At 43.1% G+C, this 144,179-nt stretch overlaps 1 protein-coding gene across 1 annotated transcript; it reads right to left on the reverse strand.

The window, feature by feature from the left end:
- Nucleotides 1–54,527: 54,527 nt before the first annotated feature.
- Nucleotides 54,528–106,820, reverse strand: ADCL (D-aminoacid aminotransferase-like PLP-dependent enzymes superfamily protein). Its single transcript, XM_086511410.1, has 5 exons — nucleotides 106,580–106,820; nucleotides 106,453–106,511; nucleotides 76,176–76,342; nucleotides 55,007–55,692; nucleotides 54,528–54,825 (listed from the first exon to the last, which is right to left on the reverse strand). Exons 1-5 carry the CDS (start codon nucleotides 106,725–106,727, stop codon nucleotides 54,719–54,721), a joined length of 1,167 nt encoding a protein of 388 aa, XP_086367536.1. The 5' UTR covers nucleotides 106,728–106,820; the 3' UTR covers nucleotides 54,528–54,718.
- Between the last annotated feature and the right edge of the window lie 37,359 nt (nucleotides 106,821–144,179).

Here is a 144,179-nt window from a genome sequence, read left to right on the forward strand (position 1 = left end):
TGTATTGTCTTTACCTGCAATGTGCTTAAACTCAGGATTTAAGGACTTAATGTAGGCAATCCACCGCAACATAGCAATGTCTGGAGTTGAGCAGCTTGTAATCATCCCAAGAAGTGGTAGACAATCTGTTTCTACAACCACACATGCACCAATTAGGTACTCTTTCCCACTTTTCAAGGCTGTAACCATACCCCATAACTCTCTCTTTATTTGTGGATAGTTTCTTTGGCGAGCACTTAGCACCTTTGCTCCAAATCTTACCACATACCTGTGTCCTTCTTTGTCATCTTGCCCTATTGCCCATCCAATCCCTATAGGACTGGTGTCTACTGTCACAATTACTGGCCTTTGACACTCATAGTCTACCTTTCTCAAAGTTGTTGCTGACTGGAGCAACTCCTTTAGCTTTTTCATGGATTTTACATGTGCTTCTGTCTATTTAAACTTCTGATTCTTTCTAAGCAGCTGATAAAGAGGATCAGCTACATGTGCATAATGTGGAATCCAAATAACATAGAAGACACATGCTCCCAGAAACCTTCTAACCTCAGTGATGCTAGTGCACGTTTCTTTCATTCTTTGGATGGCATCTACCTTTGTTGAACAAGGTTTCCTACCATATGGCCCGCACATGTGCCCCACAATAAGCACTTCATTGACACCAAACATAGACTTTTTCCATGACAATGTAAGATTCACTTCTTCCAACCTAAACAAAATTTTATCACAATCATTTATGTGATTTACCACAAACCTGCGACATCCCTTGAGATCCAAAGCTTCATCTTTGTCACTTTCTTCACATCCTTTGATAGGCAAATCATCAATGAAAGGCATTGTGATTTGAGGAATAAAGTCACGTAAGACCTTATTCATCCCATTCATCATATGTGCAACCAAGTTGGTTGCTCCCTGTGGCAAGGTACACATCCTTACAAACCCAAAGGTGTCCTCATGGTTGTCAAGTCTCTGCTTTCGATTGCAAGCTGAAATTGATCATACCCTGAGTAGAGATCCCCCATTAAGTAGATTGCCCTCCCTGCAAATGCCTCTGCAAACTCATCCACAATTGGACCTGTATCTACATTTCTAATTGTCACCTTGTTCATTGGTTGCATATCTTGGATGAAGCGTAGAGAACCATTCTTCTTCGGAACTGTGAACCACCTGTTTGAGTATGGAGCACAAGAAGGATCCAAGATTCCCATTTTGATTTTCTCATTCAGTAGCTCTACTAACTTTGGCAAATGAGCCTTTGGAACCGGAATAGGCCGCAGATTCCAAGGCACATGAGGTATTGTGAAAATTACCATAGGAGCTACAATAGAAGGATCAACACATCCTATCTCATGTGGCTCAAATGCAAAAGCCTTACCATGCTTTGAAAGAATTTCTTTGAAGCACTTTGTCTCCTCTTGTGTTAGAAACTCCTTGCGACCAATCTGCAAGTCTTGGAAAGACTCCTTTGTGAAGGTATGCCCAATCTTTTTAGGATTCCTCAAACTTGGTTGTAAAGAAGCCTGCTCAATCTTTTCCCTGTTGTTGGGTGGTAAGGGTGAAGCTGCTGGTTTCACCTTCTTTGCTACACTCTTGTATTTAGTTTCAACATGGACTTCTGGGCCAACTGTTTGGCTTTCTTTAAAGGCTTCTATTACTTGATACATTTCCATAGAGCAAACTTCCACAACTTCATTTTCAAGATGCAAATTAGACCCCATTATAGCATCAAGCTCACCCATAGTATCTACAAAAGAAACTTGTTCACACAAACCCAAAACATTTTCAGTAGGCTCTAGCAATCCACTCTTTTTCATGCCTATTTGTACATGATGTACATATTGCCTCTCACATCTCTTCAAATCTTCAAGTTTTGTAAAACATACTGATCCATTCTTTGTTACCAAGGAGCTCGTTGAAAACGCTTCACCTATTTTTGGATCAGGCGAGACCCTTTTTCTTTCTGTACCACTGCAATCACGCTTTACAATGGTACTTGGCCAAAACCCATCATTTCTCTATGATCATGAAACTCTTTGCTCACCTTTGGTAGAGGATGTTCTCTGAGGTTGTCACGATTTCTTTCATGGTTCACACAAACTGTGAGAAATTGGACAGCTCGTTTACCATCTTTGCTATGTATCCTAGCATATGTTGAACCATCATCCATTACCTTTGTTTCCATTCAAACTCCCACAATGTAGGGCTGTCCAAGGATGAGATGATATGAAGATGTATCCTGTACAAAGAAGTTTTGGTCAATCTTTACATCACCCATTGTTACCTTCACACCTGGACATGCTGCATACAATTCACCGGATGAATTGTTTGCCACTTTTACCATCCAGCCATGATCTGTGTCCATCGGCCATTTGCACTTGTTGTAGAGACTCTTTGACATTATGTTTATTTCTGAACCATGGTCAATCAAGGCAACAAATGGCTCTTCAAGATCACCTACCTTGACCAAAGTTTCTGTAGTAGACCTTGCCCAATGACTTCATGAATAGTAACTCCTACGAATATCTTCAACTTCTTCATCATCATTTGAGAAATGCACTTGCTTCACTCTCCCACTAGATTGGTAGCATCCTACCACAGCTCCATCATTCTCCTTATTTTGCAGTTGCATCCCTTGTGTCTTTGAGGTTTCCCCTTCAACCTGTGGACGAGAAACTTCAGCAAGGGTTTGCCTCTTCCTCTTGATGATGTCAATGATCTCCTCATGGAATTCACGCTTTGCAATGCCAAGAACTTCTCCCAGAGTAAACTCAATCTTGCTATTCAAGATCCTTTCCTCCAAGACTTTCTTTAAATCTGTAGCAACCTCAATATCAGATTGTAGTTTATAAGTTGGGCCTTTTGTCTTTCCTTTCGTTGGCTCTTTCTTCTTTCCTGTTGTAGACTCCTCCATGAGTACTTCAGGTGGAGATGCTCCTTGTGTTGAGGGTGTTTCAGAAGGCATTGAGTCGCTTCTTCCCCCACTTCTAGAAGCTCTTTTTGATGGTCCTTCATCAGCATTCTCACGTCTGCGCTTCTCTTCTACAATTGCCTCATTTTGTTGGCATTTTGTAATGTAGGCATGCACTGACAATGAGTCCACTGGATCATTCCATCCTGTTTCTAAATGTATGCAATCACCTGCTTCATGTAGAATCTCTTTTGTAAGCTTTCCCTTTTTAGCTAATTGCATGAAATTTGGCCAAATTTGACCATGATGGTCACTCACCTCTTCATCACAAAAATGTTCAATTTTTACTCCAAAAGTAGCTGCCTCAACTGAAGAGGTGGCATGCTTAGTTTCCATATCTTCAACTAAGGTTTGCATTCCCCCCTTCCCAAAGTTAGTTCTCAAGGGTAGACCTGTCTCTCTTAAGTGGATTTTACCATCCTTAGAAAAGACAACATCTTTTGACAAAGCATCACTAAAATCATCACAATCCCTTCTTACATGGTCTGTACTATCACACCAAATACATCTATTAACAAACCCTTCTTTGGGCTGTTATCTTTGCCTAGGAAGTGTCCCTGATGGTTGGCCTTTTTCTTCAAGCTTTGCAAACTTCACCTTCAAGTCACGCATTCCCTTCACAAGCTCATCTAGCATGGACTTATCAAACTTAGGAGCGATAAAAGAAGGCTTTACCATTTTGTCAGAAGTTGAGGTGGAAGGACTTGTAGTGTTTACTACCATCTTGTCCCTTCTTCTTTGTCGTTTGGCAAGCAGTGAGACAACACCTTCAATCTCATTCCAGTCGGTCTTTAGTCCTTGTTCAGCATCTTTATCTTCAAGAAGAAGCTCCAAATTTTCTTGAAACTCTTTACCTGCAGCTTGTAAGAAAAGATCTGTCTTCTCTGCATCTAGTGTGGCCCTTTCTGTCCTGGTGAGTTGTGCATAGCGCCGCTCAAATTCCCTAAGTAGCTCTGTTATTGATAGTCCTTGCTTTGGCTTGACTACCCATTCTAAGAATGTCCTTTTGGTCACTCTCTCAGAGTCCTCCATGAAATATTCCTCCTTTAAAGCTACTTTGAGTTCTTCCCAATTTCTCCCATGCCCATCTTTAATTACCCTAACATGCTCTCTAATTTCTGGAGCAACAACTAGCTCAAAGCTTTGAATCATCTCACCTTCTAACACGCGATGCAGCTCCATCTCCTTCACATACTCGCGTAAGTACTTGGTTACATCTTTGCCATTGAACTGATCCATTCTATTGACGACTGCTTGTATGGCCTTCGTTGGTGAAATCTCCCTTCTTTCAGTGGCATGTTGTTGTTGCATGAACATTGCAAATGCTTGAAACATTTGCATTGTTGCTGGGTCAAAATGCATACCCTGTTGCTCAACATGATCACCCATGGTTACCCACAAAATCTCACCCTGGCAGTTTCGCGTCGGGTTCACCAAAAATATGTCGAGAAATTTGCGGTCTTACTAGAAAAGCACCGGGCTTATGGCTGTGAGAGTTTGTGAGAGAACTCAACAAAAACTATATGAAGGAGTTAAACCATAGATGCCATGAAGACAAGGGTTTGGAAAGAAGTGCAATCAAAGAAGACTCACTCTTTCTCTCTTGCACTCACACACACAAAGAAAGAACACAAAAGAGAATGTCAAAACAATATGCAAATGAAAACATCAAGGATATGGTCATATCGTATCATGGGTAATATGAAAGGGTTAATAGATGAGTTAATGGCATTCAATCTTGGCTGACCAAATAGGCTACGGATTGTTCTTTGGAATTGTAGTTTTGTGCTTACCATAATATATATATTTTGTCTAGTGATTGGGATTAATTGTGTGTACAAATCCTCTTGGTTCATAGCAAGATAACTACGCTTACGTCAAAAGAAAAGTTATAGTCTATGAGAGGTAGTATGATGGGATCCGGTGATAGAAGTATTTCATTAAGCCTTTCTGGGCCAAAGAGAAACACTATATGTTGTTGAAAGTGTATTTTACGGCTAATCCATACGTTAATTCTAATAGATCGTACAGAGTGAAAGCGATAGAAATGATCATCATGTGGGTTATTCATCTAAGATAGTATGTGAGAAATGTAGATATGAGAGAAGTGAAGAGATGAGAAGTTTCCCTCCCAAGCCCTATTCTTGCTCGTAGGCAATAAGGATACTGCGGGGAGAGATGTACCTGTAGAAAAGAGAACCTAGAATTTGCAGAGAGGATGAATTACTAAGAATGAGAGAGATAGGTTTGCTTAAGGAGATGAGATTAGATACATATATATATGTTGGATTAGAGATGAAAAAGAAAACAACAAGAAATCAAGAAAACATCAATGTAGAATACATCTTACTTGACAAACCCTTCGGCACCATTATTGATAGAGAGAGAAGAAGAGTGGATAATTCCACTTTGATTGATACACCAAGTGCAAGACCTTCTTTGATTAGAGTTGATCTTCCAAGGTTAGCTTGTTGCAAGAATGGCTAGTCTCCCTCTAGGAGAAAGTGTAGGCTTGGGCTTATCTTAATGGCTAAGTACAATTAGGCATTACTACTCACTCCCTCAAGAATTCCTCTCATCAATGGCTTGAATGCTTGAGTTCCTTTTCAAGGAAGAAGAGGTCCCCTTTTATAGGTGAAGGGAACCCCCAAGGGTTTACACAAGAAGAGAGGAGCCAGTGTGAATAGGAATTGGAAAAGTTGGAAATGAGCTGTCCTTGCATGATGTGGGCAGACTGGGGTCCAGTATTTTGATCATATCTCCTCAACCGTAGCTCCAAATAAAAAAGTAAAAATATGGGCAGAAACTTCAGCTCATTAGCTACGATTTTCATTTTAAAATCATTTTCCAATTCGGATTGGAACCTTGTGTAAAAAATTCATCAAAATAGGGTCCATTTCTGGCAGCAAAAGTCTTCACGTGGTCCCCTTAGCTTAGACTTTCATTTAATTCCAAAGGACACCTCATGCCATATGAAAGCATGACATTGCTCCTTGACAAATTTTTGTAATCATGCTTGCAATAATGCATTAAAATAAGTGTATCTTTGAAATCATGCCACCTAGTGTCCCACTAGGATTTGATTCCCTCCTAGTAGCTATTTAAAAAGAAATATAAGAAAAGTATAAAAAATACATAGAATATATATATATATATTGGAGTTTACCCTAGATATAGGATCTAGCTAGGGTGTGAGATGATAATGAGATAGTAGAAATAAAGAATCAATACTTTTTGCTCCAAGTTAAAGAGGCGGAGCTATTGATGCTTTTCCCATAGTATTTTCTGATGGTAAAGTAAGGATAGGTTACCCTTGAGAAAAATAATAGGATGAGATAGAAAGCTTATTATTATATTTAAATATGCATATGTACATTATAGGAAAGATAATTATGTATCTAAAAAGTTACAAGATAGATCTTGTAGCATGCGTTCCCACTATGTACGTGTCACAGCACGACAACGTTTTCCGCAGATGGGTTTAGAGTGAGGGTTTTGAGTGTAGAAGCTTAGGGACAGGTGTATCCTAGTGAGGGAATGGTGTTTCTTAAGTTTCCTACGAATCTGACATGATTAGGTAAGTTACCTTCCGTATGTGTGTATGTGGCTAGGTGGTGTAGTTGAGGGTAGTGAGGTTCTTGATTGTGGTTTAGTTGGCCTTCCAGAGTGTTGTATGTGTAGGATGGGGAGCTACTCACACACCCATGAAGTGCATGTAAACACTACCTAGATCAACATAATGTCAATCAAGGACACAGATGACACAATAGGCATACGGAGGAAATCTCTTAAGCTTGTCAGGCTGAGACCATCCCACACATACAACACTCTGGAAGGCCAATTAAACCACCATCAAGAACCTCACTACCCTCAACTACACCACCTAGCCACATACACACATACGGAAGGTAACTCACCTAATCATGCCAGATTCGTACGAAACTTACGGAACACCATCTCCTCACTAGGATACACCTATCCCTAAGCTTCTACACTCAAAACCCTCACTCTAAACCCATCTGCGGAAAACGCGTAGGATGACAGAGCTGAATTTTGAAAGTGCCCGAAACTTAAATTTAGGAGTACCTATGCGTAGCTTATGTTGCCACGATTCTATAGACTACTAGCATGCAGAAAACAGACATCGTTTGATACACTTACGACCACAAATAGCTCGTAGATGTGTCGGCGTGTGCACTTCGTCTCGCGTGGAATGCTTGGCGTTGTCGCGTAGCTATCCTCGAGCCTACAGCAATGGTGCAGTCGGATCTCCAATGTGTTGAGCGAGCCGAGCGTAGCGAGAGGATGAAGCTCACGCTCACTCTCTTTCTCTCTCACACACAGTAGACGGCAGCGCTAAAGTTTGATTATGATAAAAGTCTTCTTTACAAAATGACCTAGGTACCTTATATACTAAGGCTACCTTAGGTTTAACCAAAAATGGGGTTGAAAGGGTCAAATGGCTTTGTATTTACAATCTGGAAGTGCCATTGCACCCCGGCTTCTGAAACTAGAATAACTACTCATTACAAATGACGTTTATAGCCATAATCCGCAGCATTTCATAACTCGCAAAAGATAAGACTTTGGTACGAAACTTGAGTTATGTTGTGTTGTTGACCCAGCGGTCAACATTCCCCCCTTTCGCGTTCATGTCGTCCCCGACATGACCCGATTGTCGATGGCGATGTGGTCTTTGCTGTCGTTTTGTTGTTGTAAAGAAAGTATAGACTATAGCCTTTGCAGTAGCTTGTTTTGTTCGTCCAATTCGATGTACATAGTCTTCACATGATTCAGGAAAATCATAATTGATGACGAACTTTATGTCTTTCACATCCACGCTCCGAGCTGCAGCATCTGTTTCTGTCATTATAGGTCTACTGCCAGATCTAAATTCAAAAAGATCTCAATGTCATTTAACTTGACTCTTATCATCATGGATAGAGAAAGCTCCATCCATCATTTGCTCCAGCAAATCTGTCAATTCAGAGTATTTGTGATTCTCAGAAACAACTTCTACAATCTGTAGAATTGAGTGATTGGCTTTCTGATCTTGTGAGGCAATGACAACTTTGTAAGGATTTATGTTGTGATGTTGTCCCAGCGGTCAACACTTTGTTGTTGTTTTGGCTTCATCTGTTGCATTGCTTGTATCTTTGTCGAACCACAACAAGAACTATCATCCATTAGAGCGGACGTCTATCATCGTAACCATTCATCTTTTGAGATCCTCTGATTACTTTTAAGTCTGCTCTTCTTCATTGGGGACTTCTTTGTTCTTGTGCAATCACGTTGTTAGTGTTGTCTGCAGCTTTGTCATTGTAGGCCATTCTTCGACTCGCCATTGAGGAGAAGTATGCTATGATCTGAAATTGGTGCTCCAATTCATTTGTCAATTGATTTGAGTAGCATTTCCTTATTGTTGATGTAGAAGGAATATGTACAAGAGGATGGTGATAGGTGTCCTTAGATTAGGTTCTAAAACTTGGATGACCAAAGGGAAAAAACCCGGTGGGAAAAAAATGCCTTTGGTATACGCTCTTATTGGAGTTGAGAAGTTGAACATGAAGTACATGTTCATGAAAGGTGAGTGCTTGGGTGAAACATGGAAAGAGTGCCTGATGCAAGTGTGCCTGATGCAAGTGCCAATTATGGGACACTCTATATGCATATGAGAAATTTGTCAACAAAAGCATGCAATGTGAAAGAAGGAGATGATGGGTGTTTCGAGGAATAAATGTAGCACACGTGACATCAAAAGATATCTCAATATCTTCCACCTTTCCAAGAAGGGTTTTCGATGTAGAAGTTTCTCCACTCGTATCTCACTGTGCTCAGTACATGAGTGTCTTTTGGACCTTCTCCTTCACTTCACCAAACTTAAGTACTTAGACTTCAACTCTTTTGCTCACCTATACCAGCATGAGCGACACAACGTAAATATGCTCAACCCTTCCAGCTTGAGCAGTACCTAGAATAGCTAAGACGCTTAGACCACAGAGAATATTACTTGAAGCTTTGGGACTAACACCTCACTCATTTTGTGGCGTAGCTACTCGACTCTGACTTTTATGACTTGTCGGTTGCATGTTGACACTGCTTTGTGACAAGTTCTTCGGCTGTTGTAGTGGTTGTTGAGACATACTTCGTGAAGTTTCATTGTTTCCCTGTACCTTCTTCTCTTTGTAGTGCTCAGGCCTGTCGTCAGTCTTTTCTTCATGTGGATTATGGATTTTTTAATATTTTTTTCTTAACAATAAACAAAGAAAATCTTAAAACAACTCAACAAAAGAAAAATCATTCAAATAGAAATCTAAATGCTATGTACACTATACACATGTCCCTAGGGGCTCATATATGGATTTTGTCTCCATACTCCTCTGTAACACTACTATGAGGGCATATACTCTAAATTTCGTCAAAAAATTATCACAATAAAACGCAAAAATTCAATGCATCTCACAAAACATTGCCCTCTAATAGTCATAATGTTAGGTCCGCATTCAGAATGCCTCCCCCCTTCCTATTTGGAGTCATCATTTACGACAGGGTATCGCAAAGGGTATGTGTTGTGCTTGGGCAATTAAAAGTCGTGCCTATGTAGGCCTTGTAATGTAGCTCTATTATGCATACACAGTCAATGCATGAAAAGATTTATGTTGTGCAAGATGTGGGTATAAGCAATTTGCTTATTGGTATTTGTTGGCGAGGCTTCCTATTCTAAGCAATGTAATGGTCTTTGAAGCTCCTGTATCGTTGCTTGATTGAAGCGACTTGCTCTCTTCTAACTGTACTGTAATCGTAGGAAGAATTGTAAGAATTCAAGCAGCGATGCACTGATAGCAGTTTTGTTGTTCTTCTTTGGGACCCATTTCTTTGCGATTATTGGTTGTTTTGTTGCTGACTCTCGTTTGGGAACCCATACTTTCCCGTGCTTCGTTTGTGTTTGAAGAGACTTCTTTGGGATCCACCTTTTTCTTGTGTGAGTCGACAGTGGTATTTGCTTCAGCCCTTGTACGCTCGGTTGGTGACGGGATTCAGGCTTTGAAAGTTGATACTGTGGTTGTTTGGAATCCAAATGAATTCCTGACTTTTTTGTGCTTGAATCAACTTCTTTGGAACCCAAACCTGAGTTGTGAAAGCTGGCGACTTTGTGATATTCTTACCCGTTCGTGCACGCTTTCCTTGTTTTTGTTTTGGTGTTGGATCTTGTGATTTGTCATTAGAGATCTTTGTCTTCTTGATCCATATCTGTTTTTGGCTGATCTGGCTTTTTGGTATCCATATTTGTCGAGCTTTTTGGCTTTGACTTGTTGTCCTGTTCTTTTGACCTGTCATGGTTGTTGCTGAAGGGGTTGGTGATAGTGATGGCCTGAGTTGATGATAGGGGATGTCATAAGATTCATCACTATCACTACTATCCTCAGCAAGGTTGACTTCTTGTACTTTCCCTTGATTTTTTGGCTAGTAGTGGAAAGTTACTGTCTGTTTGCTCGTGGGTGGTAGTTTCTTGGAGGACTTTTCTAGCCCATTGATTAGAGCATTGTTATCTCGTTGCTCTGGTCGTATTCCTCCTAGCTGAGCCTTTGCATCCTTATTAGGAGCCATGTATGAGGATGCTTGTGGTGGCTGTGTCTTCACCGAGGACTTTGGAATCCACTTTTGATGCACTTTATTCATGTAGCGATGACATTGAATCCCGGGTCGTTGATCTTCTTGAAGCTCGAAGTGTTCAACAGAGTCATAGAACTCGTCGTCTTCTTCATCTTTTGGTTCTCCACATTTCTTTGTTTGCTCTTTATTTCGAGATCTTGTTGATGTCTCGATCTCTTCATTTTCTTGGATTACACTCACTGCAAAATAAGGAACGACATCATAGCCATTTTCATCACAAAACTTTGTTGTGGGAGCATCCTCCACGGCGCACACGTCCAGAGTAGCCAGGATGTGTTCCCATCCAAAAGGCTCTTAACTCTTGTTGAAGAAATGGTTCTGGGATATAGTCCTTATCTTCTATAACCCGCTCTAGAATACATTCCTCGTGTTTCAAGCTACCACATTGTGAAGCTCCACACATCCACGGTTCTTTAGGCTTACCTAACCAAGCTGGAAGTTCTGTTCTTGCTACTGTGGCGGAATCAAACTCCTCTACCGGTGTTCTCGTCACATCCCTATAGCTATGGTCCCTCAAGTTTACCTTTGTTATGGTTTCCATATGTCTCAGGTATATATGGTCATAAACCCAATCTTGGACCATTTTCAATTGTCATAGTTGTTCTTCTTGCCAAAGTCAACAACAGCAAAAGTGTGTTCATATTCAATGCCACAAGAAGTAACAAGTACTTTTTCTAGCAGTCCTAGGGGATTTTCCTCGTGTCCGTCTGCAAGCTGCAGGGTCATTCGTGTGGATATCAAGGCACGTTTTCCCCATTTTTTCCAAACCTCTTTGGTTGCATTGGCCACACTAGCTCCACTGTCAAGGATTGCCATGGTTTTTACATTATTGAATTCCACAGGAAGGGTGGTGTTTCCATCTTCTCCCTCGTAATACTCGCCTACCTTGTTTAATGGTTCTGGCCTAGTATTTAGTTGAGGCATTTCAAGCTCTTTGATGCCTTCCTCGATTTGAGTCATTGGGGTTTTTACACCAAATTTCTCTAGACATTTACCCACATTAGCCCACATGTTTGGTCTTATTCTGAGCAACTCGGCTAACTGTGCGCTCCTTGCCGCACTGTCGAAGCAAGGGACTTGCCAATACACCGTGTGCGAGCCACAAACGGCTCCAAGCACACAACAAGCCTAAACTAGCAAGCTCAAGAGAGCAAAGGGTGTGTCACTCACCGCTCTACGCTCGCCTTCGTGGTGGATTCCTCGCCGCGATGAAGAAGAAGCTGCAGTCGTGCCGCGCTCAACCGCTTCGCCGCCGTCATGCCTTCGTAATGCTCGATCGCACACACACTCTCCCTCTCTCTCTCTCTCTCACACACACACACAAGGAGGTGAAGAAGAAGAAGATGGAGATGGAGCAAGAGCACTCTTCTATTGCACAAATGAGAGAATGAGTAAAAATTAGGTTTAGTTGGCTTTTATATGAGCTCACCCCATTCACACTTGGGCGCCCATGCTTAGCCAACTAATCCCTTGAATGTCCCAGTTAGAGTGCGCCTCTCATCGGCGATCACTCTACCTTTCCCTATTGGTCCGACAAGCCCGGTACCTGACTCTAAATAATACAACGTTTATAGATCATAGGGTGTCCGTGTGCCGTGAGGGTTAACATGCCCCCCTTCCTGATGTAGATTCCGTCCTCAGAAGCTATTGAGTTGAAGCTGGTTCGTCGAGGTGGAAGAGCATTTGAGATGAATGCCCTTAGCCTTCTTCAGTCACTGCAAAATCAAGCAACATTGGCACAGTAATTGCATTCTCATAAGTGATTAAAAAGCATATGCAGTTTTAGGTAGACAAATTGATTGGTAAAAGAATTTCAAAAAATTTGTTAGCAATGAACATTAAATTGCAATATAATCAAATGCATAAACAGATGTAAAGGTAAAAAATTAAACAAGTCAGGGGTCGCTAATTTGACGGTCGAAAGGCACTAGAGATCGAATATTAATACCATGGGTAAGCTTCTTAATTTTCTGTGGTCAATTAAGTTGTTTAATCGCGAGAGCCAAGTATTCATGTTCGAGGGTTGACTAGAGGCTATATCTAGAAAACCTTGTAGTTAAGCTACCATAAAAGGAATTTCTCATGAAATCATCGCCTCACTGATTACTTTTTCTTTGACCCCCCAAAGTCTTTGCACATTGATTCAATTATGATGTGTGTGCTTATTTTGTATGCCTTGGGTTTTTTGCTTTTCAAAGAAAAGCGCCCACACTGGGAACCTCTAGGGCTCTAGTACCATAGGCAATACATGTGAGTGAAGTACCAAATCAAGCTGAGATTTCTCTTCCAGCTTAAAATTTTACATTGTGGCACTTTGATTTTTTGTTTGTTCATTTTCAACATTTTAATTTTGTAACTTTGGGGGGTCATATAACACTGTTACCCTCCCCAGGCTCATCACATTAGTAAACTCCCTTTATAATACTTAAGCTAAAGGTCAATAGGGTTAAGCCCACTAGAAAGCCCTAGTACATTTCATACAATGCTGCCTAAATCGGATTAAGAACCTAAGTAACCATTGATTATTAGGAAGGCATTCCCCATGGTATTAAGAGAAGATTTCTAATATCTAACTTGGTCAAACTAGCTTAGTCGGACTGCTTGATTTTTAAACCTAGACAAGTGATTATGACAAAACATTACATTGAATTAAATGTTTGATACTAAGCCAATGCGCTGAGTATTATGCTACCAATCACAATCAAAGCAGACAAACATGGATGCAAAAAAAAATAAGGGCAATGCTAATGGACAAGAAACACCTGTTTGTGTTGATGGTCGCGCTTCATTTGAAGTGTGAACGAGAGAAAGGTTCCATGAAGGTCCAAATCCTATCAATAGCAACACGCTCCTGTACACACTAGGAAACAAAAGGAATACCTCCAGGAGGCACATCAGTGGGAAAAGAGAACCTCGCTAATCACTCAACTCTAAAACAGAAACACTCCTATCGTACTAATCTTACCTACCCTCCATCACTCAAGTGATGAGGATCGAAGGTGTTTTATGGCATAGGTTTCTGTTTCACTGTACCAGATGTGACATGTGTAGGTCTGAGTCAATGTTTTGACTTTTAATGTGCATACTCGTTTGCTAATTGCTCTTGCTCTTTATTTTTTTGTTTTTTGTGAGTATAAAGCTTTATATGTACATTCCCTAAGATCGGAGATTAAGAGGTCAGGGAAAAAGATTGAGAGGGAAACAAATGAATGATGGATGTCCACAAACACTCCCCCCTTCCTTGGGTAGATCATACCATTTGAAATGAGCTTGTCTCCCTTTGAAACCAATTGTTCCAGTTGGTAATAGGTGAGGATTTTTGCTAGTAGTTTTCTATTACCCTAGGTGCCTCGTCAAGCTGCAAGGGTGGTAAGGTACTCTCCCAGGATCGAACTTGAAGTGGTTCATCAGGTGATTCTTGAACACTGGGAGGTGTGGATTCTTTTGTAGCTTCATGGAGGTCCACTACTATAGATGGAGGCTGTGTAGAAGCTTTTACCTCTATGGATGTATTACATGAGGAGCTAGAAGCTTCATGGGACTCCCCCCTTCCTGAGCTAGGTGGAACAAATCGTTCTTTCTTTGGTACCCAAACTAGCTCGGGAGCGGGTGTGTAGCATTCGGTGATTTTTCTCTTTCCACGATCATTGATTCGTTTTGGAGATACGGGATTGGGCTCACTTGGGTCAGGTGATAGGTAAGAGCACAATCTACGTTTTGGCACCCAGATTTGATCATTTCCTTGATAGTAGCCTTGGGCTTCCAATAGTCGTTTAGGGATCCATCGCAACATTTTCTTACTTTTCTTGGAGCGAGTGGTACGTTTCTTACAAGGCTTCTGTTTTTTAGCACTAGCTATGGTCACCAAAGAAGCTTTAGGGACCCACTTGTATGTTTTCTTCGTTACATTAGGATGAGTCTTGGCAGAAGCGATATGCATTGCTTGTAGCATATTTAAGGGTACATGCATTTCATCCCCCTCAGGTGTTACCCAGGTCGTCCCCCTATTTCCCCAAGTGTCTATGGTTGATGCTAGGTGGACCCAATCCACATTGTCTGACTCAGTCATCCCAGGTAGGATATCCATATAAGGAGAATCTTTGCCAATGTCTGTATCCTTCTTACAAGTGTAACAATATTGTAGTGGGGCCGAGTGAACTGTGGTGTCAAAGCGATGATCAATAATGGTTTTACTCCTAAAGGGGTGTACCTTACCAGTCACCAAATCCACTCTAAGGACAGAGTCTTGGAATTGCAAATAGACCTGATTTTTAGACCAATCATGAACCATTTGTGCTTCCCTCATGAATGGTCGTCCTAAAATCATTTCATATGACATAAGGTGTTTAGAGAAATCCATTACAATAAACGTATGTCGTACCTTGTGTCCTAGAACTTTGATCTTAAGATCCTTGAGCATCCCTATAGGTTTGGCTATGGTACCATTTGCCATCTTTACCACAATGTTAGTAACACTGAGGCGGGGTTTTCCCATGGATTCCCAACAATCTTTTGTAACGATGCTAACTCCCGCACCACCATCAAGAATTCCCTTTATAGTTAATCCCTTGGTAGTGATGGGTAGGGTCGCATTAGACTCGTCACCTTCAAAATACTGCCCTAATTCGTTAATGGGTACCTCGATCACAGACTCGTGTCCATCTAAGTCAAGTGATTGCACATGATTTTCCTCATCAATCATAATCGAGTCAGGCCTATTTGGTTGCGCAAACTGCGGTAATCCCGTTCGTAGCTCTCCGTTAAGGAATGTTGGAAGTGCAAGGAATAACTCAGGAGCTCCATACAGCTTTGCTATGATCGTGGTTCGGACCTCAGAAGACATGAAGTCCACTAGTTTGGCAACATTCATTGGCGTTTTGCAGGGTGTAGGTCCTTGACTAGGAACTGGTGAGGATGGAATCTCATATTCCTCAATGGGATCATGTATTCCTTCGTTAAACATCCTTTCCAACAAGAAAGGTGTATGCTCACTTTCTGATGTCCCGTCCTCACTCCCTTCTTGGATGATATGGCTAACGGTCTATGGTTCATGTGGGGTGGATGAACTTGCGTGGGAAACACTGTGTCCATGAATTTTGCATGGACCGTGTAATCGCATTAGCGGGTGCGACGGGTGGTATTGGCGATGTTACACTAGCAATTTCGACCAAATTCAGGGGTGTGATTTTAGGCGCATTTGGGTTATAGGGGCATTGGGCAATCAAGTGATCTATGCCACAACGATTACATGTGAGTATTGGCATTGCAGACGGGCTCCCTTGATTCATTTGCATCTGTGCAGCATTCTTTTGCAGCCTAATAGGGCACTCCGCTGCTCGATGTGGTCCACCACACTCGTAGCATTGAAGAGGTGGCCTCCTAGCCTGGGTGTTGATATTTTGACCTTTGGATGCGAGAGCAGCAGCTTGATAAACCGGCTTGACTTGCCTCCAACAATCTTCCATGTAGTATATGGGACACTCTTCCAATGTATCAAGTCCGTAGGCAATACTAGTGTCTATTTCCTCCTCACAGCCATCTGGATAAGCATTTGATGGCTCGCAACCCACTTGGTTCACAGGGGCGACTCTTGGATGCGGGGGCTGCGGTCCTAGCACAGGAGGTGGTAGCGGTGTATCTTGTACAACATTTTGAGATCTAGGGACCATGTGTTGCGGTAGTTGCTCAACAGGTGGAGTAGGCATCAATACAGGAGCTCGAGGCGTATCCGTCCAGGCTACAGGTGGTCTATTTGCCATCATACGTTTGATCATTAAACAATCCTTAACTTGGTGACCATACCTACCACATGCGTTGCAAGTTCCATTAAATTTTACTCTAAACGTAGGGCACTCACTAGTGCTATGTGGACCTAAGCAAATGGAACACCATTGTTGCTCCCTTCTCGGATACATGTGACTATTTTGAGGGGGTCGATTATCCTTAAGAGACTCTTGGATTGCCTTGGTGAGGTCTGTCAAGAATTTCTCAAATACCTTTGGCTCATTGGCAATGGGCTTTGCAGTCATGGGTTCATACTCAATGGCTTGTGAGCTAGTGGATCTCGTGTCAGTAGACACCCTCATGCCTGCTATCATCAAGTTGTCCTCTAATTGGATTGCATTGGCAGTGACATCTTCCCAGGTTGTGATACCTCTAATCACTAGTCCATTATAGATTCCTTCATTTCTCAACCCTCGAATGAATCGATCAAGCAGTTGGTTATTGTTGAAGCGCTCATTTACAGGGAAGCGAGAGTTTAAGTGCTTTCGATGACTAATGAAGTCCCTTACTGACTCTCCTTCCTTACGTTCGGCCTTCTGTAGCTGAGATGCTACACCCCAAAGCACACCTTCTCGTATGTACTCCTTTAGAAACAACCTTCGAAGGGTAGGGTAGATTGTTTTCTCGTCCACCCTTAGGGTCCTATACCAATGTTAACCCTCACGGCACACGGACACCCCATCACCTACGACGGACGTGTATTATGTATTTGGTAGAGTCAGGTACCGGGCTTGTCGGTCCAATAAGGAAAGGTAGAGTGATCGTCGATGAGAGGCGCACTTTAACTTGGACATTCAAGGGATTAGTTGGCTAAGCATGGGCGCCCAAGTGTGAATGGGGTGAGCTCCTATAAAAGCCAACTAAACCTAATTTTTACTCATTCTCTCATTTGTGCAATTGAAGAGTGCTCTTGCTCCATCTCCATCTTCTTCTTCTTCACCTCCTTGTGTGTGTGTGTGTGAGAGAGAGAGAGAGGGAGAGTGTGTGTGCGATCGAGCATTACGAAGGCACGACGGTGGCAAAGCGGTTGAGCGCGGCACAACTGCAGCTTCTTCTTCATCGCGGCGAGGAATCCACCACGAAGGCGAGCGTAGAGCGGTGAGTGACACACCCTTTGTTTTCTTGAGCTTGCTAGTTAGGCTTGTTGTGTGCTTGGAGCCGTTTGTGGCTCGCATACGGTGTATTGGCAAGTCCCTTGCTTCGACAGTGCGGCAAGGAGCGCACATTTTTGGCGCCGCTGCCGGGGATATGCCCAAGCCCAAGCCCAAGCCCAGGCCTCAGTCCCAAGCCCAAGCCCAAGCCCAAGCCCAGGCCCAGGCCCAGGCCTCAGTCCTCAGTCTTATGATATATACTAGACTCACTCTTATATATATACCCTACTCCCTCAAGAGAGAATGAGAGCATGTGGGACAAGTCCTCCACTCTCCTCCTTTCTCTTCCCACTTGCACCCTTAGACTTTCTAGTTTGGGCCTAGTTCCCTACCGGAAATTGACAGTTTTAGGGATTCCGAGGGCATAGAGTGACCAAACGGAGGGCTGTAAAGCACGGCACGACCCTCTGACCGATACGCTTGTTTCAAGCTATCACACGGCCCATTCCACGACACGCTCTAAAAAATCTAGCAAAAAAACAAACAAAAAACACGCTAAAAACTAGTCACAAGGCCTCCTACAGCAGCTTTTTGACACCTTAGGGTATCAAAAGCACATGCACTTACGCTCTGGGCGGGTGCTAGAACATGAGCATATTGAGAGTGCCTCTGTTCATACGGACACCCATTACCCATCCACGATAAGCTCTAGACCCTCAGCGGGGACACAAGGTAGCACCACCCAAGACCCTAAAATAGCCGCTAGTGATTCCTCCTCCGACTCAGAAATCATGGAAGCATACCCTACCCAAAACACTGAGAGAGAAGGCCATGCACCTCCCGAAGCTCCACAGCCTAGTACTAGTATGTTTAGCCGTTTCATGGAAACATTAGGTAGAGCTACTCGCTCGGAACCTGATGCAAATGAAGCACACGAAGGGGGTGGGGAAGTGGACTCTCCTTTCACATCGCACGTGGACCCCACACCCCCAAAGAGTGTCCATGTGGATATCCTACCAACTTCTTACCAAGAAGGCCCTGTTGAGCTGCCTCCTTCAGAAGTTCCCTCTAGAGTACCGTTGGTGACAAGTAAAACCACGGGGAGCAACATTGCTTCTACCTCACAAGAAACCGTTAACACGTCGACTCTAGAAGGATTGTTTATTAATGATCATTGGACATACGACCTCCACACTGAGGTGTTGACGGATCTACACTCTGGCCACGCCTACCATGTAGGATGGATAGAGATTGTACAATCCACCTCTAGTGCCACGAGCATCGAAGATCAACAGAAAAGGATCTGTAATGTTATCCATGGCATTATTCAATCAGAAAGGCAAAATCGAGGGGTAAATATACTCTCAACTGGCCCCATGAGATTTCTGGATACGAGCAAGGCTCAACAGCCTACTCTATCACAAATGGAGACTCCTCTAATGAGCCCCATGGACCCATCTTACGTCATTTCACCTGGGGTCTCTATGCAATCTGAGCCTCCGAGCGACAACTTTAGCTTCCCTAACTTGGCTCAACCCTCTATTAAGGAAAACACAGTGCTCACTCCAGGGATAAGCCTGACAGAGAATGTACCGATGACATCTACGGTTAGCGCAGTGCCACTACCTAGTGTCGTAGTACCTAATATGGGGCCTCGGCCGTATGTGCCTCTAGCCCCTTATGCACACATGGCCCCCACACCTCCAATTGTACCACTTGCTTACGCTCCTCGAGTGCCGCTCCCTAGCTCTTATCCGAGTGGACATATGCCCGGTTATGTTCCATATCCTGCATCATCTACACATATGCCAAGACCGGTACCCGTTCCTCTCCCACATATGATTCCAAGAGTACCTCCACCAGCCCTACCTCCTCACATAGGTGACTTGGCAGCGTTTGCTCAAACCATAGGTCGATCTATCGCGGAAAATATGCGTCATGCATCTGATAGAGAGCCTAGAAGTAAGGCAGTACAAATTGCCAAACTCATGCAAAAATTCAATGGGGACAAAGATGCTAGGAAACACATTGAAGTGTTTGAACAAGTATGTGATTCCTTAGGGGAACGCAACGAACTACATAAGTGCAATGCCTTAAGCTTGACATTAAGTGGGAAGGCTGGAGATTGGTATAGGACCCTAAGGGTGGACGAGAAAACAATCTACCCTACCCTTCGAAGGTTGTTTCTAAAGGAGTACATACGAGAAGGTGTGCTTTGGGGTGTAGCATCTCAGCTACAGAAGGCCGAACGTAAGGAAGGAGAGTCAGTAAGGGACTTCATTAGTCGTCTAAAGCACTTAAACTCTCGCTGCCCTGTAAATGAGCGCTTCAACAATAACCAACTGCTTGATCGATTCATTCGAGGGTTGAGGAATGAAGGAATCTATAATGGACTAGTGATTAGAGGTATCACAACCTGGGAAGATGTCACTGCCAATGCAATCCAATTAGAGGACAACTTGATGATAGCAGGCATGAGGGTGTCTACTGACACGAGATCCACTAGCTCACAAGCCATTGAGTATGAACCCATGACTGCAAAGCCCATTGCCAATGAGCCAAAGGTATTTGAAACATTCTTGACAGACCTCACCAAGGCAATCCAAGAGTCTCTTAAGGATAATCGACCCCCTCAAAATAGTCACATGTATCCAAGAAGGGAGCAACAATGGTGTTCCATTTGCTTAGGTCCACATAGCACTAGTGAGTGCCCTACTTTTAGAGTAAAATTTAATGGAACTTGCAACGCATGTGGTAGGTATGGTCACCAAGCTAAGGATTGTTTAATGATCAAACGTATGATGGCAAATAGACCACCTGTAGCCTAGACGGATGCGCCTCGAGCTCCGGTATTGATGCCTACTCCACCTGTTGAGCAACTACCACAACACATGGTCCCTAGATCTCAAAATGTTGTACAAGCTACACCGCTACCACCTCCTGTGCTAGGACCGCAGCCCCCGCATCCAAGAGTCGCCCCTATGAACCAAGTGGGTTGCGAGCCATCAAATGCTTATGCAGATGGCTGTGAGGAGGAAATAAACACTAGTATTGCCTACGGACTTGATACATTGGAAGAATGTCCTATATGCTACATGGAAGATTGTTGGGGACAAGTCAAGCCGGTTTATCAAGCTGCTGCTCTCGCATCCAGAGGTCAAAATATCAACACCCAGGCTAGGAGGCCACCTCTTCAATGCTACGAGTGTGGTGGACCACATCGAGTAGCGGAGTGCCCTATTAGGCTGCAAAAGAATGCTGCACAGATGCAATTGAATCAAGGGAGCACGTCTGCAATGCCAATACTCACATGTAATCGTTGTGGCATAGATCACTTGATTGCCCAATGCCCCTATAACCCAAATGCGCCTAAAATCACACCCCTGAATTTGGTCGAAATTGCTAGTGTGACATCACCAATACCACCCGTCGCACCCGCTTATGCGATTACACGGTCCATGCTTCAAGGGCCAGGTCATATCCTCGAAGAGAGAGATACCGCGTCAGTTATCCAAGCAAAGAAAAAGAAGACACGAAGGAAGAAGTCGCAGAATACGGAAAATTCAAAGCCAAGTTCCAAAACAAACATAGGAACAGGAGATGACCCCGTGTATATGAATGACCTCGAGGATGATTCAGATTCAGTCGAGACAATGGAGACTAGAACCAATACCACAAAGGGAAAGACCGACAAAGAAAACCGTAACATGGAACCAAATGAAAACCGAATGAGAGAAAACCATAAAGAGCCTCTGAAAACACCACAAGTGTTTCCAAATCCAATCCAAGACCCCCAAGATAAACCGCAGGGGCAAAAAGGGAAGAATCGTAAAAAGAAGATTGGGACGTACCCAAACCCTGTAGACGAAATTAAGCAAGTGAAACATCTAAGAGGTTTAGTGGAGGAGACTCAAAGGAAACTAGAACTAGAACCCATGCAGGTCAAAATTCATGACACAGTGTTTCCCACGCAAGTTCATCCACCCCACATGAACCATAGACCGTTAGCCATATCTAGTATCATCCAAGAAGGGAGTGAGGACGGGACATCAGAAAGTGAGCATACACCCTTCTTGTTGGAAAGGATGTTTAACGAAGGAATACCTGATCCCATTGAGGAATATGAGATTCCATCCTCACCAGTTCCTAGTCAAGGACCTACACCCTGCAAAACACCAATGAATGTTGCCAAACTAGTGGACTTCATGTCTTCTGAGGTCCGAACCATGATCATAGCAAAGTTGTATGGAGATCCTGAGTTATTCCTTGCACTTCGAGCATTCCTTAACGGAGAGCTACGAACGGGATTACCGCAGTTTGCGCAACCAAATAGGCCTGACTCGATTATGATTGATGAGGAAAATCATGTGCAATCACTTGACTTAGATGGACACGAGTCTGTGATTGAGGTACCCATTAACGAATTAGGGCAGTATTTTGAAGGCGACGAGTCTAATGCGACCCTACCCATCACTACCAAGGGATTAACTATAAAGGGAATTCTTGATGGTGGTGCGGGAGTTAGCATCGTTACAAAAGATTGTTGGGAATCCATGGGAAAACCCCGCCTCAGTGTTACTAACATTGTGGTAAAGATGGCAAATGGTACCATAGCCAAACCTATGGGGATGCTCAAGGATCTTAAGATCAAAGTTCTAGGACACAAGGTTCGACATACGTTCATTGTAATGGATTTCTCTAAACACCTTATGTCATATGAAATTATTTTAGGACGACCATTCATGAGGGAAGCACAAATGGTTCACGATTGGTCTAAAAATCATGTCTATTTGCAATTCCAAGACTCTGTCCTTAGAGTGGATTTGGTGACTGGTAAGGTACACCCCTTAGGGAGTAAAACCATTATTGATCATCGCTCTGACACCACAGTTCACTCGGCCCCACTACAATATTGTTACACTTGTAAGAAGGATACAGACATTGGCCAAGATTCTCCTTACATGGATGTGTTACCGGGTATGACGGAATCAGACAATGTGGATTGGGTCCACCTAGCATCAACCATAGACACTTGGGGAAATAGGGGGACGACCTGGGTAACACCTGAGGGCGATGAAATGCATGTACCCTTAAATATGCTACAAGCAATGCATATCGCTTCCGACAAGACTCATCCTAATGTAACAGAGAAAACATACAAGTGGGTCCCTAAAGCTTATTTAGTGACCATAGCTAGTGCTAAAAAATAGAAGCCTTGTAAGAAACGTACCACTCGCTCCAAGAAAAGTAAGAAAATGTTGCGATGGATCCCTAAACGACTATTGGAAGCCCAAGGCTACTATCAAGGAAATGATCAAATCTGGGTGCCAAAACGTAGATTGTGCTCTTACCTGTCACCTGACCCAAGTGAGCCCAATCCCGTAGTTCCAAAACGAATCAATGATCGTGGAAAGAAAAAAATCACAGAATGCTACACACCCGCTCCCGAGCTAGTTTGGGTACCAAAGAAAGAACGATTTGTTCCACCTAGCTTAGGAAGGGGGGAGTCCCATGAAGATTCTAGCTCCTCATGTAATACATCCATAGAGGTAAAAGCTTCTGCACAGCCTCCATCTATAGTAATGGACCTCAATGAAGCTACAAAAGAATCCACACCTCCCAGTGTTCAAGAATCACCTGATGAACCACTTCAAGTTCGATCCTGGGAGAGTACCTTACCACCCTTGCAACTTGACGAGGCACCTAGGGTAATAGAAAACTACTGGAAAAAATCCTCACCTATTACCAACTGGAACAATTGGTTTCAAAGGGTGACAAGCTCATTTCTAACGGTATGATCTACCCAAGGAAGGGGGGAGTGTTTGTGGACATCCATCATTCACTTGTTTCCCTCTCAACCTTTTTCCCTGACCTCTCAATTCCAATCTTAGGGAATGTACATATAAAGCTTTATACTCACAAAAAACAAAAAAATAAAGAGCAAGAGAAATTAGCAAGCGAGTATGCACCTTAAAAGTCAAAACATTGACTCAGACCTACACATGTCACATTTGGTACAGTGAAATAGAAACCTATGCCATAAAACACCTTTGATCCTCATCACTTGAGTGATGGAGGGTAGGTAAGTCAAAACATTGACTCAGACCTACACATGTCACATTTGGTACAGTGAAATAGAAATTAGCAAGCGAGTATGCACCTTAAAAGTCAAAACATTGACTCAGACCTACACATGTCACATTTGGTACAGTGAAATAGAAACCTATGCCATAAAACACCTTTGATCCTCATCACTTGAGTGATGGAGGGTAGGTAAGATTAGTACGATAGGAGTGTTTCTGTTTTAGAGTTGAGTGATTAGCAAAGTTCTCTTTTCCCACTAATGTGCCTCCTGGAGGTATTCCTTTTGTTTCATAGTGTGTACAGGAGCGTGTTGCTATTTATAGGATTTGGACCTTCATGGAACCTTCAAATCAAGCACGACCATCGACACAAACAGGTGTTTCTTGTCCATTAGCATTGCCTTTATCTTTTTGCATCCATGTTTGTCTGCTTTGATTGTGATTGGTAGCATAATATTCAGTGCATTTGCTTAGTATCAAACATTTAATTCAATGTAATGTTTTGTCATAATCACTTGTCTAGGTGTAAAAATCAAGCAGTCCGACTAAGCTAGTTTTACCAAGCTAGGTGTTAGAGATCTTCTCTTAATACCATGGGGAATGCCTTCCTAATAAGCAATGGTTACTTAGGTTCTTAATCCGATTTAGGCAGCTTTGTATGAAATGTACTAGGGCTTTCTAGTGGGCTTGACCCTATTGACCTTTAGCTTAAGTATTATAAAGGGAGTTTACTAATGTGATGAGCCTGGGGAGGGTAACAGTGTTATATGACCCCCCAAAGTTACAAAATTAAAATGTTGAAAATGAACAAACAAAAAATCAAAGTGCCACAATGTAAAATTTTAAGCTGGAAGAGAAATCTCAGCGTGATTTGGTACTTCACTCACATGTATTGCCTATGGTACTAGAGCCCTAGAGGTTCCCAGTGTGGGCGCTTTTCCTTGAGAAGCAAAAAACCCAAGGCATACAAAATAAGCACCCACATCATAATTGAATCAATGTGAAAAGACCTTGGGGGCTCAAAGAAAAAGTAATCAGTCATGCGATGATTTCATGAGAAATTCCTTTTATGGTAGCTTAACTACAAGGTTTTCTAGATATAGCCTCTAGTCAGCCCTTGAACATGAATACTTGGCTCTCGTGATTAAACAACTTAATTGACCACAGAAAATTAAGAAGCTTACCCATGGTATTAATATTTGATCTCTAGTGCTTTTCGACCGTCAAATTAGCAACCCCAGACTTGTTTAATTTTCTACCTTTACATCTGTTTATGCATTTGATTACATTGCAATTTAATGTTCATTGCTGACAAATTCTTTGAAATTCTTTGACCAATCAATTTGTCTACCTAAAACTTCATATGCTTTTCAAGAGAATGCAATTACTGTGCCAATGTTGTTTGATTTTGCAGTGACTGAAGAAGGCTAAGGACATTCATCTCAAATGCTCTTCCACCTCGACGAACCAGCTTCAACTCAATAGCTTCCGAGGACGGAATCTACATCAGGAAGGGGGGCATGTTAACCCTCACGGCACACGGACACCCCATCACCTACGACGGACGTGTATTATGTATTTGGTAGAGTCAGGTACCGGGCTTGTCGGTCCAATAAGGAAAGGTAGAGTGATCGTCGATGAGAGGCGCACTTTAACTTGGACATTCAAGGGATTAGTTGGCTAAGCATGGGCACCCAAGTGTGAATGGGGTGAGCTCCTATAAAAGCCAACTAAACCTAATTTTTACTCATTCTCTCATTTGTGCAATTGAAGAGTGCTCTTGCTCCATCTCCATCTTCTTCTTCTTCACCTCCTTGTGTGTGTGTGTGTGTGAGAGAGAGAGAGAGGGAGAGTGAGTGTGCAATCGAGCATTACGAAGGCACGACGGTGGCGAAGCGGTTGAGCGCGGCACGACTGCAGCTTCTTCTTCATCGCGGCGAGGAATCCACCACGAAGGCGAGCGTAGAGCGGTGAGTGACACACCCTTTGTTTTCTTGAGCTTGCTAGTTTAGGCTTGTTGTGTGCTTGGAGCCGTTTGTGGCTCGCATACGGTGTATTGGCAAGTCCCTTGCTTCGACAGTGCGGCAAGGAGCGCACAACCAATCTCCAGCCTTCCCACTTAATGTCAAGCTTAAGGCATTGCACTTATGTAGTTCGTTGCGTTCCCCTAAGGAATCACATACTTGTTCAAACACTTCAATGTGTTTCCTAGCATCTTAGTCCCCATTGAATTTTTGCGTGAGTTTGGCAATTTGTATTGCCTTACTTCTAGGCTCTCTATCAGATGCGTGACGCATATTTTTCGCGATAGATCGACCTATGGTTTGAGCAAACGCTGCCAAGTCAGCTATGTGAGGAGGCAGGGCCGGTGGAGGTACTCTTGGAATCATATGTGGGAGAGGAACGGGTACCGGTCTTGGCATATGTGTGGATGATGCAGGATATGGAACATAACCGGGCATAGGTCCACTCGGATAAGGGCTAGGGAGCGGCACTCGAGGAGCGTAAACAAGTGGTACTATTGGAGGTGTGGGGGCCATGTGTGCATAAGGGGCTAGAGGCACATATGGTCGAGGCCCCATATTAGGTACTACGACACTAGGTAGTGGCACTGCGCTAACCGTAGATGTCATCGGTACATTCTCTGTCAGGCTTATCCCTGGAGTGAGCACTGTGTTTTCCTTGATAGAGGGTTGAGCCAAGTTAGGGAAGCTAAAGTTTTCGCTCGGAGGCTTAGATTGCATAGAGACCCCAGGTGAAATGACGTAAGATGGGTCCATGGGGCTCATTAGAGGAGTCTCCATTTGTGATAGAGTAGCTGTTGAGCCTTGCTCGTATCCAGAAATCTCATGGGGCCAATTGAGAGTATATTTACCCCTCGGTTTTGCCTTTCTGATTGAATAATGCCATGGATAACATTATAGATCATTTTCTGTTGATCTTCGATCCTCGTGGCACTAGAGGTGGATTGTACAATCTCTATCCATCCTACATGGTAGGCATGGCCAGAGTGTAGATCTGTCAACACCTCAGTGTGGAGGTCGTATGTCCAATGATCATTAATGAACAATCCTTCTAGAGTCGACGTGTTAACGGTTTCTTGTGAGGTAGAAGCAATGTTGCTCCCCGTGGTTTTACTTGTCACCAACGGTACTCTAGAGGGAACTTCTGAAGGAGGCAGCTCAACAGGGCCTTCTTGGTAAGAAGTTGGTAAGATATCCACATGGACACTCTTTGGGGGTGTGGGGTCCACGTGCGATGTGAAAGGAGATTCCACTTCCCCACCCCCTTCGTGTGCTTCATTTGCATCAGGTTCCGAGCGAGTAGCTCTACCTAATGTTTCCATGAAACGGCTAAACATACTAGTACTAGGCTGTGGAGCTTCGGGAGGTGCATGGCCTTCTCTCTCAGTGTTTTGGGTACGGTATGCTTCCATGATTTCTGAGTCGGAGGAGGAATCACTAGCGGCTATTTTAGGGTCTTGGGTGGTGCTACCTTGTGTCCCCGCTGAGGGTCCAGAGCCTATCGTGGATGGGTAATGGGTGTCCGTATGAACAGAGGCACTACCAATGTGATCGTGCTCTAACACTCGTCCAGAGCGTAAGTGCATGTGCTTTTGATACCCTAAGGTGTCAAAAAGCTGCTCTAGGAGGCCTTGTGACTAGTTTTTAGCGTAATTTTTGTTTGTTTTTTTGCTAGATTTTTTAGAGCGTGTCGTGGAATGGACCGTGTGATAGCTCGAAACGAGCGTATCGGTCAGAGGGTCGTGCCGTGCTTTACAGCCCTCCGTTTGGTCACTCTATGCCCTCGGAATCCCTAAAACTGTCAATTTCCAGTAGGGAACTAGGCCCAAACTAGAATGTCTAAGGGTGCAAGTGGGAAGAGAAAGGAGGAGAGTGGAGGACTTGTCCCACATGCTCTCATTCTCTCTTGAGGGAGTAGGGTATATATATAAGAGTGAGTCTAGTATATATCATAGGACTGAGGCCTGGGCTTGGGCTTGGGCTTGGGCTTGGGCTTGGGGAAATGATCCCGATCCCGATCTATCTTTTATACAAACCAACCCGTCTGTTAACCGCCCGCAAAAATTGAAAATGCAGAAATTGAGAAAAAACACAAGAAATGCAGAAAATTGAAAAAGCGCAGAAAATGCAGAAATTGCAGAAAATTGGAACTTGACAGAACCAGAAAATGCAAAAACGCAAGAAATGCTAACTGTGCAGTGCAAACCAGAAAACGTAGAAAACGCAAAAAATAAAAATCTCCACACAACTACACACACTCATTCACTGCCTTTCCTATGATAGAAATTGCACCACAAGAAAGCGTAAAGTGCTAACCGAGCTTAGTGTAGGGCATATCCCCGGCAGCGGCGCCAAAAATGTGCGCTCCTTGCCGCACTGTCGAAGCAAGGGACTTGCCAATACACCGTGTGCGAGCCACAAACGGCTCCAAGCACACAACAAGCCTAAAACTAGCAAGCTCAAGAGAGCAAAGGGTGTGTCACTCACCGCTCTACGCTCGCCTTCGTGGTGGATTCCTCGCCGCGATGAAGAAGAAGCTGCAGTCGTGCCGCGCTCAACCGCTTCACCGCCGTCGTGCCTTCGTAATGCTCGATCGCACACACACTCTCCCTCTCTCTCTCTCTCTCTCTCTCTCTCTCTCTCTCTCTCTCTCTCTCTCTCTCTCTCTCTCTCTCTCTCTCTCACACACACACACACACACACACACACACACAAGGAGGTGAAGAAGAAGAAGATGGAGATGGAGCAAGAGCACTCTTCTATTGCACAAATGAGAGAATGAGTAAAAATTAGATTTAGTTGGCTTTTATATGAGCTCACCCCATTCACACTTGGGCGCCCATGCTTAGCCAACTAATCCCTTGAATGTCCCAGTTAGAGTGCGCCTCTCATCGGCGATCACTCTACCTTTCCCTATTGGTCCGACAAGCCCGGTACCTGACTCTAAATAATACAACGTTTATAGATCATAGGGTGTCCGTGTGCCGTGAGGGTTAACACTAACATTATTGTACAGGTGACTGGGGTAGATAGAATATCTACTAGCCCCTTTGAATCGATGGCCTTGTTGGGAGACAGTCTCTGTGATGGGACAGCAACCACATCTGACTTGGTCTCGTACTCTCCCATGTAGGACGGTAGTGTTCTTAGCGAATGGGGTTGACTATCCATAGATTGTACAGATCCTTTCTCGCCCCAATACGATTGCATGTCTAGATTCATTTGAGATCCAGTCTCAAATTTCTCTATTTCTCTAGGTTCATCACCAGTCTTGTCTACTCGTCTTCTTAGGTCATCGGCTTCATTGGCCTCTCCGACTTGTTTCCACAATTCGTCAAGACCATCTATCTCTTTACAATCCTCAGGTATAGCTTGGTGAAATCCCTCGGAAGAGTTATCCGTGGTATTCAGTACTATCCTTGGTTCTAATGCTGGGTCTTTGAGGTTTGGTCTATGCTCATGACTAGAATCTGGCTCTTTTAGTTCCTAGTTTGGTGGGATTACTTGTGTAGGCATGACACGGATCACATCCTCAGGTTTTGCAACTGGTGGTTCTAGTAAAGCTTGGGCTGTTTGAATCATTTTCTTGCACATTTCAAACCTTTGCTTTTCTAGTCCCACATAGGGATATGTCATCCACCTGTGTTCTTGGGTTTGGTTGTTTTTGAGCTTCACATCATAGGCTTTCAACAGGGCATCTAATGCCTCATTAACCTTCTCTGCCAACACAGATCCTCCTGAACTAGCACTTCTCAGTTTCTCATCCGTGGATGGTTCTTCTAGAGGTTTAACCATCGGTGTAAGAGAAGGTGCCTCCTTTTCCTCATGTTGTTTTAACTTCTCCTCAGCTTCGGTAAGCTTCTCAGCTAGGGATTTTTGCTCTCGTTCCCTGCGTGCTTTCATCCTAGTCTTTCTAGCTTTCCAACTATTTCGTTTGCTCTTGGTTTTCTGACTAGGTGCGTCTGTCTTTGTTCCATCATCTGTCTTTGGACTCGTGTCACTTTTCGTGTTCTTTGTCTCTGGATTCTCATCAGCTTTCTTTTGGGCTTGTGCTCTCGTAACCACTTGAACTGGTACGACATTTTCATTTTCTGAGCTACTAGGTAGCTGAACAATCCCTGATACATTTGTCGTGATTTTCCTGATTTGGTTTGGTTTTTTCAGGCAATCGGGGATCAAGTGAGTGATGCCACACTCAAGACAATAGGCATTTACTTCAGTGATCTCCGCATGAGGACATTGTTTGACCAAGTGGTTGTCACGACTTTTGTGACAATCTGTCTCTGGTTGAGGCGATTCTTTTACCATTTCCTCTTGGATATAAGCAAGCTTTGACCTAGATAAGCTGCTATTTGCAATGAATCGCAATGTCCTTTCGTCCATTTCATACCTTCTTTCTTTCGACTGAAACCCAGGAGGTGGAGGTTGTACCGGCCTCACCACTCCATGTGTTTCTCTCACATTTTGTTTCTCCGAAGGGTAGTACTCACTTTGGTTGCTATACCACATTGTAGCTGGTACTGGCGTTGGTTTATTTGATGCTTCCATCATTGGCATGTATCTCATGTCTACCGGCATTCTAGCACCTGGCAGCGGAGGTTGTTGTCCTAAGACAAGCTGTGGCCTTAAAACTCCTACTAGTCGTGGCACATTCCCCATAATGTATCTAGGTGGAGTAGGTGCTTCTGGAACAAGTTGTACATACCTCTCCCTAGCATTTTCCATGCTATAATAGTACTCTTTCCCCGTATGGTTTGTCCATTTTCTCTCAATTTCACACCACTTCGGCTCTCCCGAAAATCAGACTTTACAAGAGGAATCAACCTCTTGACCAAGTCGTCGATAAGCTTTTCTTGATCAATAGGTGCCATTGGCTTGGCAATGGACTCACTTATCTGTGAAACAATGTGATGAGAGGATGTGTCGTCTCCTTGTGCGCTCCTTGCCGCACTGTCGAAGCAAGGGACTTGCCGATACACCGTGTGCGAGCCACAAATGGCTCCAAGCACACAACAAGACTAATCTAGCAAGCTCAAGAGAGCAAAGGGTGTGTCACTCACCGCTCTGCGCTCGCCTTCGTGGTGGATTCCTCGCCGTGATGAAGAAGAAGCTGCAGTCGTGCCGCGCTCAACCGCTTCGCCGCCGTCGTGCCTTCGTAATGCTCGATCGCACACACACTCTCCCTCTCTCTCTCTCTCTCTCTCTCTCTCTCTCTCTCTCTCTCTCTCACATACACACACACACACACAAGGAGGTGAAGAAGAAGAAGATGGAGATGGAGATGGAGCAAGAAAACTCTTCTATTGCACAAATGAGAGAATGAGTGAATTTTAGGTTTAGTTGGCTTTTATATGAGCTCACCCCATTCACACTTGGGCGCACATGCTTAACCAACTAATCCCTTGAATGTCCCAGTTAGAGTACGCCTCTCATCGGCGATCACTCTTACCCTTTTCCTATTGGTCCGACAAGCCCGGTACCTGACTCTACCAAATACATAATACACGTCCGTCGTAGGTGATGGAGTGTCCCTGAGCCGTGAGGGTTAACATGCCCCCCTTCCTGATGTAGATTCCGTCCTCGGAAGCTATTGAGTTGAAGCTCGTTAGCGAGGTCGAAGAGCATTTGAGATGAATGTCCTTAGCCCTCTTCAGTCACTGCAAAATCAAACAACATTGGCACAGTAATTGCATTCTCATAAGTGATTAAAAAGCATATGCAGTTTTAGGTAGACAAATTGATTGGTAAAAGAATTTCAAACAATTTGTCAGCAATGAACATTAAATTGCAATGTAATCAAATGCATAAACAGATGTAAAGGTAAAAAATTAAACAAGTCTGGGGTCGCTAATTTGACGGTCGAAAGGCACTAGAGATCGAATATTAATACCATGGGTAAGCTTCTTAATTTTCTATGGTCAATTAAGTTGTTTAATCGCGAGAGCCAAGTATTCATGTTCGAGGGCTGACTAGAGGCTATATCTAGAAGACCTTATAGTTAAGCTACCATAAAAGGAATTTCTCATGAAATCATCGCCTGACTGATTACTTTTTCTTTGACCCCCCAAAGTCTTTTCACAGTGATTCAATTTTGATGTGTGTGTTTATTTTGTATGCCTTGGGTTTTTTGCTTTTCAAGTAAAAGTGCCCATACTGGGAACCTCTAGGGCTCTAGTACCATAGGCAATACATGTGAGTGAAGTACCAAATCAAGCTGAGATTTCTCTTCCAGCTTAAGATTTTACAGTGTGGCACTTTGATTTTTTGTTTGTTCATTTTCAGCATTTTAATTTTGTAACTTTGGGGGGTCATATAACACTGATACACCTCCCCAGGCTCATCACACTAGTAAACTCCCTTTATAATACTTAAGCTAAAGGTCAATAGGGTCAAGCCCACTAGAAAGCCCTAGTACATTTCACACAATGCTACCTAAATCGGATTAAGAACCTAAGTAACCATTAATTATTAGGAAGGCATTCCCCATGGTATTAAGAGAAGATTTCTAACACCTAACTTGGTCAAACTAGTTTGTCGGACTGCTTGATTTTTAAACCTAGACAAGTGATCATGACAAAAAATTACATTGAATTAAATGTTTGATACTAAGCAAATGCGGTGAATATTAGGCTACCAATCACAATTAAAGCTGACAATCATAGATGCAAAAAAGATAAGGGGCAATGCTAATGGACAAGAAACACCTGTTTGTGTCGATGGTCGTGCTTGATTTGAAGAGTGAGTGGAGATAAAGATTCCATGAAGGTCCAAATCCTACCAATAGCAACAAGCTCCTGTACACACTAGGAAACAAAAGGAATACCTCCAGGAGGCACATTAGTGGAAAAAGGTACTAACACTTATTGAACACAACAAAAAACATAAGGAACCCTAACCTAATTATTTTCACTCCCCCTAGAGAGTCAAGGGAATAGGATATTGTAGAGGTTGGGGGGAAACCCTAAGGCTAAACCCCTATCCTCGTCGTTGAGATAAACAAAGTCATCATCCATGAGACCATATGTGCCATCCGTGTAGTCGTGTAAATTTTCTTCTTCATCATAGGTGCCCATGTTTACTAAGAAGGTCACTAGACGCCTATAGTCATCTTGGTCAAAAGGGTAGGCTTGTGTAATGGGAGAAACGCTCTCTACTAAGTATGGATCACACGTGGTCAAGAGACGTATCAGCCATTCTAACTCCTCAAAATTCCTCTCACATGCTAGCGTACCTATCAAATCCCATTCACATGCAAGCATTGGAAAGACCATGTGAAATATTTGTGAAAAGTAACGAGGGTACCTCTCACCCAAGGCAGGAGTGGATGACTCTAGCGTACTAGCCATATCTGTACACACAAATAGATGATGGTTAGAGTGCAAATATTACAAGGGTCGTGTTCTTGTGCATAATTTGTTTTTATGATTTGTGTTATGGCTCTTGCTCTTTTACTTTTTTATCTTGTTTTTGTGAGTATAAGGCTTTATATATACATTCCCTAAGATTGGAGATTAAGAGGTCAGGGAGAAAGGTTGAGAGGGAAGCAAGTGAATGATGGATGTCCACAAACACTCCCCCCTTCCTTGGGTAGATCATATCGTTTGAAATGATGTCGTCACCCTTTGAAACCAATTGTTCCAGTTGATAATAGGTGAGGATTTTTGCCAGTATTTTTCTATTACCCTAGGTGCCTCGTCAAGTTGCAAGGGTGGTAAGGTACTCTCCCAGGATCGAACTTGAAGTGGTTCATCAGGTGATTCTAGAACATTGGGAGGTGTGGATTCTTTTGTAGCTTCATGGAGGTCCACTACTATAGATGGAGGCTGTGTAGAAGCTTTTACCTCTATGGATGTATTACATGAGGATCTAGAAGCTTCATGGAACTCCCCCCTTCCTGAGCTAGGTGGAATAAATTGGTTTTGCCTTGGAGCCCAAACTAGCTCTGGACTAGGTGTGCAGCATTCTGTGATCTTTCCCTTCCCACGGTCTGCCATTGGCTTTAGCGTTACACTGTTTGACTCATATGGGTTTGTTGTCGATAGGGAAGGACACATTTTACGTTTAGGTACCCAAATTTTCTCATTTCCATCATAGTAGCCTTGGGCTTCTAACAGTTGTTTTGGAATCCATCGTGATTTGGTCTTGACTCTCCTAGGGCGCGCTCTTGGTTTTCCGGGGAAATTTTTTCTTGGAATGGATGGGAGGGTTGAGGTAGTTAGAAGTAATGCCTTGGGGACCCATTGATATGTACTCTTAGGTCGTGCAGGTTAAGTACTTGCAATATTATTGCTTGCTGCAACTACAAGTGTTGAAGTGCTAGGTTCATGGGTAGCTGGCAAAGACGAGTTAACCACCTTGGCTTGTGAATGTTGGCTATCCTTCAACTTTGCTAGAGTTTGCAACGTAGGTGACTTTGCTTGAATGATAGGGGTAAGAGTCGGTGGTCGCGTCGTGACACTACCAGTATCCCAATCAATAGTGCATTTGGTTGCCAACATCCACGTGCGTCCCAGGTTTACGTTGCCTTCCATAGCTCCCGCGGGCATGACTAGAAACCTCTGCACTATGCTTCCATTGTCATAGACAACAGGGGTCTGAAGGACTCCAAGAATAGCAGTTTTCTTTTTATTAATGCCCTTGACTTGCATCGTACTCGGGGATAGGGTCGGTTTCCCTAATTGACACCAAACTCCATAGGATAACAAATTGTGTTTAGCTCCCGTATCTAATAAGGCATTGCATAGTACTTTCCCATAGGGGCTATTTAGCTCAATTGGGTATCGTAGGGGTGGCTCAGATTCTAATGAGTCGTCATCTGTGTCCTCGAAAAATGCTTGCGTGATTCCCAGATTAGCCTCTCGTTGGCGTCTAAGACGTTGTTGTCGTTCTCGAGCCTCAACTCTTGCTTGGATTTTTTAAAGCTCTGCTTGTTCCTTGGCAGCCTTCTTTTGATGGATGGCTTGCAACTCTTCCTGGCTTAGAGGATCATAATATCTTTTGAATTTACTCCCATTAAGGAATCCAATGGTTTCAACTCCATCTAGAGTCTCCACACGAATGCTACCTTGCGGGGTAATTTCACACACTCGATATGGTCCCTTACCAGCGTATTTCAATTTCTTCTTTTCATTACGTATCCCGCACATAAGAACTTTATCACCAACCTTGATGTCTTTATCCTTTAAATGGCTATCAAACCACTTCTTTCTCCTATCCTTCTCCACTAGAGCCTTTCCAGGATATATAATCGCTCCACTAAGGGGTTACCATCCCAACCTTCTTGAGAAGCTACTCGAAGACTAGGAATGACAAACTCCCATGGCATAACTGCTTCTTGTTGGAATTAGGGTTGCAGAGAAACACACACAGCTTGGAGAAGACGAAGGAAGCTCAAGGTACACAATAGAGAGTGTATTCCTTAGTGTGCAATGGAAAGATAGATAGCCCTAGAGTGATGGGCGTATATACAATGCACGGGGGAAAAAACCTCCTAAAGAGGGAAAAAATGCCCCGGCGGTCCTAGTGTGTTCACACACATCACTACCACATGTATATGGTAACAAATCCCCCCTGGAGTGATGCGGTGAACGAGAGCTGGCACATGAGTAAAGGGAAGTGCCATGCCCTGAGGACAGGATCAGTCCACAAAGGGGAGTAAGCCCAAAGCTTTGCGGAAAGCTTCAAGCTTCTCACGAGACAATGCCTTTGTGAAAAGATCTGCAAGGTTGTCCTGTGTTGGCACATAAGCCAAGCTGATCTCTCCTGCTGAGAGCCTCTCCCTGACATAGTGGTAATGCACCTCAATGTGCTTTGTGCGAGCATGAAAAACTGGGTTCCTCGCAACTGCCAATGCGCTCTGACTGTCAGTGTAGATAGTGTTGGCAGTGTCCTGTCCAACACCCAAGTCAGCCATAAGGCGTCTGAGCCATACACACTCAACCGTAGCTGTGAAGACTGCCCTGTACTCAGCCTCACAACTCGAAGTGGCCACAGTAGGTTGCTTCTTGCTCAACCATGATATACATGAACTGCCAAGCATGAAGCAAAAACCACTTGTGGACACTCGCGTGTCAAAACAACCAGCCCAATCTGAGTCCGAAAAAGCATGTAAGTCTGGCGGCAATGATCCCCCCTTGGGATAAAACAAGCCAAGATGTAAAGTGCCACTAAGGTAGCGGAAAATCCTCTTGACAGCCTGCCAATGCTTAGACCCTGGGCTATGCATAAATCTGCTGACCTGCGAGACTGCAAACTGAATATCTGGCCTCGTGTTGCATACATAAATGAGGCAGCCAATAGCAGTTTGGTAAAGAGTGACATCAGCAGGATCGCCAGCATCATGTAGACTCAACTTCAAACCTGTTTCCATGGGAGTGGCAATAGGTTTGCAATCCTCAAGTCCAAACTTACATAGCAATGTCTCTATGTAACTTTTCTGACACAAGGCAATACCACCATCACACTGCTTAAACTGTATACCCAAGTAATGATGCAACAGCCCCAAATCTTTCATCTTGAAAGTAGCATTCAAATCAGCCTTAAATTCAGCAATATGTCTCTCATTTGGTCCAGTGATCAGCAAATCATCAACATAAAGAACCACAATGAGAAATACATCATCCTCACGCTTTACATACAATGTGCTTTCTGTTGGACTGTTACGAAAGCCTCGTTTAACCAAATGAGTGTCAGCTTTCTCATACCAAGCACGAGGAGATTGCTTCAACCCATACAAAGCCTTCTTACATTTGCACACTTTGTCCTCTTGTCCTTTTATGACAAAACCGCGAGGCTGCGTTACATAAACTTCCTCAAATATGTCACCATTCAAGAAAGCAGTAACAATGTCTGATTGATGTACATCCCAACCAAAATGAGCTGCCAATGCACATAGAAAACGCACAGTAGTCATACGACAAGTGGGAGCAAAAGTCTCTTCATAATCTATGCCTTTTTGTTGTGCATAACCCTTTGCAACAAGTCGAGCCTTATGGCGATCGATCTCACCATCCGGCTTGCGTTTCAACTTGTAAACCCACTTGGTACCAATGGCCTTTTTGCCAGGAGGCAAATCACATAAAGTCCATGTGTCATTCTCTATAAGTGCATCATATTCTGATTTCATGGCAGCAATCCAATTTTCTGAATTCTGTGCTTCATCAAAAGACAGAGGCTCCTCAACATCATGTAAACTAGACACAGCCAAAGCATAACAATCTGATGCATAAGATGCATGGCGAGAGCCTGAACGAGTACGACTAGATAAAGGTGCATCCAATTTACTGTCACGCAAAGTGTGCACCAGCCATTTTGGCATACCTCTAGCCTGCTCATTTTCAGCCCTTTCCTCATCAAGTACATCATGTACATCTGCATCAGTAATAGGCTGTTCTAAAACATTTTCAGAAACCCCCATAGGCTGTACATTTGCCTCATTGGAACTTACATTCGTATTTCCACCACTGAAAAGAGGCAACAAAGTGTCATAAATGTCCTGTGAGCTTACATTACTGTCTCTAGTACATGACAGCAAGGGTTGAACAGAATCTTCCACAAACACTACATCCCGTGAAACCAAAATACGTTTTGTTTGCGGATGATACAACCTGTAACCTTTGCTTTCAGCACTATAACCAACAAAAATACATTTGACAGCCTTATCATCCAATTTTCTGCGCTGCACTTGTGGCACCAAAGCATATGCCAAACAGCCAAAAACACGCATGTGCTCAATAGAAGGTTTTCTATCATGCTATGCTTCATATGGAGTAATAGACTGCAAAGCTTTCGTAGGACACCTGTTAAGTACATAAGTGGCACACATGATGGCCTCAAGCCAAAAAGAATGCGGCAAAGCTTGACTTTTGACCATACATCGTGCCATTTCCGTTAGTGACCTGTTTTTCCTCTCAGCAACACCATTTTGCTGAGGTGTATAAGGCACTGTACATTGGTGTTTTATCCCACGACTAGCCAGAAATGCATTAAATTCATGAGACATATACTCCCCCCCTCGATCGGAACGGAGGGTGCCCATAGTACATTTTGAGACATTTTCAGCCATAGCCAAAAATTGTTTGAAGCACATAAAAACTTCGGACTTCGCTTTAAGCGGAAATACCCACGCATGCCTGGAGTAATCATCAATGAAAGTCACGAAGTACAGGTAATTGCCCAAGGACGGAGTTTGCATGGGCCCACAAACGTCACTATGCACAAGCTGCAACCTGCATGTGGCCCTAACTGAACCATCCTTTGGAAACTTAGAACGCTGCATTTTACCCAGAATACAGCCTTCACAAACATGTTTGATAGGTGCTTCAAGAGGCGGCAAAGAAGCAACCATATCAGATTTCTGCAAACGCAGCAAACTGGCAAAATTCAGATGACCAAAACGTGCATGCCAAAGTTTTGCATCTGAAATAGCCCTTGAATCTGCAACAGCATTTGCAAAATTTTGTCCACACTTGTCATACAAAGTGAGCTTATACAGCCCACGGCACAAAAGCCCAGATGCAACAATTTCATCACCAAAACTGAGATCATGAACTGTACATCTGTCATCCACAAATTTGACTACAAGTCCAAGTCTAGCAAGTGCGGATACAGACAAGAGATTCTTCTTGATCCCAGGTACATAAAGTGCATCAACAAGTGTGAAGGAACTGCCATTAGCAGCAGTGAGCACAATCTTTCCAACTCCCTGAACTGGATAAGAGGCGTTGTTGGCACAAGTGACTGAATTCCCATGAGGGACAGACTCGAGAGAGGTAAACAATTCACGATGTGAGGTAATGTGCTTTGTAGCACCACTGTCGAAATACCACACATGTGAATCTGCAGCAACTGACAAGCATGCATCATGGACAGCAGGATTGTAAGTGCACTCTGCGCTAAAAGCCCATTCTGCATCAACATCAGCATCACAATCTCCTTTCACAGAAGACTCAACAATGGCTGCATTTGTAGTGGAACCAGCATTTGCAGTGGAACCACCCTCTTTCTTCTTAGCCTCTTTGGCCTTCAACTTAGGACACGACTTGATCAAGTGATCATTGGCTTTACAATAATGGCAACGCATCTTCTTTTTGCCCTTATCACCAGAATTGCCAGACGAAGTGCTGCCAACAGAAGCATTAGGAACAGAATTTTTGCCACTCGCAGCAGAACCATAAGAAGTGGTTGCATTACTGTTACCACCCTTTCTTTGAGAAGCAATAAAAGCCTGTTCAACTGCACGCTGCCTAGTCCTGTTTTTTCTAGAAAGTGACTCTTGCAACAGCAATGTGCATAATGCATCAAACTTGACAACTTCAGGATTTCCTTGGGTCATCAGTCTCCAAGTACTAGCAAAAGTCTGGTAGGAATCTGGTAAGGCATCAAGAACAGTCTGCACAAGGGAACTGTCAGAAATGACTTCACCTGCAAAAATGAGTTGCTCATTGATATCCTTGACACTAGCAAGGAAAGTGTCCATATCATCTTCCTCATGCATAATCTTCGACTCTAGCTCTTTACGCAGCAAAGCAATTTTAGCCTCATTGCGGCTTGCATAAAGACCTGCTAGAATATCCCAAGCCTGTTTTGCAGATTTTGCTGAACGGATGTGAGGAATAATGGTGCGCTTCACAGACAACGCAATCAATGCATGAGCCTGCGCATCCTTAACATCCCAACGAGCTTGTTCTGCTGTAGGCAAAACAACTCTAACAGCTGCAATCCTTGCAGCAAGACCTGCAACATCCTCAATATCTCCTACATCTTCAGAACCAGGACGTACATCAATGCCCTGCACAATGTTCCAGACACCTTTTGACACAAGAACGTGTTGCATCATATAAGCCCACATAGGGTAGTTGTCCCCATCCAACCTGTCCTCAGCAGCAAACATCTTGAACACATCTGTGTTGTTGTTGTCAGCCATGGTAAATGCTGCACCTGATGTGAAAACTGCCCGAAAATAGGAGAAATGGAGCGGGAACAACTTGTGCTATATAGCACAAACCGTAGAAGACTATAAGGCACCTGTTATGCAGAAAACGGCACTGACAGAAAATCTGCACAAAATGACGAAATAACCTGTGCAGTACTGCCCGTAGTGGAAACGGAGGCCGAAATGAGCCCAAATCAAAATTCTGAGCAGACCAAGCTCTTCGAGCTTTCCCAAAATATTTGTCGACCTGCGAACGCTTGCCAAAGCGCACTGAAATCGGAGAAAGTGAGCAGGCGTGTGCTGGAGCAGCTGGCGACTAAGCCCGGGAGGACGTGACCTGCTCTGATACCAATTGTTGGAATTAGGGTTGCAGAGAAACACACACAGCTTGGAGAAGACGAAGGAAGCTCAAGGTACACAATAGAGAGTGTATTCCTTAGTGTGCAATGGAAAGATAGATAGCCCTAGAGTGATGGGCGTATATACAATGCACGGGGGAAAAAACCTCCTAAAGAGGGAAAAAATGCCCCGGCGGTCCTAGTGTGTTCACACACATCACTACCACATGTATATGGTAACACTTCTTGGCCATACACCATCTTAAACGGTGTGCAATTAATATCAACTTTATACGCAGTACAATAAGCCCATAAAGCTGATGTAAGCTTTAGGTCCCAATCAGTGCGATGAGCCTCGACTGTCTTTGTCAAAATGGAGATGAGAGTTTTGTTGGTACTCTCAGCTTGGCCATTTGCTTGGGGATAATAGGGTGTAGACTTGTGGTGAGATATCATGAAGTTTGACGTGAGTTCTTTTATTACTTCATTTATAAAATGAGTTCCATTGTCACTCACAAGTTCAAAGGGACATCCAAAACGTGTGATAATGTTTTCAAAGAGGAACTTAGCTGTTGTTTTTGCATCCGACTTTCGTGTTGCTTTTGCTTCAGCCCATTTGGTTACATAGTCGGTAGCGACAATGATATATCGTGATTGCGTGTTACGTGCAGCCGGACTAATCGGTCCTACAAAGTCTAAGCCCCACTTTTCAAATGGTTGGGTTACCTTGATGGGATGTAGAGGCATCCTATCACTTCTTTGTGGCTTCTTGAAGCGTTGGCATTCATCACATCCCTTTGAAAAAAGTGATGCATCCTTAAACAGAGTGGGTCACCAATAGCCTGACTGTAAGATCTTTCAGGCAGTCAAGTTTCCTGAAAAGTGACCACCAGCTACGCCCATGTGTGCCTCTTGTAGAATATATAAATACTCATCCTCGCGGGCACAGCGTCTAAGAACATCATCTTTTCCTCTCTTATAGAGAGTTCCAGCCAGTAAGCAATAGGGTTCGCATTCCTTGATTAATTTTTGAGCTATATCTTTTCGCAGTTCTTTGGGTGGAAAACCATTAACTAAGAAGTTAACAATCTTTTCACTCCATTCAGGCATTGTCTCAACAATGAACAAAGGAGTATCATGCAATTCATCATCAACCCCCGTAGAAGCTTCACCATTAGGGATACGAGATAAATGATCTGCCATGACATGTTTCCTCCCAGGCCTCACAACAACGGTGAAGTCAAACTCAAGAAGAATTAACAACCATCGTGTAATTCGACCTGTGGAACACGGCTTGTTTACCAAATATAGCAATGCTTGATGATCAACATAAAACACAAACTTGGTAGCAAGAAGGTAATAGCGAAATTTCTTTACTGCGTAAATCATAGCTAGACCTTCGCGCTCTGTAGTAGTGTAGTTCATCTCAGCATCATTTAGTTGGCGACTTGCAAAGCTAATAGGGTAGTCCAATTTATGTTCTCCTGGTTAAGTTAGAACACACCCAATAGCAAAATTTGATGCATCAATATGCACATGAAAAGGTACATTCCAATTAGGTGTTCACAGGATTGGAGCACTTGTTAGGGCCTTCTTTAATAACTCATAAGATTGATGACATTCTTCCGTCCAGTGAAACTCGATAAGAAGCTTGTACAATGGACGCGCTATCTCGGCAAAGTTTAAAATAAATCTTCGATAATAACCAACATGGCCCATAAATCTTTGAACTCCTTTATAGTTAGTAGGTGGTGGCAAATCGGCAATGGCTTTAATCTTACTCTCATCTGTGGATATCCCGTTCTTGGACACTATATGCCCTAGAATGACTCCATGCTTAACCCAAAATTGGCATTTGAAAGGGTTCAATGAGATGCGATAAAATCTGCACCTTTCAAATATTTTTCGTAGATATAACAAATGCTTCTCCCAAGAAGAATAAACACAAAGGTCGTCTAGGAAAGCTTCACAAAACTCCCTTAAAAATTCTTTAAACGCAGTGTTTATTAATCGTTGGAATGTAGCAGGGGCATTCGTTAAGCCAAAAGCCATAACACGAAATGCAAACACTCCAAACTCTGTGATAAAAGCAGTTTTAGCTTGGTCCTCTAATGCAATTGTGATTTGATTGTAACCAGAGTACCCATCTAAAAATCTATAAGCCTCCTTGTCCGCAACTCTTTCAAGCACATGTTCTGAATATGGAAAGGGATAATGATCTCTCCTAGTGGCTGCATTAACTTTCTTGAGGTCCACGCACACTCTTAGTTTCCCATTATTTTTTGGCACAATGACTATTGGAGAAACCCATTCTGAGTGCTCAATAGGATATATGAATCCACATTGGATAAGTTTTTCAATCTCCTCTTGTACAATTTTGGCGTACTTAGGATTCATTGGATAGGGTCGTTGCTGGACGGGTTTAGCAGTGTTGATCATGGGAATTGTATGTTGCACCACAGAAGGTGGAACGCCCTTCATGTCATGATATGTCCAAGCAAAGATATCCTTGTATTCCTTGAGGAGCTCCTTAAGTACAGCCTCTTCAGTTTTGGTAAGGTCTTGAGCAATAAAGACTGGTTTAGACTCCTCACCTGGTTCTGCTAATTCTATCTCTTTAACTACCGCTGGACCATCATAGACTCCACTGCTTCCATTGGTAGGTATTCATTGGGCTTTGGCATACACAACCTTTCGCTCCCCCGTGGTATAAGATTTAAAATGTTCAGGAGCCGTATGTAAGTCAGTAGGCTCTTGTCCTGACGGAGACCTTTCTTTTAGTTCTGCCTCCTTTTGTTGTTGTGCTAACTCTCGGTTTTGACGTCTTCTTATAGTTTGACTCAATTTCGGCTCTATAACCTCCAATTGAGCGAGGTCAATGGGTTGCGGGCTGCACCACATGACACTCTGGAGATGTTCACCCCAATTGACTACTAGCTTTCGATGAGCATCACATGCCCCTAGATAGCTAAGACATTCTGCAGTAGATCTTTCCTTGTTTATCCTAGCTCTCACATTTGCTCGATATCGTCGTCTCTTATATGACCTTTGTTTCTTGTTAAGGTTTTGATTTTGGTAAATGTTTGAACTTGACTCGCTTGATAGGTCTTCGCTTGTATCTTCTTCACTCTCATATAAATTACCATAGATGGTCGTACTAGACCTTGAGTGTTCAGTTTCTATACTTGGCTCACTCAATGTTTCCTCAGGTTCTGAATCCATTTCTCCCTGAGATTCCGTTTTTGATGTGTATTGGCCTGAAGCCTTTGAGGAATCATCGGTTTCACTCTCAGGTAGGTGTGCCTCTTTCTTATCATCGGATGTTACATGCGCTACAGCTAACATGTTTACTAGTGCAATGTGTGGTATCTCTTCCCTATCTGGTGTTACCCAGGTTGTTCCTCTAGCTCCCCATGTATCTATAGTTGCCGCTAGGTGTACCCAATCGACATTGTCTGACTCAGCCATTCCGGGTAGGATATCCATATAAGGAGAGTTCTCCCCAATATCCATGTCTTCATTACACGTGTAACAATACTGTAATGCAGCTGAGTGAATTGTTGTGTCTGATCGATTATCAATGATGAATTTATTTCCTAGAGGATGCGTTCAACCACTTAAAAGATCAACTCGAATGACAGAGTCTTGGAACTGTAAGTAGACGTGGTTTTTGGACCAGTCATGCACCATTTTTTCTTCCCTCATGAATGGATGCCCTAAGATCATCTCAAATGACATAGGATGCTTGGAAAAATCCATAACAATGAAAGTTTGCCTTACCTTGTGTCCCAAGACCTTGATTCTGAGACCCTTTAGCATTCCAATAGGCGTAACAATAGATCCATTACCCATTTTTACCACTACGCTTGTGGCTTCAAGGTGAGGTCGCCCCATAGACTCCCAACAACTCTTTGTCACCATGCTGACTCCCGCACCACCATCAAGGACTCCCTTTACAGTTAATCCTTTAGTAGTGATTGGCAGAGTAGCATTAGATTCATCACCTTCAAAGTATTGCCCCAACTTGTTAACGGGTACTTCAATTACAGATTCATGTCCTGCTAGGTCAGATGGTGGTGCTAAATGTTTCTCATCATTCATTACCGAGTCAGGTTTGTTCATATGTGCAAACTATGGTAATCCGGCATGTAATTCTCCATTGAGGAAGGCTCGAAGAGCTCAGACTAGCTCGGGGTCTTTATATAGTTTGGACATGATGGTGGTTCTAACTTCTGAAGACATGAAATCCATCAATTTGGCAACATTTAATGGCATCTTGTGGGACGTAGGACCCTGACAAGAGAATGGTGAAGATGGAATCTCCACTTCCTCTAGGGGGTCGGGTATTCCCTCACCAAACATTCTCTCTAGTAGGAAAGGTGTGTGTCCACTTTCAGATGTCCTACCCTCACTCTCTTCCCGAATGATACTGGGTATAGCTAACGGCCTGTAGTTCTTGTGAGGTTGAACTTGTGTGGGAAACACTGTGTCCGACATCTGGATATGTTTGGGTTCAGGTTCTAATGTTCGTTGAGTTTCTTCCACCAAACCCCTCAGTTGTTGGACTCGTTCAATTTCCACTGTTGCGTTTGGATAGGTTCCAATCTTTCTCTTGCAATCCTCATTTTTCGTCTCTCGTGGCTTATCTTGGGGGTTCGCAACTGGGTGGTTTAACTTTGAATACTCTTTTGGTGTTCGTCGTAATTCCCTCTCGTGATCCTCCTCACTGGCTTTTTCCTTTGTAGTAATAGTTTTGGTCTCCGTGGTCTCTATCGAATCTGAGTCATCCTCAGGGTCATTCATATACACAGGATCCTCTCCTATCCCTATGTTAGTCTTTGAACTAGGTTTTGAGCTAGAATCATTAAGGGATTTCTTTCTTCGTGTTTTCTTCTTTCTCGCTCGGCCAATGGATGCAGCATCTCTCTCTTCGAGGATGTAATTTTGCTTTTGGAGCATCGACCGTGTGAGTGCATTCACTGGTGCTATGTTTATAGTTGGTGGTGTCCCATCAACAATCTTTATTATGTTCAATGGTGTGATTTTCGGTGCGTTTGGATTTTTAGGACACTGTGCGATCAAATGATCTATGCCACAACGATTACAAGTGAGTATTGGCATTGCCAATGCATTCCATTGACTTGTTTGCATTAGTGCAGCATTCTTTTGCATTCTAATGGGGCACTCAGCTACTCGATGTGGTCCACCACATTCGTAGCACTGAAGAGGTGGTCTCCTAGCAAAACTATTAATGTTTTGGCCTCTTGCTGCTAGCGCAGTAGCTTGATATACCGGTTTGATTTGTCCCCAATGGTCTTCCATATAGTACATGGGACACTCCTTAAGCATGTCGACTCCATAGGTGATACTAGGGTCTATATCCCCTTCGCAATCTACATAAGTACTAGATGACTCGCAACCTATTTGGTTTATAGGTGTAACTCTTGGATGAGGGGCTTGCGGTCCTAGCACTGGAGGTGGCAACGGTGTGGTTTGGACCACATTTTGGGTTCTAGGGACCATGTGCTGTAATGGCAACTGTTGCTCTATGGGTGGGGTAGGCATCAATGCAGGAACTCGAGGTGAGTCTGCCCAAGCTATAGGCGGTCTATTTTCCATGATGCGTTTAAGCATTAGGCAAACCTTCGCTTGATGGCCATACCTACCACACGCGTTACAAGTCCCGTTAAACTTTACTCTGAAAGTAGGGCATTCACTCGTAGTATGTGGGCCCAAGCAAATTGAGCACCATTGTTGCTCCCTTCTTGGATACATGTGAGTGTTTTGTGGAGCACGATTACCCCTAAGGCTTTCTTGGATGGCCTTGGTGAGATCTGCCAAAGCCATCTCAGATATCGTTTGCTCTTTTCTCGTTTGTGCAATAGAAGAGTGCTCTTGCTCCATCTCCATCTCCATCTTCTTCTTCTTCACCTCCTTGTGTGTGTGTGTATGTGAGAGAGAGAGAGAGAGAGAGAGAGAGAGAGAGAGAGAGAGGGAGAGTGTGTGTGCGATCGAGCATTACGAAGGCACGACGGCGGCGAAGCGATTGAGCGCGGCACGACTGCAGCTTCTTCTTCATCACGGCGAGGAATCCACCACGAAGGCGAGCGCAGAGAGGTGAGTGACACACCCTTTGCTCTCTTGAGCTTGCTAGATTAGTCTTGTTGTGTGCTTGGAGCCATTTGTGGCTCGCACACGGTGTATCGGCAAGTCCCTTGCTTCGACAGTGCGGCAAGGAGCGCACATTTTTGGCGCCGTTGCCGGGGAATCGCCCTGCACTAAGCCCAAGAGGCACTTTGTGCTTCTCCTATGAGTTGTTTGTAGTAGGAAAGAAGAGGAAGAGGAAGAGGAATGAGTTGTTTTTCTGCAAGTTGTTAATTTATGTATTGTCTGCAAGTTCTGTGATTTCTGCATAATGTTGTGTTTTCTGTTTGCACACAGTCTTTGCACAATTAGTAGTCGTTAGCTTGTTTGCAGTGAATGAATAAGTAGGAAGGCAGTTAGCAATTTCCTGCTTGCACACAGTCTGCACACAGTTTCTGTCAAGGTTTGCCTGCACACAGTCTTTGCACAGTAAGGTAGTGAGAGAGGAAGTAGGTGGACAGTTAGCTCACTGTCAGTAAGCAGTTAACAGATTAGTTAGTAGATTGGTTAGTGGTTAGCAACACTGTTAGTAAGTAGATAAGGTAGTGAGCTGTTTGTGAGTTGTGAGCTGTTGACTCGGAGGTTAGGTAGGTGACAGTGTGTGTGGCCAAGAAAGGGTCACCAAAACCGCGCGCGGTCGTCGCCCAAAAAAAAAATTTATAAAAAAAAAAAAACCAAAAATATTTAAGCGTGAGTGACCGGGCGGCCACACTAAAATTTCGATCGGGATCATTTCCCCAAGCCCAAGCTCAAGCCCAGGCCTCAATCCTTAGTCTTATGATATATACTAGACTCACTCTTATATATATACCCTACTCCCTCAAGAGGGAATGAGAGCATGTGGGGCAAGTCCTCCACTCTCCTCCCTTCTCTTCCCACTTGCACCCTTAGACTTTCTAATTTGGGCCTAGTTCCCTACTAGAAATTGACGGTTTTAGGGATTCCGATGGCATAAAGTGACCAAACGGAGGGCTGTAAAGCACGGTACGTCCCTCTGATCGAGACGCTCGTTTTGAGCTATCATACGTTCTATTATATAGCTGGGTCAAAAAAAAAGGACCAAAAAATCAAAAAAAAAAAAAGACTTGGGTTGCAAAACACCCAAAATTACTAGGTGAGCAGCCTTCACGGGCCCTCACTGATACTTCTAGGGGATCCAAGTCATATGAACCTACGCTCTGGACGAGTGTTAGAGCACGAGCATATTGGTAGTGCCTCCATTTACCCGGGCACCCATTATTCCTCCACCCTAGGTTCTGGACCTTCGGCCGGGACTCAAGGTAGCGCGACCCAAGATCCTCATATCGCGTCTAGTGATTCTTCCTCTGACTACGAAGTCATGGAGGGGTATCCTACACCAAACCCTGATAGTTCAAGTCAAGACATGCATGCCATGGGCCCACGGCCCGGGTCCAACGTGTTTAGCCGCTTAAAAGAGACCCTTCGTAGACTACTCGCTCCGAACATGCGGTTAATGAAATAAATGAAGGGAGTGGGGAAGTAAATTCGTCATTCATGCTTAAAATAGACCCTATGCTTCTTGAGAGTGTGCATGTGAATGTTCCATCCACTGCACCTCCTGATCCTTTAGGACTATCTCCCTCTGAGGTTTTACTACCCGATGGTAGGAGTCTTGCCGAAGTACAAGAGATCGAACGCTATATGCAAGCAACAAGGGAGAGGGAAATTGAGAACCTACGAAGGCTAGAACAAAGTCGAGCCTTGAAAGCAAAGGCTCCTATGACAACAATCATGCCAGCCGAGCAACCGAGTGCTCCCAAGGTAGCAGTCACGGAGGGGCAAGCTATGGGGAGCAATAATGCTTCCACTTCAAGGGAAACCTCCAGCACGCCAGGCCTAGATGGGATATTCCTAAACGAAAATTGGGAGTATGACCTACAAGCAGAAGCTTTAACTGATCGGTACACAGGACACACCTATCATGTGGGTTGGTTAGATGTTCTACAATCCACATCGGGTGCTACTAGCATAGAGGAGCCACAACAGAAAGTCTGTGATGTCCTCCATAGGATTGTCGAGTTAGAAAGACAGAACACAGGGATCAACATGCCTTCAACAGGCCTAATGAGATTCTTGGATACGGGAAAGGCCAACCCACCAACCCTATCACAAATGGAGACTCCCTCAGTGAGCCCCATTGATCCTCCATATGTTGTTTTGCCAGGAGCCTCAGTACAATCTGAGCCCACAAGTGGCAGCTTTACCTTCCTAGATCTAGCTCATCTTTCTCTTAATGACACTACGGCTACCATGCATATCCCAATAGTGAGCATGACAAGAAGTACACCATGGAGTTCATTTGTTAACACGACGCCGATGCCTAGTAGCACAGTGCCCCCAACTATACCTACATGTATGTATCAATCATGTGCACCTGTCGTACCTCAGCCTCATGTAGCTCCTACACCTCCGATTATTCCAAGAGCTTACAATCCACAATGGAATTATCCAAGCTCTTATACAAGTGGAGCCATGCCATTTAATAATAACATGCCATATCAGGCACCCTCTATGCCTAGGGCCACGCCTATAAACTTTGGACCACCGTCTGGTACATCACCATACGAAATTTGGGACCCAAGAGCCGTGCGTATGCCAAGGCCAAGGCCAACTCCCATCTCACATGTGGTTCCAGGAGCACATACACCCATTATACCTGCTCAAATAGGAGATTTGGCAGCATTTACTCAAACTATCGGTCGCTCTATTGCGGAAAACATGCGTAGTGCACCTGATAGAGAGCCTAGGAGCAAGGCAGTTCAAGTAGCTAAGCTCACACAGAAATTCAGTGGAGACGGAGATGCTAGAAAGCATATGGAAGTCTTTGAACATGTGTGCGATTCCTTGGAAGAGCACAATGAGCTACATAAGTGTAAGGCTTTGAGTTTGACCCTAAGCGGAAAGGCTGGAGATTGGTATAGAACCTTAAGAGTAGAAGAGAAAACGATCTACTCTACTCTTAGGAGACTGTTCTTAAAAGAATACATACGAGAGGGAGTACTTTGGGGTGTAGCCTCTCAGCTCCAGAAAGCCCAACGAGAAGAAGGTGAATCCGTGAGAGACTTCATTAGTCGCCTAAAGAATTTGAATTCTCAATGCAATCCAAACGAGCGATTCAACAACAACCAATTGCTCGATAGATTCATTAGGGGACTACGACATGAAAGTATCTATAATGGCCTAGTCATTAGAGGTATCACTACTTGGGAAGCAGTCACCATGAATGCAATCCAATTGGAGGATAATTTAATGATTGCAGGAGAAAGAGTGTCTGCCGAGCCGAAGTCAAGTAGCTCGCAAGCATCAGGGCATGAGCCAATGAAGATAAAGCCAATCGTGACAGCTCATCTATGGTCTCAAAATCCCATTTTTTCACCGAGTCGAACCATGTAGCTGCATCATCTTCTAGAGTCAATCCAAATCCCGCAAACTGTGTCGCAAAATCTGAAACTTCCTCTGCTATAATCACTCTTCTAAAAGCCATTACGTGATCTCTCGAATCTTCATCTCCGGAGTATTTTCTATTTACCCATTTCAGGACTTGGGATGGTCTAACTCGTCGATTGTCTACAAGTCTAACCAGAGACTCTCCCAATCCTTCTCTCGTTATCGCTCTTGAAGGGAATCCTGGTGGCTCTCTTCTTGGAACTCCTATAGGAATTCTCGTGTTTGGTGGAGGCATTTGTGGTCCTTCATTGACCAAATATCCACCTCTTTCTAGTACAGTCTGTGGATTTGTGCTTTCTACAACTCTGTATTCTCGTCCATACTTGTCGACAACTATAGATCTCCATTGACACTCGACTCCGTATGTGTAGACATATAAGAGCTTGTAATCCGTTATCTCTTCTCGGTATGGATCTGAGCACCTATAAAGATTGACCTCATTGTCGTCAATGTATCTATATAGTCCTTCACTCTCATGACCAATCATCCAAACTCTCTCAACAAGATGGGTCTTTATCAATTGCAAGTTTGGAAGATCCATTGTGGGAGGATATTCCTCTATCGTCGGGATCTCCAAGCTTGTGTAAGATGCGTTTGAATCTAGGGTAGACATGATTTCTGGGCTTAAGAGCTTTTGCTTGGTTCAAGTAGACTTAGTCCACTGTGTTCAAGTTCTTTGGTTAGGGAAAAGTCGAAACTATGTCCAAAACCGCAACCGTTTTGTCACAATTCTCGCAAGTTGTCGCTTTTAGACACCCCTGACTTCCGGATGAATTTTGAGGCCTCAAACGATGTTTTTTTCAAAGTTGAACTAAATGGTTGCCATATGCATACATTTAGTTTATGTTTTGCTCTAAGATCTGTAGAGTCACTCTCACGCTACGTTTTGATATAAAAACTTTTCCAATCCGATACCGTTTGTGAAAGTTATGGCCAAAATAGTGAAATGCAGTTTAGACTGGTCAAAATGAGTCCAAATTCAATTTTGAAAAAAGATTTGGGATCTCTGTGACACTGTGAACACTTCTGTATGGTCAAAAGTACGGTTGGACCCTAAAACTGGCCTGGAGACATCCTATGCGTAGGATATCTATATGCTCAGAATTTAACAAAATTTGGTCCAAAGACTCCCCTTAAGTCCAGCAACACAATGGTATGCTCAGATTTTCATTTGGATTTTAAAAATGGCCTTGAGACATACTACGCGTAGGATGTCTTTTTGCTCAGAATGACTTGAAATTTTCACCCCAGCTTCTCCTTGATGTGCTGATCACAGTGGTGTGCTCCTAGGTTGGTTTGGAGTCCTAAATCAAGCTGGAGACATCCTACGCGTAGGATGTCTAAATGCTCAGATTTTGTCCAAACTTGCACTGTAGCTTCCCCTTGATGTGCTAAACTCACAGCTCTTTTTACTTTTTGATTCTGACACCTATAGGTTGGTCAAATGATCAAGAATCTATTCCAAAAGCCTGATGTCTGTCCTGATGAATTCCTAAGTCAAATCAGCTCCAAATTGGACCAAATTTGACTAGGAGGCTTATCTAAGGCTATATGACAGCATGGTATGGTCACAGTAGAATTTTGGTTTCAAAATTATGCAGTAGACATCCTACGCGTAGGATGTCTTTTTGCTCAGAATGAACCCAAATTCGAACCACAAACTCTCCTTAAGGTGTTGATCATTGTGGTATGCTCAGAATTTTGTTTAGAGTCCAAAATCACACAGAATACATCCTACGCGTAGGATGTCTTTTTGGCCTATTTGACCCCAGACTTGACCCAAAGCTTCCCCTTGATGTCAGGAACCCAGTGGTATGCTCAGATTTTAATTTGGATGTCAAAAGACCCCAAAACTAGCTGTTCTTGCCTTTTTCAGTCAAAAATACTAAAGTCTGCTTAAAACCCAATTTTCTCACCCAAATGAGCTGAAAACTCTCACATGCACTCAAAACATCATGTATAACATGCACATGAAGCCATCCTATGGTTTGGTCTCAAAAATTATGCCTTGGACACAATTTGGGTAGGATGTCTGGCAATTCTCGTCTTTTGGTCTTATCCTGTCAAGATATGGTCAAATTTCCACTTTCCATGTGAAAATAGGGTAAAACCTACCTTCTAAACACACTGGTAAACTCAGATTTTCAAAAAAGTGTCCAGATCACCCTGTAAACATCCTACGCGTAGGATGTCTACTGCTAATTTTTTGAGACTAAAGTGTCCCTGATGCTTCCTTATGCTCTCAACAAGTGCAAGTATGCTTCACAATTGCAAAAACATGCAAAAATCTTTTTCTAAAATTTTGTGTTTTCTGACTCCGTCTTTTGGCTTTTGGTCAACAAAAATAGGGGAAAACACCCAAGTCAATATGTTACTAGGGTAAAACCTACCCTCTGAACACACTGGTGCAGTCAGAATTTTCAAATTTGGTCTCCAGAACCCCCTTGAGACATCCTATGCGTAAGATGTCTATGTTTACAGAATTGCAGGTTTTCTTCACAGAACCCTTGCAAATGCTCTTTTATATGCACAGCATCAGTCAGTCATACAAAAATGTCCACAAAAGCTTGTTTAATGCATTTTTACCCTCAAAAGCACACTTTTCCGTGATTTCAAATGCAATCAAGCACTTTAGCAAATAATTCAGTGATGAATAGCTCTAGATTAGAATCGGATCACTTACCTAAAGCTACTCCTACAAATCATATGGAGTTTTGCATCTATGAGTAGAAAAACGCTTCACTGCCACACGGACTAGTAAACGCTTTTATCACCTCACAAATCACTCGACCACCAACAACTACTCTAATCCACAGATCCTAACTAAACCTATCTAGTCGCAGACCCTCGGCAAGACACACGCTTTCTGGCTATCCACTTGATCGCGGAATATCCTCTTCCGGATCCACTTAAGAAAAATGTTTTCTTTAGCCGAAACTAAATCAAGCAACCATCACACGAGTATTAGTAGGAAACCTACTTAGGTCCTTGTGTCCCCGGCAGCGACGCCAATGTTGGACGGGGAGCTACTCACACACCCATGAAGTGCATGTAAACACTACCTAGATCAACATAATGTCAATCGAGGACACAGATGACACGATAAGCACACGGAGGAAATCTCTTAAGCTTGTCAGGCTAAGATCATCCTACACATACAACACTCTGGAAGGCCAACTAAACCACAATCAAGAACCTCACTGCTCTCAACTACACCACCTAGCCGCATACACACATACGGAAGGCAACTCACCTAATCATGCCAGATTCGTACGAAACTTAAGGAGCACCATCCCCTCACTAGGATACACCTGTCCCTAAGCTTCTACACTCAAAACCCTCACTCTAAACCCATCTGCGGAAAACGCGTAGGATGACAGAGCCAAATTTTGAAAGTGCCCGAAACTGAAATTTATGAGTACCTATGCGTAGCTTATGTCGCCACGATTCTATAGACTACTAGCACGCAAAAAACAGACATCGTTTGATACACTTACGGCCACAAATAGCTCGTAGATGCATCGACGTGTGCACTTCGTCTCGCGTGGAATGCTTGGCGTTGTCGCGTAGCTCTCCTCGAGCCTACAGCAATGGTGCAGTCGGATCTCCAATGTGTTGAGCGAGCCGAGCGTAGCGAGAGGATGAAGCTCACGCTCACTCTCTTTCTCTCTCACATGCAGTAGACGGCAGCGCTAAAGTTTTGATTATGATAAAAAGTCTTCTTTACAAAATGACCTAGGTACCTTATATACTAAGGCTACCTTAGGTTTAACCAAAAATGGGGTTGAAAGGATGAAATGGCTTTGTATTTACAATTTGGAAGTGCCATTGCACCCCGGCTTCTGAAACTAGAATAACTACTCATTACAAATGACGTTTATAGCCATAATCCGCAACATTTCATAACTCGCAAAAGATAAGACTTTGATACGAAACTTGAGTTATGTTGTGTTGTGGACCCAACGGTCAACAAATAGTTCAGATTATGAGACAACGAATGAGATAACTCCGAATGTAGTTCAAATTACAGAATATAGAGTTCAATTGGATAAATGGTTTAGATAAAAAGTTAGAAGACTCTCGAATAATTGACTGACAACCTAAAATTAGGTTACGGTCTAAAAAGTATAATTGACACAACGGACCTAATATTGAATGCTCATAAGCTCTTCTAAGCTCTCCTACGTGTTAAAGAGCAAGAGTCGTAAAAATCAAGTGTTGCAAAATGAGATTAACAAGTCCTATTTATAGGTGTTACAATTGGGGTTCTAACCTGACTGTTGTTCTCCCTCGTTGTCATGCCTTTGTGTAGCACAACTTCCGAAAGCTTCCAAGAGGTCATTCCCACAAGAGAGAGAGAGAGAGAGAGAGAGAGAGAGAGAGAGAGAGAGAGATTGGGGAGTACGGTAGAGCGTGAAGGAGAGAGGGGGATTGGGAGAATGGCTGCCCCCAAGGTCATCATATTGAGTCCTTTTAGATCATTTTTAAGCATATAATGTACATTACCCATTCCAAGATGATGCTTTGGATGGCTCGAGGATAATTGACTTTGAGAGAGTGCTCTTAGTTGAGGGATTGTCATTGGTGCTCACCAAAAACATTTATATAGGTCGCTGATAAAAGGGAAAATGTTCACGATACATTATTTATAATTGGACCCACCAACCAAAAAGTGTGTTGATTTTCTTCAATATAAGCTTGAAATCATGCTAGGACATTTGAAAATTAGCCAAAAAAAAAAAAAAAACGCTAAAGTTGATTTTCTCTATACCATGACTAAGACCCCATTTCAATCTCTATGCCCTACCCGAATCAACTACATATTGACACGTTATGTTGGTGCATAACCCTCGCAAGGTTACATTGCTCGTTATTGGAATACCCCACTTAGAGAGAGAGAGAGAAACTTGTCATTGGACATAGCTATGCTCATACCAACAGTCCTACTACTGGGTGGGCATTTAGAAAAAGAGAGCCCCAATAGACATAGCTATGCGCATACCAACAGTAGGCTAGGTGGTTCAGCTATGGCTCTTTTCTCCTTTCTTAAAGATAATTTGACAAATTCCGTAAAAACCTTTTGACATGCGCGCAGCCTTAATTTCAAAGGCATGACGATGTGTTAAATACAAGAGCAACTGTATTATTGTGTGGGCAGTGTATATCATGTTCATGGCATAAGCAGAGGAGACAAGGGATGGAAAAACAATGTCATGCATAGGCATCGTAGGGGACCGGCTCACGTATAGATGATGGGCCATTGAGCATGTCCTTCTCCAAAAAAGCCTTTAAAGCAAGTGTGACAGGTCCTGGTTCACCTGCAAAGCAGCCACAAACCACAAAAAATATACAACATCATTGACTAATACCAACTTGCAACGGCAGTGATCTACAAGAAAGATTAGATGTATTGGATCTCCAAAAGATAACCTCAAGTTAACACAAAGAATACTCGAATCAACATCACAGATAGTTCACGCAGCAAATGTAGGTTCTTACCATTGCCAATCTGCTGCCCATCCCACTGAACAACAGGCACAATTGGCAGAGAGCTCCCAACCAGCATCATTTCAGAAGCACTCTTGCCTTCTTCAGCCGATATTGGGCGCACACTTGCTCCTTTCAAATTGCCAACAGGTGACCTCACCCCATCAAGAGATTCTTGGGCAAGAGCCAGGGTTCTTCTCGCCGTGCACCCAGTAAGAATTTTGCTGAATGCCGGCATGATCAGCTCCCCTGCAGCATTCACGAAAGCCACATTCATGTTTGGTCCCTCTGCAACAAATCCCTCATCATCCACCCAAATGCCAGCAAATGCTCCCTGCTCTTCTGCTTCTAAAACGGACAGGGCATTTGGCAGATAATTGACGTTTTTCATAGTAGCAAAGAAAGGAGCTTTCATTGGAATTGAAGAGGTTATGACTTTGACTGGCTCTGTTGATTCATTCAAACACTCTTGTACAACTGCGTAGAAGGCAGCACTTGAACACCCATGAGATGAAAGACTAAAATTTCCTGGACCAGCAGATAGCCAATACTTCAAAAAACCGTCTTTGAGATTGGAAACCGCCACTGTCTTCACTAGGATATCCCTCAACTTTTGCCTGGAAAAAGGGGAACTGATCTTTGCCATTGACGCTGATCTTAGCAGCCTATCCAAGTGAGCATCAAGTTCATACAAATATCTGCAATAAACACACAAACACAGTATTTATAGCTAATTCTAGTCCGAGAAAGATAGTTGTTTCTTGAAACCTTTTTAGCACTCATATAAAGTAATAACAATAAGACACGTTGACATGACACTTTAAAACCCTACAGACATCAGGATATATCACTGAAGAATGTCTTAACAGGCTCCACATGCAGAGCCAACCACCTTCAAATGTTAGTAGTGTGTTATCAAGTACGAGTACTGTTGACTCTGTAATAAACTGGTTGTTTTGAGAACTTTTGATTTTAACGGGGTAAAGGGCGTGCATGCAAGCATGTCTGCAAGGTTGATAGGTACAATAGTACACAAAGAAGTTTCTTTTACAACAAGGGTCACCACCAAGAGTACAAAAAATACGTTAGAACCTTAAGTGTTTTATAATCAGATAAGCTAAGAAGTTCATGTTTAAATGTCACAACAAAGTACTCCAAAACACACTACGATAATAGAAGATTACTTTTATACTCTTCAAGGGCATCACATCTCCAAATCAAGGTGAAGTAGAGTCCAATCTTGAGCAAGAGTGGATGCATGTTTTAGCTACTGCTATAGTAGATTTTTGCCACACAAAAGTTGGCACAACATTATGTGATGACAATGGTGTCCTCAACATGGATTTCATGATAATCACACCAAAGGATATATCAGTAGAACGCATAGTGGACTCAACTTCAACTGATGGTGTCGTCAACATAGATTTCATGATAATCACACCAAAGGATATATTAATAGAATGCATAGTGGACTCAACTTCAACTAAGGATGACGATGATAAAGATTTTCTTCAAGCTCCAAGAACTGAGATACAACTCTTGACTCATCAAGCGCACATGAGAATGCCTGTAGCCTTACTAAAAGGCGGTAAACTTTAACTTTCACCTATAAATAAACCGTCTGACTTTCCTATACTTTACGACACAAAGTAACTTCACAAATAAACCTGTAACTGGAATTCACCACTTCAAAAACAATCCACAACTTAGTAGCTAGAGCGCTCCCAAGTAGACAATGAAACCTTCTAGGCCCCAAAGACCGGCGCCCCTTTCGGTATTTCTTTATTCAATTGCAAAAAAACGACCCAAACACTTTCACCTAGCTCTCACCAAGCTGTCCAAGTCTGTCAAGGGCTGTAATTGCAGGTCTTCGACCCAATTTCGGCAACGTAGCGTCGTCGAGACCCCTGAAGGTCAAAAGTACACGTCTAGGATGGTTTCCCTTGCACTTTAGAAGCTTTCCGGTGAGCTGCACGTCAATTTCAGCATGCTGTAATTTCCTGTTTTGGTCACTGTCAGGTGCCCAGAGCCATGTACAAGCATCCCAAGGCTTCCACGAGGCTTCCTCGGTGTTACCTTGCAGTTTAGGTGCGAAACCCTAAACCTACCAAAAAACACAGCAGGCTGTAATTTTGTGTTTTGGATGGTTTTGAGCAGAGCAAACACGTCTAAGCATGTCTCAGGAGCTCCCACATACAATTGGACAGTTCCCCTTTGAATTGGACGAGTTTTCAAGTGAGAAAACTCTCTGTTTTCGCAATTTGTCGCGATGGAACTCTGTGGGGATTAGCAATTAACTAATCCAGTTCCTATTCAAACGGCTCTTGCCTTGGCAAATGTGCATAAAACCCACAAAACTGTGCATGGTCATCTAAGAAGCCCAACTAGTGGGGCATTACAATATGTGCAAAGGGGAAAGAGAGATGCACGAGAGCAAATCATCGTGCTACATAAGGCAAGGGAGAAGGCAAGCTTTCCATTAAAGTTGTGATCACCTGCACCCACTACTCACACACACTGTAGAGCACAGAGTAAAAATCAGCCCCTCTCAAATCAGCCCCCTCTTGGGATGAGAGTTTCTGGAGTGTGCGTTTGCCTGCAAGTTCCTCTCCTACTGCCCTATATCCACTTTGCTCCTTTTGCTTTAATTCCTAGTACCCACCACCTTATAAAGTCCTGCCGAGTGGCGTAAACAACTTTAATTGAGCCTAGCCACTTCTTTACCAGTCGGATTCCACTACCAAATGGCCTAACCATCTCGTGGCTGCCTGGCCTTGATTCCTGCAAGTGAAACTCTCGGCCATTAGCCATTTCACACCGACCATGCAATGTCCGGGTATTTGTATTTAAAAAAGAGGGCCCCAAAAATTAAATAGAAATCAAGGGAAGGAAACCAACAAATAAAGTTAGCACTCTCTCCCGAGTGTGCCTCTCCCATGGTTATTCGCTATGAGCAGGGCATCCATTCTTTGCCTCTTATCTCTCATGTGCAGGCTAAGCGTGAGCTACATCGAGGAGCTCAAGCCGTGTTCATTTATGTCACTCCAATGGCTTAGGACCTCAAGACCACACAATGGTACTCAGGTTTGTTTAAGAAGTATGAGCATCTATTCTTGCAGGATGATCTCCCACCACGTCTCCCTCCTGAGCATCCAGAGGATCATCGCATTGAACTTATGAAAGGAGCGCAGCCCGTCGGCAAGGCTCCCTACCGCTTGAACAAACCTCAAGAAGAGGAGTTAGCCTGGCAACTAACTGTGTAATAGACTTGGACACTCCAAGCCGGAGATCTACAGCAACACACGTGAGGAAAACTGGAAACAACTTGACAAAACTGAAAAATAGAGATAGAGACGACACGACATGACGGAGTTTCGTGCCCAGATGCACGGACCCCGGAGACTCGCGCCCCTTTTGGGTATTTCTTTATTATTAAGTACAAGGTCCAAGGGTCCTCTCTCTCTCTGGCGATACTCCCAAGCAAAAACCGCCCAAGAGATGAGGCCCTTGCACCCTTATAAAGGACCCTGGCCTAGTCAAAAGCAGTTACATGAAAAGCGTCAGTCCCAAAAGCATATGGTGCCCAAAAGCAGGCGCCCCATGGGTTGAGTGCAAATTGAGGAAATCCGTACGGCCTACCACGTCAGCAACACAAATTGCGGAACGTCCGTACAGCCTACTACATCAACTCTTCTACGCAATTTGGGGGGTCTTGCTTTATTTTTAAGGTTTAGGCCCCTCGACCAGGGTTCATACATTGGTAATACTTTTGGGTTAGGTTTTTAATCCTAACCCCTTTTGGGCCACTCGGCTGAATTCTATAAGTTGGTCGAAACTTCTTCTGCTTCTTCCTGAGAGGTTTAGGCCTCTTCTGTCCGGGCTCCGTCCTTTAGGCCATGCCACATCATCACTTTGTGACATACCCCCCTCTTGAAAAAATTGTAATCGTCCTCAATTACTTGATGATAGCCACTTTCAGGTCGATTCTGCTAAAGCATGTAGAACCCTTAACCTATTCAGTATATCATCTATCTTGGGTATTGGAAACTTGTTCTTGATGGTGATTTTGTTGAGAGCTCTGTAGTCAATGCACATTCTCCAAGATCCATTTTTCTTTAATACCAACAACACAGGCGAACAATAAGGTGATGTACTTGGGTGAATTAGACCCTTTTCCCGAAGCTCTTTCACTTGGTTCATAATTTCATCGTTCTGGGCTTTGTTTACTCTATAAGGTGGTCAGTTCGGTGGCATGCTGCCAGGAATCAAATCAATCGTGCGATCTTTAGGTCACTGAGGAGGTACCTCTCCACGCAAACACTCAAAGAAACAGTCGGCTTGAGCTTGTAGAAAGTCTTGTCCTTCCTTCTCTTTTTTTTTTTTTTTTTTTTTTCGAGAAAAAGATCCTTCTATTAGTTAATGAAAACTGCCCATAGGGCTACATCCACCTCTGCAAGAGAGGGCTACAACAAGCATGATGGGGAGACTCTCGCAATGAAAAAGCAGCATATATACAATGAGGCTAAATCAAGAGATGGGAGGAGGGAAGAGCCACACAGGTGGACAGTAGTGCCATCTGAGCACCCCCTGGACTATGGTGTAAAAAGGCCCAGGGCGCCAGAGTCGAAGGAAAGCCTCGCGACGCTCCCGCATGCGGTCGGAGCTGCCCTGTAGTCCCTCAAGCTGTCCTCTGAGAGTATGGATCAGCTCTAGCCAAAAGTCACGAACAGTCTCTGCTGGTGGCACAGGGCGAGCCTCAAAGCTGCGGAAACAGCGAGCCCGCCAGATGAACCAGAGAGCTAGGCCACTGATGAGCTCCCAACACTCCTCTCTCTCACTGTACCACTCCTGTGGAGTAAGCTCTGTAGCAGGCTGGAGTGTAGGTCGCCCCCCCTGCATCACTATCATCCTACTGGCGGAAGATAGCTCAAACTGAAGTGCCGGGCCCGTGAGGGTGGACCAAGCCGCTGCCCCCCAAGTGTACTGTCGAGCCGTGGAGAGGGCAGGCATCAGCCGAAGAACTCGTAGCCACACCTGCTAGGCCGAGGGGCAGTCCCAAAGACAGTGACGCTGACTCTCCACCAACTGGTCACAGGCTGCACATGCGGCCGAGAGACCACTATGCACAAGCCAGCTCCCTACTGCTGTGGCTCTGTGTGCAACCAGCCACTGGAACAAAGTGACGCGCCTCGGCTGTCTGAAGTCCCACAGCCTCTGCCAAAAGGCTGCCAAGAACTTGATTGTGAGGCCCTCCTCCTGCCAATGACGTGCTGCAGCGGGGCGGGCCTCTCTCTGTGCTGCAAGTATATGACGTCCAAGCCGAACAGTGTACTGAAAGAAGGGGACTCCTGGGCGGTCTGCAGAAGAGAAGGGGTCCCTCCATAGCCACTCACCAGGATCCCACTGTACTCGTGCAAGTGGACAACACTCCCAAGCCCATAGCCTCCAGTGTCCAATCTCAAGAGCTGATGGGTCAGGGTCTATGACGTCCTTCCTTCTCTTGGTAGGACAGATTTGACATTTTATTGTCATTTAACTCATTCAAGTAGATCGAGTAAACCAAAAGACTGGATTTCATTTATTTTGAAATGGTCAAAGAGCCAATACAAGTAGGACGGACTCGCCCTCCAATTTTACATCAAGAAAAATATCTCTACTCTTCTCATTCTTCAATGTTGCTTTCTTGGCCCATTAGTCGACCATAACGCTGTTCTTATGGTACCAGGGGATTCCCAAGAGGACGTCACACCCTTCCAAAAGCATGATGTAAAAGTCCTCATGCCCTACATACCCTGGACAATGCAACCGACGTTTGCATATTGCCTGTGTAATGGCAACATCCAGTCCTGGTGCCGCTAGAACTACCTATGCTCTCTCTTGTCCTCGGCCTGATCATTGAACGCTTTGCTAGAGCACTTGGCTAGAACATGCCCTTGCTCCCTGCATCCATAACATTTGCCCTCGTTGTATATTCAACACACCGCTCGGCTGCCAATCTAGGGCGTGATGGTTTCTTTTGTGTTGTTTCCCCTTCTTCTTGTTACCATTAGGTTGGTTTGGCCTCCGTCGAGAAGACATTGGCATGTCTATCGGGTACGTCATTGTACCGGCGTGCATTCCAAATCCTTGCTTGGCGTGACCCACGAGTCGTCGAATGGAGTCCACCTTTGTAAACACTATCGTCGGATCTCCTTGGGTAAACCACAACAAAACCGTCCAACTTGCTGCTTAAAGGTAATTTTCTTGAAGGAAAAAGCTGGTAGAAAAGTATCCCAAAAGTGTTGGCAATAGTCATCAAGATTGTCTTCTTTGGTCATCTTAAGATGGTTCCATGTTGTGATTACGTTCTCTTCGTACTCTTCGGTGAGCCATGCAGAGGTAAAAATTCGTTGAACTTTAACGATGTGTTGGGTGCTTCCTTTCGCAAAAGCAAGGTAGACCACCAAGTTTGGGCGTCGCCTTTCAGATAGGAAGACGCTCCTTATACTTTGGAGTGTTTGGAAAAGCGCCCTCCCGAGAAAACAATGTCGAACTATTGAATGAAGGCAAGAGCTTTGTGGGTGTCTTTAAGGTGTCGAATTGAAGTGCTTGCCCACTCTTAAAAATCCTTGGTTATTCCACCCTTCTGTTCAAGTTGATCAACCTGACTCAATCTGTAGCCTCGTCTCCGCCTTGTTCCAAACATAGACTCATCCGAATCAAAACTATCCGAGGACGAGGTATCCTCGTCAAAACTGTCAGAATGCTTTTTGTGCTTTCAAGATCCTTTCCGGGATTTGATCTCCTTGGATCATCTGTCCCTACCGTTCTTCTTGCTCTTTCGAGTCCTTCTCTACTTCTGGTACTTTCCGTCGTCCTCACTAGAGTCGAAGGAAGAGGAACTCTTCGAGTTGTCTGAAGACGAAGATGAACTAGGGTCATCCTTAAAGTGTACACGCTTCTTGGATCTCCTAATTGCTTTGAATGTGGATGTCTGACCTAGGTAGCCGGGGTAATTTGCTCCACAGCTTTTCTTTTGAGAGCAGTTTGAAGACTTCATAAATTGGTTGACCTACTACTCCACGGCACTGTCAAACTCATCCTGTGAGTACAGTCCTCGCTTGTCTGCACTTGGCTTAGATTTCTGCTTCATGATCGACTTGAGAGGTGAGCGAATGGTCGCCTACCATCCTGAATGAGTCTCGTCAAGTGGATAATTCTTCAACAATTTCGCATACTACAGGTCCTTGGCGTATTTGAGCATCTCATTGGCACAAACGTCAACCTAAAGCTGTCGTTGCGCTTCCATCTTTTCGGTATCGTTTGGCGCAAGAGGGCTACTCTTCTCTTGAAGTCTTCGAAGAAGTTTGACTGCTAGTAGATCCTCCGTTGGTTTCCTCACTTAGGCGAGTACAATTAATTGTCTCTTCCCTGCGGATTCACTGCCAGAATGCATGTGCGATGAGGGAAACGGGATCGGATCCTTTGTAGAAGAAGAATCATTTGAGCTCTGATACCACTATAATAAACCTGGCCACTCCAAGCCGGAGATCTACAGCAGCACATGGGCTGGAAACCGGAAACAACTTAACAGAATTGAAAAATAGAGAGACGACATTGCACAACGCAGTTCCATGCCCAAATGCATAGGCCCCAAAGACTGACCCCCCTTCTCGATATTTCTTTATTATTATGCTTCAAAAAGTACAAGGTCTGAGAGTCCTCTCTTTGGCAATGCTCCCAAGCAAAAACTGCCCAAGAGATGAAATCCTGGCACCTTACAAAGGCCCCCTAGCCTAGTTACATGAAAAGCGTGAGTCCCAAAAGCATCCCCGGTACCCAAAAGCAAGCACTCCATGGATTGAGCGCAAATCGCGAAAATCTATACGGCATGCCACGTCAGTAAAGGCCATTCCACGTCATCACTTTGTGACAAACCAAGCTGGTGGCCAAGGGATTCATACGACCTAGCGTAAGTCCATTTGTTGCTCCTATTTTGTTTGTCCGCAAGAAAGACGGGTCTTCTGGTTCGTGTGTAGATTATAGGGCACTCAAGAAGATGACAATCAAGAACAGGTTTCCTATACCTTGCATTGAGTATATCCTTGATAAGCTCAATGGGGCAAAGGTTTTCAACAAGGTCGTTCTCAAAAGTGGGTACCATAAGGTAAGGGAATTCAAAGGCAACATCTACAAGATTGTCTTCAAGACCGAGCGAGGGCAGTGAGAGTATGTTGTTATGCCTTTTGGATTGACAGGCGCCGGCACTTTTAATCGTTTCATGGTGGGTCGTTTTGAAGACATGATCAATATGTGTGTATCTATTTTCCTTGATGACATTCTCATTTTTTCTCCATCATGGGAATAGCATGAATGGGATGCAGAGAAGATTTTAGCTCGTTTAGATGATTGTAAGCTGTATATCGCAGCTAAGAAGTCGGAATTTTGTTTTGACTCAAATTACTTATCTAGGTTGTAGTATCTCTGCAAATGGTGTCAAGCTTGACCGTGCAAAGGTAGAACAGGTTCGTAATTGGGATTTGCCCAAGACAACATTTGATGTGCGTTCATTTTTAGGTTTGCGTCAGGCATGTAGTTCGCATATAGAGAGTTTTGCATGCATGGCCATACCAATGACTAATGTTTTGAAAGGATTTATGAAACCGGCCTGTACTTTCAAAAAGGGCGGTAGACTTTAGACCTAAACCTTATTTGCTTTCACCCATTTAATTTGTCGCCCACTTTACCTGTTCTTTCAAGACACAACAAAGGGGAGAGGGATACAGGCTGCTAGATTGCACCTGTATGAGTAGACCGACACCAGTGGCCCCTAACTTAGGCGCCGCTTTCGGTATTTCTTTATTGTTTAAAAGAGGGAATAAACGTTGTGATTCCCTACAAGCTGCCCCGCACAAACTCAGCTCAATTTCAACTGTTCCAACCCGATTTCGGCAGCATAATTGTACTAGGATCCTTCACAGTCAGTATTCCCACGCATTGAATGACTTTCCCGACTCATACGGGCACTTTTCAAAACCTGGCAAGAATCTGCAGCACGCTGAATTCTCTGTTTTCAGCCCCGAAAATGCGCCAGATCACCTATACAGCGGTCCCCTCACGACCCCGAACCTCCTGGGGGTATTAGGGACCGTTTAGGGCCAAAACCCTAAACCTGCAAAAATACACAGCAGGCTGTAATTTACTGTTTCGGGCTCCGTTTCACGTGCCGGTCGCATCCGTAGCAAGTCCTTGAGCTCCCGCACCTGTAGGGCTACTTGCCCTTTGAATCGGACGAGATTTCTGGCGTGAAACCTCTCCGAATTCACCTGTACCTGCGGGGGATTAGCCGCTAGCTAATCCAGTACCTGTGCAAGAGGCTCTTGCCTCGGCAATAGCGCATGAACCCACACAACTGTACATTGGTCAATTGAAAAGCCCACTAGAGGGGCATAACATACTGCCATAGGGGAGAGAGAGAGCAGTGCGTAGCGTGCAGGGCATCACTCCTGGCACCGCACTGTACATAGGAGGGAAAGGAAGCACTCCATAGCTCTTAACCTGTGACAAAATCTGCAAATGAGCCTCTCCCAGCTTAAAATTCAGCGCCACTTCTTCCTTGAGGAGGCAAGTGCACAGAAATGTGCCACTTGGCGCATTTACAAGCATTTTCCCGTTTCGGGTTCGCCGCTTAAAAATATCCTGACCGGTTGCCCAGTAGACTTCGCGGCAGAGTAAGAAAATGTTCTCCTTGTCATTCCGGAGGTAATGACGTAAACACATTTTCAGGTCCCAAAATAGCAGTTCCCTAAATTTTAGGAGATGCTGCCATTGTATCTTTCTAGGTCATCTGACCCCCTTTGTACACTGCAGCCACACCCAAAACTGAAATGTAGCCTCTGTAGCAAAGGATTCCACTTTGGCTAGTCAATGACCCCACTTTGGCTAACCATAGTCTTTGTCCAACCTTAGTGCTCTCTTGCCCTCAGGCTTGGACTCCCTCTGGACAGTTCCACACTAGCTATGCAATGCAGGGCAGTTAGGGTGTTTCCAAAAAGTGAAAGTAAATAGATAATAAGAAAGAAATCAACAAAAAGGATAGATAGTAGTCACACGCTGGTGACAATTTAAGACTCATCATGAGCACGTTGTCTTGCTCGAGGCAGTCCTTGAGTCTTTTGAAGCTCTCAAGGTTGTGCTGACTGAGGCTCCATGTCTCATCCTTGCCTCTTGGGATGATCCCTTAGGTATGGACACATGTGAGCAACGTCGCCATAGGAGCTATGCTTCAACAACATGGCCGTCCAGTTGCATTTCTTAGTAGGAAGTTAAACAATACAAAAAAGAACCACTCTGTGTACTTATATAAGGAACTTCTCTCTGCCATTCATTCATTCATTCTCTAGAGAATTGGAACCATTTTTTTAAAGGTAGAGAATTTATTGTTCGTACTGATTATCAAGCCCTCAAGTGGCTCTAGTCTATGCCTAGTGCACATTGGAGTGAACCCCCAGGCAAGGTAGTCTCAATTTTTAAAGCAAGTTGGTGGTTTGATTGATTATGTTTCTAATAAAGCTAACCCAACAGCATATACATTCAATCATGAAGGATAGATCTTGGTCGATAGAACCCATTTTGGAAGTATCTTGTGATAGCCTGAAAAGTCAGTATGCATTTTTCAAGTGTCTCATTCCTGACGGTCGTATTTTCGCCACCAACTTTGTGTGTACCTTCTCATAAAAAACCCATATTGCATGATGCACATAATTTACTAACGGATGAGCACAGAAGCATGAAAGTCACTTTAGGAAAGGTAGAAAGTTTGCATTCAAGGATTACACAATGTTTCACCATTGTTTTCCGTGTCAATAAGTTTTGCATACTCATTCCTTGGCAACACAAAGTCATGGCACAAGCATTAGCATGATTGTCCATCAAGCATTGGCATTCCCCTTGTGGTTTGCTAGAGTCAATTGTTTTTGATAGAAAGGTTAAGTTTAGATCACATTTTGGCGAGCACTCTTTGGAAAGTATGGCACTTTGTCACATTTTTAATCTACATTTCACCCTCACTGTTTTATAGTCCATTTCCAATCATGAAAAAGGTAAAAGATGTGTCTTAGAATCTACGGTTCCCTCATTCATGGTCAATGCACACCATTTTTTGTGTGTTTTGGTTGACGTTTCAGGGAGATCCCCAAAAGGAGATTCTTGAAAAGGATGAATCCGAGATCGTAGACAAAGTTGAAGACATGGAGTCGGAGCAGATTATTCGCGGCTCTGAGAAGCAAGCATTACAATCCTTTGTGAAGTTCAAGTTTCACAGAACCCACATAACAGTGGGCGGATGAAGATTTCTTCACAGATTCCCCGGAGTTGTTGACAGACTACTAGGAAGCCGTACAACTCGGTACTAGTATCTAACCTTGAAAAAGGGGGGGATGTCATGCACCTCTAACCCTCTGTGCATGTGGACAAGTTGTAAGTCCTATTTCTAGGGTTTAGAACAACCTAAGGAGTGTTCTAGCACCCTTGTGAGCTTGTACACAAGGCGCACATATCCAAGCACTAGAGCATAGTTGCATACCCTCTGATTGCACATGAGCACATCCAGTATCTACTAGGTGCAGGTACTAGGGAGTGGTCCCATACAATTGCATTAGTACCAAGCCTAGGGAATTATCTGCATGTGAAATACCTCTTATAAGTGAGTTCATTAGCTTACTAATAAGTGATATTTTAGCCAGCAATTAAAATCGTGAGGTTTATCAGAAGATTGCCCGACCCAATAGTTATTACCTATATAAGCGACCCCAAGCGTCATCCTCACATCATAAGTCAATACCCTCAGCACAGTACCAAGCAAAGCATGGCCTGCCGTTTCCAACACCCAGCATTTTCAGCAGCAGCCCATCAGTACCCTCATTGACAAAAGGTCTCATCCTTCATTGCCAAAAGAGTGCAGATTTCAGCCCAAGCATCAAATCCTCACCAGCGTTTTCAGATCTCAGCCATCAGATCCTCATTACCATTTTGCATCACATCAGCCAGCCCATTTAGCGTTTTTGTACCAAATCAGCCTACAACATCAAATCAGCCTCCAGTACCTCCTCAGCACCAGCATTTTCATTCAGTTTTCAGCCCTTAGCCTCGCAGATCCAAGCATCAATAGCAAGATCCCATCAGCATGTCAGCATCTAGGACCATTGTATCAACATTTGTGCAATCCAAAGCAAATACCTCTCTAGCGATAGAGAGGGGGGTTTGGGACCCCATATGGTGTTACTCTCTCTCTCTCTCTCTCTCTCTCTCTCTCTCTCTCTCTCTCTCTCACATTGTGTTGTATTAGCCCCCAGTCACTATTTCACCCCCCTACTCATATCCTACACAGTTCCAGCTAGCTGCTTAGTTCACATCTGCTGTTAGTCTCTCTTTCTCATGCATTGACCGAGCACTGGAGCTACGGAGATCTAGACGGCCACGATTGAGGAGAGGGGCTACACAGCATCGACGGAGACTACAGCAGAGGATTCGAGCCATACTCTCTTGATATCCAGATGAGGATGGATTCTAGTAGTAGTATCTAGTTCTTTTACACCCAGACATGGTATTAGATTCACCATTTTGTAACAGATTGGTCTCATAGGTCATTTTGGCCTTTTGAAGACGTTAATATAACATTTCATCTCTCTCTCTCTCTCTCTCTCTCTCTCTCTCTCTCTCTCTCTCTCTCTCTCTCTCTCTCTCTCTCTCACATTGTGTTGTATTAGCCCCCAGACACTACTTTCACCCCCCTACTCATATCCTACACAGTTCCGGCTAGCTGCTTAGTTCACATCTAGCAGTTAAGATTTTAGTTTTTCACTTTACTTCATTCTAGACACTGTATAGCCCTAGAGTGTTAGGACTCCCTAGCCCTAACCCTAGCCAACTTGCAAATCCTGGCCGAGGGGCCTAAGCCCTAACAGAAGCATAAAAAGATGAAGTCCTCACCAACTTACAAAGCCTTACCGCGTGGCCCATGGATTAGGGTTAAAATCCTAACCCCCAACGACTTATGGGGCTGCCATCCGATGGGTCCTAAAATAAAAGGCAAGCACACACTCATTGAAGATCTTGTGTTTATGCTCATGATATGGCTGATATACGGACGCCCGCATATTACGCTCACTTGCTGATGTGGCTGTTGTACCGGCGCCCGCATCATGCACTGACATGCTGATGTGGCAGGTGTACGGATTTTCGCCTGGCAGATTTGGGCGCTAGCTTTTAGGATCTGATGCTTTTTGAAGTGTTTGCTTTCATGTAAGAAGCTTTTGTATTGGCAAAGGGCCTTTAAATAAAGGGTGTGGGCCTCTTATCTGGCATTCCAACAAGAGTGGAAGTAGAGCAAGAGCCACAGATCATCTATTGTGTTCGCCCAACTGCTCACTCGCTTTTGGTGCACTCTCTCAAGCAGGGCTTGGTCTCACCTTCATTCCTTCCGCATTCCTGTGTAGCAGCAGACACAGGTGGAGGATTCTGCCCAACCACAGAGGGACTCAACGGAAGCCCCCTCGCCTAACCCCGAGGAACCCACCGTCCCACTTGCTCTTTCGCCGACAGAGCAAGCGAGCTTAGAGGCAAAGGTGGCGTGCCTTCAGGCCACCTCTGTTATCTGCAAGATTCTCGGCACCAGACCCAACAGAGGAGAGGCGCGTGATCTCCTCCACGCCCTCCAGGCTCCTTTTAGCAGAGGTGGGCAAGATCCTCGATGTTCAGCTTCTCGGACGTGGCTATTACCAGATAGACTTTGAGACCCTTGAGCTGGCGTCCAAGGTCATTGCAATGAGCCCCCTGGCCATCCGAGCAGTTCGACTCCCTACCGACGTTCTTGTCGAGGGCAGACCTTCCCATCTCAGTCTGCTTCCCTGGCCTGAGGAGGGAGTACTTCCGCTCCTATCCAAGATAGGGTCAGATATTGGGACTGTTCAGGAGACACCTCGCACGGCAACTGGCATTCCCACAATACCTATTCTGGTTCGGGACACCCACACCCTCCCGAAGGTCATTCTACTACCTCCGGTGGTGGTTGGCTGTGCTAGAGCGTGGAGTATTCGGGCCTCCTGAATCAATGTTTAATTTTTCGTCAGATGGGCCATCTTGCGAAGGCCTATCCACGGAGGAGGCCTCGACCTTCACCTCGGGCTCGGGCTCGGGCTCGGGCTCGGGCTCGGGCTCGGGCTCGGGCTCGGGCTCGGGCTCGGGCTCGGGCTCGGGCTCGGGCTCGGGCTCGGGCTCGGGCTCGGGCTCGGGCTCGGGCTCGGGCTCGGGCTCGGGCTCGGGCTCGGGCTCAGGCTCAGGCTCAGGCTCAGGCTCAGGCTCAGGCTCAGGCTCAGGCTCAGGCTCAGGCTCAGGCTCAGGCTCAGGCTCAGGCTCAGGCTCAGCCCCAGGCTCCTAGGGCTGGCCAACAGCAGCAGACGGAGTCACAGGGTACTCAAGCACACTCACCCTCCAAGCCTAGGGCTCAGGCAGAGGAGGGCTGGTAGCAAGTTCGTGGCCGACGTCGACAGGGGCCACCACGTCAGCCTGGCCCTCCGGGTGGTCATAAGGCTCCAGGCTAGCAGCAGTGGGTTTTCACAGGGAACCGTTTCGACCCTCTTCAGCAAGATGAGGTCCTAGCTCCACCCTCCACCTCAACCTCACCTTCGACAACCCTTCCTCCCCCTGAGTTCTCTTCCGCCCCTCCTCCCTCTCCTCCTCCCCCTCCCCTGCCTCGCCCCTTTTCTTCTTCTGCCGCACATCCCCCCCCCCCCCCCCCCCCCCCCAAACTCCTCCATCTCCCACTAGCCCCCCTGCTTCCACGTCCTCCCGCGTTCCTACCCCGCAACCAACCCATGGGGCAGGACCTTCCTGGCTGCTAAAAGATCTCTTGGCTTTTGCCACGAGTAGCTTGGCGAGGGAGGGACAACCCTTCTTGTGTACCCCCCTTCTAGTGTAGACCTCTCCCTTTGCAGCAGTTCCCCATGGACTGACGAGTGTTGACATTCGTGACAAATGGGATTTCTTTGCCTACGACTTCACGTGGTTTTCGGCGACCCTTCACCAGACTTTGAGGCAGCTTGTTTCAGAGTTCATGTACTGTTCCTTGCAGCTAGAGGGATAGAGGCCCTTGACTTGGCGGTTGGCTTCTCTTTTCCCTTATGTGGCAGGGACCAGTCTTAGTGGACTCTGGACTCAGTGCTAGAGTGGCTGTAGGCACATGCCCTCAAGTTCTCTCATCACATGGGAGACCTGGGGGTTAAAAACCTGGTACAAACTTTGTGGCCAAGTTCTCAGTGACACCGAGTCTCGCTCTAGACTCAGTGTTGGAGTGGCTATAGGCATACACCCTCAAGTTCTCTCATCACATGGGAGACCCGGGGGTTAAAAACCTGGTACAAACTTTGTGGCCAAGCTCTCAGTGACACCTCGAGACTCGGCATAATGTAGACACATTGTGGTACACTTCTTTGCTGACACGCAGAGCTCACCATTTAGTCGTTTCTTTCTCCAGGAGTCTACGGCCCACCGCCTGGCTGCAGTGAAGGAGGAGTAGCAGCGTCTCCGACGAGGCGTTGCTTCCTTGCAGAGGATGCACGAGCAACATCCAGACAATCCTTAGTTGGAGAAGCAATTGCAGCAGGCTCGCCAGGAGCTTGCCAGAATAGAGGAGAGGTGTCATGAGTTCGATTTCCATTGACATGCATCTCAGTGGACTCAAGTGGGTGACAGTGTGACTGGGTCTTTGTAACAGACTTGGACACTCCAAGTCAAGAATCAACTGCGACAGCACCAAATAACCACTTCAAAACAATTCAAAGATCACAATAGATTTGCACTGGCCCGGCGGAGTTCCGTGCCTAGAGATATTGGCCCCAAAGACTGGCGCCCCTTTCGGTATTTCTTTTTATATTAATCAATCATCAAAGTACAAGAGAGCGGTTAGGGTTTCACTCTCAGACTCTGCGTCCAAATGCCCTGAGAAGTGAAGCCCTCACCACTAATTTAAAGGTTACAAGGGATGCCCAAAAGCAGAGCCCCAAAAGCTTCAAATCAAAAGCAATTGCTCTCTCTCTCTCACACAGACAATCAAAACATGAAAGCAAAAGCATTCTCTCTCTCTTTCTCATTTAAGTAGAGAAAAAGCGAAATTTGCATCGCTCATCATTTTCCAAAAAAAAAAAAAAAATCAGCCTCCGCGATTTCCGGAAATTAGGGTTTCTGGCAGAAATTAGGGTTTGCAGAAATTTTAGGGTTTTTGGCAGAAATTAGGGTTTCTGCTGTCCACCACGTCATCACATTGTGACATACCCCCCTCTTGAAAGCATTGTAATCGACCGCGATTACGCCTGCAAAACCGACAAAAGCCATAAACCGTCTTAGCAGACACGGACTGTTAGTACCTACGTACTAGGAACACACATCTAGCACATGTACAAAATCGACAGTCACATCACACGACATCACAGGACATCACCAGACATCACAGGACATCACATGACATTCAAGATTCATTCGGATCTTAGACCATGATTTATCGGCAATGTAGCTAGCAATCACATCTAGGTCCAATCGGGGCCTCATCGATGTCCGATTGACTAACCCCTATTGCAACCATGTCTATTAGAGATCAATCAGACTAAAATGCTGCAGTCATTTCGTCTATTACTTCCTGCACTTACAAAAAGTCAAGAGCAAATCAGTATCATAATCAGGAATTCCATTTCATAAAGTCATCCAGCAGAATACTGTCAGCTCTCAGTATCCCTGAAGCCCAAAGAGACATCAGTGACTTTAGTATCAAAATCGAGGCATCTGTTGACAAGGGAGCGGAGTGACTCCCCTCTTGTGCATCCCACTGCACCAGATCTCCGGCCAAGCTGAATTCTAGGTTCCGTTTGGAGTAGACTATGCTAAACCAAAACATCGAGGTAAAGTTTCACAATCCGAGGAGTATCTGCTAGGTCCTCCTCCTCCATCCACTTCGCATCAAATGCAGGAAAGTTCTTGAACTTAACCAAGAACCCGCCTTCGGACTTTACCTTTCTTCGTATATTTCTTGGAGGCAGAAGGTTTCTTGAGAGCGGGTTTCGGGAGTGGTGTTGTGGTTCTCTGCCACTCCGTCTGTACCTCTTCCAAAGAGGTCTGGTTCATATATTTTGCCATCTTCGGGTCCTTGGCAAAATTGAGCATCATCTTTGTTGCATCGCCGATCAACTGGCGACGCTCTATCTCTCGCCGCTCCGCCTAAGTAGGCCAAGGCGGGCCATACTCTCTGCCTGAATCTTCGTTGTGATCCCAGCCCGCATCTCCAGATGCAGAGGGAGTCGACTGATCATTGCCTGAAGCCATAGGTGCCGCGGAAAAAAAATTCGGGGATCGGATTTCCCGTAGAGGAGAAATCGGCCGTGCTCTGATACCACTGTAACAGACTTGGACACTCCAAGTCAAGAATCAACCGCGACAGCACCAAATAACCACTTCAAAACAATTCACAGATCACAATAGATTTGCACTGGCCCGGCGGAGTTCCGTGCCTAGAGATATTGGCCCCAAAGACTGGCGCCCCTTTCGGTATTTCTTTTTATATTAATCAATCATCAAAGTACAAGAGAGCGGTTAGGGTTTCACTCTCAGACTCTGCATCCAGATGCCCTGAGAAGTGAGGCCCTCACCACTAATTTAAAGGTTACAAGGGATGCCCAAAAGCAGAGCCCCAAAAGCTTCAAATCAAAAGCAATTGCTCTCTCTCTCTCACAGAGAGTCAAAACATGAAAGCAAAAGCATTCTCTCTCTCTTTCTCATTTAAGTAGAGAAAAAGCGAAATTTGCGTCGCTCATCATTTTCCCAAAAAAAAATAATAATAATAAATAAATTAAATTTCAGCCTCCGCGATTTTCGAAAATTAGGGTTTCTGGCAGAAATTAGGGTTTGCAGGAATTTTACGGTTTCTGGCAGAAATTAGGGTTTTTGCTGTCCGCCACGTCATCACATTGTGACAGTTCTTTCTTTGAGGTAGTGGGACCTCGTCATGTGCACACCAGTGTCAGCCAATTGAGGAGAGTTGGCGTGTCAGTTGCTTCAAAGACCTGACACGTCAGTTGCTTCAGAGCCAGAGGATATGCGTGCAGTTGCTACCGACTTTTATCATGACCTACTGTCAGGAGAGCCTCAGTCAAAGCATTAGGATGCATGCAGAGAGCACGTTTGGGATGCCTTGTCTTGTGACTGAGGAGATACGCCAGAGGCTTGAGCTACCTCTGGGAGGCCAGACAACCACGGAGAGTCACTCTGTTCCAGTGGCTAGTTGCACATAGAGCTACAGCAGTGGGGAGTTGGCTAGTACATAATCGCCTTTCGCAGCATGTGCAGCTTGTGACCATCCTTTGGGAGTCAACTTCATTGTTTGTGGAACTGACCTATGGCACAACAAGTTTGGCTTCGGGTCCTTCGACTGATGCCAGCTCTTTCCACAACACGACAGTACACTTGGGGGGCAGCTGCTTGGTCCACTCTCACGGGCCCTCCACTACAGTTTGAGCTATCCTCCACCAGTAGGATGATAGTGATACAGGGGGGTCGACCTACACTTCAGCTTGCTACAGAGCTTGCCCCACAGGAGTGGTGCAGCGAAAGAGAGGTGTATTGGGAGCTCGTCTGTGGCCTGACACTCTGGTTCATTTGGCAAGCCCGCTGCTTCCGCATCTTCGAGGCTCGCCTTGTGCCACCAGCGAAGATTGTTCAAGATTTTTTGTTGGAGTCGATCCATACTCTCAGGGGACAGTTCGAGAGACTTCAGGGCAGCTCCGACCGCATGCGGGAGCGCAAAGAGGAGTTTCTTCGACTTTGGCACCCAGGGCCTTTCTTCACCATGGTTCGGGGTGAGCTCAAATGGCACTACCGTCCACCTGTGTGGCTTTTCCCTCCTCCCATCTCTTGATTTAGCCCTCATTGTACATATGTTGTTTTTCATTGGGAGAGTCTCCCCTTATGGTTGATGTAGCCCTCTCTAGTAGAGGTGGTTGAAGCCCTATGGGCAGTTTTATTAACTAATAAGGATATTTTTTCTCAGAAAAAAGAAAACATACTTTCACAGCATCCTTAGCACAATCTCCCAATGCTGCAAAGTTTTCAGCAGTTCCTAAATTACATGTTACCCCCTCTAATGCCTCAAGTAGTATCACCTCCTCCGGCACGAGAAAGTGCAAGAGCCTCTAACCGACAACCCACTCATCCTTCTGTTCCAATTGGGGGAGTTTTCAAGAACATGATATAGCCGTCTAACCTTGATCCAATGCAACCGCCATTGCCACCATCACCACCGCCTCCTGGATACAATGGTTGGCGCCCTTATGGATATCCCTACTATACACATCCGGGGTTTGCACCGAACCAACCAAAAGATTTCAAGGATGGTGGGACTTCAGCAAAAATTTCACTTTTTTTGGAGTGAAAGATAGGAAGAAAGCCTTGCAACTCCTCCAATAATTTGACATCTATGTTGTGGGGAACTACACAGAAGAATCAAAGATTTCTCGAGCTATGGGATTTCTCAGAGATAATGTTATGCAGTGGTGGAGTTCAATCGCTACCCAACTGCATGTTCCAAGGACTTGGCAGGCTTTCAAGACTATTTTTGCACGAAGTTACATGAGTCTATGTTTGGAACAAGGCAGAGACGAGGCTACAAACTGAGTCAGTTTGATCAACTTGAACAGAAGGGTGGGATAACCAAGGACTTGAATTAGAAGCAAGGCCTTTCTGTTGGGTGGGACAATATTGCTTCCTTCATCCCTTCTCCCCATGTAGGAAGCACGTTCCTTCTGCCATCTAGTATATATATAAGAGGGAGTGAGATTTTAGTTCGCTTTAACCCTTTGGCTTCTTTGTTGTCGGGGTCTGTTGAGATGAGAGCTTGTGAATGAGAGCTCGAGATTGTTCTAGAATACTTCTACACACCACCATAGGTGGTATACTCCTACTTTTTCTTGTAACTGAGATGAGCGCTTGTGAATGAGAGCTCGAGAATACTTCTACACACCACCATAGGTGGTATACTCCTACTTTTGCTTGTAACTGAGAGCTCAAGTAGGTTGTAGAGATTAGAATACTTCTACATAGCACCATAGGTGGTATACTCCTACCTTTGCTTGTGACTGAGAGCTCCACTGTTATAGAATACATCTAAATAGCACGATAGGACCTAGGTGGTTACTCCCACTTCCTACTTTCGCCGAGTTCCTGTAGAACGTAATTTTTCAGCAGTAGTTGTTGATTCCATCATCCTAATGGGTGCTGTACTCTTGCTTTTGCAAGAGTTGTGTACTTGTCCAGCAATAGTTGTTGATTCCATCATCCTCTGCCAGAGAATGCACTTCATTCTCATACAAAGACGAGGTTGAAGAGGGGCTTCAATTTCTTGCATCTTTTCTACACAACAGATCTTTATGAATGGTGTAACCTTAAGAAAGGTTGCCTGCCATGCTTGAGATTGCCCCAACCTTGAGAATCGAGTTTGGCAAGCCAAGCTTTAAATTCTGCACCAATAATCGTGACAGAGAGATATGCAGATGACACCCAGCACTTCCAAATGAACTTGCCTGACCTAACTCAAAAGATGAGAACAGATAGATAGGAAAAGTCCATTAAAATACGATGTGTCAAGTAAATGGCCATTCACAAGAATGCATGCACAATAAGGAGATGATGAAAGAAGGTACAAAGAGCATGGTTTGACAAGATTTTGTCAGGTTTGACCAATTGCGCATAGACCAAGGGTTGAACGGTGTGGGCATGCAAGGAGAAGCAGTGCAGACATTGCATTAACCAAGGCATATGGAAAGAGGCTTATGGGTGCACGAGGGCCCTAATGACGAACCATATGAACATCCATCAGAGTAATGAACATGCTTGTACACACATGGTTTTTCCTAGTAGGCTGGTGCTTAGGTTTTTCCTCCTCCTAGACCACTTTTGCACTAAAAGCTTGATGCTATTGATATTGATGTTACAACTCATCTCATCAATGCAACTTGACGGGTTGACACCACAGAAGCTCATTTTTGGCACTCATGAAAGCCACACTTATTTTCCAAAAGCATCGGACAAAGGTTTGCAACATTCATAAAAACTTGGTCAAGCTTGGAGAAAAAGACCAAAACTCAAAAACAGCAGTATTGCTTACCCTTTAGCAATTACAGCTGTATCGAACACTCCATGCCCTCTGTGAACCATGTGGTCATCGATAGGTATAAGCATAAATGCCACGTCTGTGATGATTCCATTGACAATGCTGGAATACATTGCTCGATAAGGCTTGCTGTGAATGTCTGCTCTCAGTTTAGAAAACACCTAACAAATGTGGCAAAAGGAAACAGCCCATATAAATCCCATGCTTTCAAGATCATTGAGCTGAACTTTATCACTAGGTTATGACCCTACTCCTCCAACCAGTACGTAACAAAAAAGAGCAGTAAATATCAGTTAGAGAGACAAGAACTCAGTAGATGCAGCAAGCAAAACCACTCTAGACTCAAAATCTTTAGATAAACACATTGATGTCATCATGTAAATTTGCATGCAGCTTTTCTTCCATAATATCCTAGAACTTGAACCCTTAAGAGGCCTCAAAAGTCTAACCTTCCTCTAAACACGTGCAAATCGCACAAAAAAGTGCACACTTGATTTATACTTTCAGAAGGCCAGGAACACAAGCTAACGAATTGGCATTTTTGTGAGGAACTTGGATCCAATGCACGAAAAAGACTTGGAACAAGGAGAAAGACAAAGAGGCTAAAGTGGCAAGGTGTACTTTTGACCTACAGGGGTTTTGGCGCTGTTATGATGCCGAAATCAGGTCGGAAACCTGCGATTTCAGCCCTTGACATGTTTGGACAGCTTGGTAAGAGTTTGATCTAAGTGTTCGGATTGTCAATTTTCAATTGAATAGAGAAATACCGAAAGGGGCGCTAGTCTTTGGGGCCTAGAGGGTGTCAGTCTTCGTGTGCGCAGTGACAATCTAGTCGTTGGACACATCTGTGCTCTCTTTTCTTCTCAGTGCTCTGTGTAAAGTTAATAGGTAATTGAATTAGTGCCATCGACAGGATAGCCACTTTTTCTTCAAAAAGTACAACGTGGATCGTTGCGGGTGAAAGAAACACGGAGCTTATCAATATGTAGAGAAGAGAGACCAAGTACCTGAAGAGGGATCTTCCTCACATGGCACAATTCCATCAACTCTTCAAGAAGAGGACAAGTTGTTCAGAGCTCAATTGCGTAGTTGCATGGAAATGTTTCAGCAGTTGGCCAACGATCCATGCATGTTATGATGGATACCTACAACAAAAAGATTACCCTTGTACATAGAGGAAAGACTCATGTCCTTGATGTAAAGCTTAAAGGCGAGTCTGTTTTAATTGTGCTATTTCATCTATAATAAAGAATCATCTTTCTGGGTACTTGATCTTTGCAAAAGAAGTACCTGAAGTTGTATCTAATTTGTCTACCTTAGATAAAGATAGGTCAACTTTTCCGAGTGGTTTCAAAGATTGTTTTTTGAACTCTTTGCTAGGGAAGTTACCTCCTCAGAGACCTGAGGATCATACCATAGATCTTGTGCCAGGTTCTAGTCCACCCAAACAGGCCACCGTACAGGGTTAGTGCAGCCAAGCAGAAAGAGATTATGAGTCAGGTCAACGAGCTTTTAGAGAAGGGGCTGATCCAGCCCAGTTCATCCCCTTTTTGTTCGCTTGTACTCCTAGTGCAAAAGAAGGATGGTTCATGGCGCATACGCGTTGACTACCGCGCTTTGAATAAGAATACCATCAAGAACACGATCTTTATACCGAGGATAGATGACATCCTTAATCGGCTTCAGGGAGCGTTACTGTTTACCAGGATAGACCTAAAGAGTGGGTACCATAAGATATGCATTAGGCCTAAAGATGTCCATAAAACTGCATTCTGAACAACATTTGGTCTCTATGAGTTTCTTGTCTTGCTCCTGCCACGTTCAATAGAATGATGAACAGAATATTTAGACCACATACGAAGGTTTGGACAGCTTGATGAGAGTTTGATCTAAGCATTCGGATCGTCTGTTTTCAATTATAAAGAAATATTGAAAGGGGCGCCAATCTTTGGGGCCTACAGGGTGTCGGTCTTTGTGTGCGCAGTGACAATCTAGTCGTTGGACGCATTTGTGCTCTCAGTGCTCTGTGTGAAGTTAACAGGTAATTGAATTAGTACCACCCTCTACTGTATACTGGCCAGTTTTATCTATTGCCGTTATGCTGCCAAAATTGGGCTAGAGTAGCGAAATTTCAGCCCAATAAAAGTGGAACAACTTATAGAAGATTTTAGGTATTCTCCAGTTCAATAAGAATTAAAAAATACCGCAAGGTGCACCAATCTTTGGAGCCAACAAGGTGTCATTGTCTACTTGAGAGCACTCTAGCTACCCAAGTCATGGATTGTTTTGAAGTGGTGAATTCCAATTGAAGATACATTCGTGAAGTTTCTTTGTGTCATAAAGTGCAGGGAAATTTAGACGACATAGTTTTGGGGGTGAAACTTAAAGTTTTACCGCCCTTTAGTCCTCTTGTGGGATTCCAAGTACCTGTAGTTTGTGTGTTTGCCCAAAACAGACCAAGGATCACTTCTTGAGGAAAAAGTGACGTAGTCCGGGCAACGGAACCATGAAACCGGCCTGTAGCCTTCCTCTTCTTCACAGACAGGTCAATCCTATATTGCCCGAGGTTGGCGAAAGTTCATGGCCGCCACTGTCTTTACCCTTTACTGATGTGAATGCGCCTTGGGATCAAAGAGCGTGGATTGGGAAACAAGTGTTTAGGACCCAGCTTAACGTGGCTATGACTATGTTCAATCAATTAATACAAAATCCCAAGTTTATGGAGTTTTTGCAACCTCCTTCATTGTCACAGCAAGCTAAGGAACATCCTCAACTCAAGGAGCATGTTGAAGCTCAAGCATAGGTCCCTCATGTGTCCCAACACGACAAGGAGCATTCGCATGTTGCGGAGTCTCTTGAGGCTCCAAGGCAAACTCTTTCTATCCATAAACAGGTGGCTTGGATGCCAATTTCTAGTTCAGCCAGCCACCTTTGAGCATCCAAATGTTGGTCTAAACGGGCAGGGAACTACTTTCCAGGCCATGCATCAAGTATCTCTACCGCTTATGGTACATCCTAGGTATTTTGGAGGTGGATTTGTGTTTCAAAGTATGGCTGGTTCTGCAATTGGAATCAGCAGTATATGCTAGAAATAGTGTTTGGGGGTATGCAAGGCATGATGCCAAGTCCTATGTATGGTAATGTTGGCTTACATCCAGGGTTTCAGGGTACTCAGGGCCAGTTTGGGATGCCACACGGCAATTTTGTTATGGCTAGTTTTTACAATCAGTAAACAAATATGGCACTAGGAGGCCAAAATGTTAGTGACCAGGGAGTACAAATGATTCTAACCAGTATACCCATGTTGCAGGCACTTCCTTATGACAATTTGGCATTGCTTGACAAGGCGAAACCATACAAAGAAGGTGGTGCAGCTGTAAAGTTTTGACACTTTCAATGGTTTTGATGGCAAGACAAAGGTTCTTGCCTTTCTTCAACAGTTTGGTACATCATACTGCATATGCAAGGGGGAATTTTACAGAGGCTTCGAAGGTTCAGAAAGCTGCAACTTTCTTAAAAGGAAATGCACGTCAATGGTGGACGACTTTATTAATGCAAGGGCAAGCACTGTCCACATGGGTTTATTGTAACAAACTGCTGACGTGTCAAAGCCTAAAGAATGGAGTCAACTTACAGGGGCCTAAACCCTAATTTCTGTCAGAAACCTTAACTGCTGAAACCCTAATCCTCAAAACCCTAAAACCCTAACCCTAATTTCTGCCAGAAACCCTAATTCTGAAAACCCTAAAACCTGCAAACCCTAATTTCTGCCAGAAACCCTAACCCTAAGGCAACAGGCAAATTCCGAAAATTGCGCTGACATGATGACGTGGCAGGCTGTACGGATTTCCGCGTTTTGCGCTGGCAGCTTTTGGCATTGCTTTTTGGACCAGAAGCTTTTGATTTTGAAAGCTTTTCATGTAAAATGCTTTTTAGGCCAAGGGCCTTTAAATATGAGGCTAGGGCTCATTCTCTGGCATCCATCCTGGAGAAGGTGCAGAGTCTGGAGTACCGGCTTGTACTTTGATGATGCAATATAAAGAAATACCGAAAGGGGCGCCAAGGTTTGGGGCCAATACTCCCTGGGGTGGAATTCCGCCACTCCGTGTCGCGTGTCGTCTCTCTCTCCATTTCAGTTCAGTTGTTATTTGAAGTGCTTAAAGTTGTTCAGTCTGTTCTTTTCTATTGGCACGTGGTGCCCGCCTTGTGACATATATTTCAAGCACATTTTCGCATCTGCATGGTTGTCAAATGAGTTTGAAGTTGATGTTATGGCAGACTCGCACCAACTCAATGATGGCACCAACTCAATGAAGCTAGCTGCAAAGATTTAGAGAAGTACAATCAAAAGTTTCACAAAGCGCCACTTTAAGTAACTTCCTACAAATTAGTGCCATTGACAAAGCAAATAGAAAAGTATTGTTGTGGGCTGTCTAAAGGGTTCAAAAATTATTGTATAAAGACTAGAGTCGTCACCCTTACTCAACAGATTGAGGTTGCGAACACTGGTAATGCCTTGTTGAAAGGAGAAGACATCGGATTCAAGGGTGGGTCAATCAAAGAAAAATTCAGCAAAGAAGTCCTTTGCAAAAACGACTCCTGAAGCTTCCTAGGGGACAGAAAAAGCAGAGAACGCTTAAGGCTTGAATCTTCTAGAGGACAACCAAGAAACAAAGAAAGCCTTTTGTGCATGAGTCTTTCGAGGAAAAGAAGGATTTAATGGCTGAGGGTAAATGCTTCATTTGCGAGCAGCCTAGTCACTTTGTTACGGATTGTCCAAAGAAGAAAAGGCTAGCTGACTCAAATGACAAAGAGGACACGAAAAGAAACAAGCCCAAACCCACGACCGGTTTAGTGACTAATATGGTGGGGGATAGAGGATAGAGTCTAGACCAAACTTTGATGCCAATGAGCTATGCAAAGTGTGGAGTAAAGTCAAGGATCAAACAGGGGTTATATTCTTTGATCCAGGTGCAAAGGCAAACTTTATCTTACCAGAGTTGGTTGTCAAGTTGGGCATTAGAGCTTAACAGATGGGGTACAGAGCTGAAGCACTTTTGGCATGTCCTGGCCATTCACACTCTGTAATTACCATCATTGGCAAGCCGCATCTACACATCCAATCTCATGTGGATACAAAAGAGTTTTATACCATGCCATTGGAAGGGTGCGATGTTTTGTTGGAAATCCCATGGATGTTTTGAGTTCATGAAGTGCTAGATGCTTTCAACAAAAAGGTCACATTGCAGCATAAGGGCAAGACTCATATCTTGGATGTAAAGCTGAAAGGAGAGTCTCTCCCTATTCTAACACCTTCTGCTATCACTTTTGTAATTAAAAATCATCTTTTTAGGAAGTTGATTTTTGCACGTGATGTTTTAGATAATTGTCAGTCAAATTTATCTTTGTTAGATAAAGAAAGGTCAGCATTTTTGCAAGAGTTCACTCACTGTTTTTCTGATTTTAGGTAGAAATGACCATAAGAGGTGATGTGAAGACTGAGAAAAATTACATGGGTTCAAAAAAACTTGTTGTTCGTACGGGGTTAGTGCGGCCCAGCAAAAAGAGATTACGAACCAAGTAGAGGAGCTATTAGAAAAAGGGTTGATTCAACCTAGTTCTTCACCCTTTTGCTCTCCAGAGCTCTTAGTGCACAAGAAAGATGGTTCTTGACGCATGTGTATTGATTACCATGCATTGAATAAGAATACCATCAAGAACAGATATCATATTCCAAGGATTGATGATATTCTTGATCTCTTAGAGGGTGCGGCAATTTTCAGCAGGATAGACATTTGGTCTATATGAGTTTTTAATGATGCCATTTGGTCTTACAAATGCTCTTGCTATGGTCAATAGGATGATGGATAGGATTTTCCGTCCACATCAAAAGTTTGTAGGCACATTCTTTGATAACATGATAGTCTATTCGAAGAATGAAGAGCAACATAGGCATCATTGATCATTGTATTCGAAGAGCTACATAGTAACATGTTGCTCATCAATGGCAAGAAAAGTGAATTGAGATCCATTCTAGGGCACATACTGTCAAAGGATGGTGTCTGAATGGATCTTGCTAAGGTTGAAGCAATCAAGACAAGGCCGGTTTTGAAGGATGTGCATGATGTCTGTAGCTTCTTGGGATTGTTCCTAATACAGAAGGTTCATTCGTGATTTTGCAGAGATTGCGTCACCCCTACATGCTTTACAAAAGAAATAAGTCACTTTCAAATGGACTCAAAAAGAGATTTCAGCTTTTAATCTCTTGAAGGAAAAGATGACTTCGGATTCAGTAATTGTTTTGCCAGATCTTAGGGAGTCATTTGTGGTCTAGTGTGACAGCTGTGGCAATAGCATTGGTGTAGTACTAATGCAAGATGGTCGAAAAATAGCCTATGAAAGCAAAATCTTGGAAGCAAACATTTCAATAGATGGTCGGACGATAGCCTATGAAAGCGAAACCTTGGAAGCAAAAAAAATTACAATCAAAGTTATCTGAAAAGCATATGCGATGAGCAAACATTTTGTCTATGTTCCACTTCAAATTGTGCCTGTGGAAGGCAAAAAGAATGTCGTGGCTGATGCACTATCAAGAAAGCCACAAATTTCAACTGTGTCAATTCCTTATCATCATGAGCTTGATGATATGAAGAAACAGTGTGTTAATGATGAAGTTTTTGCAAGGACCTTTGAACAGTTGTAGATGGCAACATCATGAACACTATCTTTGGTTCAATGATGATGCATGGCACACTATGTGTCACTAGGCCATTGCGACCTAAGGTTATGGTAGAAAATCATGTGCCACCGTATGCAGGGCATCGTGGTATAGATGCAATAGTGTGAGCCGTTGAGACATTCTTTTACTGATCTACTTTGAGGAGAGATGCTGATAACTTTGTGCGAGCATGCTTAATTTGCCAAAAGGTCAAGTTTGACATGCAAAAAGCACCAAGGTTGTTACAACCATTGCCTATTCCATATAAGCCATGGGACAGTATTGCTATGGATTTTATCTTTGATCTTCCAAGAATGTAGACACAGAATGATGGTATATGGACCATCAAATGGTACGATTGTTCATGTACAATGTGTTAAAGTACCATGGTATGCCACAGTCAATTGTCATTGATCGTGATCCTCACATGACAAGTTTGTTTTAGAGAGGCTTGTTTGAAAACATGGGCAGCTTAAGTTTTCATCCTCATTTCATCCATAAATTGATGGACTATCAAAAGAGGCCAATTCTATTGTCTTAGATCTGCTTAAATGCTATGTGTCAAAAACAATAAGGGCAAGTGGGAACAATATTTACCTTTGCTTGAGTACGCATACAACAATACGGTGCATTCATCAACCCTTTGAAACTGTTAAGGGTGGCAAAAGGTTCCTCCCATTTTGCATACAAAAGATAAGATTTTTGAAGCACATTGATAAGTAGAAAATATGGATGAAATGTATAAGAAAATCAAGCTTGCCTTGGAGAGGACTCATGCAAAGCAAAAAAGGGTTGTTGATCGTCATCAACGTGAGCTCTTATTTTCGCTTGGTGATTGGGTTCTATTGCGATTTGAAAAGGAAAGATTAAAGAAGATCAACGGCAAGCGAAAGTTGTAACGCGAGGTCACCACGTGCCAACGGAACAGAACAGACTGAACAACTTGAAGCACTTTAAGTAACGACTAAACCGAAAGAGATGCATGACACACGAGACGCAAAGTGGCGGAGTTCCACCCCAAGAGAGCACTGGCCCCAAACCCTTTCTTTATTGATGATTCACAAGGTTCAACAGCTAGGGAGCACCTCCTTTGCAATCTACGCACTGTAGAGTGCAAGAGAGGACCCCCAAAGCTCATATTTAAAGGCCCAAAGCCAAAAAGCATCAATTATGAAAACCTAACATCAGAAAAACACTTACCTAAACTTTCGGTATTTCTCTAAAAATTCTCTGCGTATTCCAGGATGTCTGTACAGGTGCCACATCATCACATTTTGAGATTATAAACTTGTCCGACTTTGTTTTGGCCACTCTCGAGCGTTTAAATAGGGTTTCTTTGACTTTTAGGGTTTTTAGGCCCTTCGACCACTGATCTGTAAGTTAGTCGAGGACTCCTTCTGTTTCTTCTTCTTCTTCTAGGTTTTAGGCCCCTCGGCCAGGATCTGCAAGTTGGCTAGGATTAGGCTCGGGGAGTCCTAACCCGTTAGATCGTCAGTGGCCTGAGACATCAACAGTTTGTGACATCCCCCCCCCCCCCCCCCCCCCCCTTCTTTCTTGAAAGAAGAGTAATCGTCTACGATTACTATATATCTGCAAAACAACTCAAGTTAGCTTCAAATATTCGAGGCTCATTTCGAGGGTCAATCGGGAGGGTCATCTAGTTTTCTCATTCTATATTGTAGCTCTTGATATTCTTGCATAGCAAAATTAGCCATAACACCCAAACCACACTGAATTACATACCCGGGCAATCTGACCCAGTTAGGATTATTCAGTGGTTGACACATCACAATGCAACACAAATGTTCACATATGCGTAGAGTCCGCAAAACAACTCTTCGCCGGCCCACTCTACTGCATGGGTCCCAGGATACTTGAACTTCAAGAAGGTCTGCAATGCTTGCTTCTTTGGGCCGCGCCGAAAGCGATGCTAAATAATATGCTTCAGCTCCATGTCTTCAACTTCGTCTACGACCTCGGGTTCATCTTCTTCAAGAATCTCCTTTGGGGGATTTCCCTGACACCACTTCAAACATAATATCATAGACACATCTGTTACTTGTCGAGTGACTAGAAAAAGATTATGCTAAATGATTGCGGATGGAATGCAGAAGAAAAATGTGACAAAGTGTCAAACCTTTCAACAATTACATGCCAAGAATGCGATTGTAAGGTGCCATGGAAGTGAATGTTGAACTTTGCTCAAGATGAGTGCTCTGAACTGTGCTCAAGGGTTCCTTTTACTTACGGAAGGGAGAGCCTTTCGTCCTTTAGTGAGAGTGCAATGGACACAAACAAAGTGGTGAGCACTGTGAATGAAGGAGCTGAGACTGAGAGATAGAGAGGGAAGAATACGACACCAGAATGTTGTCAAAACCCTCGTCCGAAGGCCCCACTCTCTATGGCGAGAGCAGTCTACTATTGATTGCACAAATCTCTACAATGCTTGGACTTGCCGACGATGTCGACGACGATGAGGACGACAACGAGACGGGCTGAAATCTGAAAATGCTAATGGCTGAAATCTGCAAATCTTTATCTGCTGAATTTTGACTCTATGTCGGTGTTGACGGCGATGATGACAATGCAACGACGACGCGCTGAAAACACAGATGCTGAAATCTACGTTTTCCAGACTGAAACTGCAAACTGCACTGGATCTGACCGTGCGGCGAGGATCTGCTGCGACAAGGTGAGATCTACGAGGTTCGGGACTTGCGGTGCGGAGTCTTGATGCTGAAAACTGAAAACATTGATGCTTCTTGGAGTTCCGTCGCGGTGAATCTGCAAAACACTAGGGTTGGTGCATGATCCAAAAACGCTAAGGCTGAATCTTTCTTTTGTTGCAAAAACACTAGGGTTCCTGTTGTCTTGTTGTCACCAGGTTGTCCTGCGGCGGCCTCCTGCCAATGCAAAACGCTAGGCTGATGCTGCGGATGAAAATGCTAGGCCTTCAGATGCAAAAACGCTAGACCTGCTGATGTGGGGAGAGTCTTGCTGAGGTGCCTGTTGAACCTTGGTTCATGTTGCCTCTTCTGCCAGATTGTGCTAGCACTAGGTTTACTTATATACATGCTTGGTAAATTTACCCTCCCCAGTTCCCAACAAAAGTCACTTAAAAATAATAAGTGAAAAATGTCAAAAATAGGGAAAATAGGTCTATGCACTATAAAAATGCTCCTGAGGGATTCTTATGGAAATCTGATGGTCATGCTATGAGCCACCAAAGGATATGCATCTACTCTAAGTGTCTGGACATGCACGGTTTGCGACAGACTCACAAAAGTGTCAGATCACTTCCTAAGCTAGACTGACTGAACTGAACTGAACCCATGTCATGAAGTAGCTTGTCCACGTACACATAGGGTTAAGTGTGCACGTGACATCCCCTCCTTTTCAAAGTGAGGTAATGGTACCGAACTATATGGCGTCGAGGAAGATCGCCAACATCGTCTAGAACTCTTCGCCGGCCCACTCTGATGTGTGGGTCACGCGATACTTGAACTTCATAAAGGTCTGCAATGCTTGCTTCTTTGGGCCGTACCCAAAGCGACACAAAGTCATCTGCGGCTCCTTGAATGCTTCAACTTCGTCTATAGTCATGCGTCTACCTTCTTCAAGAATCTCCGAGGATGAAAATTCCTGAAACCACTTCCAACACAAAAACATGAACATACCCATTCCATGTAAAGTGATTGGAAAAATTCTAAACTGTGCATGCAATGTAGATGAACATATAGACGGAGTGTCAAACCATTCATCAAAAACACGCAAACAATGGGGTCGAATCTTGACTTTTTGATCTAAATCAATCAACTGTGGCAAATCACAATGGAAATGCCGATACTTGATGCTCAATCCTTCTTGTGCTCTTTCTGATACTGTGTCATGCCAAGGAAGAGACATGGAATGTGAATTCCTTGAATGCAAACATTTCAACTTTTCATGAGTAATTCGCATACATCCGTGCTCATTCATGAGTGAATCATGTTCATCGTGCAATATGTCATGCCTATGAAAAGGGATCACATAAGGACGGCGACTAAAATACAGAAAAGCATCACGAATGAAACACTCGAATAATGCGTACTGACTAATCATTTGAACACATAATACTTCCTGTGGGGGTTCTTCTCGGGGGGTGCACTATGTAATCATGTTAATGTATAACGTGAGTTCGAAAGGAGGGGTTTTAAAATACAAAAATTTTAGGCAATTTAACAGAGATACATTAAAATAAGAAGTTTTTATATTCAATTTTGAAAAAAAAAATCTAAAATAAGGGATCATTTTATTCATTCGGACATGTTAAAAGAGGGGGTGTTTTAATACCTCACAAACGCACGTTATATAGGGGGGTACTGAATGGTGAACCCCCCGAGGGGTTCTTGGGGCCTCAACTCGAGAGCCAAGATCGGTTCTTCGTTATCTATCGAATCTGCAATGAGGTTAGCTTCACTAGACAGAGTATCAACTAAACCATCATCCTTGTGAACAATCACAGTTTCTTCCTGCAAATCATCATGCTTGTGAGTAATCCCATCTTGATCATGCAAATCATCATGCTTATCATTATCATGCAAATCATGTATGTCGTGCTTTGGAAAAGAAGAGACTGAGATGGTCTGCTTTTCCGGATTTTTCTCAATTGTAAGGTGCAGAGGAATGAATGTTTGCGCTTTGCTCAAGATGAGTGCTCCGAACTGTGCTCAAGGTTCCTTTTGTTCTTATGGAAGGTAGAGCTTCCGTTCTTAATGAGAAAATGCTATGATCACAAACAAAGTGAATGGACACCGTGTGTGCAAGTGTATGAGACTGAGAGATAGAGAGAAGAGAGATACGACACCAGAGACGTTGTAAAACCCTCCTCCGAAGGCCCCACTCTTGTCAGTGAGAGTGGTCTACTATTGATCGCACAAAGTGGTACAATGATGATGCATGGAAACTGATGCAACTTGGGATTATGTCGATGACGACGATGGGGATGGCGACGACGACCTAAGAGCTGAATTCTGCAATCTTCTAACTGCTGTCCACAAAAACGCTAGGGCTGAAAATCTGGGGCTGATTCGAGGCTGCTGAAAACGCTGGTTTGGCTGCGTTTTAAGAGGCTGAAAATGGTGTTCTTCTGCGAGTGTCTAGGGCTGAAAACACTATTGTCCTTGCTACTGAAAACGCTGCTACAACTGCTACCAATGAAGGCTGAAAATGATAAACGCTGGCAGCCTTGATGGCGTTAGTGAAAACGCTAGGTGCTCGGGGATGTTGGCGATGAGAGGAATGCTGAAAAACGCCTGCTTGTGGAGGAATGTTGGCGATGACCAAAACGCTAGGCTGATGGGTTGGTGGAAATCGCCAAGGGCTTGTAGGTGTCTGCTGAGAGAGGGGAGTACCTGCTACCTGTGGCCTATTGTGCTCCTTGCTCATCTGCCAAAGAGTGCTAGCTTTGGTTTGCTTATATAATTTCTTACCCAAATTGCCCTACTTACTTTTGTTGGGAAGTCCCTTAAATTAATAAGTGAAAAAATGCCAAAAATAGGGAAAATAGGCTAAATGCACTGGAAAAATCCCCTAACTGATTCTAATGGATTCTAATGGGAATACTGATGATCATGTTGTGTGCAACCAGAGGATATGCATCTATGCTAAGTGACTGAGCATGCACGGTCTACGAATAGAGTCACAAAAGTGCCAGATCACTTCTAAATCTAGACTGACTCGACTGACGGAAAGATGCTAACTAAAATACAGGAAACGATCACGAATGAAACATTTGAACAATGCGTGCGTATCAATCATGCGAACACATAATACTTCCTGTGAGGGTTCTTTGGACCTAGGCTCGAGAGCCAAGATCGATCATTCGTGATTGATCGAATCTGCAACGAGGTTAGCTTCGCTAGCAAAAGCATCAATTAACACATCATCCTTGTGAACAATCACATCTTCTTCATGCAACTCATCATGCTCGTGAGAAATCACACCTTGATCATGCAAATCATCATGCTTGTCTTTATCATCCTCATCATCATGCTGCTCACAATCATGCAAATTCTGTGTCATGCTTTGGAGAAAAAGAGACTGAGCGAGTCTCCTTCTCATGAATCCGTTCAATCTTGTCCTGCATATTAGCAATGAGAGATGGAGAATGAACAATGTCCTCTCCATGAATGACAATGGGAGAATCACTTTTGGCATTGAGAGTGAAAGTATCAGCCTCCCAATCAATGAGAGGGTTAGCATTACGAAACCATCGAATGCCCAAAATCATATCACATCCTGAGAGAGGAGAGACAACAAATCTTCTGGTGAAGGCAGCTTTTTGAATTGCAAACAACACATCAAGGCACTCCTCCGTGATGAGAGCGTCCATACCAAGAAGAAAGCCAGAGACCTCAATAGGAGATCTCGGACTAACTTCGAGGCGGGCTCTCTCAACAAGAGAGGGACTGATCACATCATGCATACTGCCTGGGTCAAACAATATGACAAAACGCTGCCCCGACGTACGACCATAACATTTAATGAGAGAATCATCAATGGGAGGGTCATGAGAAACTTAGGGCACACTCGTGTTATCATTAATTGCATTGACAGAGGAAGTGGGTTCTGTGGATTCTTTAGATTCATTCGATTCAAGCTTAGGACATGTTCTTTTTATGTGACCCTTAATGTGACAATGAAAACAACGACCTTCCTTAGAATAAGTGCTTTGCTCTTCAGACGTGATGTATCCTCCTACAATTCCTTGTGCTACCTTTTCATATGGAGTAAGCTTAGGTTTAGCAATTGTGTTAGCCTTACCCTTAGATTCATTGGAAGAATTCTTTTCTCAAAGACTCTTGGAAGATTGGTTAGAAGAGTTACCATTCTTACCGTTCTTACCGTTCTGAGGATTCTGAGAAGTCTGCGAGGTACTTGTGGAAGTCTTGTTCTCCTTAGGCTTTCCCTTGTTCTGCTTCATCTCCTGTGCGAAACCAATTGCTACCGCCTTGTTGAGATCGATTGGATCGAGCACCTCGACATCGTACTTGATATACTCGTCCAATCCAAAAAGGAATGCCTCTTTACGTTCATCATTCGACTTGCGTAATTGGGTACCTAGCTACAAAACACGATTAGAAAAAGACATAACCAGCATACCATTTTGCTTGAGAGCGCGCCAATCGTCCTTCAATCGTGCGTGGTACTGAGGTGGCATAAACCACGCCTTGAGCTTGTCTTGGAAATCAGCCCAATTGAAAGAAAAGAGGCGTGAATTCGTCGGCTTCCTCTAGGTGCGCGGCTAGCTATGCTTCTTGTCATGCGTGGTACCAATTGATTGCATCACCGGCAAGGTACATAGCTGCTGCTGTCTTCTTAGTTGTCGCAAAATAAGCATTAAATTGATGCAACCAAGAATGAATAACCGTAGCATCCATCTTACCATCATAGTTACTGAAAGTCAACTTCTCTGTGACTGGATGGTTGGAATCCGAATCGTCGCTTGCGCCACTTGATGAACTCCCACGATCTTTGGATGGTTCGGACTTCGAGGTAAGTGCTTGTCAAATCAATTCTTGAGTGCGTAGTTCTCGTTGAGCCTCACGCTAGATCTCCAAGGCTGCGCTTTGGGCGGCACGCTCGGCCTCCAAGGCCGCGCTTCGTGCTGCCGCTTCCGTCTTTCTTTGTTGTTTTCTTTCTTTGCGTTCGTCGCGCTCGCGTTCTAAAGCAAGGCGATTTGCTTCTTGTATGTCCATCATCTGCTTGACCATTGCCTCCATAGGGTTTGGTACACTTGGTGGCGTAGATGGCGAAGGGGGAGGGTCGAAAAAATCTCCTGGTGGGGAAAATTCTTCGTCGCCTCTCTCATGCTCATCACCTGTATGCGAAGTATCCATTCCGCTTCGGGTGACGACCATGCACTATGATCTTTGGTTCTTAAGTTCACGAGGAACTTGGGTTCTTGAGGGTCTTGGGTTCTTGGGTTCTTGAGGATCTTGAGGGTCTTGAGGTTCTTGAGGTTTTCTTTCGCTTGCAAACCGTGTTTGAGAAGGATCTTCTTTTCACCCGAGTTCTACTTCTTTCAGCGGGCGCACCTCTTGGCGGCCTTGCGCTCACACCAAGGTTTCTTTTTCCCACCTCATGTCGAGTGACCGGCCGCTAAGTGCACGGTCCGCTCTCAATGAGTGAAAAGAGACACAAGGGGAGGCTTGACAAGCCCTTCTTTCTTGGGATTCCTGTCACTCTTTAAAAACACGATTAGGAATCGACACGCCCAAGCGAACTTGGGTTCGTGCGATTGCAACAAGCAAAAAAAATTCTTGTGATTCTTGTGGTTCTTTCCTTGAGTGATACAGAACACTGCCAAAGCTCTGATACCAATGTAAGGTGCAGCGGAATGAATGTTTGCGCTTTGCTCAAGATGAGTGCTCCGAACTGTGCTCAAGGTTCCTTTTGTTCTTATGGAAGGTAGAGCCTTCCGTTCTTAATGAGAGAATGCTATGATCACAAACAAAGTGAATGGACACCGTGCGTGCAAGTGTATGAGACTGAGAGATAGAGAGAAGAGAGATACGACACTAGAGATGTTGTAAAACCCTCCTCCGAAGGCCCCACTCTTGTCGGCGAGAGTGGTCTACTATTGATTGCACAAAGTGGTACAATGATGATGCATGGAAACTGATGCAACTTGGGACTATGTCGATGACGACGATGGGGATGGCGACGACGACCTAAGAGCTGAATTCTGCAATCTTCTAACTGCTGTCCACAAAAACGCTAGGGCTGAAAATCTGGGGCTGATTCGAGGCTGCTGAAAACGCTGGTTTGGCTGCGTTTTAAGAGGCTGAAAATGGTGTTCTTCTACAAGTGTCTAGGGCTGAAAACGCTATTGTCCTTGCTGCTGAAAACGCTGCTACAATTGCTACCAATGAAGGCTGAAAATGATAAACGCTGGCAGCCTTGATGGCATTAGTGAAAACGCTAGCTGCTCGGGGATATTGGCGATGAGAGGAAATGCTGAAAACGCCAGCCTGTGGGGGAATGTTGGCGATGACCAAAACGCTAGGCTGATGGATTGGTGGAAATCGCCAAGGGCTTGAAGGTGTCTGCTGAGAGAGGGGAGTACCTGCTGCCTGTGGCCTATTGTGCTCCTTGCTCATCTGCCAAAGAGTGCTAGCTTTGGTTTGCTTATATATTTTCTTACCCAAATTGCCCTACCTACTTTTGTTGGGAAGTCACTTAAATTAATAAGTGAAAAAATGCCAAAAATAGGGAAAATAAGCTAAATGCACTGGAAAAATCCCCTAACTGATTCTAATGGATTCTGATGGGAATACTGATGATCATGTTGTGTGCAACCAGAGGATATGCATCTATGCTAAGTGACTGGGCATGCACGGTCTACGAATAGACTCACAAAAGTGCCAGATCACTTCTAAATCTAGACTGACTAGACTGACTGAACCCTGATCATGCTGTAGCTTGTCCACGGACACATAGGGTTGGTTGTGTCACATGACATCAATCTTCACCTGCACATTAATAATGAGAGATGAAGAATGAACAACTTGCTCTCCACGAATGACAAGGGGAGAGTGTCACGTGACACATCCAACCCTATGTGTCCGTGGACAAGCTACAGCATGATCAGGGTTCAATTCAGTCAAGTCAATCTAGAATAGGAAGTGATCTGGCACTTTTGTGAGCCTATTCGCAGACCGTGCATGTCCAGACACTTAGATTAGATGCATATCCTCTGGTTGCACACAACATGACCATCAGATTCCAGTCAGATCTCATGAGTAGCATTTTTACAGTGCATAGACCTATTTTTCCTATTTTTGACATTTTTCACTTATTATTTTTAGGTGACTTTTGTTGGAAAGTCGGTAGGGCAAATTGAGTAAGTTTGTATATAAGCAAACCTAGGCTAGCACTAATTGGCAGAAGAGGCAGCAGGAGCACCTTGCTCAACAGGCAACTTCTTAGCAAGACCAACACCGCAGTAGCCCTAGCGTTTTCTCTCCACAGAAGACCTAGCGTTTTTGGCTCAGATCAGCCCTGGCGTTTTGTGCACAACAGATCAGCCTCGGAGTCATCACGACACAGCAGATCAGCCTAGCATTTTGCATTTGCAGAACCACCGACAACAGCAGGACCAAGATGAGCCCTAGCGTTTTTGGTTTGCAAAACAACCCTAGCGTTTTTGCAGATCATCGCGATAGAATCAGCCATAGGACCGGCGTTTTCAGTTTTCATCCCTTAGCACTCGCAGAAGAACCCCCGAACCTCGTAGATCTCACCTTCCCGCAGCAATTCCTCACCGCACGGTCAGTTTCTGCAAGGTTTACAGTTTCAGCCCGGAAAACGCAGAATTCAACATCTGCGTTTTCAGCGCGTCGTCGTCACATCGTCGTCATCGACATCGTCATCGACATCGTCACCGACATAGAGTCAAAATTCAGCAGATAGAAGATTTGCAGATTTCAGCCATTAGCCTTTCAGATTTCAGCCCGTCTAGTCGTCGCCCTCATCGTCGGCAAGTCCAAGCATTGTAGACATTTGTGCAATCATAACCGCTCTCGCCATAGAGCGTGGGGCCTTCGGAGGAGGGTTTGACAACATCTCTAGGTGTCATATTCTCTTCTCTCTCTATCTCTCAGTCTCATGCACTTTCACGCACAGTATCCATTCACTTTGTTTGTGTCCATTGCACTCTCTCACTAAAGGAACGGAAGGCTCTCCCTTCCGTAAGTAAAAGGAACCCTTGAGCACAGTTCGGAGCACTCATCTTGAGCAAAGTTCAAACATTCATTCCGTTGCACCTGACAGAGAGTCACTTTTGGCATTGAAAATGAGCGTATTTTCCGCCCAATCAATGAGAGGGTTATGCTCACGAAACCATCGAATGCCCAAAAGCATATCACATCCTGAAAGAGGAGAAATTACAAATTTTCTGCGGAAGGACACTTGTTGAACAGTGAACAAAACATCAAGGCACTCTTGCGTGATGAGAGAGTCCATATCGGGAGAGAAGCCTGACATCTCGAAAGGAGATGTCTTGCGAATCTCCAAGCGAGCTCTTTCGACAAGAGAGTCACTAATCAAATCATGCATACTGCCTGGGTCAAACAATACGACAAAACGCTGACCCTTCACATGACTATAACACTTAATGAGAGACTCATCAATGGGAGGATCATGAGAGACTTGGGTCACACTCGTGTTCTCATTTATTGCATTGACAGAGGAAGTGGGTTCTGTAGGTTCTTTAGTTTGATTAGATTCAAGCTAGGACATGTTCTTGTTATGTAACCCTTGATGTGACAATGAAAACAACGACCTTCCTTAGAATAAATACTTTGTTCTTCCGATGTGATGTATCCTTCTAAAATTCCCTGTTCTATTTTTCATCTGGAGTGAGCTTAGGTTTAGCAATTGTGTTAGCTTTACCCTTAGGTTTATTTGGAGAGTTCTTTTCTGAGAGACTATTGGAAGATTGGTTAGAAGAGTTACCCTTCTTACCATTCTTACCGTTCTAAGAAGTCTGAGAGGTACTTGTGCAAGTCTTGTTTTCCTTGGGCTTTCCCTTGTTGTGCTTCAGCTCCTGTGTGAGAGCAATCGCTACCGCCTTGTTGAGATCGATTGGGTCGAGGACTTCAACATCAAACCTGATATAGTCGTCCAACTCGAAAATGAAAGTCTCCTTGCGCTCATCATCCAATTTGCGTAATTGGGTACCGAGCTGCAAACACGGTTAGAAAAAGGCATGACTGGCATACCATTCTGCTTGAGATTGCGCTAATCCTCTTTCAACCGCGCTAGGTACTGTGGTAGCATAAACCGCGCCTTGAGCTTGTCTTGGAAGTCGGCCCAATTGAAGGAAAGGGGCGCGTCTTCGTCGGCTTCCTCTAGGTGCGCGGCCAACTGTGCCTCTTGCCATGCGTGGTACCAATTAATAGCATCACCGGCAAGGTACATGGCTGCCGTCAAAACCTTGTTATTGCCTGTCTTCTTAGTTGTCGCAAAATAAGCCTTAAATTGATGCAACCAAGAATGAATAACACTAGCATCCATCTTACCATCGTACTTATTAACGTGACCTTCTCTGTGACGGGGTTGTTGGAGTCCAAATCTCGGCTTACGCCACTTGATGAACTACCAACATCTTTGGCTGGCTCGGACTTCGAGGTGAGAACTTGTCGGATCAACTCTTGCATACGTAGTTCTCTCTATGCCTCACGCTCTACCTGTCTTTCTTCGGCCGCCAAGCGTGCTTGCTCACACTCACGCTCCATGACTTCCTGTCATTCTTCTTTTCTTTCTTTTCGTTCCTCGACCGCCAAGCACGCTTCGCGATCCAAGGTTTCTTGTTTGTTTTGGCGTAGCTCCCTTCCTCAGAAGAAGAGTGGACCACCATGTTTGAGCATCTCGGAACTTAGAAAAGGATTCAAACTTAATTGATTGTCCACCTTCTTTAAATTCTTTTGTTTTCTTGCTCTTGTCTTCGAGGAAGTCATATTGGTTGGCTCGGTAGAAGTGCTTCTTTTCAAGAGTGCTTGTCCATGTCTTTCTGTGAGTACAGGTTCCGCTTTTCTGCACTCGTCTGTCTTTTCGGCTTTCCTCCCTACATGAGAGGAGAAGTGTTGCTAATTGGACTATTTTCTTATTTTTAATGATTAATCTCTTTTTTAGGATATTTTATTGTGTGCACTAAGAACTCTTAAAAGATTGTAGCTACAGGAACTTCCATCAAGAACGGACAACTCTGATGTGTCACTTGATGGGTGACGGTAAACATCGCGAAGGAGTTTCCGTAAGTTCGGTGGAAAGGGCCGGGTTACGAGTGCCCCTGATGCGTCACATGATGGGTGACCGGTGCATCAATAAGGGGGCATTCCGTAGGCTGAGGAAATCCGAACTGAGTAAGAAAATACGCGTAAGAACGCAAGCACAAGAATAAAGATGGGTTCAATGAAGCTTTTTACGAAAAGCAGGAACATTCGCGGGAGGGCAGATGCTTTCCCGCGAGGAGTCTGTGTCTGCATTGCATCTGTGCCGTGTTCTGCACCCGGGGACGCCTGGAATGTATTCGCGTAGCATTATTTTCACTAAGTGAGTTTTTAAAGTTTGAACAGGTTCACACTTTATTTTATAAAGTGGCCGGTCACTTTTAAGTGACCAGCCCTCTTATAATAAAATAAAGCAAGGCTCTCAAAAAAAGTCCAGCGCTAATAAAGCTACGCAGGCTGAATCAGCGATCTCTCTCTCTCCTCTCTCTAGAAAACGCAGATTCAACGATCTCTCTCTCCTCTCTCTAGGGGCACCAGGGGTTTTGCTTTTCGGCTCTATTCCCGCCGGGTGCCAGGCCCTATAAAGTAGCAGCCAACGTTTCAGTTTTGGGACACGCCAGAAGCAGCAGAAGGAACTAGCGCTGGGATTCTGGAGCAAGTGTTGGCGACGGAAATTGCAAGTGTTCGTGTGACGACTGAGTACGGAGGTCGCTTTTCCGAGCAAGGAGCGACAGGTATAAGGTGTTGATACGCTTTGAGAATTATTGCTTTGTGTGGTTTGTTTTGCAGGAATCTCCCGTCTTACGGGAAGGCCCCTCGCGGGAAGTACGGCTTCACGCCTAAGTCCCTTACGGGAAAGTACGGCTTCGCACCTAAGTCCCTTACGGGAAGGAACAGCCTTGTGCCCAAGCCCTTTACGGGAAAACACGACCTTCGGGTCTAAGATTACAGAACGGAGGGGTTTCCTCGGGTTCTCGTGCTTGTATAAGAATTCTCCCTGAATAAAGAATACTCTTGACGGGGGGGGGGGACCAGCCCATCTTCTGGTCCCCAATACTGTGTCGATCTTCTCCCTTCTCTCACCTTTGCAAAGTATTTTATTTTTCAGATTTCTAAGTGCTCGTGTACGCTCCCGTTTTGTGACAAGAAGCGATGGCTACATGCCATCTCGAGTAAACCTTATCAATCGGGTAATTTTTCAGGTGTTTCGCAAATCTCGGATCTCTGGATAACTTAATCAATCTGTTCACACATATGCCAATCTGCAGTTGACATTTGTACTCCTTTCTAGCAAACTTGTCCGAACCGCACCCATTTTCAACTTTTCTTTGCCTTCCCATTGAGAGGTGTCATCTCTGTCAGATTCTTCACGAGAACCCATGTGTAATCTGGTATTCTTTATGGCTTTACGCCTTGTAAGACAGAGCGATGAAGACGGGAGCGTGCCCGATGCGCGATATATGAAGGGTGGGAGTGGCTAATAAGTCTGGGGTCGGGACATGAAGATTCTTTCCCAAAAGTTGTGCGCTGCAAAAAGGATCGGATCCTCCGTAGAAGAAGAATCTTTTTGTGCTCTGATACCAGTGTAACAAACATGGGACACCCCAAGTCAAGATTCTACCACGACACAGGAGAGATTCACTTCAAAACATCACAATTTCACAATTGAGTCGACTCGGCCCGGCGTAGTTCCGTGCCTAGAGATATTGGCCCCAAAGACTAGCGCCCCTTTCAGTATTTCTTTTTGTATTAATCTGTGTTCAAAGTAAAAGAGAGTGGGTAGGTGCTCACTTTAAGACTCTGCGTCCAGATGCTCTAAGAAGTGACGCCCTACCCACTTATTTATTGTTACAAGGGATGCCCAAAATGCACAGCCCCAAAATCAAAAGCTTCTTACTCAAAAGCATTGGACCCAAAAGCTTTAGAAAATAAAGCATTCAAGCCCCAAAAGCATCTCAGAGCAAATCCAGGAATTCCATACGGTTGTGTCAACGTAAAAAGCGAAAATCCGTACTGCTATCCGTGCGCCTACCACGTCAGCATGTCAACGGATTTTGCCCCGCAAAATCCGGGAATCCGTATTGTGGCCACGTCAACCTGCCACGTGTCAGTGTGTGCGTCCAGGATATGCTGCCACGTCACCATTTTGTGACACAATCACAACAAGCACCAAAAAAAAAATGTCGTTCTTTATGATTCTTTCCTTGAGCGATGATACCGAACACTGCCAAAGAGCTTTGATACCAATGTAATGTCAGCGAAAGTGAATGATGGTGTATGCTCAAGATGAGTGCTCAGTTCGTACCCAAGGTTCCTTCGACAAGGGGAGAGAGAGCCCCCTTTCACTTTATGAGGGATTGTGCAATAGACCAAAACAAGAGAATGAGAATTGTGAGTGAAGGTGCTGTGAGAGAGAGAGAGAGAGAGAGAGAGAGAGAAGAGAGACCAGATGAAGTCCCAAACCCCCCTCCAAGGTGTTAGAGTTTTGGCATCTCAAGTGAACTGCCCAATGTGATCCCATTATTTATTTTGGCGTTTAGGTATTTATTTTAGTTATTTGTCAAAGTCTGAGTAAGGCAATTTACTAAGGTTGCTACATAATCCATTGTATACACATTCAATTTCATTGCCAAGGTTGATTGGTTCAAGAGACTCTCTCTCTCTCTCTCTCTCTCTCTCTCTCTCTCTCTCTCTCTCTCTCTCTCTCTCTCCCCTGGTCTCTACGCTTCCGCATCGTCGACTTTGACATGGTATCAGAGCCCTTGGTGGAGCTTCGTTAAAGAGCCTTGGTGGAAGAAGAGCGGCCTTGAGAGGAGAAGACTACCTTGTCTTTGGCGTTTCCCCTCCCTGCAGCATCTCAAAACGCAGCCTCCAATTGCCTCTTGGGACAGTGACCTCGTTTAGCGACCCACCTCCCCCATCTCATTTGCATTTTAAAACGTTGTTTGTTGACGGTGGTGGATACTAAGGGGCAGCGAGGTGGCCATTAGTCGACAAAGCACAGAAGGAGGAGCAGGAATTTGGGAGCAAGGAGCGTGAAGCTCATAAAGGGCCTTGCCGAGCCTTTGCAAAGGCGAGCAGATTGGAGCTTCAGAGAGGGATAACAGAGTTTTGCGGAGCCCACTTCATGTGGAGCTCTCTGTGCAAAGGAGTGGAACGGCTTGGAGTTTATTTTTCGGCACGGTTTATGCGGCCACCCTTGGAGTGCGAAAAGGATTCCTAGAGTTCCAAATCTTGGAGCTTCATCATGGCCCCCCCTTTCTCGAGCGCCAGCGACAAATTGAACGGCAATAACCACGCTCATTGGAATTTGATCATGCGACTCTTGTTCTCATGGAAAGGCTTATGGGATATTGTTGACGGCTCGGAGCCCCGTCCCACGAGGGATCCTAACAACAGGTACACCTATCTTCAAAATGACGAATATCTCAAATCGTGTGTCGATTGGGATGCGGCTAATGCGAAGGAAATGTAGGCCATTGCGGAATCTCTTACAAAGGAGCTTTCTCCAGCCATTCAGACTTTGAAGACTGCCAACGATATGTGGTTCAAGCTCGTAGGAATGTTTGATCGGGATTCTATGATGCAAGCAGTTACCCTTCTTGGACAGTTATTTGACATACAGTTTGCACGAGGAAGTTCCATGCAATCATTTCTTATGAAGGCTAAAGTTATTCATGATCAACTATCGGCTATGAAAAGTGCACTGACGAGTAATCAGTTAGCTGCTCTGGTTCTCACGAAGTTGCCTAAGGAGTATGAAACGGTGTCTAGGACACTTCAGCTACAAGTCACGAAGGAAAAGCTGGAATTTGGTGATTTCGCGTCTTTTCTCATTGAGGACGAAGACGTGTTGATAACTCGAGGCAAAATTCAGATTTCTGAGAAAGGAGGGGAAGCGCTTGCTGCTTCGGATTCCGGAAAGAGGACCAAGAACCGTTGTTACAATTGTGGAAAGCGTGATCATTTGGCCTACTAGGAAATTAACTCCATCGAGGCACAGTGACAAGGTGGGGTCACCCAGAGAAAATCACCCGAGAACTGGGCTACATTGCATTTTTGGACGTGGTCCCAGTGGTGAAAGATAGTCTGATGACCAATGAGAGTCCAATGGAAGCATTTCCTAAAATTTAGAGAGCTGCTATTTTGGGCCACAAAATCTATTCGCAACATTAGCTTCAAAATGACAAGGGGAATATTTTATTACTCTATTGCAAAGTCAATTGATACACTAGTTGAGAGATTTTCAAGCGGGAAGCCAAATGCGGGGAAATTACATGCATGAGTACCAAGTGGCACCTTTTGGTCAATTTACCAAGTCTGGGAGAACAGAACTCGTAACTGACTTTTTGGAGCAGTTTTGAAGGTTGATAACTCTGATTTTCAGCCATTTCTTTGCATTTTTTAGCTTCCCATGACTTTATCTAGGACCAAGGAGCTCATTTTCAGCATTGGAAGGCATTAGATGCGTGTTTATAGGGCTGTTTTACTGCGTTTTCAGCGATACGCAGGTTTTGGCAGCCATGGAACTCTTTACCTTTTGCATCTATTTGTTCACAGATGCATTTGCCAGAAGCATCAGCAAGAGGGGGCGCCCATTTCAAGAGAGGGGACTGATTTCAGTTCAGAAGTGCTACAGTGTGTGTGAGTAGTGGGTGCAAGTGCTCACAGCTTTAATGGAAAGCTTGCCTTCTCCCTTGCTCTACGTAGCGCGACGATTTTACTCTCGCGCATCCCTCTCTCCCCTTTGCACATATGGTAATGCCCCTCTAGTTGGGCTTCTCAGTTGACCATGTACAGTTCTGGGGGTTTTATGCACGTTTGCCAAGGCAAGAGCCTTATGTGCAGGAACCGGATTAGCTAATTGCTAATCCTCTTCAGGGATGCACAGTTCTATCACGTAGGAATGCAAAGACGGAGAGTTTTCTGGCATGAAAAGTTAAAACTCGTCCAATTTGAAAGGGAACTGTCCCATTGCATGCGGGAGCCTCTGAGACACGTGTAGACGTGATTGCGAAACAGAAAATTACAGCTTGCTGTGTTTTCCTGCAGGTATAGGGTTTCGCACCTAAACGACAAAATATCGCCAGGGGAGCCTCGGGAAGGCCTTGGGTGCTTGTACAGGACAGTTCAGAGAGATTTCCTACGAGGAATCTCGTCTAGTTCAAGGGGCAAGTGACCCTATAGGTGCGAGAGCTCGAGGGCTACCCAGAAAAGTAATCGACGCGCGAATCGGAGTGCAAAACAAAGAATTACAGCTTGCTGTAATTTTTTGTAGGTTTTGGTTCTGACTAGTTTTGATGCCTACAGGTCCCATGAGCTTCGAGAAAGTTAGGGAATCACCGAAGAGGTGTTTTGGCGCAAATTGGAAGTCAAAAACAAAGATTTCAGCGTGCTGTAAATTTCTTGCCAGGTTTTGCAAAGTGCTCTAAAGGGCGTGGAAAGTCAATGTTTACTTGGGATTTTGTCCGTGGAGACTTCTACTGTGATTATGCTACCGAAAATCGAGTTAGAGTAGAGGAATTTCAGCCCGATAAAAGTGGGATAGCTTGTAGAAGTTTACAGGTTTTTCTAAGGTATAACAAAAATAAAGAAATACGAAAGGGGCGCCAGTTTTTGGGGCCTACAGGTTGTCGACGTCTGCTCGGAGCATTCTAGCTTCCGAGCTGTGTGGTGTGAATTCCCGTCACAGGTTCCTTCTGCAAAGTTTCTCTCTGTGTTAAAGCTTAAAGTAAAGTTTCGGGTGAAAGCCAAAGTCCACCGCGCCCTACGGGTCAGTTTCATGGTTCCATTCCCGGGATAGAATCACTTTTTCCTTCAAGAAGTGAGCCTCGGTTGGTTTGGTGAAGACCCAGAGTACAGGAACGCGGGATTACACTATGGAAAACAAAGGGAAGGGTATAATGGAAGAGGGTTCCTCTTCGAAGGACAGACAAGAAATTCCCCATGTTCCTACATAACCTTTTCAGCGTTCGCCCTGCCAAAAATTGGTCAAATTAGGGCTGATTTTTTGTTGTGTTTTTAGGGTTTGCAGGTATGAACCAAGATGAGATAGGGAGAGGTCTCACAGTGGTAGACTGGCCTCTAAATCTCTTGCGGGAGTGATGTGGATATGCCAGGTGGCACGATTCTTTGACGCATTGGTAAATCATCTTGAAATTTGAGCTTACTTGGTCGTGGGTAGTACGCTACAGTGTTGTGGAATTATGCTCCTTTGTAGAGGCAAGAGCCTCTTGCACACGTAAAAGTTAAGGGAGAGGTTGCAAGATGCTATTTGGTGAAGTTCAAGAACTATCCACCTATGGATGCAAAGTGGATGGATGAGTATGAACTGTCAGAGTCACCAAATGTATTGCAGCTTTACCTTGAGGCCTTTGGGTTACCGCCTACGTATACCCCAACCCAACGTCTACAAAGGAGGGGTAATGATAAAACTAGCACATCAAATGTACTCATGGATTCAGTGCAATAGCAATGTACATTGTTTGACAAAAGTATGAAGGTCTCGTTAAGTCATTTGTACACATGTTTTGACAGTCTTTCTTACGGATACATGCGATGATAAAAGGGTGCTTACCACACTAAATCATTATGGCATGTATATATGGCACGCAATCGAGGACGTTTGCGATTTTAAGAGGGCGGTATGTCACGAGGACGTGGCAATTGCTAACTTGAATTGTTGGTTTCTTTCCGATGATTTTTGTTTAATTTTTGGGACCCTCTTTTTGAAGTTGCAAATGGCCAGACATTGTACGGCCAGTGTGAAACAATAGTCTCACCCACAAATGGGAAGTTGGTCGGCACTGAAATTCCAGTAGTAAAAGAGTGTCTAGGCTCAGTTCAAAGTCATCTAGGTCCCCTCGCCGCACTTAATAAGTTGGTGGATATTAGGAAATTAACTCCATAGAGGCACAGTGAGAAGGTGGGGTCACCTCGAGAAAATCACCCGAGAACTGGGCTACATTGCATTTATGGACGTGTTCCCAGTGGTGAAAGATGATCAGATGACCAATGAGAGTCCAATGGAAGCATTTCCTAAAATTTAGGGAACTGCTATTTTGGGCTAGCAAGCCGTCTAGTATATCATTTTCCGGAATCCCTCGAGCACACGCCAAAGCCTCCTTGCTCAGATCTCGAGGATAGAATACCTGCAAAACACAGACACAGTAGCAAACTGTGTGGAACTCATGTACAAAATATAATCTCTAGCTTTTAGCATGGAAAGCAACCTTCGAGTGCAAACTTGTCGCGAGAAACCGTTGGAAGGGGGGAAAGGGAAACAAACCCGATAACAAACACACACGCCTCTCTATAGCTCAGATGGAATCACACCATCCCGATCCACTCGAAGAAACACACCAAACGACAAAACTTTACTGCAAACACTCGGCTACACAAACCCAAGCCCACAATCACACATAAAAGCAAAGCTTATTACATCTCAACCATCACAATCTCTTTTTGATTCTCAACCACACACAATACCTCTCTTCTCCCTCTTTGCACACATACCAATTGGTTCGGGGGGCTTACAGACAGCCTACACACACCAAGACCTTTGCACAAGAGAAGAGAATAGAAGAAGGGATGGGGGAGACAACACCAGAGACAATGCAATCGAAGCTTTCTTCTTTTCCAACAAGTGATTAGCTATGGTGGAGCATACACAGGAAGGCTCTTTCATAGCTCTGTCCCCTTCTCTGTCCTTCCCGTAGCCTAAAAAAGCATCAGTTTACAAAAACTGAAATATCTTCCAAACAGTGCCGAATTAGCCTACGTGCATGAGACGCAAAAACATCTGAATCGGCGTTTTCCTTCACTATAGAGGGCTGTTTTAAGAAAAAACGCATTTTGTAAAAATTTTACAAAATAGGACTTTTCGGTTGTCCTCATGCAAGAAAGCTAAGCCATACATCCACTTTCTTTTTTTATCACTAACCACAGGATCTTCACTCCTCCACTTGCTCTTCATGTCCTAAGAAGTTTTCCACATAAATAACCTTCTCCAAAGCATCGAATCTCTATGTTGATTCACATAGTTGCATAAGTCATACACATCACGAACTTTTTCGTTAGCACTAGATCTTCACATATGCTTTAACATTCGGGCACACATCTATAAGCACCTTTGATACTGTTTTTCACGCTTTCTGGCATAGACACTTTTTGGTTGCACCACCGTCGGACCGTCTTTGTAGAATCTCCACGTACTCTCGCAGCAGAGAAGCCTTGCAAATTGATCCAGAACTGGGACACTTGTGGTGATTTCATAGACTGATGAAACCAACAAGAATAGAGAGACAAGGACAAATCCCTTTTTGCCAAGAAAAGGGGTCACCATCTTTCCTAGTGTCAGCTTTGAGGATGGCTTGCTTTTTGCAAGTAGAGAGAGAGAGAGAGAGAGAGAGAGAGAGAGAGAGAGAGAGATCGTTTTTTGTGCCAAGAATAGCAAGAAGTGGGACCGTCTAATATTTGGCCATACTTTTAGGAGAGATAGAGAGAGAGATCTTTTTTTGTGCCAAGAATAGCAAGAAGTGGGACTACCTGGTTTTTGCATACTTTAAGTAGATAAAGTAGTTGAATTTTCAACCTTTTGAAAATATTTACAAAACCTTATAAAATGTGAATTTTTAAGGTTAAAAACCTTATGCACACACATTCCAAGCATCCCCAAATGTATTCACAATATTCGCATACACAGATGCAATGTCCACATAGACCTCTTTACAAAAAAATATCTACTTTTCCGAGAAACACTCAAAAAACAACTCGATTTTTCAAAAATCAACTGCATTTCTCACCTATCTTCATTGAAGTGCTTGCGTCTTATGCGAAACTCATCCTCATTCCGGATTTTTACTCAGAATAGGAAATATTTTCTTATTGATACTCAAGTCACCCATCATGTGAAGTATAATAAATTTCCATTAACTCAATCTATTATCTACCGAACTTACGGAACAACTTCTTACCGATGCTCTGTCACCCATCAAATGACGCATCAAAGATTTCCATTCTTGATGGCTCGTGATATTATTTAACTAGAAATATTCATTTTCATAGATCTACATTTCTAATTTAACAGTTCTAATATGCACAAATGTATGTATTTCTAATTTAAAATTACTTTTAAAAATAAAAAATAGTCAATTTAGCAACATTTCTCTGGCTTCTAAACAATTGTTCTCAACTATAGTGTATTAACCATCCAAAATCTTTAGATAAGGTGCTAACTCTTGCTCAGTCATCCATTGAGCATCCACAGTGGAGTGATTCTTAAACTTCACTAAATTTCCATGTAATCTTTCCAAACTGAAGTGGCCGCTCCTTATGATAAATAATTTGCTCTTGTTAAGTATCTCTTCTATTTCCTCGACCTTAGGAGGTTCCTCAACAATAGGCTAGCTTGGTGATCCAACATATAATGGGAGTAAACTAATATGGAAAGCATCATGAATTCTCTAATTAGGCAGTAGCTCTAATCAGCATGTGGCATGATTCACTTTGTTAATTATCTTCAATGGCCATAGTAACAGTTGGAAAGTTAAACCACCTTTCCCTTATGAGTAGCTTGCTTCTTTAATCTTGCCTTCTCGAACTTGAGTAAGGCCAATTGAACCAGTTACAAGTCTAAATTTCTCCTGTGCCTATCTACAGCTTTCTTAGGCTTTTCCTAAGAGTGCAAAGTTAGTCTCTTCAGTGTCCAAATCTCAAACAACCTTAATCTTAGTTAGAAGGATCGATGAAGTAAAGGCCTACCATAAAGAACCTCAAAAGGAGCTTACTCCGTAGAAGAATGTATGGTACTATTATACACTTACTCTACAAGAGGTAACTACCTTTCCCAATCAGTTTGATTGTCTGACACATAAGATTTCAACATATCTAACACTGTAGATTGACACTATAGAGTCAATCGATCCATTTGAGGATAATAAGCAAAAGAAAATTTAACTTTGTATCAAGGTTGTCAAACAAAGCACGTCAAAAATGTATTGTTATGAGAGGATCTCTATCATTCACAATGGACTTTGGCATCCCATGATGTTTAAAAGTCTGAGCCACAAAAATAAAAGCCATATGATCTGATTGGATGGTCTTCTTGACGGGAATAAAATGAGCTTGCTTACTAAATCTATCCACAATAGTCTAAATTGCATCATTCCTAGTCTGAATCTTAAGGAGATCCATAATAAAATCCATGGCAATACTCTCCCATGGTTGAGCAAGGGTTGAAGTAGCCCAAGTTTCTTGTGCCAATTGTATTTCACTTTTTGACAAACCAAGCATTCCCTTGCATGTTATCAATGTTTGACTTTAGGTTTGACCAAAAGAAGTAGCGTTCTAAAGCTAAAGTCGTGGGCAAAATACCTCGATGATTCTCTTAAAGAGAAGCATGTGCTTGGTGGTGGTAAAGATAACCATGCCAAATGGAGTAGGGATACACATTCTCAATTTTGTAACCTTGCCCAAGTAAAGGAGAACTTGGAGTCATCTGGATACATCTCTAGGAGTGATTCCAATTCTTGGTGATATACTAAAGTATCACCCTCGGCCATCTAGAAAGAGCATCCGCAGCCACATTCTTACTACCAGATGTATGAAGAAACATGTGTAAATTGTGTACATTTCTAAAAGTGGGTGTACAGATATCTGAATCAAGACAGCTATGGTCACTTCTCATGATTTTGCCATTGTTACATATTGCATATGCAGCACTTGTCTTAGTTCCATCACCATGCAGCCTGATGCTTAACATAAATAAAACAATCACCTCCTCTGTCGAAAGTACAGGAATGGAATGTTGCTCCATACCCGCAGCTGCAGAAGTCTCTGCAAAGCAAGCAAGAAGCTTTAAGAGAGTGAAAATCCAAATCTAAAGCCAGCAAATATTGTCGTACCAAAAGAGCCTCTGCTGCTGCAGCAACTCGCGTATTTGGGAGAGCATGGAACGCCAACAGGGCCATAAGCCTTGTTGCAACCTGCCCTGTGAGAGGACCAGCTGGAAGCTGAAAATTTAGTGAACTCAAGATGCGACATTCCTGCCATTTCTTTTGTGTGTGTGTGTGTGTGTGTGTGTGTGTGTGTGTGTGCGCGCGCGGGGGGGGGGCCGACGCGAGAGAGAGAGAGAGAGAGAGAGAGAGAGAGCGCGCCAAGGCACAGCGTGCTAATCAAAAAATTCCATCTTAAAAAAACTGTTTTGGCCTGCAAATAATTAAGTTATGATAGAAGAGGGAGGTGTTGACAAATCCATGCTCTAGGCCATAATTACAATTTTTCAAGAGTATCATCCCAATGGACACCCAAAGGTTAGGATTTTGACACTTTGACATGCAATATATCTGTGACAATAGAACATCGGAATTTGTGACCCTATGGTCGTGTGCGTTAACACAATGTTGGCCATTTGCAGTGATGACAGCCATTGAACCATCCAAACCAAATCAGTCCACAAAGGATTGTTTTATGCATTAGCATTGAGTGAATCAAGAGCATGTCCCAAAGTGCATCTTCCCTTAACTATGCATCAGCCATTAGTAGTAGTTTACCTATCTCTGTTGCATTTAAGGTAGCTGCTAAAAAAAACCTTAAAGTGAATGGCTTATATTCCATCTAGGAAAAGTTTAAATGCACATGAATTGTATGAACAAGAAAGTGTTGAGGATTTACTGATTTGGTACAAGGTCGTTATGGTGCCACTTCAAAACGGAAAGAAGAAGTGTAGTATATGCAACAAGTTCTAGTTGATTATCACACAATTATGGCTCACCCTCCATAAAGAGGAAAAACTAACAACGGGGTCACTAAGCCAAATGTGTTTTCGAGAGAGACTTGGACAATTAAAAAAAAGTAAGTAGTTTAATATCTTCACTACTTCAATGTTATGTGAGCATGAGCTGGTACTCGTGTATAGGACAAAGTGACAACGTGGTAATCCCAAGAGAGACTTGGACAAGTAAAATAAGGTAAGTAGTCCGATACCTTCACTAATTCAATGTTATGCGAGCATGAGCTCGTACTAATCAGTTGTGTGTAGTGGCTCGTATTAATCAGTTGTGTGAAGTGGCTAGTAAAGAAATTTATTGCATATGTTGAGTAAGTATTATTAATAGAGTTAATTGAGTTGTCACTAGCATTTTTTTAACCATTGAGCGCAATGAGGTAGTAGGGAGAAACTATACACATATCATGTATTTACAATTGTACATTACACCCTCGAGGGGCAACCGTGGGAACCACCTCAATTATGGGGAAGGAGAATACACCCAAGAGAATGCAATTCGTGAGCCTCGAACCCTCAACCTTGGGGTTACATCACAAAGGTCTCACCAAATGAGCTACGCTTCTTGGATTGTCACTAGTATTGATGCTATAACGCACTTGCAAGCATTAAATGCATGTTTTTTGTATGATTTCTTGAATGCTGATCTTGATTTACAATTACATCAGCAAAGCTTAATTTCTGTACCTAACCACCACACAAAGTAATGTATTCATAAATGCAAGCTTATCATATGGAAGATGAAAACCCTACTATATTGGAACCCTCAACAAAGTAATTGATTTTCCTTTCTATTTGCATGAAAGCTTGCTCTCTTTGCTTGTAAACAAAGAAAAACAAATTAGGCAATCCCTATCATCAATTACAAGGACACTTGATAGTTTTGGGACAGTGAGACACAGCACTAATCTAAGGAAGGACTCTCTCTTACACATGCTAAAATGGAAATGGATATTTTGATGTTTTGTGTTGTTTATTTGGATTTGGTTTTATTAATGGTGCATGGAAGATTGATATAATTGTTATGATCACATGATATGGTATTGTTGTCTAGCATAGTACTAAGTGGCTAGGTTCATGACACTTGGGGATGGCTTTGAGCATCGATGCGAAGAAATTATTAATATTATAGTAGTTATATGTCAATTGTAAATATAGTGTCTGGTCAATTCCTATTTTCACCCAACGTGAATTATAGCTATTTTTAGCTTGACTCTTCATCTATAAATAAAATACATGCAGAAGGAAGAGACTCACCTCTCAATGAGGGGAAGTTGTACTTATTTCTTGTGTCATTCTTCTCCTCTCTTCTCTACCTCCCTACCTCTATCACATGCATGCGTAGCACTTTGGTTGTGGAGGTGTGCATATCTGCTCACTCTTTATACTCTCTCAGTTTGTGTTTTTGTTGTTATCTTGTAGGGCTATAGTAATATTCTTGGATGCTATAGTAATATTAGAGCCTGCAACAACCGAAAGCGTAGTGACCTTGCAAAATACATGAATAGAATGCATACAAGCGTAGTGACCTTGCAAAATACATGAATAGAATGCATACAAGCAACATAACCAGACATGCATACCTTCGTTTGGGTGATGCGAGAGAGAGTAGGGAGGGAGCAGACATGCGCATATCCGCAATCAGAGAGCTATGCATGCACGCAGAGATGGAAAGAGAAAGGAAGAAGAGAGACATTGGCACTAGGTACAATCTCCCCCCATGTAGAAATTGAGCTTCTTCCTTTCACATGTATTAAATTTATAGATGAAGAGTCCAATTCAAAATAGATACGATCCACTTTGAGTAGAAATAAGGATTGACCGGAGACTCTATTTACAACAGACATATAACTAATAAGAAGGGAATAATATCTGATCCACATTATTTGCATAGATACTTGAATCCATCACCAATGGATGAAGTGGTAGTGCACCTCAACGATTTGCTAAACGACAACACTATACCATTTGATCATAATAGACATAGCAATATTGCATCATCAATAAAATATACCAAAAAAATAATAAACATTTATTCAAATATTCATTTTCATGACATACCGTGGGTTAAAAGACAATTTTCTTGAACTACTATGGCAGATAGACAAGCCACTCGTAAAATGGTCTGATAATTGGTGTCACTTTAATCAGCAAATCTACAACAATGAGCCTGCTGCTTGAACCAATGTATCCGCATTGTGTTCATGCTACCCAAACCGATGAATGTGCAATTGTGATAGGATTTGATAACCATAGCAGACTTTTGGTGAAAAGAGAGAGTATTAGTTTAAGAGTATTCTTTGTGAGAGAAGAGAAAATGCTTGGTCGGAGTCTACAACAAGAACTACATAGTTAGTTAGCTTGGCATGCAAAATAACTTGAAAAGAGAGAGTAAAATTGCCAACAATTGAGGACCGTATCTACTTGGAGCCGGCGGCCCTCCCTCCAAAAGGACTTTGTATTATAAATTCTCCCATTTTGATGCCGTGAAGATGGAAAGCTACATGCACCATTAATGACACTTGATGAGACCTCCATCCCAAGACCTCAAACACCTGCAAAGGTGGAGAGAGCTAGCGGGGATAGAGGTAGATTGAAAGGAAGAAGAAGTATCTTTGCAAGCAATAATTACTATTCCTACTTACATCTACTCATAAAGCATAGTATAGCATAGCATAGTAGAGTAGTCAGAGAAGAAGATGATCAAGGTTGTTAGCAAGACGCTTGCTTGGATTTGCATTCCATGGTCAAGTGTTGTTAGGGTAAGCTCTCACACTTGAGAAGGAGACTTTCTTTTTGCAAAATGAGCATGCCTAGGATGCTAAGAGAGATCCCCTCGCATCAAATTTCCCTAGCATAGAATCCTTTCTTCTTCTTGGTTCTTTCCAAAGACTAGCCAATAGATGGCTCTCTTCTCTTTAGGCAAATGCATGAGAATTGTGACAAGTGTCCTTCATTCCCTCTTAGAAAGGTGAGCTTGATCCTTTAGATATGTGAAGCTTAATTCTCATTGGCTCTCAAGGTGTGCTATCCAATGAAATTCAAGTTTGACATGTGTCCTAGATGCCTTGTTTGAGAGAGCGAAGAGTCTAAAGACTCGGTATACATGAAAAGTCATCCTCCTACAAAAGAGGGTTCAAAATTTGCAAGTGGGGGTGCCTACTTGGCCTTCTAGCACATCATAGAAGCCTCAATACTAAGATTCAATAGCTTGAAATACCTAGACCTTGCAATAGTCTTTTCCACTATTACTTGGCACAATATTCTCTTAAAGCTAGGCTACTTTAATCAAGGATGATCAAAGAAATTTCCCTAAGCTCACAATAAAAATTGGATGAGCTAGTAGGCCCCCTACTTTCTTAAGCTAGTATCCCCCCTACCTACTTTAGCTAGTAGGGCCCCTAACTACATAAGTTACTAGGCCCCCTACTAGCTTGCTCAACCTACTAGTAGCTTTTCTTCTAAGACTTTTGCACTATCCTTTGGAGGCTTAAAGAATCTTACCCTTTTATCATCTCAAGCTTCATTGGACTTTCATTTAATTTTTTTTAGAGTGTCTCTCCTTCTAGTCCTATACCTAGAATTGAGATAAGTCTAACATCACATAGTAGAACCAGGCAAAAGAGATGCTAAAGCAAACTGAGCTTCATCAATTATTCCAAGCATTCAAAGAGAAGTCATTTAGAGAGGTCTAAGCAACGCTCCAATTCACATGGTTCTCAGCATTCTATTGGGAAGGACAAGGCTAAGGTTAATACCGATGCCAGTGATTCAAGAAGACGTATCTATTCCACGACAAAGCTAAGGTTATTACTAATGTCAGTGATTCGGGAAGGCACAAGCATAAACATGCAGAATCAATACCAAAATCACGCAAGGATAAGGAGATCAAAACAATAACACAGACTGATGATGATTACCATGTAAAACCAAAGCGTCGAGAAATAGGAACAAACTACCATGTCAAACTAAGCATCAAGAGATAGAAACTGAACACCATGACAAATCTAGACATAGATAAACAAGAGTTGAGTACCATGAAGAACCCAGACGCAAGGAAAAGACTAATGATTTGAAGATTGCATTCTCGAAATTTAGAGGTAGAGCTATGTAAGATGAGATAGTGGGTATACCTAGTACCTTTGAGATTGATATAGGCCGGATTCAATGAAGCTCACTAGACAATTGCAAGAGCCACCATCTTAAAAATTGATTTGAGTTTGGTTTTTAAGTTAGTTCAAGTGCAATAAGTTAAGGGAGCAAGAAGTACCAATTCTAACCAAGAATTTGACTTGGTATAGAGATCCCTTAAACTGGAACAAGAGGCTAAAAAGGAGAAAGGTCAAAAAGCTAGAACCACACATCATCAAGCTCTAGTTCATCTAATGACAAGCACTTCAAAGAACTACCCAAAACCAAGAAGAAAAAATATTGTACAAAGAAAATTGAGAGCACATATCTAAGATCTCAAAGACCAGACCTTCATTGGGAAAGGTAAGTGTGCCAAATGCAAATCAAAAGAGCACCAAACAAATGAACGTGTTCAATGTACATACTATAAACCTTATGGCCATGTGTGGAACAATTGTAAAATCAAGTGAGAGCAAAACTTTGTTCATAATCAATGCCTTTCTATTGAGCATAGGCTTTTACAACAACAAGCCTTGCCTTGTAGTAATCAATGTTACCATCCGACTTATGTTTCAACTTGTAAATCCACTTTGTAAGAATGGACTTCTTACCAAGACTCGCAAGTCACATAAAGACCAAGTATTTTTCTTCTCAAGTGCATCATATTCACTTTGCATAGCAGACATCCAATTTTTTTAATTTTGTGCTTCTTCAAAAGAAAGAGGCTCCTCTTCATCACACATATCATAAGTAGCCAAATAAGAGGGGAGGTTACCCAATAGCAATACATGCATGTCATCAATGTCAAACATGAATGAATTATGAAATAACCCTATTTTGAAGATGGTTCAAGCCCGTGTAACCATTCTTAACTTAAAACAATATCACCATGGCATGTCCAACTTGAAATTTAAGGTTCATATTATGGCCTCGAACCTCCAAAGAAACATTCTAAACAATAGTAATTCAAACATTGGGATCTTGACCATCCATATAATAAGAATCTCCATCAATAAAAAAGATTCTAAGTTTTTTGCATTTGTCATAAAATCTAATATCTAACCAACCCAAATGGTTTTCTCACATTAAACTGATCATTTAATGTGGGAGAATAAACGGGAACAAGGGTTAGGATAGAGACATGTGCTTATGGATCTATCTCAACACGGGGCCAAGGTAAAAGGGTCCAAATGAGAGTTAGTATGTCAAAGAGAAATGCTACCTAATGGAGCTTAAAGACCTTAGTGTTAGCTTCATTAAAGACCTCCAAAGGTTAGTGTTAAAAAGTCCTTAGACCTAGGACCATAAGCAAGCTGGGGTTGACGTTGAGGTGGGAACCCTACCCAAGCTTGAGGTGCTTGTCGTGCTTGTTGACTAAGGTGCTTAAGGTGTTTGTGGGAACCTTGCCTCCCAAGCTTGAGGTGCTATCATGCTTAAATGAATAGGGTGCTTGAAGTGTTCAATTCAAACATGATCTCTCAAGAGGCATACAAGATTGTCATGCTTAAATGACTAAGGTGCTTGAAGTGTTCAATTCAAACATGATCTCTTAAGAAGCATAAAAGACACATGTCAAGATCCTCCCATTTTACCCTCATGATGTGCTTGAATCCTATTGGATAGGCTTTAAAGGGGTCCAATGAGAATTTAGATGCATTTAAATAAATAATTAAGCTCTTGCTCTCAAAGAGGAAAAAGACGACACATCTCCAAAGGATATAATTAAATAATACAAAAGAGAGACGGGGTGACCAAGCATGAGAGGGGGGGACTGATGTGGGCATCTTTATACTCCCCCCCCTCCTCCCCCCCCCCCCCCCACACACACACACAATCTCTCTCTCATTGTGTGAAGTGCAAAGTGTAAGAGCTCTATCTCCTTCTCCAAGTTTGTTGAGAAGTTAAGAGCCTACACCAACACTCTTGGCTATGGAATGCAAATTCAGTCAAGAGCCATGCTTCAATGCTTAAGCTTTTCCATCTTCTTCATCTTCATTACTATGCTATTATGCTATGCTAAGCAAGAAGAGTGATGATAAATGAGGAACTATTTCTTTCTCCTATTGAATGCTTCTTCTTCCTCTTCCCTACCCTCATTCCTCGCTAGCTCTTTCCACCTTTGAAGATGTTTGAGGCCTTGGGACTGAGGCCGGGGATAGTTAATGCTTTTACAAAGTTTATGTTATGCTCGTGATGCATGAAGCTTTTCACCTTCATTGTATCACCTAGGTCACAAGGAACACAAAGATTGTATTGTACCAAGTCTCTCTTGATGGGAGAATCTATAATACAAAAGCCTATTGGAGGGGGGATGGCTCCACATAAATCCGTTCCTCAACTGTTGTCAAGTTCTCTAAACTCTCTCTCTCTCTCTCTCTCTCTCTCTCTCTCTCTCTCTCTCTCTCTCTCTTAAAAGTATTGTTCATGCCAAGTTAAGAGTCTTCTAGTTATGTTGTTACCGCTAATTAAGTTCACCCTCTATGTTCTCCAAGTAGTCTGACAAAAATTCTCACTCTAATTCTCTTAATTCCGCTGTCCTCAAAGTTCATAGGCCGTTTCCATTACATTGGTATCAGATCTATTGTTTTCTCTTTTCTTACTTAAGAAAAGAGGTCCTTAAGTTGTCCATGAAATGTGGGATCTGTTCATTGCAATAGGGTAAGAGACATGAATCTATTATCTTGGTTGAGAAGGATTTAGTTTGAGGTACACCATTGGTAACTATAGTCTTAATAATGGAGTCTCTCGAGGCTTGCCTTTGGCTTAACCATTACTGAGCTACGAGCAAGCTCAACAGGAACCATAATCAATCGAGCAATGTTAGACCCTCTCCACTAGTCTTTGCAATCACCAATGTCTAAACCACGGGTGTGGCTACTTGAGAACTAATTTTCAAAGGTAAAGAAGAGTAGCGACTAAGGTTTTTTAGGGTACGAAAGCACAAAGTAATTCTATACATAAGTTTAATTAGCATGGCTCACAATAATCAAGAGAGTAGAATGAACATTGATAACTTTGATTTTGCACAAGAAGGTGCTAATGATAATGCCCCCATGTTTGTAAATTATGTTGTTACTAGGTACCATCAAGCTATGGACAACCCTGCTTTGCAAGCCAAAGTTACCCAATAACTTTGTGCTTATGGGATTTCCCTTCCTCTCCAAGAGGAGAGAGAGAGCTTAGGAGGTCTCTTGATGAGACTCCCAAAAGAAGACTCTCTCCCATAAGAAAGGAGGAATCCAAAGAACGAGAAAAAAGCGAATCCCTAAGTTTCTCTGAAGATGTGGCTCCACGAAGACGACAGTCTAGACGGTCGTCAACTTCTCCCAAGAGGAAATGGTTAACCCATAGTCCTTCTCTTTGTTACTCCAAAAGGTAAGAGAGGAAACAAAGGAAGAAAAAGACAAGAAAGAGGTCACCCTCTTCTCCTTCTTCTTCACCTTCCTCCTCTTTCGACGAAAGCAATAGCTATTCCCCTAGAGAATACAAGAGGAGAGGACATCGCAAAACTTACCCTGCATGGTGAAGGTCCCAAAAGCTCAAGAAATTCAAAGAGGGAGGAAAGAGTATCTCTTTTTTCACCTATGATGGCACCTTTGGTGTCACTGACAAAGTATTGACCTTCATCCAAAAATTTCAAAGAGTCCTCCAAGCTAGGCCATGTAGCTATGCACTTTCAAAAGTCTGCTCGTCAATTGTGGGCTAGTCTCCATGGGAATGGCGAAGCCCCAAGAACATGAAAAACTCTACAAGTTTCCATCATGAAGCAATTCCTTGCAAGTGATGCAAAGAACAAAGTGCTTACCGAATGGCAGATCTTGAAGCTTCTCTCCAACGAGTCTATTCACAAATATGTGAATAAGTTTTGGGATTTACATCTCAAAGGCTATTGTCTTTCAAAAGATAGACTTTCTCAAGTAAAAGCAACAATTATGTGCAGGATTACCTGAAGAGATGACCGAGTACATCAACTCCCAACGACCCGGTTCTATCACTGAAGTAATCCACCACACTATGGTTGCTTCACGCATCAATTTCCAACAAGGGGCTAGAAGGAATATCAAGCCCATGGAAAGTAAAGAACAAAAGTGATGCAAAGGGAAAAAACAATTCCCAAAATTCTTCCCAAGGCAATTCCAACAACAACAACAACAACCATTTGTCCAAGGAGAAGGGAGTTTACACAGGTAAAAATAAACTCTCTCCTGAAGAGCTTGAAGCTTTTTGTAAGGACCACATATGTTTTAAGTGTGGGGAGCAAGGACATGGTTATCTTTCTTGTCCCAAAAGAAATGTACGCAATGACACTCCTAGAGCTTCCATGGTTGAAGCTCCAAAAGAGGATACTCATTGCAAATGATCATCCCTTTGCTATGCTTGGGGAAAGGTGAGGGAGCACGATGCCCTTATTCTCTTTGACCCTGGCTCTACTCACAACTTCATATCAACGGACTTGGCCACTAAGTTGGGCATTCAAGATTTTGAGATGGGAGATACTATAACAGCTGATGGAGCTTTCAAGGGACAACAAGCCTCTGCTACTCCCTTGATTGGGAAGTTGAGGCTTCATGTCCAAAGCTACGTCGACAAAGAATACTTTTTCATCTCTCCTCTCCAACATGAGGATGTTATCCTAGGGACACCATGGTTCAACCGCATGACTGCCAACATGAAGTTCCCCGAAAGGAGAATGTACTTCACCTACATGGAAAAGAGCATGTACATAGATGTTAGTGAGTCCGGTCGTACTATACCACTTGTAAATTCACCTTCTTTTGATAAGTCAATGAAAAGCTCGATTTTTGCATACATGATTTTTGTCAAAGAATCCACGGATGCTAATGTTTTATCAAATGAAAATGGTAGGAATCAAGAAGAGTTAGACATCTACTTTTATAAATGGATTCCAAGATGTTTTTATCGATGATATCCCTATGGAATTAGCTCCAAAATGAGGGGGTGATGAGCATCGAATTGAGATCCTACCAGGAAGCTCACCGCCTGAGATTATGAGACAAGTGCATGAACTGGTAGACAAAGGATGGTGAGGCCTAGCTCCTCTCCTTTTTGTTCTCCAGTCCTTTTAGTGCAAAAGAAAAATGGTACATACCGCATGTGTATGGACTATTGAGTGCTAAACCATCTCACTTTCACAATACAGATTTCCCGTACCGTGGGTAGAAGATCTATTTGATTAGCTACAAGATTTGGCCTACTTCAATAGGATTGACCTTAAAAGTGGCTATCATCAAATAAGGATAGTGAATGAAGACATTGTAAAAACCACGTTTCGTACAATGTTTGGTCTTTATGAATATCTAGTCATGCCTTTTGGCTTGACTAATGCACCAACCACATTCAATCGTTTGATGGAGAAAATATTTAGACCCTACCGCCAGTTCACTTGATATTATTATCTACTCCAAGTCCTTGGAGGAGCACAAGCAACATCTCCAGGTAATTTTTCAAGCTTTGAGGGAGAACAAGCTTTTTGTCAATCAAAAGAAGAGCGATTTTTGCTTCAAGAGATTCAATACTTAGTCTATCCATGGGAATATGAAAATATGGACAATAGTCGACAGGTTTAGCAAGCAAGCACACTTTATTCCTGTCAAAAAGACTATTAAGGCACACCAAATGTCAACTCTCTTCATATCTTAGATTTTCAAACACCATGGATTGCCAACATCCATCGTGTCAGATAGAGATCCTAGAATGACCAATAATTTCTCTTTGAAAATCTAGGTACAAGATTGAATTTCTCTTCGGCCTATCATCCACAAGCCGATGGCCAAAGTGAGATAGCCAATCTTACAATCCTCAATCTACTAAAGACATATGTTACAGAAGTAGATCAACACTCACAATGGGAGAAGTACTTACCCCTTGTAGAGTATGCGTACAATAATAATGTCCATACTACTACGAAAAAAGCACATTTTGAGATCATAGAGGGAAGACCTAAAAGTCCCTTGCTACTTAAAGTACATTCTTCACTGTTGATGAGTATAGCCGTGATCTACAAGAATCTTTTCAAAAGATTAAGGAGGCTATATCCATCGAGTCTCAACAAAGGCAAAAATTTACTGCTGACAAGCACAGAAGGGCCTTAAACATTCAAAGAAAATGATTGGGTCTTGGTTAAGTTTCCCAAGGCTTGATTGAGGCAAATGACAGGCAAAAATCCTACGGGCCATCAAAAGTATTATGATAAACTAGCAAAAAGATACTATGGTCCTTTCAAATCTTTAAGCCTATCAATGGCATCGCTTATTAACTCAAGTTGCCCAACCATTGGCTCATACACAATGCTTTTAATGTGAGCCTACTTAAGCACTACAAAGGAGAGCCACCAAGAGAACCAATTATTGAAGACCCTCCAGAAATCAAAGACCAAGAAGAGGTGCTACAACCCAAATCTATCCTTTGGCATGAAGACACATGGTAAGATTATCCGACGGTATCTTATTAAATTTAAAAACTATCCTTTTGAAGATGCTAAATGGATGCGAGGAACACAGCTTAAGGATAGTATGAATCTTGTCAATGCTTACAATTCTACACTAGAGTAAGCAAATGTAAATTCTTTCTAAATGAACAATGTTTTTGTCATATAAGACTAATCCTCTTTTATGCACAAGTTAAATAGTATGCATGCTTAGAATCATGCTTGTGATGATGACGTCACCTAAACACCAAGTAGAATTTGTCACTCTACTTTGGAAGTATGACATGGACTAAAGAGCAGACATGCTTGCAGTAGCTAAGTCTCCCAAACACCAAATGGATTAGTCATCCATTCTGGAATGATGTTGTAGGGTAAAAAGGGATCCTCTACCTGTTAGAAGATAAGACGTAGCTAAATAGATATTTGAGTAGATTACTTAATGGAGAGAGAGAGAGAGAGATTTCACACACAAGAGATTATAGAGTAGAGAGAGAGAGAGAGAGAGTACACACGATATACGTGGTTCACCCAATGTGGGCTATGTCCACGGGAAAGCATCCACTCAATGGCTTTAGTACTTCAAAGCAAGAAGTAGTTTACAAAGGGATTATACCCTTGATAGAGCTCCCGCCTTGCTTCACTCTCACCACCTCACACTCACCTTGTTGCATTAACTTCACACTATGAAATGTGTGTAGAAATGGCCTCCTTTTATAGGCCAAAAGGGTTGCCCTCTCTCATGAGAGGCAACCATGTGTACCCGCCCTTGTGTAGATAAGTCCAAATCTGACCCTCCAATCCGCCCATGTGTGGCCGCCCTTGAGAAGACAAGTCCGCTTTTGAATTCGGCCACCGACCCCACCGGCCATTGACTTCCGACCACCGGCCACCACTGGCCATTGACTACCGGCCAACAGACCGGTCATTTTTCGACCGCCGTCCGGCCATAATATTCCGACAAAAAGGAATATTCTGACGAAGTTGGCCGTGAAAATTTTGGTTTCCGGCGAGTGATTTTATTTTTTGGCGATTATTTTTCTTCACGCACGATGGATTCTCCTCATAATGGGGGCCTTACAAATATGCATTTTTACCACTAAAAATTACAAGGGATAAATCAGGCTCCATACTTAACACTACCTGCTAAGAAACATAAACTAATGACTAAGACTTTATCTCTTCTACCGCATAGTCGAGGATGACTATGGTTTAAGGAGAGAGGTAATATCGTAAAATCTAATATCTAACCAACCCAAATGATTTTCTCATATTAAGCTGATCATTTAATGTGGGAGAATAAACGAGAACAAGGGTTAGGATAGAGACATGTGCTTATGGATATATCTCAACACCCAACGTAAAAGGGTCCAAATGAGAGATGGTCTATCAAAGAGCAATGCTACCTAATGAAGCTTAAACCTTAGGGTTAGCTTCATTAAAGACCTCCAAAGGTTAGTGTTAAAAAGTCCTTATACCTAGAACCATAAGCAAGCTGGGACTGTCCTTGAGGTGGGAACCCTACCCAAGCTTGAGGTGCTTGTCCTGCTTATTGACTAAGGTGCTTAAGGTGTTTGTGAGAACCTTGCCCAAGCTTGAGGTGTTTGTCATGCTTAAATGACTAAGGTGCTTGAACTGTTCAATTCAAACATGATCTCTCAAGAGGCATACAAGATTGTCATGCTTAAATGACTAAGGTGCGCTTGAAGTGTTCAATTCAAACATGATCTCTTAAGAAGCATAAAAGACACATGCCAAGATCCTCCCATTTTGCCCTCATGATGTGCTTGACTTCTATTGGATAGGCTTTAAAGGGGTCTAATGAGAATTTAGATGCAGTTAAATAAATATTTAAGCTCTTTCTCTCAAAGACAAAAAAGAGGACACTTGTCCAAAGGATATAATTAAATAATAAAAAAGAGAGAAAGGGCTTGACCAAGCCTGAGAGGGGGGGCTGATTTGGGCATCTTTATACTCTCCCACACACACACACATACTCTCTCTCTCTCTCTCTCTCTCTCTCTCTCTCTCATTGTGTGAAGTGCAAACCCAGTGCAAAGTGCAAGAGCTCCATCTCCTTCTCCAAGTTTGTTGAGAAGTTGAGAGCCTACACCAACACTCTTGGCTATGGAATGCAAATCCAACCAAGAGCCATGCTTCAATGCTTAAGCTTGCCATCTTCTTCATCTTCATTACTATGCTATTATGTTATGCTAAGCAAGAAGAGTGATGATAAGTGAGAAACTATTTCTTTCTCCTATTGAATGCTTCTTCTTCCTCTTCCCTACCCTCATCCATCGCTAGCTCTCTCCACCTTGGAAGGTGTTTGAGGCCCTAGGACCGAGGTCGGGGATGGTTAATGCTTTTACAAAGTTTATGTTATGCTCGTGATGCATGAAGCTTTCCGCCTTCATTACATCATCTAGGTCATGAGGAACACAAAGATTGTATTGTACCAAGTCTCTCTTGATGGGAGAATCTATAATACAAAAGCCTATTGGAGGAGAGATCGGCTCCACATAAATCTGATCCTCAACTGTCGTCAAGTTCTCTAAACTCTTTCTCTCTCTTGCAAAAGTATTGTCCATGCCAAGTTAATTAAATATTATGGTTATGTTGTTACCGCTAATTAAGTTCACCCTCTATGTTCTCCAAGTAGTCTAACAAAAATTCTCACTCTAATTCCTTTAATTCCGTTATTCTCAAAGTTCATAGGCCATTTCCATTACATTGGTATCAGAGCTATTGGTTTCTCTTTTCTTACTTAAGAAAAGAGGTCCTTAAGTTGTCCATGAAAGGTTGGATATGTTCATTGCAATAGGGTAAGTGGGACATGGATCTATTATCTTGGTTGAGAAGGACTTAGTTTGAGGTACACCATTGGGAACTATAGTCTTAATAATGGAGTCTCTCAGGGCTTGCCTTTGGCTTAACCATTATTGAGCTACGAGCAAGCTCAACAGGAACCATAATCAACCGAGCAATGTTAGACCCTCTCCACTAGTCTTTGCAATCAACAGTGTCTAAACCACGTGTGTGGCTGCTTGAGGACTAATTTTCAAAGGTAAATAAGAGTAGTGACTAAGGTTTTTGAGGGTACCAAAGCATAAAGTAATTCTATACATAAGTTTAATTAGCATGGTTGACAATAACCAAGAGAGTAGAATGAACATTGATAACTTTGATTTTGCACATGAAGGTGCTAATGATAATGCCTCCATGTTTATTGATTATCTTGCTACTAGGTTGCATCAAGCTATGGGCAAACCTGCTTTGCAAGCCGAAGTTGCCCAACAACTTTGTGCTTATGGGATTTCACAAAGAAAGGTTTTGTACTAGTGAATCCCCCGAGCACTTGCTTGGGTGGTATTTGTGAAAAATAACCCTTTGTTGATGGTATTTATGTATTGAAAATACATCTCAAATTGTAAGAAGGATAAAGTGATTTCAAAGCCTCACCAAAATACTTTATTCTATGTGCCTCCTAAGAAGATTTTGAGGGTGCAAATGGCTTCAAAAGGGGAATAGATCCATTTTTTCTCGTAAGAATCCTCATGAAACACCGAGGATGCTTTCACGATGAGTTGCTATGTGGAAAAGCGCTTGGAAACTGTGATCACACCGACGGAGTAGAAGCCATCTTAACCTGCTCTATTACAATATAAGACATGAGTATACTAACATGCAATTGTCCACCCAACCTACTCCTTATATAGCTAGCTATTGCTCCTTTATATGCATAAATTCATTAAACATGAGTTATGTTAGTGTTGAAAAACTTAAAGATTATATTAAACAAAGGATGACCATGATAGCTATAGTTGAAAAAAATCTCTACCTTTGTAGCCATGTAATCTTTTTTATCATTCTAGCTATGAAAGTTCCACTACCGTTTGGTGAGAATAGTGACTAGGACATTTAACTATGCAGTAATTTCATGAGGACTACTAAAAATCAAGCAAAGCCATTCAAGCAACGTTAAAAAGGCGAGCAACCAAAAGCAAGCAATTTGAGGAATGAAGGCAAAAAGGATTAAATATTGTGCAAATTGTATTGTTTTTCTTCATCCACTTAACACGGATCAACATTAACACTTCAATAATTTGGTTGTCAAAGTAGCATATAATAGGCATACAAGCTAAGGGACTACAAATATTATAAGTACATGCATGGCATGAGGGCTACCAAAAAGAGATCATAAAAAAATTCAACAGTGAAAAATGAGCGAGCATTTAATAACAAGCATGTTTAAGAACAAAGTGGAGGTTCACTAGGAAAAGAAATCTAAATATTTGATATAATTGGAGGGGGTTTTGGAGATGTTTGGTGGGATTTCCTTCAGCTGCCCCACCGCTCGTGCTTGGGATGTGAAACGTTTGCAGGATATGTTCGACACTTGGTGCCATCCTTCTCCTTTCTTACTAAGTATGGGCAATAGAACAATCTTCTGAACCAAGGGGGATGATGGATTTTTTTTGGCAGTGGATGTGAAACAGTATCCAAGGGTGGCCTTACTATTGCTCATATGGACTTTTGCAGGTTTCTCCATGTTCCCTGTGGTTACCTTGTCAGAATCAACTTGCCCGTCTTCCTATGTCTTCTTGACATCCTTCTCCGAAGTCTCCTCTTCACCATTTGGTTTGTGACAGGCTTGACATTTTCACCAGCTGTTGGGCCTTGGGCCATTATGGAAGCAGCTGGGAATGATCTAGCAAAGTTATGCAACAAAAGCAGATAAAAGAAGAGCAAAGGTGAAAAGCAGCAGATATTTCTCGAAGACCATGACAGTGGCATATCATTTTTCCTTCACCTCTTGAAGTTGATACATGTTGGAGATAGCTTTGAGTGAATGGCTCAGCTTGGTCTCAAAATTGTAGACATTGGTTAGAGGGGAGGTGTTTTTTTCATTTTGTCTCTTGGATTAGAGGCATGTAGCAGGCTCTTGGGTTAGAGATTTGCAGTGATCTCCTGGATTGGAGAAATTATTTAGCTCCTGGATTGGAGTGTGTCTCCTGGATTGGGGATGCCAGATTATTGTGCTCCTGGATTGGAGTGTTGCAACTATATTGTGCCATTTGTCATAGCCCAAATTCCAAGGGGAGGATTGTTGGGATTTGTGGGATTTTGCCTACACATATGCTTTCTTGGTGAGAATCTTCTCTAGTTTACTAGGATACCTACATAGCATTGGGCATGTGTATCCCATGTGGTAGCATGTGGCCACTTTCCACCTAGGATTTCTGACACAGTGGATGATGTATTATCTGATGAAGTCACCCATGAGGTCATCTCATGTATGCCTATATAAGGAGCCTTGTACACACTCATTGTGTCATAAAATATAATATCTAACTTTATTAAATGATTTTCTCATATTAAACTGATCATTTAATATGGAAAGATAAAAGGGAAACAAGAGCTAGGATATAGATATGTGCTTCTAGGCCTATCTCAACAGGGAACCAAAAGGAGGAATGGTTGCATCTCAATAGGGGTCCAAAAGGAGACGGTCTACCAAAGAGCAATGTGCAATAAGTGCTTTTAGATTTACCTCAACAAGGGACCAAGAGGAGAGATGGTTACATCTCAATAGGGGCCCAAAAGGAGGTAGTCTATCAAAGATCAACATGCACTAATGGAGCTTAAAAGACCTTAGGGTTAGCTTCATTAAAGGCCTCCAAAATTTAGTGTTAAAAAGTCCTTTGACCTTAGGCAAGTTAGAGCTCACCTTGAGGTGGGAATCCTACCCAAGCAAGAGGTGCTTGTTGGCTTGCTAACTAAAGTGCTTAAGGTGGTTGTGGGAACCTTGTCCAAAGCTTGAGGTGATTCTCATGCTTAAATGACTAAGGTTCTTGAAGTGTTCAATTCAACAATAAACTCTCAAGAGGCATAAATTTTTTCCATGCTTAATTGACTAAGTGCTTGAAGTGTTCAATTCGAACCAAATGACTTAAGAAGCACAAAACACACATGTCAAAATCCTCCACATGTGGCCCTCATGATGTGCTTGAATCCTATTGGATAGACTTTAAAGGGGTCCAATGAGATTTTAGATGCATAAAAATAAATAATTAAGTTCTTAAAGAGGACACATGTCCAAATGATATAATTAAATACGCGAGAGAGAGAGAGAGAGAGAGAGAGAGAGAGAGAGAGAGAGAGAGAGAGAGAGAGAGAGAGAGGGGAGACCAAGCATGAGGGGGGGGGGGGGGGGGGGGGGGGGGTACTCTCCCACACACACACACACACTGTCATTGTGTGGAGTGTAAATTGCAAGAGCTCCATTCCTTCTCCAAGTTTGTTGAGAAGCAGAGAACCTACACCAACACTCTTGGCTATGGAATGCAAATCCAACCAAGAGCCATCATCTTCTTCATCTTCATTACTATGCTTTTATGATATGCTAAGCAAGAAGAGTGATGATAAGTGAGAAACTATTTCTTTCTCCTATGAATGATTCTTCTTTCTCTTGCCTACCCTCATTCCCCGCTAGCTCTCTCCACCTTCGAAGGTGTTTGAAGCCTTGGGACTAAGGCTTGGGATAGTTAATGCTTTTTGCAAAGTTTGTGTTATGCTCATGATGCATGAAGCTTTTCATCTTCATAGCATCACCAAGGTCACAAGGAACACAAAGATTGTATTGTACCAAGTCTCTCTTGATGGAAGAATCTATAATACAAACGCCTTATGGAGGGGGGACCGGCTCCAAGTAAATCCAGTCTTCAACTATTGTCATGTTCTCTAATACTCTCTCTCTTGCAAAAGTATTGTTCATGCTAGGTTAATTAAGTACTATGTTTATGTTGCTACCATCAATTAAGTTGACCCTCTATGTTCTCAAAATAATCTCACAAAAATGCTCACTCTAATTCTCTTAATTCCGCTATTCTCAAAGTTCATAGGCCATTTCCATTACATTGGTATCAGAGCATTTGGTTTCTCTTTTCTTGCTTAAGAAGAGAGGTCCTTAATAGCCTATTAATGGTTGATTTTGTTAATTATATTAGGGTAAGTGGGATTGGGATCTATTATCGGTTCTGTTGAGCCCACTATGTGGGATATGGTGCTCACCTTGGGAGCTTTGGTCTGAATAATGGGGTCTTTTTAAACTTTCCTATAGCTTTACCATTATTGAGCCATAAGAAGCCCGAAAGGAGCTATCCCTCGTCAATTCTGCTATGTTAGACCCACCCCACTACTCTCTATAATTAACCAATTTGAGCCGTGGGTGTAGATACTTAAGTGCTTATTTTCAAAGGTTAAGAGGAGTAGCAACTAAGGTTTTGAATTGCCAAAGGATACACTAAGTAAACACATAAGTATAATTAGCATGGCTGATAATAACCAAGAGAGTAGAATGAACATTGATAACTTTGATTTTGTACATGAAGGTGATGATGATGATGCCCCCATGTTTATATTATCTTGTTACTAGGTTGCATCAAGCTATGGGCAACCCTACTTTGCAAGCCGAAGTTACTCAACAACTTCGTGCTTATGGGATTTCCCTTCCTCTCCAAAAGGAGAGAGAGAGAGAGAGTTTAGGAGACTCTTGATGAGACTCACGAGTCCCAAAAGAAGACTATCTCCCATACGAGAGGAGGAATCCAAAGAACGAGAAAGAAGTGAATCCCTAAGTTCCTCTAAAGATGTGGCTCCACAAAGACGGTGATCGCCAACTCCTCCCAAGAGGAAATACTCAACCCATAGTCCTTCTCCTCATCACTCCGAAAGGGAAGAGAGGAAACAAAGGAAGAAAAAGGCAAGAAAGAGGTCACCCTCTCTCCTTTTTCTTCGCCTTCCTCCTCTTTTGACGAAAGGCAAAAGTTATTCTCCATGAGAATACAAGAAGGGAGGACATCACAAATCATACCCTGCATGGTGAAGATCACAAAAGCTCAAGAAGCTCAAAGAGGGAGGAAAGAGTATCTCTTTTCTCACCTATGATGGCACCTTTGGTGCCACCAACAAAGTATTGGCCGTCATCCAATAATTTGATGTAACCTTTGCAGACAAGAGCTTCACAAAGTCCTACAAGCTACGCCATGTAGCTATGCACTTCCAGAAATCTGCTCGTCAATGGTGGGCTAGCCTTCGTGGCAATGGCGAGGCCCCAAAGACATGAAAAGCTCTACGAGTTTTCATCATGAAGAAAATCCTTGCAAGCGATGCAAATGACAAAGTGCTTACCGAATGGCGGAGCTTGAAGCTGCTTTTCAACGAGTCTATCCACAAATTTGTAGACAAGTTTTAGGATTTACATCTCAAAGCTACAATCTTTCAAAGGATAGACTCCTTTGAACAAAAGCAACAATTTTGTGCGGTATTACCTGAAGAAATGGTCGAGTATGTCAACTCACAACGGCCTAGCACTATCACTGAACTCATCCACCACACTATGGTTGCTTCAAGGATCAATTTCCAACAAGGGGCGGGAAAAAATTTCAAGCCCATGGAAAACAAGGATCGAGATGAAGCTAAAGGGAAGAGCAATGCTTAAAACTCTTCCCAAGGAAACACCAACACCAATAACAACAAGGCCAAGAAGAAAGGAGCTTACAAAGCTAAAAATAAGCTCTCTCCTGAAGAATTAGAGGCCTTTCATAAAGACCATAAATGCTTTAAGTTTGGGGAGCAAGGACATGGTTATTGTTCTTGTCCCCAAAAGAAATGTACTCAATGACACTCCTAGAGCTTCCATGGTTGAAGCTCCAAAAGAGGATACTCATTGCAAAGGCTCATCACTCTCCTATGCTTGGGGAAAAGGGAGCACGATGCCTTCATCTTGCTTGACCCTCGCTCTACTCACAACTTTATATCAACGGAGTTGGCCACTAAGTTGGGCATGCAAGCTTTCAAGATGGGAGATACTGTAACTGCCAATGGAGTTTTCAAGGGATAGCAAGCCTCCATTACTCCCTTGATTGAAAAGTTGAGGCTTCATGTCCAAAGCTACGTCGACAAAGAAGACTTTTTTATCTCACCTCTCCAACATGAGGATGTTATCCTAGGGGCACCATGGTTCAACCGCATGGCTGCCAACATGAAGTTCCCTAAAAGGAGAATCTATTTCACCTACAGGGCCAAGAGCATGTATATAGATGCTTACAAGTTGGGGAACACCATTTCCTTGGTAAATACGCTTGCTTTGGATAAGTCAATGAAAATCTCTATTTTTGCATATATGATTTTTGTTAAAGAATCTGTAAAATGATTCTAGTGTTTTCACAAGTAGCAATAAAGGAAATCAAGAGGAATTAAACTTGTCTAATTTCCTAAATGGATTCCAAGATGTTTTCATTGATGACATCCCTAGTGAGCTACCTCCAAAACGAGGGGATGATGCCTATGCAATAGAGCTTCTACTAGGAAGCTCACCGCCTAATAAACCTCCTTATTGAGTTTCACAAGCTCAACAAGAGGAGATCATGAGGCAAGTGCATGAATTGGTGGAAAAAGGGATGGTGAGGCCTAGCTCCTCTCCATTCTGTTCATCAGTACCTTTAGTGCAAAAGAAAGATGACACATATCACATGTGTATCGACTATAGAGCACTAAATAGGATCACTATAATAAAAAAGGATTTCCCCTGCCACGGTAGAAGCTCTATTTGATAAGTTACAAGTTTTGGCCTGACAAATTCTCCAGTCGCATTCAAACTCACGATGGACAAAAATCTTCAGGCCACTCAAATTCTCTTGAGGAGTACAAGTGACACCTCCCAGTAATCTTTCAAGTTGTGAAAGAGAATAAGCTTTTAATCAATCAAAAGAAAAGTGATTTTTTCCTACAACAGATTCAATATTCAAGCCACATTATCTCTCAAGATGGTATATGTATGAATCCATCAAAGTTGGAGGTAATAAAATCATGGCCTAGTCCAAGGAATCTACATGAGCTAAGAAGCTTTATTGGTATGTGTGCATAATATAGACGCTTCATAGCAAAATGCTCTCAAATAGCAGGACCATTGTATGACTTAACAAGGAAGAACGTTAAGTACTCATGGACTGCTAAAGAAAAAAATGCTTTTGAAAAGCTCAAAGAGAAGCTTACCTCCCAACCAGTCCTTATGCTTCCGGATCTCTCAAAGCCATTTGAGGTCCAATGTGATGCTTGTGGTGATTGCCTTGGAGCAATTTTGCTTCAAGAAGGGCATGCCATAGCATGTGAGAGCCGAAGGCACAGTGCCGACGAACGGGTCTTGGGCATATACGAGAAAGAGCTTTTAACTATTCTACATGCCCTAGAAACATGATAACACTATCTCTTGGGGGCTCCATTCATCCTACAAATGGATCACAAAGCCTCAAGAAATTCATGACGCAAACCAAGCTCTCCGATAAACAAATGAGGTGGCAAAATTTCTTTCTCAATTTAAATTTCTATTGCTCACATTGTTGGCAAGCACAACAAGTGGTCGATGCACTTTCACAATGGCCAAGGGTAAATGTGGTGTCTATAGCAACTCACAATGATCTATCTTTTATGATAGATGAGTATGCTACTGACCAAGACTTTAAGTAGGTAATTACAGCCTTTGCATTAGGGAAGAAAAAAAGAACCATTCACCTTGAAGGATGGTTATCTTCCAAATAGCAATAGGCTATGTGTTACTCACCCATACAATACGAAAGTCATGTATGAATCCCATGCTTCTCCTTATGCGGGCAAAGAGGGATTCCATATTTTACTCTTCGAGGAGTAGAAATGTATTTTTAATGGTCTACCATGAAAAGTAAACATACAAGAGTATGTTTCAAAATACGTGGTATACCAAAAATTGAAATTTGATCGACGGAAGCAACTTGGATTGTTTCAGTCTCACCAGGCTTAGCAAGAAAACACACTCTATGCTTGTCAAAAAGACTATTAAGGCACATCAAATGGTAACCCTCTTTAGATCTCAAATTTTCAAGTATCATGGCTTGCCAACATCCATAGTGTTGGACAAAGATCTTAGAACATCCATAGTGTCGGACAAAGATCTTAGAATGACCAATAATTTCTAGAAGGGTCTCTTTGAGAATCTAGGAAGCAGATTAAATTTCTCTTTCGGCCTATCATCCACAAACAGGTGATCAAAGTGAAATAATTAATCTAATGATTCTTGAATCTACTAAAAGCCTATGTCATGGAAGTAGATCAACGTTCTCAATGAGAGAAGTACCTACCTCTTATAGAGTATGCGTACAATGACATTGTACATACTTCTATGGGGAAAGCACCTCCTATAGACATGTAGTAGTGTTAGTGTGTATACGCGCTTCATCAGGGGCACTTTTCTCCCACTGGGTTTTTCCCCCTGGACATCTGGTGTGAAAGGACACCTTATCTCTTAGGGTCTCATATAAGCTTTGTAGCTCTGAGTTTGTATATACTCTATTATTCTAATACAGAGAGATAGTGACTACAAAGATCTCGTACGCAAGCTCTGTGTCTTCTCCTTCTCCATCTTCTTCCTACTCTGAGTTGCTATCTTTCTTCTGTTTCCTGTTTCATCATCTTCAACAATTGGTATTAGAGCAAGGTGATTTCCAGAGCCTCTACTTGTGTTTTCCCGTCCGTGCGCGCAATCGCAGTTTTCAAAAAATTTGCTCGTGGGAGCATCCTCGACGTTCCGGGAGTATTCTCAGCAGGTGACTTGCGTTTTACCCCCCTTTTGAAGCCGTTCGAGCACTCAGAATTTTTTTTTGATCAGTGTAGCAGAAGTTACTTTTCGGAGGCGTTTAGATCAAGAGGGTGTGCTTTTTGACAGATTTTCTTCAGGTAAACAGTTCTTTTGGGAAGCAGCTTGTCTTAGCTTTGTGCTGAGATTTTGTGTAGAGTTTTGCTTGCATTGAAGAGGAGATTTGTGAATCTCTTGGAGGTTCTTTTGCTCTCTTGTGTGCATCCACAGTACGGCTCAATCTACGGCGAAAGAGATTTTTGGTGCGTTTACATCCGAAGACAAATTGGATGGTACCAACTATTCTATTTGGTCTTTTATGGCCAAAAATGTTTTGGTTGGTAAAGGATTGTGGGATTATGTATCTGGAGATGAAGTTCGTCCAGGTAGCATTGCACCTGCCACGCCTGGTCGTGGTGCAGCTGTTGGTGCAGGACCCTCAGAAGTCACTCCAGAGCAAAAGAAATGGGATACTAAAGATGCACAAGCTATGGCTGTGATTGCCTTAAACATAAAGAGGACAATCACACCACATATCAGATCTTGCAGAAATTATGAGGATGCTTGGGACACTCTGCAAGCTATGTTTGGAGGAAGAAACGCTGCTAGAATAGAGTTTTTGAAGAAACAACTTAACAAAATACAGATGGACGAAGGTGACAATATCGTCGAGCATCTTACAAAAATCAGGGATCTTAAAGAGCAATTTCTTAGCATTGATGAAGTGATACCAGAGAAGGACTTGGTTTCCAAAACACTCAATTCACTACCACCATCTTATTTGACTTTTCAGACTTCTTTGACTCTGTCTTTGCGAGCTAATCTTGAGCCTCTTCATTTTGAAGAGTTAGTGGCTTCGCTATTGTAGGAGGATCAATCACGTAAGAAAAAGTCTTTACAGGTGGATGGTATGGATCATGCTCTTGTTTTACAGAACAAAAACAAGGGTAAAGAGAGTGCTCATCACTCCAAGTCTGGTGCAGGACAGTCTTCAGAGAAGTCTAAAGGTGATTCCGACAAGTCCAAGAAGAAAGGTAAATGTCACTACTGCAAGAAACCTGGTCACTACATTAGTGAGTGTAAAAAGCGAATTGCTAAAGAAAAGAAGAAAGAATCAAGTTTGGTTGTTTCAGCTTCTGGTGATTCTTCTACAGCTAAAGAAGAGTCTGCAAACTTTGTGCAGGATTCTTATGCTTTTGTAGTATGTTCAGATTTTTCTGCTTACAGTGTTGACGAGACACAAATGATTTGGTACTTTGATAGTGGTGCATCCAGGCATATTACTTCAAGGAAGGATTTGTTTTGTTCATTGGATGCAGCTCCAGTAGGAAAGAAGGTGACATGTGCAAATAATGCTTCTTATCCAATCAAAGGCGTTGGTAAGATTTTGATTACCATTTCAGATGGTTCAGATTTATGCTTGCCAGATGTCTTATATGTTCCATGGATCAAGAAGAATTTGTTGTCTGTATCCTCTCTTGCAAAAAATGGTCTTCGGGTCATTTTTGAGGATGACAGATGTGTTGTACGAGATCGAGAGAATGGTTATCACTACAGGTACGCTGGAAAATGGACTATTTGTGCTAGATCGTTATGAAAAGCAGATTCAGGTATGTATTGCAGAAACAAAGACTCAGGCCATGTAGGATGCTGAGTTGTGGCATGCTAGATTCGGGCATGTTAGTTATGGCAGTTTGATGACTTTACAACGTCATAATATGGTGCATGATTTGTCTTTATTGGAGATGCCACCAAGACATGTATGTGAAGGTTGCGTTCTTAGAAAGATGCACAGATTTGCATTTTCGCAGGATGGTTTAGTTAGAGCGACACGAAAGTTGCAGCTTGTACACAGTGATGTATGTGGTCCTATGAGGACGCCATCTTTGGAAAAACGGCCTTTATTTTGTGACCTTCATTGATGACTTTTCCAGGTTTTTTTGGGTGTATCCACTCAAAGCAAATTCAGACGTGTTTGTAGTTTTTCAACATTATGTTGCCATGGTTGAAAATGAAACAGGTTACAAAGTACAGACTCTTCGTACCGATCGAGGAGGTGAATACATGTCAGGTGCATTTAAGGATTTTTTGGGAAAGAAATGCATTAAACACCAATGCACTATGCCATACACACCACAATAGAATGGTGTTGCAGAAAGGAAGAACAGGTCTTTAATGGAGACGGCTAGATGTATGCTCAAGGCTAAGAGTTTGCCTCATAAGCTATGGATGGAGGCAGTTGCTTGTGCAGCACATGTTTTGAACAGGTGTGCTACTCGTGCCTTGAAGACCATTACTCCATATGAAGCTTGGTATGACAGAAAACCTTCAGTCAGTTATCTTCGTGTTTTTGGTTGTCTTGCTTATGCTCACATCCCTCAGCAGTTACGTGGGAAGCTTGATGATAAGGCAATCAAATGTATATTTGTGGGGTACAGTAGTGGAAGTAAAGGTTATAGACTTTACAATCCTGCTACAAACAAGATTTTTGAAAGTCGTGATGTAATTTTTGCAGAAACTACTGCTCAACCTATGGTTGCTTTTGATGTACCTCATATGCAGACACATGATGTATTTGAAGGTTTGCTTCCTTCTTTTGTGGAGAATCAAGAATCACAACAGGTTGATAATCTTGATCAATCTTTTGATCAGCATGTGACACCTCATGATGTAGAGAAAATTGTGCGTGAAGAGCAAGAAGTTCTCAGGGAAGAAAGAACCTTGCCTAAATGGGTTCAGAAAACTTTGCAGGATAGCAAGTTGGATGCACCATTGCCACGAAAAACACGTGATGGTACTACTTTTGGCAGAGAGCAAGTAGATTTGGCTTGCTTTAGCACTCTTTGTGATGCAGATGAGCCTGATTCATTTGAACAAGCTTTAGAGTGTGTTCAGTGGAAAGATGCTATGCAGCAAGAAATTGATTCTATTCATAAGAATCATACATGGGATCTAGTGGACTTGCCTACAAGTAAAAAGCCTATTGGTACAAAGTGGGGTTTTAAGGTAAAAAGGAAACAAGATGGTACTGTTGACAGGAACAAAGCAAGGCTTGTGGTAAAAGGCTATGCCCAACAGAAAGGCATAGATTATGATGAAACCTTTGCTCCTACTTCTCGTGCGTCCACAGTTAGATCACTAGTTGCAATTGCTGCTCATCATGGTTGGAAAGTACATCAGTTGGATATCAAAACTGCTTTTTTGAATGGTGATTTGCAGGAAGAAGTTTATGTAAGTCAACCAAGTGGTTTTGTTGTAAAAGGTCAAGAGCAAAAGGTATGTAGATTGCATAAAGCTTTGTATGGTCTCAAACAGGCTCCAAGAGCATGGTATGAGAAGATACATACTTATTTGATTGGCCAAGGATTTCAAAATAGTCCAACAGAAAGTACTTTGTATGTGAAAAAGAGAGATAGCATTCTCATTATGCTAACACTTTATGTGGATGATATGCTTCTTACATGCAATACTGCAGATGAAATTGAAGCGTTTAAAGATGCTTTGAGAAAAACCTTTGAGATGTCTGATCTTGGTTTGCTACATTATGACTTGGGTATTCAGTTTGTGCAATCACAGGATGGCATATACATGTTGCGGGTAAAATATTTGCATAAAATTTTGGACAAGTTTGGTATGCAAAATTGTAAACCAATCTCTACACTCGTAGAAACTGGATCAAAGTTGAGCATGCACGATGCTGGAGAACCTTTTGATGTACATACTTATGCAGCAGCGGTTGGTTGCTTGATATATTTGGCAGGCAACACTCGTCCAGACATTCAATCTGGGGTTTCACAAGCAAGCAGATTTATGCACAGCCCAGGTATGCATCATTGGCAGGCTGTGAAGCGTATACTTCGTTACCTTTCAGGTACCCCTAATCTTTCCATGTTCTTTCCAAGGGGGGATATGTATGGAAAGCACAGTTCTATGCAGCTTCTTGGTTACAGCAATTCAGATTGGTGGGCTGGTGATTTTGACACACGACATTCCACAAGTGGGAATTGTTTTTTCTTGGGAAATGCATGTATATCTTGGCTAAGCAAGAAGCAACCCACAGTGGCTACATCAACTTGTGAAGCTGAGTACAGGGTAGCTTTCACGGCAATAGTTGATTGTGTATGGATACACAGGTTATTGGCAGATCTTTGTGAGTGTCAACAGGCACCCACTACCATTTTCACTGACAGTCAGAGTGCTATGGCAGTTGCAAGGAATCAGTATTTCATGCAAGAACAAAGCACATAGAGGTTCACTACCACTATGTTAGGGAAAGGCTACATGTAGGGGAGATCACACTAAATTACTGTCCTACACAGGATAACATTGCAGATCTATTTACGAAGGCGTTATCACGAGAAAAGTTTGAAGCTTTCCGAAAAGCTTTGGGCTTACTCTCATACACATGCTGATCTGCTACCATGTACGGATTCACAATATCACTATAGGGGGGATTTGTAGACATGTAGTAGTGTTAGTGTGTATACGCGCTTCACCAGGGGCACTTTTATCCCACTGGGTTTTTTCCCCTGGACATCTAGTGTTAAAGGGCACCTTATCTCTTAGGGTCTCATATAAGCTTTGTAGCTCTGAGTTTGTATATACTCTATTATTCTAATACAGAGAGATAGAGACTACAGAGATCTCGTACGCAAGCTCTGTGTCTTCTCCTTCTCCATCTTCTTCCTACTCTGAGTTGCTATCTTCCTTCTGTTTCGTGTTTCATCATCTTCAACACCTCCTTTTGAGGTTAAAGAGGGAAGATCCAAAAGTCGCTTACTACTTAAAGTACATGGAAAGATCTTTGTTGTTGCCGATGAATATAGCCGAGACTCACGAGAATCTTTTCCAAAGATTAAAGAGGTTATATCCATCTCAAAGCAAAGGCAAAAAGGCCTGCTGCTGCTAATAAGCACAAAAGAGCCTTACCCTTTAAGAAAAATGATTGGGTCTTGCTAAAGTTTCTCAAGGTTCGTCTAGGGAGTACTATGAGCAAGAATCCTACGGGCCACCAAGAGTATTATGCTAAACTAGTAAAAAGATACTATGGTCCTTTTTAGATTCTTAAGCCAATCAACGAGAGAGCTTATCAATTAAAGTTTCCCAACCATTGGCTCATTCACAATGTTAACCATGTGAGCCTACTCAAAAGATCAAGAAGAGGTGTTGCAACCTGAATCGATTCTTTGACATGAAGACAAGGTGCTAAGAAACGGTAAGATTATCCAATGATATCTTGTTAGGTTTAAGAATAATCCTTTTAAAGATGCTAGATGGATGCGAGGAACGTAGCTTAAGGATAATATGAACCTTGTCAATGCTTACAACGCTAAACTAGAGTAAGGGGAACAAGAGTTAGGATATAGATATGTGCTTCTAGACCTATCTCAACAGGGGATTAAAAGGAGAAATGGTTGCATCTCAATAGGGGTCCAAAAGGAGACGGTTTACCAAAGAGAAATATGCAATAAGTGCTTCTACATTTACCTTAGCAAGGGACCAAGAGGAGAGATGGTTACATCTCAATAGGGGTCCAAAAGGAAGTAGTTTATCAAAGAGCAACATGTATCTAATGGAGCTTAACAGACCTTAGGGTTAGCTTCATTAAAGACCTCCAATAGTTAGTGTTAAAAAGTCCTTTGACCTTAGGCAAGCTAGGGTTGACCTTGAGGTGGGAATCCTACCCAAGTATGAGGTGCTTGTCGGCTTGCTAACTAAAGTGCTTAAGATGGTTGTGGGAAGTTTGTCCAAAGCTTGAGGTGATTCTCATGCTTAAATGACTAAGGTTCTTGAAGTGTTCAATTCAAAGATAAACTCTCAAGAGGCATGAACTATTTTCATGCTTAATTGACTAAGTGCTTGAAGTGTTCAATTCAAATCAAATGACTTAAGAAGCATAATACATGTCCAAATCCTCCACATGTGGCCCTCATGATGTGCTTGAATCCTATTGGATAGGCTTTTAAAGGGGTCCAATGAGAATTTAGATGCATTAAAATAAATAATTAAGTTCTTTCTCTCAAAGAGGAAAAAGAGGACACATGTCCAAATGATATAATTAAATAATACAAGAGAGAGAGAGAGAGAGAGAGAGAGAGAGAGAGAGAGAGAGAGAGAGAGAGAGAGAGAGAGAGATGGACCCAGTATGAGAGGGGGGGGGGGGGGGGGAGGGTATACTCTCCCACACACACACACACACACACACACACACACACACACACACACACACACACACACACTGTCATTGTTAAGTATGGAGCCTGATTTATTGCTTGTAATTTTTTGTGTTAAAAACACACATTTGTAAGGCCCCCATTATGAGGAGAAGCCATCGTGCATGAAGAAAAATAACTCGCCGGAAAATAAAATCACTCGTCGAAAATTAAAATTTTCACGACCCGAATATTCCTTTTTACCGAAATATGATGGCCTAATAGCGGCTGAAAATTGGTCGAAAAACGGCAGGTCGTTTGGCCGGTGGCCAATTTCAAAGGAGGACTTGTCTTCTCAAGGACGGCCACACATGGGCGGATTGGAGGGTCCGATTTGGACTTATCTACATAAGGACGGCTACGCATGGTTGCCTCTCATGAGAGAGGGCAACCCTTTTGGCCTATAAAAGGAGGCCATTTCTACACACATTTGATAGTGTGAAGTTGATGCAACAAGGTGGGTGTGAGGTGGTGAGAGTGACGCAAGGTGGGAGCTCCAAAAGGGTATAATCCCTTTGTAACCTACTTCTTGTTTTGAAGTACTAAAGCCATTGAGTGGCTGCTTTCCCGTGGACGTAGCCCACATTGGGTGAACCACGTATATCGTGTGTACTCTGTCTCTCTCTCTCTCTCTCTACTCTATAATCTCTTGTGTGTGAATATTATCTCTCTCCATTAAGTAATCTACTCAATTATCCACTAAGCTACACCCTATTTCCTAACAGTCATTGTGTGGAGTGCAAAGTGCAAGAGCTCCATCTCCTTCTCCTAGCTTGTTGAGAAGTGGAGAGCCTACACCAACACTCTTGGCTATGGAATGCAAATCCAACCAAGAGCCATGCTTCAATGCTTAAGCTTGCCATCTTCTTCATCTTCATTACTATGCTTTTATGATATGATAAGTAAGAAGAGTGATGATAAGTGAGGAACTATTTCTTTCTCCTATAAATGATTCTTCTTCCTCTTCCCCACCCTCATTCCTTGCTAGCTCTCTCCACCTTCAAAGGTGTTTGAGGCCTTGGGATTGAGGCTTGGGATAGTTAATGCTTTTTGCAAAGTTTATGTTATGCTCGTGATGCATGAAGCTTTTCATATTCATAGCATCACCAAGGTCACAAGGAACACAAAGACTGGAGGGGGGACCGGCTCCAAGTAAATCCAGTCCTCAACTATTGTCATGTTCTCCAATACTCTCTCTTGTGCAAAAGTATTGTTTATGCCAAGTTAATTAAGTACTATGTTTATGTTGCTACCATCAATTAAGTTCACCTTCTGTGTTCTCAAAATGATCTCACAAAAATGCTCACTCTAATTCTCTTAATTCTGTTATTCTCAAAGTTCATAGGCCATTTCCATTACACATTGTAAGGTTCAAGTTCAAGCATGATAGAGTTATCATTTTGAGTTCTCATTGAGTCTCTCTCTCTATACATACATATACAGATGCCATGAATGCCACTCTCTTGCACCCACCTTGATCCTACATTAAGTACATCATGTACATCTGTATCAGTAATAGGCTTGTCTATAACATTTTTAGAAATGCCATAAGCTGTACTTGTGCCTCACTGGAATATATATTCAAGTTTCCATCATTAAAGAGAGGCAGCAAAGTATCATAAATGTCCTGTGAGTTTACATTGTTGTCTCTGGTATATGATAACAAAAACTGAAAAAAATCTTTTACAAACACAACATCTCGTGCAACTAAGATACAATTTTTGTGTGTGGATGGTATAACTTGTAACCTTTGCTTTCAATATTGTAACCAACAAAAATGCATTTAACAACCTTATGAACCAATTTTTTGCGCTGCGTTTGTGGCACCAAAGCATAAGCTAAAAAACATAACGTGCATATGATCAATAGATGGATTTTTATCATGCCATGATTCATAAGGAGCCATAGACTACAAGGCTTTTGTAGGACCCCTGTTAAGTACATAAGCAACACACATGATAGCCTCAAGCCAAAATGAATGTGGCAGAGCTTGACTCTTGACCATAAATTGTGCCGTCTCCGTAAGAGACCCATTTTTTCTTTCAGCACACCATTTTGTTGAGGTGTATATGACACTATATATTGGTGTTTTATCCCACGATTAGCCAAAATTGCATTAAACACATGAGACATATACTCTCCCCCTCGATCTGAATGGAGGGTGCCTATAATACATTTCGAGACATTTTCAACCATAGCCAAAAATTGCTTGAAGCACATGAACAGTTCCGACTTAACACTCTGAAACAATTAGGGAGGGTAAGAGAGAGAAGCATTGATGACGGTAGCATGCCAACGACAAGCTTAATTGCAAGAGACTATAATAGAGTGTACACGGACACAAATTGGCTTGATTAGACTTGGAGAAAGGCTTAGCAAGAGTGCTCTTATGTAGAAGAGCTAGGGTGTAGTACAAGGCTAGTACAACCTTTCCACATCATTATCCATCTAGGCATCCACATGTGCCGTAGGCCACTTAGGCATCCTAGTAGGCTAAGGATGGTACACCAAAGCATAGGCTAAAGTTTAAAAATCCCAACAAACCTCCCTTGGGGTTTAGGCTATGACTTCTGAAAAACTTTCACACATTCCAATCTAGGAACACACATCTCCAATCCAACAGACAATACAAAGACATCACTCATGTTGCAAGTCTGTAATCTAAGAGCATGCAAAATATCATAAGTCACCACTGCAAGTCTCTAATCCAAGAGCCTGCAAAAATCGTAAATGCCTCCCCTCAGATATTGTCGACAAATTGGGAACCAACCAATCCCAAAATGACTCCACTACAAGATAGAGAAAACTTTGACTTTGCCCGTGTCATTGGATGCCTCTCGTCCTTCTACTTTATCAGCGTTCGTAGGTCAACAAATATTTTGGGAGAACTCGAAGAGCCCAGTCTGCTCAGATTTTTGATTCGGGCTCATTTCGACCCCCGTTTCCACTACATGCAGTGCTGCACATGCTATTTCGTCATTTTGTGCTGAATTTCTATCAGTGCCAATCTTTTCATAACAGGTGCCTTATAGTCTTGTACGGTTTGTGCTATATAGCACGTGGCTCCGTTTCTCCTATTTTCGGGTAGTTTTCACATCAGGTGCAACATTTACCATGGCTGACAACAACAACACAGATGTGTTCAAGATGTTTGCTGTTGAGAAAAGGTTGGATGGGGACAATTACCCTATGTGGGCTTATATGATGCAACACGTTCTTGTGTCAAAGGGCATCTGGAATATTGTGCAGGGCATTGATGTACGTCCTGGTTCTGAGGATGTAGGCGATGTTGAGGATGTTGCAGGTCTTGCTGCAAGGATTGTTGCTATTAGAGTTGTTTTGCCTACGGTAGAATAAGCTCGTTGGGATGTAAAGGATGCGCAGGCTCATGCAGTGATTGCGTTGTCTGTGAAGTGCACCATTGTTCCTCACATCCGTTCAGAAAATTCGCAAAACAGGCTTGGGATATTTTGGTTGGTCTTTATGCAAGTCGTAATGAGGCTAAAATTGCTTTGCTGCGTAAAGAGCTGGAGTCGAAGATTATGCATGAGGAAGATGATATAGACACTTTCCTTGCTAGTGTCAAGGATATCAATGAGCAACTTATTTTTGTAGGTGAAGTCATTTCAGACAGTTCCCTTGTGCAGACTGTTCTTGATGCCTTACCAGATTCTTACCAGACTTTTGCTAGTACTTGGAGACTTATGACCTAGGGAAATCCAGAAGTTGTCAAGTTTGATGCATTATGCACATTGCTATTGCAAGAGTCACTTTCCAAAAAAAAACAGGACTAGACAGCGTGCAGTTGAACAGGCTTTTATTGCTTCTCAAAGAAAGGGTGGTAACATCAATGCAGCCACTTCTGCTGCGAGTGGCAAAACTTCTGTTCCCAATGCTTCTGCTGGTAGTACTTCATCTGGCAATTCTGGTGATGAGGGCAAAAAGAAGATGCGTTGCCATTATTGTAAAGCTAATGATCACTTGATCAAGTCGTGTCCTAAGAGGCTAAGAAGAAAGAGGGTTGTTCCATTGCAAATGCTGGTTCCACTACATATGCAACCATTGTTGAGTCTTCTCTAAAAGGAGACTGTAATGTTGATGTTGATATAGAGTGGGCTTTTAGTGTAGAGTGCACTTACAATCCTGCTGTCCATGATGCATGCTTGTCAGTTGCTGCAGATTCACATGTGTGGTATTTTGACAGTGGTGCTACAAAGCACATTACCTCACATCGTGAATTGTTCACCTCTCTCGAGTCTGTCCCTCATGGGAATTCAGTCACTTGTGCCAACAATACCTCTTATCCGGTTCAGCGAGTTGGAAAGATTGTGCTTACTGCTGCAAATGGCAGTTCCTTCACACTTGTTGATGCACTTTATGTACCTGGGATTAAGAAGAATCTCTGGATTTTTTTTTGCAAATGCTGTTGCAGATTCAAGGGCTATTTCAGATGCAAAACTTTGGCATGCACATTTTGGTCATCTGAATTTTGCCAGTTTACTTCATTTGTAGAAATCTGATGTGGTTGCTTCTTTGCCGCCTCTTGAAGCACCTGTCAAACATGTTTGTGAAGGCTGTATTTTGGGTAAGATGCAGCGCTCTAAGTTTCCAAGGGATGGTTTAGTTCGGACCACATGCAGGTTGCAGCTTGTGCATAGTGATTTTTGTGGGCCCATGCAAACTCCATCCTTGGGCAATTACCTATACTTCGTGAATTTCCTTGATGATTACTCCAGGCATGCATGGGTATTTCCGCTTAAAGCGAAGTCCAAAGTTCTTATGTGCTTCAAACAATTTCTGGCTATGGCTGAAAATGTCTTGAAATGTACTATGGGCACCCTCCGTTCCGATCGAGGGGGGGAGTATATGTCTCATGAATTCAATGCATTTCTGGCTAGTCATGGGATAAAACACCAATGTACAATGCCTTATACACCTCAGCAAAATGGTGTTGCTGAGAGGAAAAATAGGTCACTGACGGAAATGGCACGATGTATGGTCAAAAGTCAAGCTTTGCCGCATTCTTTTTGGCTTGAGGCCATCATGTGTGCCACTTATGTACTAAACAGGTGTCCTACGAAAGCTTTGCAGTCTATTACTTGATATGAAGCATGGCATGATAGAATGCCTTCTATTGAGCACATGCATGTTTTTGGCTGTTTGGCATATGCTTTCGTGCCACAAACACAGCGCAGAAAATTGGATGATAAGGCTGTCAAATGTATTTTTGTTGGTTATAGTGCTGCTGTCAAATGTATTTTTGTTGGTTATAGTGCTGAAAGCAAAGGTTACAGGTTGTATCATCCGCAAAAAAACAAATTCTGGTTTCATGAGATATAGTGTTTGTGGAAGATTCTGTTCAGCCCTTGCTGTCATGTACTAGAGACAGTAATATAAGCTCACAGGACATTTATGACACTTTGTTGCCTCTTTTCAGTGGTGGAAATACAAATGTAAGTTCCAATGAGGCAAATGTACATTCTATGGGGGTTTCTGAAAATGTTACACGTCAGCCTATTACTGATGTAGATGTACATGATGTACTTGATGAGGAAAGGGCTGAAAATGAGCAGGCTAGAGGTATGCCAAAATGGCTAGTGCACACTTTGCGTGACAGTAAATTGGATGCACCTTTGTCTAGTCGTACTCGTTCAGGCTCTCGCCATGCATCTTATGCATCAAATTGTTATGCTTTGGCTGTGTCTAGCTTACATGATGTTGAGGAGCCTCTGTCTTTTGATGAAGCACATAATTGAAAAAATTAGATGGCTGCCATGCAATCAGAATATGATGCACTTATAGAAAATGACACATGGACTCTATGTGATTTGCCTCCTGGCAAAAAGGCCATTGGTACGAAGTGGGTTTACAAGTTGAAACGCAAGCCGGATGGTGAGATCGATTGCCATAAGGCTCGACTTGTTGCAAAGGGTTATGCACAACAAAAAGGCATAGATTATGAAGAGACCTTTGCTCCCACTTGTCGTATGACTACTATGCGTTTTCTATGTGTGGTTTTGTCATAAAAGGACAAGAGAACAAAGTGTGCAGATGTAAGAAGGCTTTGTATAAGTTGAAGCAATCTCCTCGTGCTTGGTATGAGAAAGCTGACACTCATTTGGTCAAACGAGGCTTTCGTAACAGTCCAACAGAAAGCACATTGTATGTAAAGCGTGAGGGTGATGTACTTCTCATTGTGGTTCTTTATGTAGATGATTTGCTGATCACTGGACCAAATGAGAGACCCTTTCAAGATGAAAGATTTGGGGTTGTTGCATCATTATTTGGCCATACAGTTCAAGCAGTGTGATGGTGGTATTGCATTGTGTCAGAAAAGTTACATAGAGACATTGCTCTGTAAGTTTGGACTTGAGGATTGCAAACCTATTGCCACTCCCATGGAAGGTTTGAAGTTGAGCCTACATGATGCTGGCGATCCTGCTGATGTCACTCTTTACCAAACTGCTGTTGGGGCTGCCTCATTTATGTATGCAACACGAGGCCGGATATTCAGTTTGCAATCTCACAGGTCATTAGATTTATGCATAGCCTAGGGTCTAAGAATTGGCAGGCTGTCAAGAGGATTTTTTGCTACCTTAGTGGCACTTAACATCTTGGCTTGTTTTATCCCAAGAAGGGATCATTGCCGCCAGACTTACATGCTTTTTCGGACTCAGATTGGGCTGGTTGTTTTGACACGCGAGTGTCCACAAGTGGTTTTTGTTTCATGCTTGGCAGTTCATGTATATCATGGTTGAGCAAGAAGCAACCTACTGTCGCCACTTCGAGTTGTGAGGCTGAGTACAGGGCAGTCTTCACAGCTACGGTTGAGTGTGTATGGCTCAGACGCCTTATGGTTGATTTGGGTGTTGAACAGGACACTGCCAACACTATCTACACTGACAGTCAGAGTGCATTGGCAGTTGCGAGGAACCCAGTTTTTCATGCTCGCACGAAGCACATTGAGGTGCATTAACACTATGTCAGAGAGAGGCTCTCAGCAGGAGAGATCAGCTTGACTTATGTGCCAACACAGGACAACCTTGCATATCTTTTCACAAAGGCATTGTCTTGTGAGAAGCTCGAAGCTTTCCGCAAAGCTTTGGGCTTGCTCTCCTTTGTGGACTGATCATGTCCTCAGGGCATGGCACTTCCCTTTACTCATGTGCCAGCTCTCGTTCACCGCATCACCCCAGGGGGGATTTGTTACCATATACATGTGGTAGTGATGTGTGTGAACACACTAGGACTGTCGGGGCATTTTTCCCCTCTTTAGGAGGTTTTTTCCCCCGTGCATTGTATATACGCCCATCACTCTAGGGCTATCTATCTTTCCATTGCACACTAAGTAATACACTCTCTATTGTGTGCCTTGAGCTTCCTTCGTCTTCTCCAAGCTATGTATGTTTCTCTGCAAACCTAATTCCAACACGGACACCCTATCACCTTCGACGGACGCATGTTATTTATCTTATTGAGTCATGGACCGGGCTTGTCGGTCCAATAGGTGTGTAGGTGATCGCCGATGGGAGGCGCACCACTTATCTTATTTTTAAAGTAGTTTTGTAACGACCGGCCACTGTGGGCACCCATGTGTGAATGGGCCAAACTCTTATAAAAGGTCTATTTGACCTAAAAATACTCATTCTCTGAGGTGTAAGCGAAGAAGTGCTCTTGCTTCATCTCTGTCTTCTTCTCCTTCGTGTGCTCACGGGTGTGTGTGTGTGTGTGTATGCTTGAGAGAGAGAGAGAGAGAGAGAGAGAGAGAGAGAGAGAGAGAGAGAGAGAGAGAGAGAGTGATCGTGCATTGCGGCGGGCAAGGTGGTTGAGTGCGACATCGACGGTGGCTCCTTCTTCTTCGCAGCACAGGATCCTTCATGACGGAAGCATTGAGCGGTGAGTGACACACCCTTGCCCCTTCGAGCTTGCTAGGATCTTCTAGTTGTACGTTTGCAGCCTTATCAGGCTCACACACAGTGCATAGACAAGTTTTTAGCTTCGACACGTATGACAAAGCGTACATTCTTGGTGCCGCTGTCGGGGAATGCCTTGCATTAAGCTTGAGGAGCACTCAGTGCTACCTCTGGAAGCTTTTCTTCCATCTATTTTTTGTTTTTTGCTGTGTTGTGTGAGAACTGTTAAGTGGCTGCAATAGGCAGATTAGCAAGTTTTTATTAGCTACTGTTAAGTGACTGTAAAGGGTAGATTAGCAAGTTTTTGGCAGCTTTTGTTAAGTGGCTGTATGCTCTGTTAGTGCTACATT

Source organism: Adiantum capillus-veneris, chromosome 4 (genome assembly GCF_014529385.1).
Source record: "Adiantum capillus-veneris isolate H3 chromosome 4, ASM1452938v2, whole genome shotgun sequence".
NCBI classification, from domain to species: domain Eukaryota; kingdom Viridiplantae; phylum Streptophyta; class Polypodiopsida; order Polypodiales; family Pteridaceae; genus Adiantum; species Adiantum capillus-veneris.

What these genes read in the sequence shown, in the direction of transcription:
- ADCL (XM_086511410.1), bottom strand. Translation starts at nt 106,727, where the DNA reads ATGGCAGGAATGTCGCATCTTGAGTTCACTAAATTTTCAGCTTCCAGC. An exon ending in CAGCAGCAGAGGCTCTTTTG is followed by an intron (nt 106,512 to 106,579) that starts GTACGACAATAT and finishes CTTGCTTTGCAG; the next exon opens with AGACTTCTGCAGCTGCGGGT. An exon ending in CTGTACTTTCGACAGAGGAG is followed by an intron (nt 76,343 to 106,452) that starts GTGATTGTTTTA and finishes CACATTTGTTAG; the next exon opens with GTGTTTTCTAAACTGAGAGC.